The sequence below is a fragment of the Eutrigla gurnardus genome (genome assembly GCF_963514095.1).
Source record: "Eutrigla gurnardus genome assembly, chromosome: 6".
In the NCBI taxonomy this organism is placed as follows: Eukaryota; Metazoa; Chordata; class Actinopteri; order Perciformes; family Triglidae; genus Eutrigla; species Eutrigla gurnardus.
Window position 1 is genome coordinate 16,133,113 of NC_139920.1, and position 131,309 is coordinate 16,264,421.

Sequence of the window (131,309 nt, forward strand, 5' to 3'; positions counted from 1 at the left end):
ATGACCTACTGAATTCAAACAGTATTCACCTTCCACACCTGATTATGAATCTCTTCACTTTGGCATGGCAGAAATAAGTTATTGAAAACAAGCTATAGCACCGTGTGTGTGTGTGTGTGTGTGTGTGTGTGTGTGTGTCGTACAGACATATTCAGTGTGTGTTACAGCTGAAACACTTGTCATACAGTTCTTTATACGCCTCCTGCTCTCTGCCTGTGACGACATCGTTCCTCTCCACCTCATTTCCAGAGAAGGAATGTGGCTTCACAGTATCTCCACGCATCTTCTTCTGCAGAACGCTTTCAAATGAGTGGATCATATTTCTAGCTTGCATGGTAGAAAGGAATTAGACTGCGTAAATACATGAAATGAAATATGAAATGAGTGAGTGATTGTGTAAATAATATATATTTTTTCTTCTCCTTCTATGAACTTATCAGGAACAGGATGCACCTCAGATGTGATTTATTTTTGTTGAGAAATGTGTTGTGTAATCACCGCCTGAAAGCTCGATTTGTCACTTTGGCATTTTCTAAAAATCTTTAGCCTCCCTATTTGTTTGCCATGCAAAATTCTCATCAGCAGATGCGCTCTTTTCCTACATCATTTGAGTGTGCCTTGGTAAGTGAGGTTTGGATTCTTATTTGAATGTTTCCATTCAACGTTCTGTCTACAACGACCTGGTGAAATTACCTGATGAAAAAGACACTTCACTTGCCCATACCACTTATTTTACAGAGCCATGTCTTTTGAAATGACTAATGTTCTATGGTATGACTTATTTATTTTTATTTCCTTGATCTCAATTATTCAGTGATATACAATATACAGTTTTTAAGCCCAGCAACAGCAGTAATATGAGATATCAGTGGTATATTAGCTCCCCCTAGTGCCAAAATATGCAATTGTTTGCAGTTGGCAGAAAAATCAGCTTTGGAGAACATTTTAGTGATTTATGGTTAATCATGAGATACATTTGTATTTATTTTGTATCTAAAACAATGCCTCACAATCAGGTAAGGCTGTCCCACATTAAAAAAACATATTTTATCATACAGAGAAAAACCCTGCAACTTGAATACCATTGACTCACCATACATTGTAACTAACACAACCATCATAATTCTGATATTCATCAGCAGTTGCTAGTTTTTCACCTTGAAACACATATTGATTGCAGTAAGATGTTAAATTACAAGCACAGCTTCCCAGCCAAAGAGGCCTCTTTTCTTTGTACATTTCATAACATGATGAGCACAGGTGTAAATAATAGAACTGATTAAAGATCAATTCTGTTACGCTGCTTTGGTTTCAGGGTGCTAGTATAGACTTTTAGACATTTTGACTTGAATTATGGCTATATTCCATTCATCATGCATACTTTCATGCAGTCAAAATGTCTGCTGTGGAAAAATGTCTATGGCTTTTTGCTCGCTTTGCTTTGCAAAAAAAATCGAAAGTCAATCAAATCTCACTTGATGAATAGGACTTGTAGATGTTAGGATGTGGCCAAGCCCTAAGACTGGTCGGGAGGTTGTATTATCCCTCACCAGTTACTGTCTGTAGAGTCTCTAGTTAGATGGAGGCCGGGATTACTACAGAGTCAACAGGAAACTACATTTGAGTCTTATAACCCAACAGATGTGACAGGCTGGATCATTTGGGGTAACTGGGCTGAAATCATCAGTGAAAACTGTCAAGCAAATGAATGGAGGATTTCATCATATTTCATCACTGGCTTTCAGAAGTATTGTTGGCTGCTGATTTTTGATATGTTTCATACTGTAAATAACCACATCCACATTATTGACTTTCACAATGGAAAAAAATATCAGTTACTTGAGTAAAAGTATCAATAAAACAAAGTAAACATACTCACTACATTACTGGTAAAAGTGTTCAAGCGAAGGTACGTAATTATTATCAGCAAAATGTAATGGAAAAGTAGCAGTTCTAGTCTTGTAATTAAATGTCACATGGGACTGATGCATTATTATTATTATAAGATTATCAGAATACAGTAAAATCCTGCTGTTGTAGCTGGTTGAGGTATTTCTATTTATTTGAAAAATATTTTCAAATTACTGCTTTTAAAGGACACAATTAGTTTTGCCCGACGACAAAATGTACACAATAGCCTTATACAAGTGAAACTATTTGATTAGGGTTACATCTGGAAAATATTGGTTATATTATGTGTCTCTTCATACTTCTAGGTGTCATTCACCTTTACCTGCATCTAGAAGAACTGGAAGAAGAACAGACCTTTTCACTTGGATGTAAAATGATTTGCCCTTGTGACGTCACATAAACTAATATCTCCAGACTTTTAGCACAATGGTGTATACATCTGTTGCTAAACTTCTTAAATTATTTTTTTATTTACACACAATACAAATGCCAAAATGTCTTAATTGTGAGGTCAAACTACAACCGCTAGGTGGCGACACATAACTGAAAATAACTAAAGAGCTGCGTTTTTTTTTTTAGCGTCCTGGACTTGTACAAGATTGTGTCAAATTCAGCATTTCAAACCATTTCTGTCTGCATTTCATGATTCACAATACCGTAGTTTGACATGTATTGCTCTTTTATTAAGAAATAATTGAGAGCTGCAAATAGTGTGTTGCTGGCACATAAATCCAGCTGCCGCTTTGTTTAGCGCCATAAAGTAGCCTAAATTACGCACAGGGTCCCTCGGAGTCCCCCAAAACGGCTCGTCCAATCAGAGCACAAGTACTCTGCGTTCGTCTGCGCCTTGGACACGTTCTGCCCAGCTGAGAGGTGGTCTTTGTATGACAGAGCTGAACAAGCAATCCTGACTCTGCAGACAACAGTCACAGCTGCAGCTGCTGGGTCCGCAGAAGTTTGGTAGTTCACCGAGAAGCGAGAGAAGCTCGGAGGGAGACGCGCACGAAAACTCCCGAGATTCCTTTATTCGGGTTTATTTATGGTTTTGCCCGTTTGTAAATTGTTCTAGTAATTTCACTCCATGTTTGAGACCCCGATGTCTCCACCTCCACTTCGAGACTTACCCTGAGGTTCCAACTGGAGAGAATAAAATATCCAAGAAGTTTGCGTGAGAAGCATCTTGGGTGTGAAATGGGCAGCACACTGGCGTGGCTGTCCCTTGCGCTGACAGTGGCGCTTTCCGCCGGCCAGCACGCGGGGACCGAGGCCGCGGAGGAGGACATCCCGGAGGGGGCATCCACCCTGGCGTTCGTCTTTGATGTGACCGGCTCCATGTACGACGACCTGGTCCAGGTCATCGAGGGCGCCTCCAAGATTCTGGAAACATCCTTGAGCAGACCGAAGAAAACCCTGTATAACTTTGCCCTGGTGCCGTTCCACGACCCAGGTAATGTAACGGAAGTATGTGGAGTGAATGGGAGATTAATGCTGCAGTCGTCATTTTTAACGCGTGACATCATTTTTTTTTTGTTGGGGGGGTAAAATGTGTGCAACTTTTATTGGGGATAAATTGGAGATTATTCCCTGCTGTGACAAAAAAAAAGTAGACAAAAAAAGTGAAAAATGTGATAGTTTGCTCACAATCCACCCTCTGGATGCTTAGTGCTCCTCACACCTCCAGAGGAGGGACTCGGTCTCTGCACACAGATGTTCAGCCTGGCGGTCACTATCATTAGCATTCCGCCAGGGTTAGTGTGTCACTTTAGGTTTGCAAATGCAGCTTGATGCTTATTATCACTCCTGAGCGCTCTCTCATTCTCCACAGCCAACGATACCTAGACATTATATCATCGGGCTATTTAACAGCAACCCTGGCTGATCGGAGATGCAGGTGCATTGTCATGTCAAAACCAGACGTTCTAAAGAATTAGTGTTAAATAATCACCTGTCATATTTCATTAAGTTTTGAGTCCTCCTATGGGTGTATGGTAGTGCACTTTTCCAATCTTTACCAGCACAACATTACTGAAATTGCTGTTTGAATGTTTTGATGATGTAGAAACTTTATCTAAGTATTTATAAATCCCTGATATTACTATTTTCGGAGAGGGAGGGGAGGTCACCTACCTGCTTGCAACCATCAAGGGCTGCGGTGATGCCATGTTCTGTGGATTTGTGTGCTGGTTTGGGGAACAGCGAAAGCAAACAGGACAAGTGTGTTCTTTAGAGCTATTTCAAGAAACATCTCTGCAGACGGACCTTATAGCGTTCAACAGGGACGTGTAGTGGCAAAACAAGAGGTCAAATCAGAGAGAGTTGTGCATTCAATTGTTGCCTTTAAGCATTTTAAGGTAAAATGTATTCCAACAATTTCTTACCAAAGACCTGTAGTGTTTGTATACAATCCTGCCAGCACACACACACACACACACACACACACACACACACACACACACACACACACACACACACACACAGTCCTCAATCATATATGATGAAGCAGAGGAATTCCCCCTCACTATGTTTGAAATACACCTAGCAGTTGCAGAGAGAAAGTACAAGATGAATCAACAGAGGTGATTTGTGTAGTGAAGACCGATTAATTTTCCAGATGTTTGTTCTCCTCTGCTAAATGTTATCAGTCACATATTCCTACGAAGCCCAACTCCTCAATCGTAGATTCCATGCCTAGAATAATAATTATATTCGGGGAAGAAATATGCTCAGTATACACAAATGCAATAACTCATTAGCAGATGATTAAAGAGTTGTGATGCATTGAATCTTGGAAAAAAGCAAAAATAGTTAAATGTGATTACAAACCGTGTTGAACTTCAAGGCTTTATTCATAGCAAATATTACTGCCACTGTCACTAGGAAGGCATTATACAGTGCATTCATACATTATACAAGTAAACTGAAGCTGCAGCAGCTTGATTCACAAGTTCAGAGTTGACTTCCCTTTGTCTTTGTGTTTGTTTCTCACCACCAAGTGATGTTCTGTACTTAAAATCTCACGGGGATGGCTGAACGTGTTCTCCGAAAGCCCAGGGGAAAAGAGGAATGATTAGAACAGCACACTGGAAGTAGGAGTAGCCGAACATTTTCCCCAAATGTTGTTCTGCCCCTGCCTCACTTTTTTGTCCTTCTCCAACAATATCCCAGACCCTCGGAGAGAATCACTTTTGTTTTCCTAAGAACTTTTATTTTGGGTTCGTCTCATTCTGACACAGATCTATTTTCTCTGCTTTCCATCCGACCCAGTGCGATAACGCAGTGTCTCCTGTTTGATTTGGCTCCCTTTAAATCAGAGGCTGGAGCCTCCCCTTTATTTACACTGCAATCTGACATGGTAAACATTGGAGAGTGTGTTTGTGTATCTGTGTTTCTCTCTGCCCGTGTGTGTGTGTGTGTGTGTGTGTGTGTGTGTGTGTGTGTGAAGCGAGAGTGTCAGGAGGATGCCTGGATATTGGGGTCAGGCTTGTGTGGGAAGATCAGTCAGGAAGCCTCCCCCCCTTTCCTCCATCCTGCGGGGAGAGAATGAAAGAAAGCAAGAGGATACTTCACAAGTCATTTTACTGAGGCACAGGGGTTGTTTGTTCAGCACTACAGTCCGAAAACACTCCCGTGAAACAGGGGGTTGACTTTTTGGCCACCCTGTTGAGTTTGCAGTACATACCCTGGTTTACTTTTGAAAATGCCACTTTATGAGAGAATCTACTGCAGTATGCCTTCCAGTACTGTTGAAATAACAGCTGTGAACGTGAACATCTCTCCTCCTCCTCCTAGCTATAGTCCAGAGAACGATGACTAATAGTCATTAAGGAATCCAGTCTTGGGCTGGGAAGTCAACGGTGTATTGCAAGTAGACTCTCTGGAACATTTATTTTAGATTTTACAGCCAAATAATCTTTATTTCACAACAGTTCTACCATTACCAAGCCTCCATGGCATGTGGAATATACCCCCTGAATCAGTGTTAAAACGTGCAGTTTCCCAATTAACCATCTAAAAAGCAAGTTGTGTATAATATGCTAGGGGAGTTGCTGTGCAACAAAAAAAGAGAGAGCGTGTGTATACGTGTTCACAGATTTGCTTCCAGTGTCCTCTGAGATTCTACGTTCTCCACTCCCGGCGTCCTTACACACACATGCTTGCCCTTGTAAATACTACCTTGCTGTGAGAGGGTGTGTTTGTTTGTCTCCTATGTGCCTCTGTGACTGTTTAATTAGCTGAGTTTGAGATGGGTCACAGCCCAGTGCCTTAGGTCAGTGAACTTAGTGTGTTAGATGTGCACAAAAGTGGCACATTTGCTCCAGTTTTAAATGTCAGAAACCCGAGTACAAGTTAAAGTGGCAGTCCATAACATTTTCATCTATCTAATTGTCTTTTAAGTTACTATCTAACAAAGAGTGAGTTAAAACTATGGTAATTGAACATATGACCCACTAATGAAAGTGCTTGTACTTTCTGCTTTGCCCAGAAATAGGATCTCCGTGAAGCTTTTTACTTCAGCAGTGGTTGGTCTGCCCTGGTGGAGCTACTCATGGAAGCGTACTGCATTTCATTGTCGGAAATCGGTAATGTCCAACTGCTGAGTCAGGCTCCCTCTAGTCTAAAGTGTTTGACTAGCGCAGCCAGGTACATTTCATTATTGAGGCTCAACAGCCAGAGAACGAAGGCCATTCAACTTCCAGTCCCAAGAAAAAGAAACAAAAAAGTAATGGAAGTGAAGAAGAGCAAGTAATCAAGAAGCAAAGTGACCGCCGACGGAAAACGACGGACCTCCTTTCAGTGTGGGGCATTTGAAGGCATCACGTAGATAAGACAGTCGACACTGTTGGGTGAGGGAGATGAGGTCCCAGAGGCTCGCCTGCAGTTACATCTACCGCCACTGCCACTTTAACATAACTTAGATATAGTCATTATATTTCATTTTTGGTTGTAAAGCCTTGGAGTCAGTAACATTTTGGACCCTCTCCAGAAATGTTAATCTTCCTCAATCACAGATTGAGCCATCTTCAATTTGCTTGTTTTGCCGTGTGTGATTGTTTTGTCTTATGACTTCTTCTACATTGCCCTACACATGTATTAAAGGAGCTACTAGTCTCACACGATCCTCCTAATATGGATGTAATTTATACTAATGATGCAGCGATCAGATTTATTCTGTCTCGATACTGATACCTCGGCTTTCGGCGAGTACCAATCTGAGACCATTGTTTAATTATTAAGCTGTATGCCTCACTGTGTGGTGGAGAATGGTATCATTCTTTTATGTGTAAGTACACAACATTTGACAAATAAATACATAGATATATTTACTGAATTGTTATTTAACCTAAAATAATAAATCGTACACCAGCACGTTTGTAAATCCATCAATTTGAGTCGGTATCGGCCCGATATCAGTATTGGTATCGGTGTATCCCTATCTCAAACAGTGTTAAAAGAGGTGTGCTAGTTGGTAGAAACTGTATTTTGATGATATCTTAAGGCAAAAGTGGTTGTTGCTGCTGTCATGGAGTCTGCATTTGGATCCATCTTTCCTGGAAGGCATTCATAGTATTGCAGGCGTTTGTACATGTAATGAGTGATAGAAGTAGTTGTGTGAAGACATTCAAAAGTCAGCACTAGTAATTGTTAAAGTCATTGTTTCAATTCAATAGTGTGTTGCGGTGAAACATATCTGGATGAACGGGATGTGTTCAAGGAAAGGCACAAGGAATAGTACCAGTCAAACAAAGAGAGAGTCTGACGGACAAATTCTCAGCGATATCTGGCGAGACATCAGCTTACTTACTTATTTTGAAATTCCAGTCTTTTGCTTCTGTTGAATTGGGATCACGTGTATGTCTTTCAGCTACGAGTTCTGTAGATTGGTTTAAATGAGTTGAGTTGCCTTGCTACCCTTTTCCAGTCAGTTTGGACCAAAGCTCTGGGCGTGTGGTGATGAGAGGAGATGACGAGAAAGCTTCAGCCTCTGCGTGATCAAAGGCACTTGTCTCAGAGCTCCCTTTGTTGGTGGTCAGTGTCCTTTTCCACCATCGCCTTTTCCCTTTGTGCTCTTTCTTTCCAGAGCAGCATTTTTTGTTGTCTGATCCGCCCCGTCTGTGTGAGATTACAAGGAGCCTGCGTTTAGCTGGACAGAGTCAATAATGATGCTATTAGGCAGGAATGCCAAAAGAGAGCTGGAGTTTTTGAAGAGGTAGAGGAGGAGAGAGAAGTGGATTTCATGGTTTAATAGAAATAACCTTTAAAAAAACAAGGTGCCCGTAGCACCTTAGTTTCAACTCTATTTAGATTTCTAATCGGGGTGCTGTAGTAATCTCCCATACATCTTTTCATCAGTTATGCTGCATATACTTGAGGGCTGCTAGGGCCACTTTAAATGTTATCCATCCCCCCCTTTTACAAATGTATGTAGGCTTTAGAGGTTCCACAAAAAGTCCCAGGAAGTTGATCTTTGGATGCAGTGGTTGACCCATCTGTCACACTTTTCAGGTACTTTGTACTCTGTCTCCACCATGTTGGTTTTGTTTCCCTCCAGGCTTTGTTTTTGTTTTTCCTGTTGAATTCTGAGCCTCGTCCTGGGGTCCTGAGGGTTCCTGTGCCCTGGTCGTGACCTTCAGAGCTCTTTGACCTCACTGTCTGGGCTCTTCTCGATATCCTCTTGACCTTTTTATTCCTCTGTTTTTGTTTGGTTCAGCATCTTTCAGGTAACTGTCTCACTGTGGTGTATGAATGTTGGACAGGATTTTAGGGACAAATTGGAGAAACAGTCTTAAATGACACAAAGCTGTAGAGGTGGAGACATTATGATTCATGGCTGTAGGTGACTTGAGGCTTAGACTGAGGTACTTGGTTATGTGACAGGATAATTTAATGATGGAGGCCTTAGGAAAACCATGGGCATTCATTTGAATGAAACATGTCTACAATGTGTTTTCCCTGTTCTGGGGCAGACATGTTTACCTGACCTATCCATAACGCTTACCATGTGTCCAGAGCAGAAGCAGCCAGTCACTCCAAGTCCATTTATCTCGGAGAGCTGAACACCCGAGGGAGCTCAGGTGATTCTGATAACAGCTGCCACTGCTTCACTTTTGCTGCTGGGGAGCACCTTTTTAAATGCTGTGTTACAGTTTGTATTGTCCATTGCTGTGCAGTGGCTGGAAAAGGATTTAGTCACATAACACATCAGATAATAGTTATGAATAACATACTGACCCATTATTATGCCTCTACAAAAAAGTTTGGTTCCTGAACGAGTCTTACTAAATCACTACCCCGGAATCCATGTGAATAGTTTCTAGCCGCTGAGTGCCAGCTATACCGGCTGCAGACAAAGGTACACTATGTTGTATAATATTTTCAGCATTTTCAGTGCTTTATTACTCATAATAATAAGAAACAACTTCGGCACTTTTACTGTTGCCCCTTTAATGAGGGCTTTCCTCAAATCAGTGTTTTTATTATCAATTTAGACTCTACAGATTGTTGTCTAGACATTACTATTAAGGAAGCTTTTTTTTTAAACTCAGATTCTTTTGATTTCATTGTTTTACGTCACACTTTTGGAGTCTGGAGGACTAATTTGGAACACATTAGATTTACGCCTGCGTAGATCTGGTGCCAGAGTTGAACATTCCCATGGTTTGATATGGCATGACTTCATTGTCTTTACTGTGTTAGCTGTTTATGTACATTTTAGTTGAAACATATGTAAGGTTTCAGCAGCTTGGCTTGGCTCGTCACATATGAGAGTGATGCACTTCCCATAGAATCAGACAGATGACACATTTTTTGAGTTATTCCATGTTTACCACATGCAGCCATTTATTTGAGCTGGATGGTCCTTGAACACGTGGCCGTACTTTATTTAAATTATTTATATGGATTTGGATGCTGAAAGGTGCACTTATCAATATCTTGATCAAATGAAAACGTAGTCAGTGGCTCATTGTGACAAACCCACAGTCTCCCGACTCCTCCCCTCAGCTTTTTAGTGTCCAGCTTCCTCTTTTGGTTTTACTGGATAAACCCATTGTACGCTACCTTCCCAGTAATGCCATAATGTTCGAATCCAATCTAGAGGAAAGAGTAAAAGGAGTTGAAGCAGTACTTTCTCCTTAATGGCAGACAAGTTATGGACTAACTGGTGAACCTCCTAAGAAAAAATAAATAAAAAATAAGTAAATATTTTAATGGCAGGACTTTTGGTTTCAGCCTACATGTGCAGGACATTTCAGTGACAGTATGTCCCAGCTGTGATCATGAGTCGCTGTGGAAGAAGACATTTTCGACTTGCTGGCTGTGTTGTCAGTGAGCCAAACCTCTGCGATGCTTTAATCATGATGAAAATTGCTCTCTGGATGTATGCAAGCAAACATACCTGTGCGCCATATGTTGGGCTTGATGCATTTAGCCTCTATATATTCTGTTCTTCCTGCCACTTACCTTTCTCTTCCAGGCAAACCTGAAGCATTAAATGAAAGGCTGCACAGCGGGTGCCATGTGTCTATACCAGAGGAAAAGACATAAAGACAGTAGCAAGGGATATGAGTAGAAATTAAACTATAGGCAATAGGCATCATAGAAGGTTGACTGACATGGAGGCCTGTGTGATTTTTAATTGTGTCAAAACAAAAGTGTTTTGTGAATCTGAATTATAGGCTGCAAGGCTGAAGGTCAGACTGTCAGTGCCCTTTGGCTCCTGCCTCTGAGGGGTATGTGTCGGGGGAAGTCGTGTATCATGAAGACCACCTCAGAACAGTGTTTTCCAACATTTATCTATGCCATAGCACACTTTCTATTTTCCACAATCCCCGGGCAGAATGTACACCTCTAAAAATGACAAAATAATGTACACGTGTTAATCTGTGTTCATTCCCTACAGATTTTGTATAATTCCATCTAAAACCTGAACTTGTTTTGAATTTTGATGTATCTGATTCTGTCTCAAAGCACAGGCTAAGCTCACAACAAACTTGGAAATCACAAAACACCCAAATAATCTCCTCATCCCTATAACCATATTTATCTTGAATTTCTTTTTAAAAACATACCTGGGTAGGTCTGAAGGCACCATTGAGGCACACTGGTTGGAAATGGCTGCCTCTGACATCTGAGTGTGCATCTGTGTGTGGTCGGCAGTGCTGATCCGCTCAGCATGCACAATTAGAGTTTCCTCCGTAAAACAAAAGAGAGGCACACAAAACAGAAAAACACCACCCAGTCATCTTTGAGCACTCTGGAAAATCACCATCACCATCAGCGTCACTCAATACTCAGTCAACAGCATTAGAGTTTTGTGGTTGTAATATTGAGCTTGCTATCATTTATTTTAAAGCCTCCTGCTTAAGTAGAGTTTTTAGTTTATTCAATTCAGCAAATTAATCGAAATAAGAAGCCACATTGAATTATAACGTTTTTTTTGGCCTGTATTTCTACAACGGGGACCATATGTAGAAATGTCACTACATGGTCTGTGTTTGCAGCCCTTTTCAGTGAGAGGCATTTAGAGGCTTAACACTGATACCTGATTCCTCTCTAAGCCACAGCCTTGTCTGGTTCATCCTCTTCTCCAGCCCCCCCTCTTATTCGTAATACGTTGTCAGGGTAATAAAATGAGCATCTGTCTGACCTCTTTGTTGTGAGGCATTATGGGTAAGGGAGCTCTTGCACAACACAACCCATCAGGGGTGGGGTCAGTTTTGTAAGCGTTTTGGTTTTGTAACATGTTGTTTAAGCGATGGAAAGGTGAACCAACTTTTTTTTTAAGTTAAGTGTTAAATTCTGAAATGGTACTGAAAGGTAAGCTAATGTGGTCCAGGTGGATTTGATTACCCTGCCCAGACCATTCGCAGAGTTCAAGAGCACCGTAGACAATGTGTAAATAAATGTTATGTGCTAATATAAAAAATGCTTTCTCGTTGCATGCAGACATGCTATGTTAAATATTGAACATATTCATCAAGACAATAAAGCAGACTGTGGCATTCACTCTTAGCAAATAATACTCCATCCTGAGCAATACATTTTTCACTTACTTTTGCCCACTTCTTCCCTCCACATTTGTCTGCTCTCCTCTTGTGGCTGGTATTCAGACACAAGTCTCGGCGGTTATCCAGCCACACAGACAACTCTCTCTTTTATGTTTTACTTTGTAGAAAAGCACAATTCCTCTCTTCACATTCTTTCAGCTTGTGGTGAGAAGCCAACTAAAGGCTTTGACTGCCAACATATGATAATGTTTATATGTATCCTCAAGTAAAGACATCTTTGTTGAGTTCCTTATGATCCTTGACTCTGACCCCACTTTTTGCCAGACCAGATGTTAATTCATAATCAAAATCTCCTAACAAGTTGAATCATCATTAAATTCCTTCACATTATTGCTCATTATGCATTGATGACATCTAGATCATTTTTATATCTGCATGCTATTATCACTGGGCGATAATAGCATGCAGATGGCTCGTGTTGGCAGATATTTGGGGATGTTTGGTCGACCACAACAATTATTTCCTCAGACGATTTTAGTGAGATAATGCTGTTTGAAACATTAAAAAGGGTGATGTTTGTGTGCAGGCCAAAACAATTCAGTTCCAGGAGAATATCATTTTACAAAGTAATTTAACGTTAGTTTGAACAAGTGGAGCATACCTCACCAAGAGCACGTCTCAACATTTAACACTAGATATTGTGCTTCTAAGGTTATTATATATTATTTGGCATATCAAATGATCAGTATCACATTGACATTACTTAAAAAACAATTGTAACCATTAACCCAGATGTTTTACTTTGATGCTATTTCTTCTCTCCTGGAATGGGGACAGTGACAGAAAGATAGGAGACAGAAAATGAGGCTACATTTATTTTTGTTCATACAGCTTTTAAGACATGTCGTTGTCTTATTACCTTTAATATACATTTGTAGTATAAATACACTTAAACATATACAAACACAGGCAGGAGATTTCCTTTTGCTGCTATGTTACTGTGTTCCTGTGGTTGCATTAACGGCCACACCACAGAACCACACAGCCCCATAAATGACAATCATAAATTTCCACACGCACACACACACCTACACACACACCTCTACCTACACCCACGTGGCACACACTTAATTAAGACTTACCCTGGGGTTGCATCCTCTGCGTTCTGTCTCTGACACCAGTTGTCAAGTCAGAATGATGACTGGTGGAGGGTTCACAGAGCTGTCATCAGTCTCTGGAACATGCTCCTCATCGGGTCACGCATCTGGGAGACATTACATGCCTGTGTGTGGTGTGTGCATTGGTCGGATCGCACTCTTTATTTATGTGTGAAAGGCTGAGTGTGATAATTTAAACTCATGAGTGCCATTATTAGAAATTTGTGGTTTTGTGGTGCATCATCCTGAGACGCATCCAATTGCGCCAAAGTACAGGATCTGCCTGGTGGTCCTGCATACACACACACTCTCTCTCTCTCGCTCTCTCTCTCTCTCTCTGTCTGTTGGTTGTGCCTGTCGTCAGCTCTGTCGCTCCGGGCTGAACCTCAATCATTAGATGGCAGCTGGTGAAGTCAGGCAGGGTAAAAGATGCAGTTTAAAAGGAAGAAAAGAGGGAGACACATAGAGAGGCATTCTGGGTTTAGCAAGAATTGGCAGCCTGGTGACTGATAGGTTGCGTCCGAAATCACTCACTCCTTCACTTAATCAGTATCCGGGGAGTTAGAGGACTTTATTGTGGCAAATATAAACTGTACCCTGTCCACATTGGAAGCAGAACTTGCTCCTTAAATTACTTTTCTGCTAAGTATAGGTTTGAATACTTTATTTGTGTATTTATTACTAATTTTTCTCAAGCTGCTAGAGAGGAAAAGAATAGTCAAATGTGCTGGGCTCAGTGGGGTGAAAGAACACATTTTGGATATGGCACCATTACAAGTGTGGTTGTTGTTCTGGAGGAGTGACGACATGTTTGTGTCTCTGACAACACCAGAAGTAATGACTGCATTTGAAACAAATTATCCCGTGAGAGGGATAATAACCGCTTCCTCTCCTCTGTGCTTTCCCAAATTTAAATAGGCAACACATATGAAGTCGGTAAAAAAAGGCATTCCTTCATTTTTCACAAGACAGCAATTTCCTGTTTTGGCAAATCGTTTAGACTGATTTCACTTAAGTGTCCGAACAAAGCTAGCCAGTTTGAGTAAATGTAATTAGGGTTCTCTGTCGAAATGTCAAGTAAAAAGGGAGCAGAAAACCATCCGGTTTGGATTGGCAGTTGATCGATTGGTGCGCCGTTGTAATGCTTCTCATACTGATGTAATCAAAGAGCATGGTGTTGACCTTTTATCCATATAATTACAGTATATCACGTGTTTGTGTTAATGTGTTCATTTTTATATCAAGAGTGTAAATGGTGTTGGGTGCCTTACCTCACATACACTGCCCATAAAGTTGGAATATTTTGTTTTCAGACACAATCCTCTGTTTATTCCCATTTAAATTCTTTAGTAAACACTTTTGACCCGTTGCAATGATCACATTATGTGTCACAATTACCCAGGTGAAAATGTATCCATGCATAACATTTGTTTGGCGCTATAAAAGACAAGACATTTGCAAATTATTCCAACTTTATGGGCGACCCTATGTATGTCTGTAAACATGTTTTCTCCGTTGTATACAGTATGTATAGTCCTGGACATGTTTCCTTACTGAGGCACACTAATGGCACATGTGTTTTCTCAGTGGGGCTGATGCAGTGAATTATGCCTCATGGCTGACGGTCAGGGTGACAGCCACTCTCTTTCTGGCAGATTTTACTCAGAGTCAGCAGAATGACAGAAAGCAATGTGTGTTCATGGCCTCTGTTGCTGTTAAGTGCTGTAACAGCTACATGCCGTCTAACCTGTTGGATTTTGTTGGATGAGGAGAGGCAAGAACCTCCTTCACCTGATGTAGTAGTAAGTTACGTACATGATACAACACACAGTGTGTCATTAAATCAATTTGAAAAAATGAGCACATCGGGCACATTTTGGTCATAAAAGTCTTGAACCATGAATGACCGGGTGCCCGTAAATAGGAAAAAGAACAGCCTTTTGTGACTGTGTTACTGCTGGTACTGATGAACAGAAGGTTCAGTTTAAGGGTTCCTTAGGTCTCTGCTAGGTCTGTATGTTCCCAGCACTTTTTGTTCTGGAGCTTTGTGATTAGCCTTTATAAACCAGAGTAATTGTGAGGTAGGAGCATCATGGTCTTTGCCTTCAGGAATGAACCCGGCAAATGTGGTCATTGCCACTGTTATATAAGTCTCCCTCTGCAGCAGAAGGTCTTGGAGGTACAGAGCATATAAAGAGCATAACTTTCCCAAAGTGCCACATCATATCATGGTCAAGGATAAGAAATGTCAGTACAATCCTCTTTCAATTGGCCGTCATGTACTGAAGCCTCTTGTGAAGCTCTCCTGTCTTATGTACCGCTGCCAAAACTCTGAATTTATTTGGTTGGAAGACGTTAATGCCTTTGACCTTTCAAAGCCTTGGAATTCCTTGCTGCTGATGTTGTAAGAAAAGAGAAACATGCTCCGCAATGAATGCGCAAGTGATTTAAAACACATTACTTTAAGCCCGAATGAGGTAAAACTGAATTTGTCATTGGACAGTTGCCCAGTTTGTTCCATCCTATTAGACTTTCGGTGCGTGTTTAGGCACAATTTGCAGATGCATGCTTTTACAGCTGGCATTACGGATTAATGCTTTATGAATATCAAGATGGAGCAATTTGTTTTGATCATTTAGGTCTATTTTAAGACCATTTGTGTCAGATGCACGTCATTTTCTCCTTTTTGTTGTTAATTCATGTCAGACTTTAGAGCATTCTTTACCCTGAATTCATTCTTTTGGCCATGTTAATGCTACGTACTTGTTCCTTGTTGTCATAATTGAGAAAGCATTAAAACAATGTCCTGTGTGGCAGCCAGAAGACGGCGTTAAGATTTCCCATATATGTGTAGCCATGTAAGGGGAGTCAGCATCCATGTCTTCATACATGTTTTATTTATAATATTCAGGTGATAAATGAGGGGGAAAGCATTGTTCCACTGAGTTATCCAAAAGGATTTGGTCTTTTTGCCTAAAAATGTTCTAATATTTCTTGCAAGGAACCATTAGTTTGACTCTCCAGACCTGCGGGGGAGTTTTAATTTTTGGAAATGAACCTGTAATAATTTCCCTTACCTTAACTGAAATTCAGGAGGTGCTCTTGGGCAAGGTTCTAGTGGACTGCTGGAATTGGGAAAATACCAGGCATGAATCATTTTTGTTGTTGGATTTTTTTTCTGGCACTTAAATTGTTCTAATATGTTACAAAAAGAGAAAATGATAATGAAAAGCAGTGGTTGTGTTATCGAGGGGTGGCTGTGGCTCAGAGGTAGAGTGAGTCGTCCTCCATTCGGTGATTCAATTCCCCAGCTCCTTCATGCCGAAGTGTCCTTGGGCAAGATACTGTACTCCAAATTGCCCACGAAGGCTGTGCCATCGGCGTATGAATGTGTGTGAATGATTTAGATTAGATTCTGATGGTCAGGCCGTCGGTGTATGAATGTGTGTGAATGTCGACATGTAGTGTAAATCGCCTGAGTAGTCGAAAAGCGCTAGAAATGCAGGTCCATTTCATATGTCAAATACATATCAGCAATAAAGTTTGAAGAGATGGGTTTTTGTCATCTCATAATGTTTAGAGGTCATGAATATTAGCTATGGTTTTCCACAGTCCTGGTACGAGGCCGATGGCTGTGGTTGCGATCACCATAGCCAAAGTAGTCTAAAGAATACTTACAACAGCCATGGGAACTTCTCCCATAAGGAAAGAGATGTCAGCTTTTCCATCTCTGAAAAGTTTGGCTCGAGATCCATGTTCCGTTCACAGCAGCCAGACACATTTCCATGTTAGTTTTGAAAAGTGTCTCTGATCGCCACAAATGTTCCTACACTCTCCACCTACAAGGATGCCAAAATCTGACCTCATTTGGGAAAAGGCTTCTTGTGTCTTTGTGTATGTTATAGTAGAAATTTAAAGTGCTTGTTGCAAAGAAAAGAAAATGCTTACGATTAGTTGCATGTGGTGTAAAGTTAAGTAAAACTCAACAAAATGTGATGTTTTACTTAAAAAAGACAAACACTTGAGACGGGAGGAGAATAGAAAGCTCTCAATGATAATTATGTTTAAGGAGTCTCAGCACACTTAATGTTGGGCCTGGCCTCTATGCAAAATTTAAGACTGTTGTAAAACTGTTCAAACTGTATCCTTTTTCAAAAGTCAGGGATCCTTTGTAATTGCCCTCTCTTCAACAAGGGAAACCTTGTTTTCCAATATGCTTGCATGTGCAAAACTGCAGTGAGTGTGTGTGTGTGTGTGTGTGTGTGTGTGTGTGTGTGTGTGTGTGTGTGTGTGTGTGTGTGTGCCTGCCTGCCTACGTGTGTGTGCTTTTTTGCAGCCCCTCATCAGGCTCATTCCACAGCACAGCTGCAGTGGCCGAAGTCACACAGTTTGACTCAAGAAGGGGCTTAGCAGCTCATTAAGGGATAGAACAAAGTATGCTGAGAAACAGCAGCGACTACCGACACTGGCAGAGATTTAGCACAGGCCGTGTTGTCCCTATCGAGAGGCGGGGCTCTACTCATGTTAAATTGAAAGATGGCCCCACTTTGGACAAATCCTGAGCAGACATTCACACAAGAACATTATAATAACTATATGAAAAAGGGTTTTATCTGCCACTAAACAAAGAGACGATAACAAATGGAATGGCTGGGTGTTACAATTAGTCTGTTAATCAGTTAGCACCTTTGTCTTCCAGTATATCAAGTCTAAATCCTGGTTCATGTTGAATAGATGAAACTGCATCAGTGTCAGAATAAAATTGGCAGTCTTTTCAGAACTCACATGTCAGATTTTCATCATAATGATATGTCTTGAGAAACATTTTAAGACAATAGTTCCAACCTTCCTTATCATTCCTCTTATGTTTTTCCTTCCTAATCTAATCTGTCTGTCTATAAGTATCTCTCTCACATTTACTTGTCTTTCCTTCCTTGTTAGTTGAATATATCGTCTTTCCTGAAGTTTTCACTGCAGTTCATACTGTGACATTTTAATCTGGACATCCGTATAAATTTGCCAAAAGCAATGTTTGTCTAAGGACAAGAATTTAGGAAACAAAAATGCTTTCAGTTATTCATCTGATGCAGACTTCAGGCTGTGGCCCTATTAAACGCAGAGCCTCTTTCTGTTGTTTCTTTGCAGAGATTGGACCCGTAACAATCACAACAGACCCCAAGAAGTTCCAGTATGAGCTAAGAGAGCTGTACGTTCAGGTGGGTTCAGAGATCACGTTCATCAAACCAAAGGAAACAGCAGCAGCAGCCTGGATGCATGAAGTCATCTGGCCTTGATCAAAGCAGCAGACTGTGGTCATGCCAGACGTCTGTGTAGATGTTGATTAAGACCAAATCTGACTGATCAGTCTAGAAGTTTATAACAATTCTTTATTCTTTAACAAGAAACTGCAAACACCATAAAAACAGCTAAACAGAGTTATGCCAAGTCCAAATTTGTGTGTAATCGCTTCGAGTGAGAAAGGACATTGTGCTGAAGGAAGTTGTTGAAGTTACTTGAGCAAAGTAGGGAAACTACAATGCTGGTCCTCCTAATGTCTATGTATGACAGAGGGATGGGCAGGCACGGACAGAGATAAGTAGCATCCAGGGGTCTGTCCTTTGAAGAAAAAAGATTTTGGCAAGTGTCTGTGCATCTTTGGCATGTGCTGCAGTTAATCTGGTGTGTGCAGAATGGAAGAGATCCAGTTTCTTCTCACTTCATTCCTGAGCCTGTTTTTCCTTCCCTCACCTCTTCACCTGCACAACCCCTGAAGAGGTTTTGGCCAGAGTACATGGAACGGATACTCATTTTTTTTTTTTAAATGTCTTGATATTTTAATTCTCCATGTTGTGTTTAAGGGTGAAGATGTTACGCAACACTTCATATTTCTAAGTCATAAGAACAAAAGTGCGTAGAGAGGTTATCAGGCTTAGTGTTGGGGGCGATGGCGGAATGGGGGAGTGCATTTTTGTCCAGCGGGGAGATGTTGGGGTTCAGGAGAGACAGAGGTTTCCTGTCTTCAATCCCCCCCCCCACTTGGCCTAAAATCATGGGTCACTCCATTCCAGATGTTACTCTTGGGGCTGATGCATCCTAGCTAGCTATTGAACCCCTCAGACAGATAGAAATGTGCATGTTGGAATGCTGCAGAGGACATTTGTCTTTGAACCCACTAACAAGACAAAGAGTCAGACGGATTGGATATAATGATGCCAATAGACATTCAGTCTTTTTCAAGATGTGATGTTGGCGTTATTTATGTATTGCTGATTGGAAAGTCTGGCATCACAGACTTTCACAGATGCTACTAAAATACCAAGCATTCAAGTTTGCAAGGCAATCACTATGTGTTAGCGTGTGCTCTACTTTGTGCCTTCTAGTCGTAATTTGAATTTATCCATGTGATCAAAACCCTGAATTGACACATATATTACTCGGTGGTCACATCTGTACAATCCAATGCAATCCTATACATCTGTACTACTTTAAACTCTACTTGTATGATGATATAACTTACACTAAAATGAATACGTACATTTACTGAATAAATCAGATAACTGTACATATGTAGGGCGCCGGATAGCTGAATCCGACCGGTGGCCCTTTCTGCATGTCGTCCCCCTCTCTTCCCCCGTTTTCCCTCTGTCCTATCTGAATAAAGGCAAAAAGGCCAAAACAATAACTTAAATACACCTGAAAAAACACATACTTGTACATATGTAGCATACACAACATTTGCTGATGATATCCTGTCTTTCTCAGGGTGGAGGGGACTGTCCGGAGATGAGCATTGGTGCCATTAAGATTGCCTTGGAGATCTCCTTGCCGGGATCCTTTATTTACGTTTTCACAGACGCCCGTTCCAAAGATTACAAGCTGACTCATGAAGTCCTGCAGCTCATTCAGCAGAAACAGTCACAGGTTGGGATATTACTGCAATATATAGTATACAGGTTTAAAGGTAAAGCAATTTGATATATATATCTATCTATAAATTGATGTGTGTGTAGGTGGTGTTTGTGCTGACAGGAGACTGTGATGATAGGACTCACATAGGCTACAAGGCGTACGAGGAGATCGCCTCCACCAGCTCTGGGCAGGTCTTCCATCTAGACAAGAAACAGGTCAATGAGGTAAGAGCATTACTGGAACGGAGATTTGGAGCTGCACTTGCTCGAGAAGAATGTGCTTTGGTCACAGTATTCAAATCATTTCAGCTTGGCCTTGGTTCTGCCCTTAAGCTGTGTACATTAAATGTCACTAGAAGGTTTTACAGCTTCTCTCATGTCTTTTGCTCTGCCCATGTTCAAGTCTGGAGTCCAGATCAAATATGCAGGAAACATTTAATTGATTGATGCATCCTGTAGCACCTTAACCTTTCCCAGAAATGTAAATCATTAGTCTTGGACTGGGCAGTGAGTCAAAGCCTGACGTTTGAATAATATTGCTGTTTTAGTATTGTAAGATAAGAGTCCTTGTAAGGGGAGAAGGAATTCTTGATTTTGAACAGTTTTAACACTGCATGAGAGTCCTTCACTCTTGTCCGTCTGTTTAGTAATACTATTACTTCTCTATGTATCCATTTTATTCTCCTTCTCTATCTCTCTTACTATCTTCATAGTACTTGCTAATCAGCAGTGTAATTTTATCATAGTATCAGGTTCTCACACAGTAGCTGTTAAGTTCTCCTTGGGGGAGGGGGCGCCGGACACGGGAACAGGACATGGGAATGTTAGAAACTTCCTGATGAAAGCTTTGCATATGTCGAGGGGATGACCTTGTGTGCAGCTGAGGGGGTAAATGTGTGTGTGTGTGTGTGTGTGTGTGTGTGTGTTGGTAGATTATTGAAGCTTAAGAATTTGTTTCTGTCATTTGTTAAACATTTTGATCTTAAAATAAATGACCTTGTCTATACCGCCACAGCGACATTACAGTACATTATGTGTAATTCCTGCATTCTTCCCATTTCCTTCCCATCGCTGTAGGTTCTGAAATGGGTGGAGGAGGCGGTGCAGTCGTCCAAGGTCCACCTGCTGTCCACTGATCACTTCAGTGGGGCCAGCAACACTTGGCAGTTGCCCTTTGACCCCAGCCTCAAGGAAGTCACTGTGGCCCTCAGCGGCCCAGCACCTAACATTGAGATACAAAACCCCCAGGGTATGATAAGTGTTACCATACATGTTCCAAAAACTCCTTAAAGATGGATGCATTTATTTTCACATAGTAATATACGTATATTAAGTGTTTTTGCACATGACAAATATAAACCATTTGTCACACGTGAAAAGAAAGACCACAAGCTTACAATACAAAGAAAATCATAACGAATTTTTACAAAATTTCAGAAAAACTTTATTACTATTATTACTATTATTATTAATAAAGCTTCACACGTGAATCTAGCTGTAGAAGTAGAAGAACAGCACACAGACCAGATAGAGTTTTCCCCCTGTAGGACTGGATTGATTCCAGCATCATCTGGAGTCCACTAATTTAGCACATGTTGTTTCATTCACCTACACTATGCTGTTTAGTGCTAAAACCATTTCCTGCAGCTTTGTATGTTCACAACTAATGACTAATGTCCAGGGTTTTATATGGAATTTGAAGCCATGAATCAAGACGTGTTAAGAATTAATTTGCATCAGTGAAAGCTGCAGAAAAGATGAATAATTGTCTCAGTGTTCATGTTCGGCCTCCAGGGAAGATCGTGGGGAAGAGTGACGGCCTCACTGAGCTGCTGCACATTCCCAACTCTGCCAAAGTTGTCAACATCAAGGACCCACAGCCTGGGATGTGGTCTATCAAGGTAAACAATTCATTCTTTTAGGGAATGTGTGTAAAATTACAGGCTTCTCCTCATAATTCCCAGGGCTGTGCTGTCGTTTAAAAAGACTTACTGCGAATAGTTCAGTAGTACAACCTTGAAATGAGGTCACAACTCACACCCCAGGAGGGAGCTGTGCCTTTGAGGAAGGTTCTTAAGTTGAATTACTGCAGTAATATATCAGGTACAGATACAGTGATATGTAATCAATTTAAGATGCCTGACGTCTAGTTGAAAAAAACAAAATCATGATCCGATACACATTTTGAGCAGTGAGAGGATAGAAGTCTTTATCTATAGCTGCTGCTACATTTCCTATTTGGGGCACCCTTGCTGTTGTTTGCCCCCCCATGCAGAGGTGAAACTGTTGCCACGCTGCTGTCCAGGTAATGCCAAATAGGGTCACACATTTGACTGCCTGTACTGTCAATGCCAGATGTTGGGAAATGACAAGCATTTTTACCTGAGTGATTTGTTGAAGGGGCCCTGGTGGCCCCTGTGTTCTCTGAGTCGCTTCCCCTCATGTCCGCATAGTTGTGTTAGTGCCCATTTGATTTACAAGAAAGGGATTGGATCAAAAACTGTTTCATCTCAGTTTGCTCTAAAAGAAAAATGTATCTTTCAGGAGATTTTCCATGATTTATTTAGGCATTTCTACACTATTTATCTTTATAAAAACACATGAATGTAGAATGTATATTCACTTAGTAATGCAATTTTGTTTTGGGACTGAGGTTGATCTACTGTATAGGATGAAGCAAGCCCTTTCCAGTTGTGTCTGCACTTAACCCACAGGTTAATCCATGTTGTGGTCTGTCACTAAACACTGTTGTAAGGAGCCCTTTCTCTGTTCACATAGAACAAGTGGCAGGAGCTCAGCATTATGGGCTGTCTTTTTCCTCCTCTTATGATTAGATCACACTCCCTGATACGTTACATTACTCTGGCAGGCCTTTTTCAGGTTTGGATTGGATTTTTCTTCGTCATCACAGCCTGTTTTTTCTATTGGCGATACTTGTTAATTAAAACATTGTTAATAGATCTAGAATAGGATAGTATCAGGTTTAATACCACATCAGAAGTATTTAATGATGTCTTGTCAGACATGGTGAGCTGTTCTTTGGAAACTGCTCATAGAATTGATAGGAACAAGAGTAACTGCATCCTCCTGACTTATTTCTGTCACATGTTAGCCTCTCATTATGCTTCCTGTCTCATCTTTCTTTATTAATGTCTTTTTGTCATTTATCTTCTTTTCTGTTTCCTTGTGCAACTTCCTCCCAACGCATTTACTCCTCTAATTAGCCAATTCGGAGAAGTACAGGCAGACCTTCTGTTCTCTCTCTCTCTCTCTCTCTCTCTCTCTCTCTTTAGACCCAGTACATCTTGTTTTTCCCATTTCTCCTCTTGGACAATGTCTTTTCCAACCTCAGTCCCCCACACCACTCCATCTGGTTGCAGGCTAAAAATGTCTCTCTCGCTCATGTGGAGCCATGTTTCCCAGGACATTGGAAGAAATGTGGATAAATGCTTTAGGGGGATTTCACTGTTCTGCCATGCTGGGTTTCAGTAAGGCTAATGGCCCATGACACCCCAGTGTAACAGCCTGTCCATAGATTGTGTGTGAGAAGGAATTTGATCCATTTTAATCTGCCTTTAATTGGATGTTGTGGTGGAGCGGAGAGGTGGGCTCATACAATCCCTCCCTGCTTTAGTTTTTACCATAATTTTACACGTTACTGGCCTAACATACATTCAGTATATTCTGTCACCATTACTGAGTGTAATCAATGTGCACAAACTGTATTGCTAATAAGAACTGAAGAAATCATGTTATTTTCTGTTTTGCATGAAAAGAACATGATACCAGGTGTGCACAGACAGATGCCAGTCAAACAGTCACCCTGTATCAAATGTGAAAACCTGTCAGACAATCACATCTGTCAGATTTAAAAAGATATTTATTGATAGTGAACAACTCCAGGTGTGCTTTGTGGGGCTTTCGTGTGTGTGTTGTGATGTGATGTGAGTCATCCAGGTGCAACTTTTTCATGCTGCAGTGACCTCAGCATTGATGAGGCATCTGAGCTGAATTTAATTTTATAGCCTATGATAACAGAGGATAAAAGGCTGTAATTTTAAAAGCATGCTAACAGCTTAAAGGAAGAGCATCGGTGACCTAACCTACCCTCGTTCTTTGTGTCTGCTTTTTCTGTTCCTCTTCTTATATTTTTCTGTCCCATGTGTGGACAACAGCCAAGTGTTCCACTGAGCACAAAACTTAAAATAATTGAAGTAATGGTGCTAAAGAAGCAGCCATTTTAAAGTAAGGAGTGAAAAGCTTTCTTTTACCAGACAAATAGAAAATGTTATTGAACTCCACACAACATCTTCTAGTTGACTCCATCCTCTTCCCTAAGTTTTACAGATTAGATTTTACTTTTATTGTAAGTTGCTATGATATATTTGTTACACATTTTGTAAAAATACAATACAAGAGAAGTTATTCTTACAGCCTTAAAAAAAAAAAAATTGTTTAATCCATGATGCAGACCTGGATCATGCAAACATTATACCATGCAGGCATTGCAAAAGCAATCCATAGCACTTCATCATCATAACACATAAAACACATTAGATAAAGTGTAATATAATGTTTGACAGTGGAACGTCGTCCAACGCTCTGTGTAGGAGTGTGGAAGGAACAGCCACGATGACTAAATGCAAGTTTTCCGTCGGCTGGCTCAACGTTCCTATACTAAGGCCCGGAACTTTGTGCAAAACCGTTTAGCGTCTCCAACCTGGAGGAGGTAGCAATTGCAAGCCATATGCAAGGGCAAAAACACAGTTTGTAAATGTCTGGAATTTTGAAATGTGTAAGAACCTCTAAGGAATCATATCAGTATGATCATATCTGTCAGGGTGGGTATGAAATGTGGAAATTAGTAGCTTTACTCACGGCTCTTCTTGTCTTTAGTAAGAGCATGACCTTTAAGGGACCTCTCCCCAAATAATGGCCTCATTTACTACCAACTAATGACCCGGGATAATTCCATGACAGCCACTAGGGCGGGTTGGATGACCGCAACATGTTTTGTTTTTCAGGAGAGTAGGCATTAGCATTTAAGGCTCTGCCGGATTCTCTTTGTCCTGGTATTACCCCATTGTTTGAGCTCTTTCAGCTCCAGCTTTGATTAAGTGCACTGTTGTGTCCTGTTGTGGTTTTCTTTTAACAGGCTATTTAAGTGTATGTCAGATAGAACTCTGTAATTGTAAAATACAATAAATCAACACGTTGCCTTTCATTCCAGGCAATTGCAAATGACAGTGTATGTTGGTGTGCCTCACTCTGCATTGTGAGTCACTGTCTGTGACACCTCCAAGGGGTTTCACCTGAGATGAGGAGTTTCCACCTCTCACCAAGCTATATTTTATTGTAATTACTCCGTCTCTATTTCTTCAGAGCTTCAAAAGACCTCCACGAGATGAAGACCACATGAGGCACTCTTTGATTATAGTGGTCTTGTTTGTTTAATTAAAGTATGAATGTCAAACTGAGTGGGTCAGCTCTGAATTGTGGATGTTTTATAGGCTTGGGTGTTAGGCGTTTTGACAGTCAGCCTCGACTGACTTACAGTGGCTTGTCTGTACATGCAAGGGCGGCTGGTGTACAAAAGGCTGTTACTCAACAGTCCCCCGTGCTGTGCCGGTGTCTGTCATTTACACCACTCAGTGCTGCCTTTGATGCAACAATTCCTCTTTTCTTTTGTTTTCCTGAGTTATATAAAATGTGTCACCATCAAGTGTCAGCTGGGGTTTTGACCAAGTCAATTTGTATTAAATATCTAATTATCAAGCATCAGTTTTACATAATAAAGAAGTGACCCCAAAAACAGTGCTTGTTTTATCTAACCCGATATTTATATATCTCCTCCTTATTTGATACAGACCTCTAGTGAAGGAAGGCACTCAGTCCGGATCTCAGGTCTCAGCCCCATTGACTTCCGAGCCAGGTTTTCCAGAAAGTCCACCCTGGACTTCAAAAAGACCTCCAGTAGACCAGTTCAAGGTCAGTAACCTTAATAAACTATTTAAAAAAAGCACCACCACAGCTGTTTGCTTTCATTCACCTGTATGTGATACCATCTTTCCAGGTATCCCCACTCACATTCTTCTCAACACCACTGGGCTTTCACCTCCTGCTCGCGCTGACAGGGTTGAGCTCCTGTCAATCAAGGGCGAAGTGATCAAAACGTTACCAGTCCGTTACTACCCGGAGCGCAAGCCATTCGGCCTTTGGAACATCACAGAGTTCATTCCACCCAACGAGGCCTTCTTCCTGCGGGTGACAGGATATGACCGGGATGGTTTCCCATTCCAAAGGGTTTCCAGCGTTTCCTTCTCCAGCATTATACCTGGTCAGTGATGCAGGTTGTCACCTATCTCTAGATGTATGGGACTGCTTAGCAAGATGAAGGATTTTAAAAAAATATATATTTATCTTTCTTTTAGATGCCCCTAAGGTGCTGATGCCAGCCACAAGTCACGGTTACTACCTTCAGAGAGGGGCTGTCCGCTGCCAGGTAGAGAGCCTGATCCCCTTCACGCTGCGCTTCAGCAGGGATGGAAGACGACTTGGAGTGGACCAGATCTTCAGGTGAGCAGTGCTGGAGAGGATTATGTGTGTCAGCTCAGACACTATCTTTTAATTTCAAGTCAAGTCACGTCAAATCAATTTTGTTTATATACCTCGATATCACAAATCACAAATTTGCCAGTTTAAATTCTGTGCAGCATACAACACCCTCTATCCTTAGACCCTCTATTCAGATAAAGAAAAACACTGACAGGACAGAAGCTTCTTCTTCTTCTTCTTCTTCTCAAATAAAAGCAAAATCCCAAAGTCAGATATCAAAAGGAACATATACTGTAAAGTGCATACTGCAGTCATGTTTAAACTAGAAATGAGGAGTTTTGATCATAGTCTGTTCCATAAATATGCCGAGAAACCATTCCTCTTACCTATTTGGCCAGTGGCTGATGGTTCTGTATTTAATGCAAATCTATTAATATATTCTAAGAGATATCTCTCCAGCAGAAAGACTGAATGGATCCAAACTATGTTTCCTTCACTCCTTCCTACTCTGTTGGAGGATAAAACTTGCATATTGTGTTTCTATTTCTGCGCTGCGACTTAATCTGATAGTATTTTCACCAGATCAAGGGATGAGTTAGTATCAGATTGAATGGATTCAGCATTATGAGAAATATTGGCGATAAAGGTATTGTCCATTCATCCTTTTGGTTTCAGTGACTCCGACAATGCAACATGGGAAATAGACCAGGTGACTCTGAAGGACGAGGGCTACTACGAGTGTATTGCTATCAGCAGCGCTGGGACAGGAAGATCTCGCACTTTTCTGGATGTATCTGGTAAGCACACACTCATTACCCTATCACAGGATGCTTATCCAGCATATTTGGTGATTCACTTGTAATAATTATATTAAACTTATAATTACATGCAGGTGCAAAATGCAGGCCTCAGAAAATCTAAACTCTCTGTCAGCACAAACCATTGCTGAGTACTACAGTGACATTAGGAGCCATATTACAAAAAATAACAAATTATTTGAAGCCAAAGGAATATGCAGAATATGACACAAATTATATGATACTATTACATGTCAGAAAGACTTGTTACATAAACAGCAGTGTTGACTTTTGTCAATGGACTGTAATACTGTAGTTTATGGCGAGCTACCCTCCAACACTCAGTGTAATGAGCCAGGACTGTCAGACAGGAAAGCTTATGGACTGGCAAGCATTAGACTGTCAACAAGTGTAATTGGTGTGTGATGGATCTACTTGCAGGGCAGTGAGCAATTTGAAGTCCAACTGAAATTAAATAGCATTTGCTTTGTCTGCTAAAGCATTCGTCTCTGCTCTGTAAAACACAACCTGTGTTCTAATTTGAGAAAAGAAAATCACAAACCAAAACAGAGAAAAATGTTATATTTTGTATATAAATATATATTTTTGTCTTGTTTTTCTTGAGTAGCAAGTGGGCTACAACAGCATTTTGTTGTGCATCCCTGTGTTGCATATAGACAATAAATGATCCTTGAACTCATAATGGCGCCCCCTCATTTTGCATGAATTCAACGGAATACTACTATTAGATATCCATCTTCGCAGATGTGTAGCTACTTCTCCTGGTTTCTCATTTGCTACGGTGCAACATTAGCACTGTGGCAGCCTGCCAGCTACTGTCAGGAGCATTTCTGTTATTTCCCCAAAGACCTTTGTTCTTACTTTTAATAATAAAAAAATGTTAGCAATACAGCTTAAAAAGCATGTGGATGTCATTTTTGACAACGAAAAAGGGATGACTTTAATGTAGTGTATCATGTTTAGAAACACTCACTGTGTAAAGACACAAAATAACTCGAGTGAAATGGTGCAGCACGAAGTTTGTGTCATGCTCAGTAGGTCGACACACTCACATGCTCTCATACGTTTACACTACTTACGGACACATGGTTGGAATCCATGCGTCAGTTGATGTGGGTTGTGTTTTACAGGGTTCAAGGTCTCTTGCTGTGGGTCCCGCGCAGAGACATTTCATGCTGGCAGAATTAATGTAGCTTTAAGGAAAATTTGACTTTAACATAATGTTGCAATTCATTCCTCACAGCAATTACATCATGGGGTTTATGGTATGGTTTTTGTGCTTGATTTGTAAAGTAATGGGATGTAAATATGATGTAAGATGAGAATATGTGTAAATAAGTTCCAGACTGTGGAAAAAGAAAAAACTGTAATATAGTTAAGGTGGCTATAATGTCACTCGGGTGTTTCAATACCACAGCAGGGCTGAAACACCACAATAATAAATCCATAACCATTTACGACCTCACACAGAAATTCATAATCTATGTTATAAATAACTTCCAAGCCGATTTTGTGATGTCAAAGCTTTGAGCACAGACAAAACCAGAGGGCTCAGATCATGATTTATGTGTGTAGTTTCACCACTGGGGAAAACAAAATAATTAACTTTTTCCTTTTTCAAATGCCTCTGTAGAGTGTTTATTTTTCAATCTAAGCCCTTTCCATTATGAGAACCCAGAGCTGACACCGCTGAGTCCCAATGCACTCAGTAACTTGTCCAAATCTTGCTTTCCAAAAGACTTCCTGTTCGTGAAATTCATTGCAGCTCCAGCAACATAATCAATGCCAAGCAGAAAGGAAGAAGCTGGAAAGCAGAGCAAAAGAGAGTGAGGTGTAGTTGAAAGACACTTTGTGAAACTGAAGAAGGAGAGAGGGTGCCAGACAGGGATCTGTGTAATGTCTGAGCCTAACTCGTTACTGTAGCTCGCCCGCCATGTCAGGAGACCAAAGGAGGAGAGGGTACTTAGTTTGTCCAGCTTTTAACTCCAATGACATCTCTAAAGCTAGTTAAAATGTATCCTCCTCAGCCACAACTCTTTTTATCACTGGGCTCGAAATATTCTGGCAGGCCTCCACATTTTTACACTTGAACACAAAGAAAAAAAACTCATAATGCCCACTCAAATCTCCAGAATCCTCCTTGTATCAGAGCCAAACACTTCTTCAACCTCTCCGTGCCCTCATCTTGTCATTCATCTTGTCTTTCCCCATTTTGCTCTGGCTCATCCCAGGAAAATGATTAAAGACACAATGAGGCTCAAAGCTTTTCAACGTGGTGACGAGAGAGAAGACAGAGACAGTGGAAGAGAGAGATAATTAAGATACCAAAAGGAAGAATCAGTGTTTCAAAAAATACATTTGTCTTGCATACATCCAGGAAGTTACATGTAAGACCTGTATACAAAGTTAGTAACTAACTAGAGTAACTAAACCCCAGATGTTTGACTTAAAAGCCTCTACCTTGGGAGTTAAAAACGTATCAACATGGGCTGGGGGCACATTACCAAATCTGGAGAATCAGGTGCTTTCAGGTGCTTAACTGAGTGGTTACCAGCTGTGAGTTGGAGGTTTAGTTACTCTTTAACAAACACTTGCATCCAAACATACATTGAAGGTGACAACAGTGCATCATATGGGGATTCGACGGACATCAATATGCTGACGATGGTGATAAAATGTGCTTTATTTAAAATGCAGATGATGAAGGTTCCTCCAAGAGAAGAGCCACATATGTACAGTCTAATTCAAATAGAGGGTAACTTCTAAAAATCAATACGGTCTGGAACATTGCTTCCCACGACTGGAAAATATTAGAGGTCTCTAGGTGCTTAAGTGTCAGCAATAAAGAAAGTAACCGCTTGCTCTGAGTTCCTGTTTCACTTTCTTTATGATGTAAAGTTCGCCGGCAGCTGCCAACAACATTATGCCCTCATCCTGTAGAGCCGCCTCCAGCCATCACCGTGGAGGGTAATGTGACCGTGACCCCTGGCTCCCGTGCAGTCCTCACATGCCACGTCGTCAGCACTGTCAGCTTCAACCTCACCTGGCTGAGAGGAGGTCACGATGCCCGCCTGGACTCACAGGTGCACATCTTGGGGAACCTCTCCCTGCAGGTGTCCGCCGTGACCCCGGATCACTCAGGCTGGTACGAATGCACCGCTATAAACGAAGGAGGAGTGAAGGCAGAGCGGATCTACCTCACTGTGCAAGGTGAGGGGTGGATTTCTATCTGCAAGGGTTTAATAGGATCCTGCGGTCTAGTTCAGGAATGTGTGAGAAGTGACATTGGAAACAAGTTGTTTACCATGTTCAAATACAGTGTGTCTTACAAAAGCTGGGGCTACTTGGCTACAGTTGAACTGTAGTCTTGTTACTGGTGTATGTTCGTGTACTTACATGTGTTTGTGAGACTTTGCTCCTGCGTGATTTACACCGTGGGGGGAACAGGACTCTTGGCAAACGCAACCCCCTTCCCAAATACATGATTGTCTCCCAAGTGGCCCCGCCCTTCTTCCCTCCCCAGCTCCCTATAATTCACCCTAAATGCTTTATGGGACGTGCGAAAATGATTTATGCCTTACTCTCAGGCAGCACTAAAGTAGAGTTTTCCATCTCTGGATAGCTCTCATAGACGTGTTCCGAACACTCCACCGACACTGAATCAGGAACAGTGTTGTCAAGAGTATCGCTGGCTATCTGGCCAGCACCACAGAGCATCGGCCTGCGCTTGGCCAGGAAATGCCGATGTAATACAACCACTAAAACCTGTCATTAGCAGATATTTTCAGCCAGAAATCCATTGACGAGAATCCAGGAGGTATAGAGAGTTGAAAGAAAGTAAGTGAGAGCATCAAAGAAGCTTTGTTTTACATGATCCGTTCCAAATGAATATCCAATATTTACTTTGTTATACAACCATCAGAAGAAGTTTATTCAAAAACCATATGTTTCTTACTTTCGCTTAAATTCCTCCTGGTATGTGTCATTCCAGCTCTCGATGCTTTGAAACAAAAACATTCCCTTTTGGAATAAAAAAAATATTCTTCCACTTTGCAATTTTTTTTCTTGAGAAGTTTTTCTTGAGTAATTCAAATGTTAACTGTGACTTTAACTTGGAGCGAACTCTCTGCAATGTAAACCTCAATAACAAAGATTGAAAAGTTGCAGGTTTAATGCCAGTTCTGCAGACAGAGTTGGAGGGGAGTTCTATCATTTGACCTGTCTCACTGATAAGTGAGGTGGTTACACAGTTGACCCTAAAACATTTTCCCTGATTTCTTCTTTCCTTTTCATATCTTCTCACCTGTTCATCATTTTTCATATGATCCTTTCCCAACTTTCTGTGTTATTCCTTTCTTTAACCAATGTTACTGCATCTTCATGATTGTGTTTTTGGCCTCATTTCTTTTTCCTCTCTAAAACATCTGTCAGCAAGCCCTTGGGGTTTCCTAATTACCCCCATCAGACCCATCCTAGTTATTAGTCTCACTTTGAAGTGAGTAAAGTCTGCTGACATCTTACAACACTGAGACAGAACACAGTGGAACTTAGTGCACGAACACACGCCAACAGAAAAAGGATGCAGGTGATTTGTGGGCCTCCAGAAAAACAACCTGAAAACGTTGTGGATGCACATTGTCGATGAGCGGAATAGTATGGGATAGGCGGAGGATGCGTTATTGGAGTGAATGCAGAGTGAGGGAAGCATCATTAAAGAGTGAACGCTGGAACAGATGATGAAAGGAGGGCTAACGACTTCTTTTGACACATTAAGGCTGCTGCTGAGTCAGAGTGGAACAATGTGTCTTCCCTCTCAGGAACCTCCTTGTTCCTGGACTTTGCCCCCCTCAGGGCAGGGTGACCTTGTGAGTGGGAAGATGCAAGTGTGGAGGGACCCCAGCTTGGCTGTAAATAAAGTTGTTCTGACACCCATACTTTTGACCTTGTCCAGGTAGTACAGTCAGCACTGTACAGCCTGAGGCACCGCTAAGATTAAGGTCAATATGATGGCAGGATGAGGTATTTCAATGTGTTTCATGTCAAGGCTGTGATATATCAAAAGTGTTGCCTGTTAGTTTATTTTCATCATCTGGTACATGTGCTGTATTTCCCTCAAAACGTTGTATCACATCAATACAAAACTATACATTCCTTCACACCTATTGTACTCAGGTATGTCAACCTTTTGATCGTGTGACAACTGGCCTACTTTCATTACAGTGGTTATCCTCAGCCAACCCAAAGTCTCTGTCATACTTGGGTTTATCGATGGCATGCAAGGAACATATAGTTTGACTAACTGTCTCCCTTCTGGTCATAAGAAAAAGAAATACGTCCCAATAAAAACCTCTCTGGCATTGTCCACTGACTCAAGTTACAATTTTGTTGTTTTGGAAACGTTCCGTTTCTCCATTGTGATGACTCGTTCTCACACTGTATTTTCTACAAGTTGGAAAGGTCGGAGACTCTGAAAAGCTTCCCAGCACTGGGAAGAGAATAGAGAAAACACGGCCTTGAAGGGATGAGTTACAGTACACATTATGAATCAATTGAAAACTATTTTCCGATTCCCCGGGTTCTCTGGGTTTGGATTCAATATCCCTCCCTGTTTTACCAATAAAGATTAAATGAGGAAGAAAGATATGCTGTGAAACATTATTAGATGTAGTAACAGCCACCACTCTTCCTTCTACAGTTTCATCTAATGGCTGAGGCTGAATTCATTCTGGGTTATACAAGGAGATGCAAAATTACATATAAACGTCCAAAACAAGTTGTGACTGTTTCAAATATAGATAGATTATTTACAAATTGATTGAATTTAACTAATGCAATCTGTATAGTTTATTAAGTGAATTGAGAAGACGAATATTGATAAATTGATTGATCTGCTGAATTTCTCTTTCCTTTCAGAGGTGCCCAAGGTTTCAGTAGAGCCTCGGAATCAAAGCTTTACAGCAGGAGATGAAATGAGGATCAGATGCTCGGCCAGGGGCTACCCTCCACCTCGTCTGGTCTGGACCCACAATGACATGTTCATCATGGCATCCAGCAGGTGAATGAACACTTTTATATATGAATCAATCAGAATTAGTAGGTGTGCTTCTTCTCTCCCCATTGTTCCATCCATTCTCCCATTTGATCATGCTGTAATTTCATGAAAATCCTGATTTGTGTATCTTGCATGTTCAGACTCAGGATGACTCCTGATGGCACACTAGTGATAAGAAACATGGAGAAAAAGGATGGCGGAGTGTATGGTTGCCTGGCCAGCAACCAGGCGGGGACAGACACAGTCACCTCCATCCTCACTTACATCGGTGAGTGCCACAGAGCACATGCATCCATCCATCCATCCATCCATTAGTGTCGGCTTATCCTTTTGAGGGTCACGGGGAGCTGGAACCAATCCCATCTGACAATTAGCAGGTTACACCCTGGACAGGTCGTCAATCAGTCACACATACATACACAGACAGACAACCCATTCACACCCAGAGTCACACCTACAGGCAATCATTAGTGTCGCCAATTAACCTAACCTGCATTCCTTTGGACTGTGGTAGAAAAAAACCCTATGATGGAACAGGCATAACAGTCAAATGGATATAAATAGACAGACAGCAGACATTTACTTCAACCATCTGCATTTCCATTTGTTCTCTCTGTAAAACCGATCTGTTCTGTCTGCTGTTCAACAATTCTCCATCCCTAGAATCTCCTGTGGTGACAGTGGCTTTGAGTGATATTCTCATTGGCATCGGAGAAACCACAGTGATGGCCTGTTCTGCATCTGGAATCCCACCGCCTGAGATCTGGTGGTACAAAGGTAACACCTAAGAAGCAGAACGGACTATATATAAATATTTTACAAGCTTCCTGTGGAGTTAAAATGATATTCCTTTGGAATTAATGAAACATTTTGAGTTCATTATTTCACAAGTATCAAGACGACCTCAATCCACTGTTGATTTTTGCAATCGCTAGGTGATGTCCAGCTGCATTCATCATCCCTCTTGGACGTGGACACGTTAGGAGGTATCCTGACAATCAAGGAGACCCAGAATGCAGATGCTGGAGATTACACGTGTGTAGCTGTCAACGCTGCTGGCACCTCGTCAGGAAAGATCTCTCTCGATGTAGGAGGTGAGAGCGGCACCAATTTTCATTGTAAAAGCACAGCATCAGTGTAATGAACCCAGAATAACAACATAATGAAACAGGAAGGTTAAAACGTGTGTAGTCTTAGCATAGCTGTGACTGGTTTGGTTGTGTTGGAGTCGTTTTTTGTTTCTTGTGTTGCAGTATTTGTAGAGGTAGCTGTTTCATGGTATATGCATCTTAGACCTTAAACCGTAAATGGTCAATGGATTGGCTGTTATGGCTCCACACTAGAGTGTGACGTCTGTTTGTAATCAAACAAAGGCTGCTTTGGTGCGGTAAATAAGCAATGCCTTTGCCAAGCCAGGGATACAACATGTCTGGTTTACACCTAAACAAGGTTACATGGGAGTCTGTTAGTATCCATTTTTAAGTGCAAGCTAGACTTTTGCACATGCACCATAATTATAAAATACTGACATGTTTAACACAGTACAATGTATACCAGTGGTCTGTAAATCAGCATTTGCATATTTTTGCTTCTGTGAATCTACAAATATGGAACCGCAAAATATTCCAAGAAAACATAAATAACATAAATAAGTTGGCTATATATATAATATATATTATTTATTAATTATATAATATATAAATGAACAAACAATTTGTGAAATAACTGAAGATTTTGTTTGAAGAATGTTATTTCATAATTCGTTGTCTTAATAACTAAATTTTGTTATCATTATGTTTCAAAATAACTTAAAAAAACTGTTCTTATTTGACAATGGCATTTATATCATTTTATTACATGGAATAAAATGTGGCTTGAAATAAAGGTGTTACTGGGGAAAATGTCATTTTGAAAAAGCACGTCCTCAAGTCGTATTAAACAATATTTGACAATTGAATGTCTGTAAAATGCAATACAGATGGAAGGGCATCCTCTAAACTTATTGACCGTTTCCATCTTCAACCATGATCTTTCCAGCCGCACCTCACTTCACCCGAGAGCCATCAGATGTGGCGGTAGACATCGACTCCAATGTCAGCCTACTGTGCGTCGCCCAAGGTCATCCTGAACCAGAGGTCACCTGGAGGAGGGAGGATGGACTTCCAATTTTCAACATGCCCCGTGCATATGGCACTGTGACGCAGAGCAGGGGAGGCCTACATATCACCAGTGAGTTTTTAGTGGGTTATGTGTATAGTTTAGAATGAAAATGCTCTATGTTTGTGCGTACATAAATATCCCCTTTTCTCTCAGACCTGTGGGTGGAGGATGAGGCGGTATATATCTGTGAGGCTCACAACCACTTTGGCAGGATCCAGACTGAGGCCAAAATTATTGTGACCGGTCTGGGTAAGTGCAATATTTGAAAAGTCACTGTTTCTTTCTGTCTCTCCCTAATCCCTGATCAACATGTTGTGTCTTCAAATAAACACTAATAATCACAGTGCAGTGATCCTCGAAATGCTCATTGTGATTTATCATTGATTCGGTCATTTGAAAAAAAATTGATAATGGTTTGTAAAATACTTTAGTTGAAAAGGAAGGTCTAATCAAAGATCATATAATTTTAAATGTCCAGTACATTTTTTATAACTACTTACAGTACCGTGGAGTACCTACATCTGTCTGTATGTCCTTGTGGATGTGTGTGTGTGTGTGTCTCTGTTTTAGTCTTTACACGCGAGTGTGTGTTCATTAGCACATTTCAGCGGGTGTGTTTGAACACATGGACCTTGTTAACCACTGTTTCTGTTTCACCGTTTGCTTTACAGTGGAAACACACTGAGCTCTTATATGTGGGCCAAAGGTTAGAAACCCCAGCACCAGCCAGATGACATATATTACTGCCCCACTGCCCCATTTCCCTACTTACAACTACTTACTCTCATAAGGCACACACAGCCAACGCAGAATCACATGAGTAAAAGTGAAGTGGGGGATTTTTTTTCGACGATGGTCGAAGTAGAGAGCCATAAAGTTGGTATGCGTGTGTATGTGCATGTTGTGTGTGTTCCCAGGTCATTCAGGGCGGTCATCAAATTTCCCTTGATGACACCCTCTTGTCTATTACAGCCCCCACAGATGACATCACCACAGCCAAACCATTTAGACAAATGTGATGTCATTATATGTATGTGTTGTGCATAGGTATGCATATTTGAGGGATGAAAGCGTTGTTTTGTTGATACTTTTAGCAGCTGTAGAAAATGTGTGTGCTGTATACTGTATTGTTAGTATGTTTATAGCAACCAAGCATTCCTTATTCATCACCCAGTAAACACACAAACACTTACACATGCGCTTCCTTTGAGATCTGCCAAATGAAAGACAAAGGTACTTGACCTGCTTGTTTCCCTTAAGCCCTGTATAATTGTTTGCATGGTATCTGCAGCCTCGCCTGTCATCGCGATGAGTCCGACCGTGCTCAGTGTGATCGAGGACCAGCAGGTGACGTTGCCCTGTGTGCTGTTGGCTGGGAATCCGCTGCCCGAGAGGCAGTGGCTGCACAACTACGGCTTGGTGAGCACACAGAAAAATGTCTTTCATGTCTTTAAATTTTAAATAACCATGATTTCATTTTAACCAATGTATCATACACATGTTTCAGTTGACCTCAGACCAGTATGTGACAGTGAGGAGGGATGGCAGTCTGCATATTGAGAGAGTCCAGCTGGACAATGCCGGTGACTACACCTGTTTGGCTGAAAACGTTATTGGGGCCACCAACCACACCACTACGGTCAACGTCTATGGTAATGTCCAAAAACGTACAAACAATCCAACTATACTACTCCATACTACATATGCACAAAGATGTATAAGTAGTTTTTACGGTACATGAAAGCAAGCAGCAAGAATCGTGAAAATATGATATTTCTGCCGACTGTACAGGGCCGTAATGCAAATGTTAATGCTAATGTGAAGTTTGTATAACATGTTTTGATTTTAAACTCTTTCTTTTAGTCTGTTACCTCCTCCATTTGTGGCTGCCCCGCTTAAATGTCTCCTTTACACTGCAAAGGGCTCTCAACCTCATGAATAGGATTATCTTTGAGGTTGCATTAAAACCAGGAGCAGCTGAGGATAAGTAATGGTCCAGTTTGAAGCACAGTGAGAGGGGAAAATGTGTTCTCCATTTATACGAAAGTAAGTCATTGCCAGACTCTGCCAAGTCAGAAAAGGATCGTCCACAGCTTGTAAATAGGCTCCCTCATGAAATTAGGTCAGCCATTTTCACTGGTCATTTACACTATGTAGGTCAGTGTAAAGTTACATTTGCAATAATAACCTATGAGAAATACATTCCATTGAGCCTACATAATACAAAGTATATGCAATACTGCATTGTATTGTGTATGCTGTATGTGATTTTGTTGTTTAGTTTAATGACATGTTACATTTCCAAGAAGATGCTCCAAGCCTCCCAGGGCTGATCTTTTCTGCAGATTCTCAGGGTCGTAATAACAAAATCAAGACAGACAGTGAAGGAGAGAGGGGAAAGGACAAGAAGGGGAAGAACAGAATCAGAGACGTACACACTGGCAACCAACACACAGTGTACAAAATGCATCTTTACAAACAACCATCCCTCCATCATCCATCCATGAATTATCTTATCCTGGCCCCTCTTGCTGTGAGGCGACAGTGCTAACAGCTACTATACTGTGCAGCCTCTATCTATACAACCAGATTTTGTGAATACTTGATGAATGTATGTTTGCACAGAAATGTATTAGACTAACTCTCTAAATTATTTTGTATGTTTCCAGTGATTCCTACCATTCAGTATGGCCCTCAAGTGTTCAGCACAATTGAGGGCTCCCCTATCAATCTACCTTGTCGTGCCAGTGGAGTACCCGTACCTGACATTACCTGGGCCAAGGTATGTATTGGCATTTCCTCTTAATACCCGTCTTCATATAAAGGACACTAAACCGACCTTCTGCTTGCAGTGGTGTGCTGTTTCAAAATAATAAAAGGGAGATAGAGGGAAACCACATGAAATCTATGTAGGGTGCATCAAGGAAAAACAAGCAGGTCAAAAGTTTAACTGCCAAGATTTGGGTCAGAGATATCACCAGATGAGACAGCATGCAGCAATAGGAAAGTTCCATCGCAAAAAAAAAAAATCAATGTCATGCCATCCCAAAGTCAGTATTTTTTTACTAACAGCTTCTCCATGAAGTCAGCTGCTCTATGATATCAGATGTACCTGTGTCCAATAGCCTGTACTCGCTCTTGTGCATGTGCACTTTGGTGTGTTAGTGTGTACTATAAGCCCTTGTGTGTATGTGGACGGTTCCTCCCTCTTTCCATCTTTTACACTAGTTTCTCTGAGTTGTAAAAGCAATGCTGTTAAAGTGAACAGGGCTACAGGGACACATAAAACTAGACTCTGCTAAGTTTTGCACCAGCTGTTAAGATTTGTGATTTCCTCCGATTCCTTTGCTGTTCTCTATAACATCAATCAAGTCAAGTTAGTTATGTCAGATCTAACAGGTCAGTCCACAGATGACCCAATCCCGATGCAATGACATCACATTTGCTTCATGTTTTGGTTTATATATATTAAATATATATATATATATATATATATATATATATATATATATACACTATGAATGATAATAAAGCTGAGATAATGAAACAAACTCTGGCCTGCCCTTTCCCTGTTGTGATTTGTTATGTAGGGTGGAGAGCTGATATACTTGGGTGGTCCAGCCTTCTCGCTGGATTCGGACGGCAGCCTCCTCATCACCTCCCCCTCTGGAAATGAGACCGGAGAGTTCATCTGCACTGCTACCAATGCTGCCGGCTATTCCTCCAGGAAGGTCCAGCTCACTGTCTATGGTAAATCTCATCAGCAGCTTAAGGATGGATAAAGTCTGTACAAAGAGAAAGGAGCTATTTGTAGCATTTCATGTCGATGATAATTACTATTATCATTGCAAAGAAGTCTAGTGGCGTCTACCAGCTGGCAAACTACATGGTTAGTAATGTCACTCTGTGAGATTGTGCAATAAAATTACTTCATAGCACAAAAATACAAGCTTAATACTGCAAAGCTTAGTGGTTTTAACTTAATTGTAGTTTAACTTGTCCATGTGCAAATCAAGTAATTGTGTCCATTTCTTCACAGTTCTACTTGTGCTACTGAGCATGTTCAGTGCTCCACCTTGTTGTGTGTTGTGATTTTCAAATAGAGGGACAGATATGTGCCAATCGGCCTTCCATTTTTTTATTTACCAGACACAGCTGGTAGGAATTGCAGCGACAGCTTTAAATGCAGTATTTTATTATCTGTAGCCCATCTATTGACTCCTTTTATCATACTTTTGCTTTATAATTCCCACCTTCCGCAATTAATATGATGACCACCTTAAAAGGTGTATAAATGTTAAAAAATATATGTATAAAATTTATTTTTTGACTTGTGGACAACCTGTTGTATGACTTTTAAATATGTATAGACACATGAATGCTCTATGAGCAATGGCAGATCGTATAAGGCAGAAAGGATCACTTGCCTCTTGCAACAAGAGGCATTATATCAAAATCTCTTGCTGTATTTTTCTCTTATTGACTCTATGTTTATTACTCTTTTATTATGCATTTTCTGAAATGCTCACATTAATGTCTAAGAACTTTGAATTGAGTTTCTGTTTCTGTGTATGAATGTCCAGTCCGTCCGAGGTCCAATGATGGTGGTTCCAGAGGCACAACAGATCCAATGAGAATGTCAGTGATTGAAGGCGAGGAGACCATTTTGCCATGTGAGGTCCACAGTGTCCCACCTCCCACCATAAGCTGGGCTAAGGAGAGGCAGCTCATCTCCCCTTTCTCTCCCAGGTAAAACACATACAGAAACACACACTACACATGTTGTTCATTGATAAGAATTTCAGAATTTCAGCCATTTTTCACCAAAATCACCACGACACACACCTTGCTGCCTTGAAATTCACCCCATCAATAATATTGTCCATTAACTATAAACAAACATTTGGTCAAAATCATATTATCCTGGCTGTTGCTAAACGTTAGATTTGTAGTTCTATAAGAGAAGACAACCTCCTTGCTGTCTACATTGCTGCTCCCTCTGGACCCCTTATCGCCTCAGGCTGTAGTTTGTGGTTTTATAAGATGACTGAGTAATCATACCCTTCTTCTGTGAAGTGTTGCACCTACTGTGCGCCTGCCACAGCAGCTGTAATTGTGGTCGATGCTAGATTAGTTAGAATTACTGGAGTCTATGTTTGCATTGAGTGGAAAAAATATAAGTGTGTGTTTTTGCATGTTTTGTAATTGGAAGCTTTGCAAGAACATCTTCCACCCAGACTTTCACTTAAACCGTGTGGTTTATTGCTGTCTGTGTGTGTATGTGTTCCTCCCAGGCACACTCAGCTTCCCTCGGGATCTATGAAGATCTTGGAAACCAGAGTGTCAGACAGTGGACTTTATGTGTGTGTTGCTTTGAATATCGCTGGCAACTTAACACAGTCTATTGAGCTGAGTGTTTTGGGTGAGTGCATCAAATATTGCTAACAAATATTTTATAACGATATCAAGGATTCCTGACCAGCAGTATACATTGTTTCTATTATGAATAAAAGGATTCCTGTTTGTATGAATTGACTATGTCTAGGTAAATGTTAAAAGATCAGATAATTACAAAAAATGTCATCCCTTTGCTGTTATGTAATTGATTATGTCAATACTCATGCATTAACCAAATGAGTGTTGCAATCTAGACATACTCTCCTTTGGGATTACACAGAATAACTACTGAATAAACTATAGAATCTAAACTTCCTGTTCAGTGTATCTGTGTGATGAGGCTTACTGAAGCTGGTCCTTTGTCCTGCAGTGCCCCCCAGTATCCAAGCTGGTCCCAGGGTAATGAAGGTACAGGTGGGTTACCCCGTGGAGCTACCCTGTGTGGTCAGAGGGTTCCCAGAGCCCACCCTCACCTGGACAAAGGATGGGCAGAAGTACCCAGTATCTCAGGATGGCAGCCTGGCATTGAGAAATGTGGGGCTGGCTGATGAAGGAACCTACATCTGCACAGCCACCAACACTGCGGGCAGAGACACGGCTGGAGTTCAGCTGCTTGTGCAAGGTTGGCTTCAGTCCCACAAGCTTGTACTGTGTTCATTATACTTATGTCACAAAACATTGTACGCATGCTAAAGATAAAGGTATTATATAATCAGTTCAGTTTGTAATTCTTTGTATGAATGGCGACTGATTCAATACAGTCTCATTTTTCAGAGATGCATACTAAACTGTTACAGATGCTTTGTGGTCTGTATTTGTCATTGATTCTGTTTGTCGGTTGTCAGTTCCCCCTGTGGTCGACGTGTTGGAGCCCCCCTTCAATAGCCCCCTGCAGGAGAGAGTTGCAAACCAGCGTATTGCATTCCCCTGCCCTGCTAAAGGTAAAAGAACATTGCCACCCACCCTCTGATATAATTAATTCATTTTTGTGTGGAACAACAAAATCAAAAGTGACGTTTAGTGAGGAAAAGTTGTAATTATAATCTATCTTCTTGTCTCTATCAGGTCTTCCTAAGCCAGTGATTCGGTGGTTGCGTAATGGCCAGGAACTGACAGGTAACGAGCCCGGTGTGTCCATTCTGGAGGACGGTACACTTCTGATTCTGGCCTCTGTGTCACCGTTGGACAATGGAGAATATGTCTGTGCTGCTGTCAATGATGCTGGATCCACTGAGAGGAAGTACCAGCTCAAAGTCAATGGTGATTGACCTGTTCTTTATGGTTCTAAAACTCTGACATTTTCTGACACATCACTGAGACATTATCTTCTATCTTATATTTTGGAAACTAATGCTTCAAGCTTGGTATTCACCTTTGACACCTCCACAGTGCCGCCAGTTTTCCGTGACAGGGAAAGTCCAGGCAACGTGTCGTTGGTCCTGAGCCAGTCCTCCAGTTTGGTGTGTGATGTCTTAGGAAGTCCGACCCCTGTCGTCACCTGGTACAAGGATGGGACTCCTGTAGGTGAAATCCCATTGAATAAGCTGTAAACTTATATTTTATACAAAAACGGTATTACTTTTTTTAAAGGTAAATACAAACACTATCTCTATCATCATCAAAATCAAAGACACATACACAGAGATTAAGTAACACATTCCCTTATAAGATTCATAACCTATACTTAAACTGTGGTCTACAAGGATTGGAGCACAAAACCTAAGTGCTCATAAAGACTGAATGAGCTCTGATCACAGGGTTCACTGTCCAAGAGAACAGACCTGAAACCACCGTGGATGTGTGTGTGTGTGTGTGTGTGTGTGTGTGTGTGTGTGTGTGTGTGTGTGTGTGTGTGTGTGTGTGTGTGTGTGTGTGTGTGTGTGTGTGTGTGTGTGTGTGTGTGTGTGTGTGTGTGTGTGTGTGTGCGCGCATGCATATAATAAAGGCCAGCCGTGGTGGCAGCATGGCCAAAGCTGTAATGACCATGCAATGAGTAATTATTATAAATTGATGCAAGAACATCCCAGTTAACTGGCTGCTTTTTGTTCCCTTTGCTGCCTTACAAATTATTCCTGCAAGGCACAGATTAGAGCATTTACTTTAATAAGTTAGTTGTGATCAATCTAACCAAGAATGCTCCCTGAATGTTTTTGACTCTAAGCAACAATTTAAAACGTTTCATGTTTTATAAGTTATATTTCTCAGCTGAATAGATCTTTGGCTCTTAGAAATTGTCTGTTTTAAAATGTTTCATGTTTTTTTAATTCTAAGCTGCAGCTTTTTTTTGTTTTGATCCTTTCATCATGATGTCTTACAATTAGCCCCATAATTACTCTCATACAGTATTTCCTAAACTATAAATTATGCTGTTTTGCTTTTGTCTTTTATTTATGTTGATTGACAGGTAGTTGCAAGCAACAGCATCCAGATTGTTGACATGGGGAAAACCCTTAAACTGCTGAAGACAGCCACAGCAGACGCAGGGCGCTACAGCTGTAAAGCCATCAACATCGCTGGCAGCACAGAAAAGGACTTTTTCCTGGATGTACTGGGTGAGTTAGGGCAGTGAGCAGTTGTTTATGGAAACATTGACGGAATACCTTTCTGATATATAACAGCAGCTACATGTGTAGGGCTCTTAAGCTTACTAATTTCATCGGTTTCTTGATGAGTCAGCTAATATACAATGACGCTCTCGCTCTGTGCAACAGTCCCACCAACCATTGTAGGGACTTCTCGAGATGTTTCAGCCATTGTCAAACAGGAAATCAGTCTGGAGTGCAAGGTGCAGGGAGTGCCCTTTCCCACAATCCACTGGTACAAGGACAGGAAGTAAGTTCAAATATCTTTCTATATTATGTTAAGATTCACCAAACAAATTGAATGAACTGGGTTTCAACTTTTGTTTCTAGGCTGGTGTTTCTTGGTGATCCAAACCTAGAGGTCACTAACAGGGGTCAGATTTTGAGGATAAAAAGTGTCCGGCTTGGGGATAAGGCCCACTACCAGTGTAGTGTCATGAACACAGCTGGCAAACAGTCCAAGGATTTCAACCTCAGTGTCTATGGTGAGTGTATATTTTGACAGATCCTACGCCGTCAAGTATTACGTGCAAAGCCTACTCTTTACACGGTAACCTAACATGACCAAATACAACTGTATTACGAATTTCAGATTCATAATTGTTGTGCCATTGTTCCAGTGCCCCCTTCCATCAAAGGTGGTAACATGACCACAGAGGTCACAGCCCTGCTGGACACGGTGGTAACACTGGAGTGTGAGGCACGCGGCGTGCCACTTCCCACGATCACCTGGTACCGAAACGGAGAGGCCATCCTGTCCAACCGACAAGTCCAGTACGTGGAGCGAGGCCAATACCTGAAGATCCCGCGGGCGCAGGCATCAGACGCCGGCGAGTACACCTGCAAGGTGACCAGTGTGGCTGGAAGCACTGAGAAGAGCTATGAACTGGACGTCTACCGTAAGAACTTGACATCTGACACCTGATAATCAATACAGACTTCCCTATTTAATATATCTATTAACTTAAAAAGAAGAAACTAGAAACTCATTTCAACTGTCTGATTTAGAAAATCTGGATTAAATTTGGTTTACGAAATTGATTTCTGAACATAAGTTCCCATTGTCTCTGAATTTACAGTCCTTCTCATATGTTCTGAGCTCTAAGGCAATTATTGTATTAATCAGAACTTTAAGGAATTTCGCTTCCCTCACAAAGCATATTAGACATTTGCAGCAGTCGAGAATAATTTCACACAGCTGTGGGTAGTCGGCCAACAATTGGATGAAAAAATAAAATCCTTGATCCTTGAAGAGCACAAAAATGGATACAGAGTGGAGGATGTGATGCATAAAGCTACATGTTGTTATCTGATGAAAGCCATGTGTGACATCTAAACCAGATATCAGTAAAGCAGAAAGTCCTCAAAGCTTTAACCCTCCTTTTATTCTGTTCCCCTTTTTATGCATTGTCTCGTCCCCAGTGCCTCCTACCATTGCAGGGGGCGATAATGGGCCAACTGAAAGGAAAGTGGTCCTCAGTAAGCCTCTGATTCTGGAGTGTGAAGCTGGGGGACACCCTCCCCCCTCCCTCACATGGTTGAAGGATGGTGTTCCTGTTCGTGATGGAGAAAGTGTCCGTCTTCTCGAGCAGGGAAGTAAAATAGAAATCCTCTCAGCCACGGTGTCGGACTCGGGACGCTACGTCTGCGTGGCTACGAGCATCGCTGGAGAAAAGGAGGTCAAATACGACGTCAGAGTTTTAGGTATGGAAACACTGCAGCCTACTGACAACATGCACAACACAAATACACACTCATGCATCATTGATTTTACTATTAAATTGTCTGGTAGACCCAAACTAATGACACTTGTTCGGAAAACAATTGGGCTCTTTCCAGGGGGTTAGCTTCTTATTTTTATTTTTTGGACTTCAATTCTATTTAGTTTTTGCCTTGTAAAAAAATGTTTTAATGAAAAGTACTAGAGCAAAAAGCAGTGCTCTTCTCTAGTTATGGAAACAGGTGAAGTTGTCTAGATGTGTCTTTAAGTACTTCTCTCACCATGTTGACCCTCTTTGGTATTTAATACCTAGAACCTAGAACCGAGAACTCTTCACAAAAACCATAGCTTTTTACTGATCTTTTCTGATATTGTTATCAGCAGCAGAAATAGAGAAAGAACTAAATAAATGAATTAAAGTAATGGAATAACAGTTCCAAAGTTGTATAAATCATTTTGAAACATCCTTTTATTTACTGTACCATGGTTTCGGAGTCTCAGGTATAACGATATATACCTTAAATTCTAGTTCCTCCTTTCATTGATGGAGCTGATGATGTGACAGACAGCACAGTGATAATCAACAGCCCTTTAGAGCTGGAGTGTCACGCCACTGGAACACCTGCACCCGTCACCACGTAAGAACTCCGTCTCATAGATGAACAGATTTAAATACACACATGCATATTCACTGTAAAACCTTTTATTTTCTAGATGGTATAAAGATGGAAAGCCAGTCAGACAAGGGGAGGGGTTGTGGGTTGCAGCCAGCGGTCGACGGCTGGTGGTTTCCCGCGCTCAGGTTTCTGATACGGCACGTTTTCAATGCGTGGCCACAAATGAAGCAGGAGAACATGAGAGGGACTTCAATGTGATTGTCCATGGTAAAATATTTAAAAACCTTTTCATATTCCTTGCAAAATCTATCGTTGACAACAAATATATACAGTTTTGCATGCACTTTCATTGTAATAAATGTAATTTGTGCTCTAAATGCAAGCCACAGGAATGCTCCCACTTTGGGTAAATACGACTTGGCCTTTTTGTGATGTTTTTTTCTCCAAATATGCTTTTAAGTGTTATTAAAAATATAACTATCCTCTTCATCTCCCCAGTTCCTCCAACCATTCGTACCACCGGGCCTGCTGAACGTTCAGTGGTCCTCCACAAGCCCATCAGTCTGGAGTGCATCTCCAGTGGCATCCCTCCTCCCAGCATCACCTGGCTAAAAGATGGGCGACCTGTCGACATAACACAGGGGCACCTTAAGGTAATTCATACATTTTGATATGACACCACTGAAGTAGGAACAGCTTCAGTCTACAGTACATCCTTCCTAAAAGACATCCAGCTAAAATCAATCATACACTGTAGTCATTAAGAAACGTAGAAAAATTCACATTTTCACATGGAGTTACCAGTCTGACTGGTCTGTGTGTGTTGGTGCTTATATCTGTCACAGCTGGAGTCGGCAGGCAGAATGCTGAAGGTCACAGAGGCAAGACTAGAGGATTCTGGGAAATACACCTGCCTGGCCACCAACGCAGCTGGCGAAGCCCAACAGCACATACGGCTCAGTGTCCATGGTAACTTAAGGATACACACAGCACTGTCACTGCATGTTTCTGTCCCTTTTCTCCCTCATATCCTGTCATATATGCTCCTCTATGCCTTCTGTGTCAAGGGACTGGGTGGAGACAGGAGAGTATCATGCTGTCCTTTTGTGTCTCCCTCAGAGCCTCCCAGTATCCCCGACTCTGGAGAGATCATCAACCAGACCATCCTGTCAGGCTTTCCCACTGAGCTTGAATGCAAGGCCACAGGCAGCCCGTTACCTGGTAAGACGGCTCACAAACGTCCTCCTCCGTCACCTTCGGGCTCCAGGGCGAAGTTTCCTTTGACTGCTGAGTTTGAGTTGGCTGTATTGGTGCTTTCCTTGTCTTTAAGCATTAATGGAACAGCAGAAAATTGATCTCAGATGACTCCCTTCAGGCAGCCTCACTCTCTCTCACTCTCTCCTCACTGCCTTTCTTAGTAGTACAGTAGTACAGTAGTACAGGTAGATGCACTACATATCTGAAACAAATCTTAGGTCTGAGATCTGATCCAACTCAAAGTTAATCTAGGGTTAGAGTACCTAAAAACCCTTCAGCTTCTAATACATTTCATGTAGTTTCTGCACTCAGATATTTAACAATATATTTATTATTCTGATCTTCCTTTTAATAGTATTTCATTATTTTCCATCTTGATGTATCTTTCTTTCTGATGTCTTCTCCTTCTTTCTTATTGTCATTTTCATGCTGTTTTTGCTTGAAGTAAAGCACTTTGAAATGCCTTTGTGCTTCAGCTATTACTTGGTACAAAGATGGCCGACCGCTGACTAGTGCAGCTGGCCTGACTATGCTGAAGCGTGCCCAGGTGCTGGAGATCGAGCGAGCTCAACTCTCCGATGCTGGGATATACAGATGTGTAGCCGTCAACCTGGCTGGTGTTGCTGAGATATCCCACAACCTGCAGGTGTACGGTGAGTACAATAAACGGAAGTTTGCTGATGCTTTATGAAGTCTGCTATGTTGGCATCATGACAATATTTCTCTGTAATTAGGAGATGACTTAATTTCACAGGGGTAAGAACAGTTATTCCAGCAACAGTGTAGAGTCTTTCTGTATCTGACTATATGTATATGTTGCCTTTCCTTTCCTTGCAGTGCCTCCAGTCATCTCCAGCCGAGGTGGTACGATAACAGTTGTGGTGAATGAAGCCGCCAGGCTGGAGTGTGAGGCCACCGGTGTTCCTCTGCCCAGCCTCACATGGCTTAAAGACGGTAGCCCCGTGGCAAGTGTGTCACATGGCATACAAGTGTGTACACATTATTCTAAACTCTATAATTATGAATATTAAATATTTTTCTTCTATTTCTTTTCATGAAACATGTCATGGTATTTATTCTGTAGTATTAATGATGGATGGTTTGTGTGTGTTTGTGTGCTGTGTCTGACCCGTTTGCCCAGGTGCTGTCTGGTGGCAGAGTGCTGTCTCTTAACAGTGCACTGGTTAGTGATACAGGCAGGTACACCTGTGTGGCTGTAAACGCAGGAGGAGAACAACATAGGGAGTACGACCTGAGAGTTTATGGTGAGTAAATCCACAACGTATCTGTACATAACATACTATTTGATTACAGATTGAACCTTTAATTAGCCAACAATGACATAGCTTTCATCATCATAACAGAGAATTAACAAAGTCGCTTACATTTTGGTAGCATTAGCTTAATTAGGCAAGTTGTAAACAGTTGCAAGCACTGTTGAAATAAAAGGTACTTATGTTTCATTCTACTCTTTAGGACATCCTGTCTCTTCTTGTTTTTACTGAGCAATTGCTTTGGTCTGTAGTATTTCTTTCAACAGAGCACTGGATCCATCAACCAGAACATGAATTCAAATATTGAAACAATATTTATAAAAGGCCTTGAGCAAAACGGGGATGGAAAGAGAGTATGATTTGACTGAGTTTAGCATTTCAATAAACCGTGTCAGTTTCCTACAAAGAGCTGAGCTTGATGGTTGTTATACCATTCTGATCACAGCTAATGTGATGGAGATGGCAGGAGACAAGTGGTTTACATTTAAGGTCTGTGCTTGTGTGTCTGTCCCTATATGTCCGTTTGAACGTACGCATGTGGAAAACAAACATTTACATGACACGCGTTTCTGCAGAAAGATCAAAAAGAGCCTGTTTAGAGAAATAAAGGCAGATTTGTTGTAATTGTAATTGCTACCATTCTTCTGCAGCTTCCTGTGTCTGGCCTGATCTGAGCTCTGTTTCTGTCATTCCCCAGCGACCATGAAGCCGGGGAAATTGACAATTACTCACTGTTTAGATCAGGCCAGATTCACCCAAAAAAGGGGGACTTTGCTGAGTCAGGAAACTGACAAAAGCTTAGATGAACAAAATTCACTAGGATGTTCTTTTTTTACGAAATCCAGTCTGCTGTTAGAATCTAGAAATAATCTTACCAATCCACTTTTTCCCACGTTGGCCTCAATGTGGCTCAGAATTTAGTTAATCAGTTTCAGCAACAGCAATCTTGTTGTGATGACACTTGAATAGTCACAAGGAACAAAAACATTCTTGTGGGGATTTCATTGCTCCCGACTCATTATGTATCTCAGTGCATGTTAGCAATTTCCTTGGAGATCAGGTTTCATGAACTTCTTGGAAATGAAGCTATTCTGATTGTTAATACCACGAACAAATGTTGAACAGGTTTAATGATGTTGCCATAGCCCAAAATAGAATTAGTACATAAAGAACACCAGATGCCCAACTAAACAGTGCCTGTGTATCCCAGGAAACAATGATTCTGTTTGCTTATGAGGTCAGATGAAGAGGTTGCAGCATTGAGAATGGCCTAGCGTGCTAACTTTCAAGGTCCGTTCATGTGAAAGAGCATGTGAATAGTCTCTTTCAAAGTCTCATTCTGTAGAATCTCTTTAATATGTCAGAGAGACGTGTTCAGGAGCTTGCCTTCATGTTTGCCACAGTGCCACCGAACATCAAGGGGGAGGAGGTGAATGCTACAGTGATGCTCGGTCGTCCAGTGGAGCTGCAATGTCAGAGCGATGCAATCCCCCCACCTACCCTCTCCTGGCGCAAAGATGGCCGCCCCCTCTTCAGGAAGCCCGGTCTGACTGTCTCAGAGGATGGGAGTGTGCTCAAGGTACAGCCAGCGTTAGAGATTATAAAACAGTATTTTGATACAACTTGTAGTATTAACTTTGGTGTAAGTGTTATGTTTCTGTGGTTCCTTTTACTCAAAACCTTTGTACTTATCCTGTTCGCCTCTTTTTACAAACTAAATATCCTGTTTTAGACTTTAGAGTTTGCCAGTTTATTGTTGCATGTATTATTAGTTCTCTTTCATAGCATTTGTTTTGTGTCTCAATATGGGAACGCCTCCTGCTTGACATCGTCAGAACCTTAGATAAACTTGTGACACCTTTATGGTTCTCAGTCAGTATTTTTCCCATAGGAGACAGAATGAATGCTATGAAAGATAATTTAAAGTTATGGATATAACCCTGGTTCTCTGATTAGCATGAATGAGTGTCACACCAGAAACAAGGAATAGGTGAGCTTGTGTTAAGGTTACACAGGAGGCATTCCCATAGTGAGACACTCACTAATCAGAGAACCAGGGTTTTATTTATAACGTTAAGTTATTGTTATATCTCATGATTTGTCTACATATCCAATTGTTAGGTCGATAGTGCCCAGGTGCAGGATTCAGGCAGGTATTCCTGTGAAGCCACTAATGTTGCCGGCAAAACAGAGAAGAACTATAATCTCAACGTCTGGGGTGAGTTTGTCTTTATTCTCTTCAGTAGAATGTTTGTGCTTAAGATGTCATTCTAAAGTTTACTAAATTAAAACATTGAACATTGTTTGTATAAAAAAATATACAGATTTTGGAAAAACATTCTCTACCTTTTTACATGAAGCCTCAGAATACACTAGCATGTAGCTTGAATAAGACATGAGCGCCTCCTTTTGGTGTCCTGTCATTATTACAGTCTCTCCCAGTATCCGCGGCTCAGAAGAGGTGTCTCCTCTGACTGTGACGGAAGGAAGTCTCATCACTCTGGTGTGTGAGTCCAGTGGCATACCGCCCCCAAGCCTTACCTGGAGGAAGGATGGTAAGTTGGTTTTATTTGTAGAGACACAAAGTGGCAACAAGAGAAAAAGGAATATACAATGTGGACATTGTGTGATGCACTGAATACCAATTGGGTGACATGTTTGAACACCATTCCTAACCTGTGGTTTGCGTGTGTTCCAGGTTCTGAGCTCAAGTCGGACCAACGTCTCAGGGTTTTGTCAGGAGGTCGCCAGCTGCAGATCTCCAGCACCGAGAGGACAGATGCTGCTTCCTACACGTGCACAGCCTCCAGCGCAGCCGGCACCACTTCCAAGGAGTACAGCCTGCAGGTTTATGGTATGTTGTTGTTGTTTTGGGATTGCAATGTCAGAGAAATTGGGTATTGGATAAACAGCAGTAGGCTGCAGATGGTTCACAAAAATGCCATTTATATCTCGCATTTTGGAAAAGGGCTTTAACTGGAGGGGATTCCTTACCCCCCAAAAAATCACAAATTTACAAAAACATGGATAACTGTATCTACTTAGACTATGGCTGACAGTTTCACAGAAAGGTTTACATCAATGCATCAAATGCTTATAGTTATAGAGCATATGTATCAACTCACTTGCTTCTCTCACTTCAGTCCGCCCTTCCATTAGACGCAGCGAGGGCAACACCGATGTTGCTGTGACAAAAGGAGGTGATGTGTCCCTACAATGTGCTGCAGAGGGCGTTCCACGGCCGGCCATTACATGGCTGAAAGATGGGCGGCCTATTACCGGCCAGCACGGTGCCAAGGTCCTGAACGAGGGCAGACTGCTGCAGATTAAAGATGCTAAGGTGTCAGACACAGGACGCTACACCTGTATAGCTGTTAATGTAGCAGGACAGGCTGACAGCAAGCATGACATCAGTGTACATGGTATGAAGACTGTTTTCTTTCTTCTTTTTTGTTCTTTAGTTTGCTGAATTACAGTCCATCACAAAGTCATTTTCCTTCTGTCTTCTTGCATTTCTTTCTCTCGTTCTCTTTCCTCTTGTTCAGTCCCGCCTAGTATAATTGGTCAGGTGCAGTTGCCAGAAAATGTGAGTGTTGTAGTGAAGAACCCAGTCGCTCTGAGCTGCGAGGCGTCTGGCATTCCTCTTCCTGCCATCGCCTGGTTGAAGGACGGGCGGCCAATCAAAGCTACCAGCTCAGTGCGTCTCCTTTCGGGTGAGTAACCCTCTGACTTTCTGGCCTTTCACATTCAAATCATTCATCTTGGTCCCCACGTGCTGTATTCCATGTCAGATATCATCAAACATCTAAACCCAAAACAATATTGATGATAGTTTAAAACTGTTGCTTCCCAGCTGAGTTTTCAAAGTCCAAGCAGTTGTAATGCATCATCATAATAACATATAATTGGATCATTCCAATTGGGGCTGAAGAAAGTAGCAGATTTCACCCCGTCTCAATGTCTCAGGAGATTCTCACGAACCCGGTTTAAGACAGATTAGTCTTGAATCTCATTAAACTGTTTTGTCAATGTTTTAACAGCTGTGAGCCACAGAGACTAAATTCTTTCTGTTAATTGATCCCAGTTTTCAGAGAGGAGTGATTCACTGTTCAAACGTTGTTTACACATCCACGGGATGTTTCCTATTTGTGAAAAAAAGGTTTATGCTGGCAAAGCCTTTAAAAACATTCCATGATGACGATAGATAGATGTTAGTAACTGGTCTGTTAAATCTGCAGGGGGGCGGAGCCTGCGCCTAATGCATGCTGCAGTAGAGGATGCTGGGAGGTACACCTGTATTGTGTCCAACAGCGCTGGGGAGGAAAGGAAGAACTTTGACCTTAACATCCTTGGTAAATATATTAAAAACTTTTTTCTTTCGTGATATTGTATGAAAATGTCAACCTCAGTAAAATAATTAATGTCTATGTCACATGTGACAGTTAACAGGTGAACACTTGTCTTAATGTAAGAGCTTTTCAGTGAATGGGAAGACCATGAGAACCATATAATTGATTTTCAGTCTAATTCAACAGTTCCACCGAGCATTGTGGACGGGGGAACTGTGTTGGATACTAAAGTCAAGGAGAAACACAACATTACGCTCACCTGTGAAGTGTCAGGTAATTAAATACATCTTTGCATTGACATTTAAATCACATGTTCTGCTGATGAAAATTCCCTTGATCAATCCTGTAAATGACATTAAAGACGCATTAATCCCTAAACTCTCTTTGTAATCCCCAAGGTAACCCTGTACCAGAGATTAAATGGTTAAAGGATGGACAGCTGTTGGTGCCTGATAGACGCCACCAAGTTTTGTCTCATGGCCGTTTCCTCCAAATCTCTGGGGCCCAAGTTGCAGACACGGGCAGGTACAGCTGCCTGGCGTCTAACAGTGCAGGGGATCGCAGCCGACACTTCAACCTCAATGTCCTGGGTACAAACATGACTCCTTGTAATCATTTCTAGAATGAATCAAATGATTTCCGATTAATTTAAATCACTTTCCCTCCTTCTTTGTCAGTTTCTCCCACCATTGCGGGGTCAGGTCCTGGCGGCTCTGCAGAGGAGGTGACAGTAACGCTGAGCAATCCCACCTCTCTGGTGTGTGAAGTCCAATCATACCCACCTGCTCTCATCACTTGGCTCAAGGACGGCACTCCCTTTGAGTCTAGTCGCAACGTACGAGTCCTTCCAGGTGTGAGATCATGTGCACAGAACCACAGAGTCCGACTGAATAGAATACAGTTGTATGTTACATCCTTTGTCACGTTTTCACAGGCGGACGAACCCTGCAAATTCTCAATGCTAAAGAAGAAGATGCTGGGAGGTATACCTGCGTGGCCACTAATGAGGCTGGAGAGAAACTGAAGCACTACGAGGTCAAGGTTTATGGTGAGATTCCTGCATTGAAAACATGATGTCTTTCTTTATCAGAATAGAAAACAAGAGTACAGTTCAAAGCTTTTTTAATACGGCAAATCTCAGTTCTAGCACAGCCTATTCCATATGCTTATATGAGCAAGTAAATATAACTAAAATAATTAAATTAATTGAATAATTTTGTTTTAATAATTTAACTGACATGCAATCCATACATTTTACGTTACAAGAAGGGTCTAAAGCTTGTTTCTTGGTTCCAGTCCCCCCTCAGATCAATAAGAATGATATCCCGGGGGAAGGACTTGCCCCAAAAGAGGTCAAAATCAAGGTCAACACCACACTGACCCTGGAGTGTGCAGCTCAGGCAATTCCTGCCCCAGCACTACAGTGGTACAAGGACGGACAGGTAGAAATGTGATTCAATCCCATGGGAGTTTATGGGCCAAAATAACGAAAAACAACCTTAAAAGCTACAACTAGTTGTTTTTCTCCACAGATCCTGCAGGCAGATGACCATGTGTCCATAACAGCCAACAACCATATTGTTCAGATCAAGCATGCTCAGGTGTCAGACACTGGCCGCTACACCTGTGTAGCCACTAATGTAGCTGGAGAGGATGAGAAGGACTTTGATGTAAATATACAAGGTGAACTGGGTTGACTGATGCCGATGTGTTAACTGAGATTATTTGTGCATTTCATGGGCTCAAAGAGTGTTTCTGTGCTGATGTTGTTGTATGCAGAGCCATTGCCTTGATTATTTTTCCAACCACACTTCAAACTAAAGTTTCCAAAAACACTCAAAGAAAGACTTCAACATTTTACACGTTTTGTTTTCCCCTGTTCAGTTCCACCAAATTTCAACAGGCCTGGCGGAGCTGGCGATGCCACGTCCTCTCCGGGTTTTGGAGGGGATGTTCGAGATGTGATACTCAACAATCCCATCTCTCTGTATTGTGAGACCAATGCTGTCCCCCCTCCAACACTCACTTGGTATAAAGACGGACGCCTGCTGGCCTCGAATGACAAAGTTCTGATCTTGCCAGGTGAGATAGACAAAGAGAACAGAGAGAAAGAGTGGGAGCAAGACAGAGTGAGTTCATACTAACCTTTGACGATTTTATTCTCAGGTGGCCGAGTGTTACAGATTCCCAGATCCCAGGCTGATGACTCAGGCAGGTACACGTGTGAGGCTGTCAATGAAGCAGGAGAAGACTCAATTCAGTATGATGTTAGAGTATTATGTAAGTAAAAACAAGAAGTACCAGTGGCTTTTACAGAACCTGTGGGTCTTTTTGCATACAACAGTTTCTCATTGTGTACGTGTGTCTTGCATTAGTGCCCCCAACCATACGGGGAACAGACAGCGATTTGCCCGATGAGTTTACAGTCTTGGTCAACAAAACGACCCAGCTGGAGTGTCACGTGGATGGAAACCCCGCCCCGAAGATCACTTGGTTTAAAGACGGCCAGCCAATCAGCTTTGATGGTCCACATAGGATCCTGTCCAATGGGCGAACACTTCAGGTAACAACCAGGAAGCACAAGTTCTCGACATAGTTCTTTGTTTGTTTGTTGTTCCATTAAACCACTCCCAGTTAAAGATAAATAAATACAAATACACCTCTTATATATCAGTTACCTTTAAAAACAAAACAATGTAATTTAGTCCAACAGGAGGTCCATGAAATAAATACTACATTTATGAACAACTATCTATGTAACAGCAGATCTGTGTTCTTACTGGATTCCACATTTCTCCATCTTCAGGTGTTGACTGCTCGGGTCTCTGACACGGGGCGCTATGTGTGTGTGGCTGACAATGTGGCTGGAAGTGCAGAAAAATCCTTTAACCTCAATGTTCATGGTGAGTCGCATGTGATTTAGTCAATCACATTTACATTATAAAGGGTCTTATTTTATCAAGTTGTGCAAAGGTTAACTGAAGAAACTTCTAAATTTACTTTAGGGACTAAGAATTGACACTGTTGAATCTGATTGGTCAAGTCAGAGAGTCATGTATTTTAATTTTCTTGCTCATTATTTCCTCTTTGTTTAAGATGTTTGTAGAAAATGTGTATAAACAACAGTAATGACAGAGGTACATGTTGCTGTTGCTTAGCTGTTGTTTCAGAATAATGAACAGTGCTGTTTGTTGTGTAAGAGTGATTAATGATTAATAAACAAATATACTCTACATATTGAAACATATGAATACATATTTCCACATATTATATTACCACATTTTCCCATCACTCGAATGATTTGACCGTTAGATTCTCAGCCGCTCTTTAGATCAAATTTTTAAATGGTATTGATTTCGGGGTCACCCATAGATTTACTCTCATTTAGAAAGAACTACTTTCACAGAATGGTATAAAAATACATTTTGTCATACTGAATATTTCTTATATTTTTCCTTTCAGTGCCTCCCACCATTATCGGCTTGAGTCCAGAGACAGTGAGTGTGGTGGTGAACAACTTTGTATCTCTTTCTTGTGAAGCTACCGGTTTCCCCCCTCCCAGCTTGAGCTGGCTAAACGACAGGGGCCCCATTCAGGCCAACACCAATGCACTCATCATGCCAGGTACTGCAAACGTGGGTCACATTTAATATGAGGAATGATGAGTAGTAGAATAAATGGAAAAGACCACAGTCGGTAGATCTTGAATGCGTGTCTCTGTCTCCATTTGTGCCTTCAGGTGGTCGTACGCTACAGATTCTAAAAGCAAAAGTATCTGATGGAGGAAAGTACAGCTGTGTGGCCATGAACGCAGCAGGAGAAGCGTACAAACACATCTACCTCATTGTTTTCGGTGAGTCCACACTGTGTGTACTCTACACTGTGCGCCTGACTTTACATCACAAACTCACGGTAAACGTTTCATCTTGCCATGGCCTTTCAGTTCCTCCAAGTATCCGGGACCACAGTGGGGACTCTCCTGTGGTGGTGAGTGTGCTCGTTGGGAAATCGGTAACTCTGGAGTGCGAGTCCAACGCTGTGCCTCCTCCCACCATCACCTGGTACAAGAATGGCAGGGTGGTGACAGAATCGGCAAACCTGCGCATCGTGGCAGAGGGACAGATGCTTGAGATCAAAGGCTCAGAGGTAATGAAGGAATGGGTGCCATGTTGTGTCTGTTCTTGTTCTCCAGCGTTTTTATTTTTTCAACAACATCTTTCAGCAATTGCATGTGAAGGCCATTACTGTGATGTTTTTTTCCTTTGTTTTGATGAATCTTTTGTGTTTTTGTAGAAACCGCTCTTGTCTTTATTGCCTCAGCCATAGTAGCTGCCATTTCTAATAAGTTCTCTGAGATAAGTAAGTTCTAAGATAAGTTCTCTGATCTAACTCAAACTATTTGTAAGGCGAGGGGTGCAAGATAAATATGGATCAGAGCTGGGCTACTGGAGATACAGTGTAGATATAATAGATGTAAGGGCAAGTATCTGGTCTTTGCTTTCTTTTACATCTTCCTGTGTGTCTCATCTATTCTCCAGGTGTCTGATACTGGACAATATGTTTGCAAGGCCACCAATGTTGCTGGACAAGTGGACAAGAACTTCCACTTGAATATCTATGGTAGCTTATTATATGTATTTGTTCATCCAAAAATCAGAATATGTATAAAACATTAACAATGCTGATAGAAAAATCTCTGCGTCCCTCTCTCTTCAGTACCTCCCAGTATCGATGGCCCAGCAGAGGAGAGTGTTGTGGAAACCATCAGTAACCCAGTCACATTTGCCTGTGATGCTACTGGAATCCCTCCTCCCAGCTTAGTTTGGCTGAAGAATGGACGAATCATAGGTACACCTGCGTTAAGGTTTAAGTTTTTTGTGAATCATACGATCCACAAACAAATAATTTGGCTGTAAAATAAATTAAATTGTTGTTTCTGAACTGTTTTACACAGGAAAAAAACATAAGTAAAGGTGAATGAGGCAAAGGGCAAGGGGTAACATTACAGAAGTAGGTTCACACTGTCATCTCATTTCTATGAACCTTACATTTCTTTAGAGAACTCAGAGTCTCTGGAGATGCACATCTTCTCAGGAGGAAGCAAGCTGCAGATTGCACGGTTACAGCTTTCTGACAGCGGCACCTACAAGTGTGTGGCCTCCAACGTGGAGGGCAAGACACACAAGAGCTATCACCTTACCATACAAGGTACATCACTATAAAGATCTAGATCACAGAATATCTCAACGTCATCTGTATGTGTGGACGATGTTATACAAATACATGCATTTGCTATTTTATAGTTTCTCATGCTATTCTCACTAGTCCCTCCTAGTATCTCTGGATCGGAGCTGCCCAGTGAAATGGGAGTCCTGTTAAATGAGAGCATCCAGCTGGTCTGTCGAGCCCGGGGAACTCCAAGTCCAACCATCCAGTGGTTGAAAGATGGGGATGTGATCAACGGTACAAGGGAGGAAGGGCTCAGGTAATAAGAAAAAAAAAAAAAAAAAAAAATTCACAGTTGGCCAATCCAGTATTTAGTGATGTTATAACGATGATAATGATGCAACGCTGCCTTTGTGTTCAGAATCAGTCCAGATGGCAGCACACTCACGGTGACCGGCGCTCACACCACTGACAGTGGCAAATACACGTGCGTAGCCACCAACACTGCAGGCGAGGAAGACAGGATATTCAATTTGAATGTGTATGGTGGGTTTACTTCATGTTACTTCTTGTTTCTTGTCAGTCTGAGATACTTTATTGTTTTCATGGCATTGACTTTGCTTTCCATTTGACGTTTCCAGTGCCTCCTGTGATCAACGGCAACAGTGAGACAGTTGAGCAGTTGACCACAGTTCTGGACAGCTCTGTCAACATTGAATGTGTTGCTGCAGGCTCTCCTCCGCCCCAGCTCAACTGGCTGAGGAATGGCCTGCCTCTGCCAGTGTCCTCCCACGTACGGCTTCTTTCTGCTGGACAGGTGCTCCGGTAGGTCAGTGGAGAAGAGTTTGTAACACATGGTGCTGCATTAAGAAACTACTTCTTGTGCAAGTTTTTGCAGGAAAATGCTGGTCAGTATTTTCTTTCACATAAGCTGAAATCATTGCAAAGCTGTTATGTTAGTTATCCTGCAGGTTTTCCTACTATTAATTCACTACGGAAAGTCCACCATCAATTTCATTGTATTGGGTTGCTTTGGAAAACTAGTTTGAAGAAATAGTTTGTTGGTGATTTCATGCCTTTTGCGAGAGCTGAAATGAAACAAGATGCTTCTATGCTGTACCTTTTGCATCCGCCAGGATCCCACGAACTCAGGTGTCTGACAGTGGCACCTATACCTGCGTCGCATCAAACAGAGCAGGAGTGGACAACAGACATTATAACCTACAGGTGCATGGTGAGTCTGAAATCATAACCAAAACGTTTACCCATTCAAAGTGTTCAGAGCAATCAATAGGAATCAATCATATATGTTACTATTCTCCTCAGTTCCTCCTGGTCTGGATGGAGCAGGGAGCACAGATGACGTGACTGTGGTCAGAGGAAATTTGGCTTCTCTGCTGTGTATTGCTGACGGGACCCCGACCCCCACTCTGTCCTGGCTCAAAGAAGGGGCAGCTCTCATTCCTGACCCACATCTCAAATTCCTGAACCTGAATACCACTGTGCAATTCATCCAGGCCCAAGTCAACGATACAGGACGCTACACCTGTGTGGCTAACAATATCGCTGGTCAAGCTAGCCGCCACTTCAACCTGAAAGTGCTGGGTGAGTAAAAGCAGCTAAAAAATCGTATTATCCAGTTTCTGCTTTGGTTCAGGGATGAGAAAATAAATATCGTTTGGTTCATGTTGTGGTATTTAGACCCTCCCCGCATCAAAGGCTTTGGTGTACCAGCGGAAGTGTCTGTCGTGGTTAATAATGTCCTGGAGCTTCAGTGTGAGGCCTCTGGTATCCCTACGCCCTCTTTGACCTGGCTGAAGGATGGGCGCCCGCTCCCACAGACAGACGGTGTGCGCCTCCTCCGGGGAGGAGAGGTGCTCCGTGTGGCCTCGGCTCAGGTCAGATCAAATTTCATTTTCATTTATTTCTCTTTTCTGTAAAAACATTAAGACCATACATTCATACTGTGTATGATAACATCGTGCTGCAAACTCTTTGCAGGGTTTTCATACTTTGTCACATTGTGTTTCACTTGTTCTCAGTTGGAGGACACGGGCCGATACAGCTGCTTAGCCAACAGTCCAGCAGGAGATGATGACAAGGAGTTCCTCGTTCGAGTGAATGGTGGGTAAAATCACTAATACGCTGTAAATAACACTGTGGGAACACTCTATGACTTGAAGGTAATTAATTTATATTACATGTACAATAAAGGATGATTCTGTCAATCTGTACGTAGGTAATAAAAAACAATTCTGTCATACTTGTGCAGACAATGAATAAATACAAGTGTTAAATCCTCTAACAGTTCCTCCTAACATTGCGGGGGAGAGCTCACCTCAGGACGTGTCAGTGCTTCAGAACAGACAAGTAACTCTGGAGTGCAAGTCAGATGCTGTTCCTCCTCCAACTTTGACCTGGCTCAAAGATGGCCAACTGCTGCAGGTCAGAAATAAAACAAACACCTATCCACACAATGCTATGAATTTTCCTGAAAATGTGTTCACAAACTACTTCCTGTCTTTGTGTAGGCGTCTGCCCGCGTCCGTATTCTGTCCGGTGGCCGCTACTTACAGATCAACATGGCTGAGCTCAGCGACAGAGCTCAGTATACTTGTGTGGCCAGCAACGTCGCTGGCAAGACGACACGACAGTTTAACCTGGCTGTCAATGGTACAGTTACATCTTTTATCTTCAGCTAATTTATATAAAGAGATATTATATATCCTTTCTTATAAAGCTGAAAAATGGTTTAACAGTTCGTTCCTTAATTATCTAGAGAGCTAAATTCAATGCTCAGCCACAAATAAGCAACGTAATTAAGCTGGGCACTATGCAGAAAATCAATTGTCGCAAACTTTTTGATCACATATCTCGATATTGTGCAATATTGTTGCTTTTACAAAATATTTACACAGTGACATTTCTGATAAATCAGTCGTCATCAGTAATGTATATGTCTTTTGCGTTGCCTTATCGACAAAGAGGGGGCAAAATGAATTACTTTACTTTATTTCCAATAAATGTATGAGCATAGCTTGTAAACACAAGATTTAAAGTATGAGTGTTAGTTGACTAAGAATAGTTTTAGTCGGACAGCCCTAGATAGGATAACTACAGCTAGATCAGTCTGGTACGTTCAGAAAATGTCATCCCTTTACTATAATGCAGCCTTTAAAACCAGCATAAGACAACAGTATTGCCATATTACGATATTCAAAATTAAAGACGATGTCTAGTGTCATCACAATTTCAATTTATTGCCCAGCCCTAAAGCAAATGCGTATCTGTCACATCTGCCCTCAGTGGCCCCAACTATCAAGGACGGCTCCCAGACGGTGTCGGTGCACATCAACCAGCCAGCAGTGCTTGAGTGTGTTGTCAGTGGAGTGCCACCGCCTCGCGTTACCTGGAGGAAACATGGTGCCGTATTGGCAGGAAACAGCCCCAGGTAAATCCATATGTAACAATGCTGACTTTTTGCCGGTAGGTATTATTTTCATTATTACACAGCAATACATATTTTATCTGTGCTTTCTCTGACCCGATTTGTAAAAACATGTGCAGGTACACTTTTGCAGAGGACGGGTCATTACACATCCACTCTGCTCAGGTGACCGACACTGGACGCTACCTGTGTATGGCAACGAATCAGGCTGGGACACAACGCAAGAGAGTGGATCTGCAAGTATATGGTGGGTGGTAAATATTTGCATACAAATACAAAACACAGGAATACTTTCAATCTGTCTTACTCGCCCACAAAGCCAGTCGTTTTACGATCCTCTGTTCTCATCTTTCAGTCCCTCCTTCCATCGCTGACAGCCGCACCAATGTGACGGTTACAGTCAACGTTCAGACCACCCTGTCTTGCGAGGCCACTGGCATACCCAAACCCACAGTGAGCTGGATGAAAAACAGACGGCCCATCAATACTGACCAAAACCAGAATATGTACAGGTTGATCCAGGTTTTTTCCCTCTCTGTTTTCTAATTAAGAAAATTGGAAATGAAGAGACATTGTTTGTTTGCTGCATGGACATCATAGTGAAACTACTCTCAGATCCTTACTGTTTTGTCATTTCCAGGTTGCTATCATCAGGCTCCCTGGTAGTTATAGCACCAACAGTGGAGGACACGGCAGTGTATGAATGTCTGGTCTCTAATGAGGCAGGGGAAGACTCCAGATCCATCAACCTCACTGTCCACGGTGAGTAGCACAGCATTTGTTGATCATTATTATTACGGTATGAATTGATCTTTATCCTAAACATTTTAACATTTAATTTAAAAATAAGATATTTTCATTACATGGTGAATTGATGTCCTTCCAGTTCCTCCGTCTATAGCCGATGAACCCACGGAGCTAGTGGTAACCAGACTGTCCCCAGTGGTCATCGCGTGTACAGCATCTGGCGTCCCAGTGCCCACAATCCACTGGAGCAAAGATGGCATGAAGCTTCCCAAAGAGGGGCAGGGCTACAGCATCCTGCCCACAGGTCAGAATCAGAATTTATGTAAATAGTATGCAACTTTTATTCTGTATTACTTTACAAACAGCCACCAAAATACTTTAATCACTCACAAAATAAGTTCATTACAAACACTCTTTTATTAGTATTAATAATGCTATTGTTTTCCGCCAATACTTTAACCGGTCTTGCTAGATTTAAAGAAAGGCTACCCTCATATAATACAGTTTAACTAATACTAAATGATCCATATGTCAGGTTATTTTATAAGCTTTATTAATTATGTTGAGATGGTGTGTGATGATCCGTGCTCAGGTCCAGTAGAGATCACCTCAGCTGAGCTCAGCCATGCGGGACGCTACTCGTGCATGGCCAAGAATGCTGCAGGCTCCACCCACCGCCACGTGCAGCTCACAGTGCAGGGTAAGAACATCCTGAGGAACAACTTTTTTTTTTTTTTTTTTTATATTAGCCCATAATTGCTGCATTTAATTTTTTTTTCTTGAGGTCTTTCTGAGCACTTATATCACTTTTTAACCATCCGTCTCCTCAGAGCTCCCAGTGATCCAGTCTCATCTCTCCAACCTGGATGTGATCCTGAATAATCCCATCACTCTGCCCTGTAGGGCCACAGGCTCGCCCAGACCCACCATCACCTGGCAGAAGGAGGGCATCAATATACCCACCACAGGTAAATGAATCATGTCTAAATGTGTGTCAGTAATCGGAAAAAAAAACAGTCATAACATCATGTCTCTTCTTCATGTCAGGTGGAAGTTTCACGGTGCTGCCGAACGGAAGTCTGCAGATCAATAAGGCCTCTGTGGCGGACTCTGGGACATATATATGTGTGGCTCAAAACCCTGCAGGCACTGCACTGGGCAAGACCAAACTTAGAGTACAAGGTAGAACACACCCTCAAGTCAAATCCATGATTTACAGATGTTTTATGTAATATTCAGCAATTGCATACAGGGATGTAAGAAGAACACCTTACAATCAAGTGTGTTCTGATACAATAGATTTGCATTAAATATCACTCTTGAAAAAAGTAATGACACTTCTATTCGAACCTCCACTTTTTTTTTTTGCCGTGTTTCTTCAGTCCCTCCAGTGATCAGCTCGGAGACCACAAAGTATCAGGCACCTGTGGACTCCTCTGTGACTTTACACTGCCAAGTTGACGGCTCCCCTCCCCCCTCTGTCACGTGGCACAAAGACGGGCAGCCTCTGAGTGAATCTATGCGCCAGCGGGTGCTCAGTTCTGGATCCCTGCAGATCGCCTTCATCCAGCCAAGTGATACCGGACGATACACTTGCAACGCTGCCAATGCAGCGGGAACTGTGAGCCATGAGATGAGCCTCACTGTACAGAGTAGGTTTCAGTCAATACAGTTTAAACTACATCACTGAACACCACACATTATGTTCATGGTGTGAAACTTAAGTTTCGATTGTCGTTTATTTTGTGTCTTTGTAGTACACGAGACCTTTAACATCAATATATTACTACCAATAATATATACTAATCAAATTGAATATCATACATTGATATCTTCAAATGTTTTAAAACCACATTTCACATTAAAAAAAGTATCACTTCTCGTTGCAAAAATGCGCTTCTGTATTTTTTTAATGTACCGAATCTTCCTTTTGTGTCATAAAACAATCCAGCAAATTTTCCTCAAAATGTAAAATGCAATGTACAGGGAAATAGGGGCTGCCCCTTTCTGATTGTATATTTTATATACTTATGTTTTAAAATGAACGTGATAATGTATTTTTTGCAGTCCCACCTTCCATTCGTGGCGGAGAGCAGGAGATAGCAGTGGTGGAAAACAGCCACTCTCAGCTGGTGTGTGTGGCGGAGGGGGTCCCTCAGCCCAGCCTGTCCTGGGAGAAGGATGGTAATGCTCTCAGTGAAAGCACAGGGGAGTACACAATCCTGCCCTCTGGAGAGCTGGTCATAGACGTCACTCAGGTGAGAAAAGCACAGATAATCTGTATTTGTTTATGTCTGTAGGTTAAGCTTCATCAAAAAGATTTCAGGTTTTCTGCACTCTCCTAATCTCCCTTCCCTCTGCACCAGCTCGAGGATGCAGGTAGTTATACTTGCGTTGCCACAAATGCAGTTGGACAGGACAGTCGGACAACAACCCTGTCTGTTCATACTCACCCCGTCTTCACTGAGCTGCTCGGAGACCTGGCCCTCAACAAGGGAGAGCGCCTCCTGCTGGCTTGTGGAGTCAGTGGCATCCCCCCACCCAGAATCACTTGGGCCTTTAACAATAACATCATCCCAGGTACATAGAGATGAATTAAGATCGTTATTGATTGTGAAAATGTTCAAATGAGAAATCCATCGAAGCAATGTCATGTTTATATAGCTGTATGTGATAAATTAGAAATTAGACTGTAAACTGTATTCTTCCCTATCTTTTACTGCCTTTTGTCAATGCTTTAGTTCACTATGACCACCTGAATGGCCACAGTGAGCTGGTGGTAGAGCGAGTGAGCAAAGACGACTCTGGCACCTACACCTGTGTGGCAGAAAACAGCGTAGGAGTCATCAAGTCACTGGGCTTTGTCTATGTCAAAGGTAAAACCACACCGAAATTAAAGTATTCCTTCAACTTCATTTTTATTATATAACTGGAAACACATAATACACATCTAATAGAGGGTTTATAACACATGTTAACTATAGATCCTCCTGTAGACTCCCATGAACAAAGACATACATTATACAAATACATTATAGGTTATAGCATAGATTTAATGTTTGTAGGCTGCTGCTCATAAATGCAAAGTAACTCACAATTCATTCCTAATCCTAATGTCTCCAGAGCCTCCCATCATTGACGGGGACCTTCACGCCAATCGTATAGAACCACTGGGTGGTAATGCCATCCTGAACTGTGAAGTTCGGGGAGACCCCCTGCCAACCATACGGTGGAGCAAAAGTGGAATAAACATCCAGATCAACAACCGCATCCGTCAGCTGGACAATGGCTCTCTGGCCATCTATGGCACAGTGGTAGGAAAACACATGATACTGACACCTCTTATGTCTAATACTCATATGCACATAAAGTTGATTTATTTGTGAAACTATTTGTGATTTATACAGAGTGAAGATGCCGGCAACTACATGTGTGTGGCAACGAACGATGCTGGGGTGGTGGAAAGGAGTGTCACACTTACGTTGCAGAGTAAGTGCCGGTCTTCTCTGTCAGTCAAGTTTTGATGTAAAAGCTTCAACATGAAGAAAATGTAATTAAAAATGTAGTTATAAGTTATAACACAAAGACTACTCCAAGATTTTAGTATGGCACATTATACAGTGACATAATCAGTGTTATCTTTTAATTGCACAAAACTGATTTTGATGTGATTGACTGATTGTGAAATAAAGAGCTGCCCTTCTTCCAGGCGCACCCACCATCATAGTGGAGCCAGTGGAGACAGTGGTGGACGCCGGCACCACAGTGGTGCTTAACTGTCAGGCGGAGGGTAAGCCTACCCCTAAGATAGAGTGGTCCCGGCAGGGGCGCCCCCTGCTGGGCAACGACCGCTTCTCTGCCCTGTCCAACAGTTCCCTCAGGATCAGCAGTGTCCAGAAGGAAGACACGGCTGAATATGAATGCGTGGCCAGAAACTTGCTGGGGTCGGTGCTGGTCAGGGTCACTCTTACTGTGCGAGGTGAGCGGAACATTGCTGGAATCATTTTTCGCGGTGGCGTATTTTTGAGTCAAGAATTCAACCTCATCTGTAACCTTAGCAAAGAAAGAAGAAAGCAAAAACAGTTGATCTAAAGACAACATGCTTCAATTTACTTTCCAGTTCACGGAGGCTACTCAGAGTGGGCGGAGTGGAGTCTTTGCAGTGTGTCATGTGGTGTCGGGTCCCAAAAGAGGTTGAGACAGTGCAACAATCCTCTACCTGCCAATGGAGGGCGTCACTGTGCAGGATCGGACACAGAGACGCGTAGTTGTCAGGGGAAACCCTGTCCAGGTGAGAGTGCTTTGCTAAATCTGAGGATTCAACCTCAGTACTTGTAAAGGAGACTGTAGAACATGTGGTTACAAAGTCGGTACCTTTGTCCCTCTACAGTGGATGGTAACTGGTCAGAATGGTCTCTCTGGGAGGAGTGTTCTCGCACCTGTGGTCAGGGCAACAGAACCAGGGTCCGGACCTGCAGTAAGCCTCCAGCTCAGCATGGGGGCAGGCCTTGTGAGGGCAAGGCAGTAGAGGTCATCATGTGCAGTGTCAGACCGTGTCCTGGTGAGTGATAAAATATTATAGAATATTAATGCAGCAGAACACTGTCAGCTTTATGAAGAGTTAGTTTGACACGTTCAGCAGGAATGCTTGTCAAATCCAAACATTTATGATCGAAACATTTCAAATAATTTATCTCAGTTGTGTAACGGCCTGTAATAAATGGCATATTTAGCATTAGCAGGCTTTATCCCAGATGTTATTATTGTTAAAGTCATGGGCCTCAACAGTGGTAGAAGGACTATTCACATCCTGTACTCAAATAAAAGTAGCAATACCACAGTGTAGAAATAATCCTTGGTTATCGATATGTACATGAGTAAAGCCACAAATGTTCAAGTACTTATAATGCAGAACAACTGGTAAATTGTACAATTCTTTAAGAAATGTGAGTTAAATTATAAACTGGCATTAAATAGAAAAAACTTAAGTACTTAAGTAGAGTACTTCAGGAAACCAGTGGGCCTAAATATGTGACTATTGGCCTGTATATAATACATTTAGTGACTGTCTGTTCATACTCCTGCAGTGGCGGGTAACTGGGGGTCTTGGCTACCATGGAGCCCATGCAGTGAGACTTGTGGTAAGGGTATGCAGTCCAGAATCCGCCTGTGCAACAGCCCTCCTCCAGCATTTGATGGGCCGCACTGTGAGGGCACAGACACCCAAACACAACTGTGCAAGGAGAGACCTTGTCCTGGTGAGGGCTCAGGGATTATACTTCATGTTAAAGTCAGATTGGATTTTAGTCAATATCCATAAGTCTGTCCTCAGTGGATGATCTGTCTAAGTGAGCGATGCTCCTCTGCTTCTTCTGTTCTTGTTCCCTCCAGTGGATGGGAAGTGGTCGTCCTGGGTGAGCTGGGGATCCTGCAGCGTTTCATGTGGAGGCGGGACCAGACAGAGGACACGCCTCTGTGCTAGCCCCGCCCCGCAACATGGCGGCAGACAGTGTGAAGGCAATGACGTGCACATTGACTTCTGTAACAGCGACCCGTGCCCCAGTGAGTCATTATTAACTTTTAATTTACACTAACTGATCAGATTTAACAAATGCAGCACCTTTAACATTACAAGAAAATCTATATTATATATTCCCCACAATATGGGCCGACATCTATCTTTAATAATGTCTGTCTTTTATCTTGATTCTTGGTTTCTTCCCAATAACCTACATGGAGACTCACAAATAAAAGCAGTAGGATCCACACTAAATGTTTGCATACATAGAAATGAGGAAATGTTCTGGTTTGAACGTTTGTGATGAGGAGGATCTATAAGTAATGTTTGATATGTGTTCAAATTTAATTTGTGAGAGACAATCTGGCTTCAATTCATCACCTCACTATCTTTCCCGTTTGTGTCTCTGACATTTTGACTTTCCTGCTGTCAGTCAGTGGTAACTGGGGTCCGTGGAGTAGCTGGGGCAGCTGCAGCAAGACATGTAACGGGGGTCAGATGAGGCGCTACAGGACATGTGACAACCCCAGACCTGCCAATGGTGGGAGAGCCTGTGCAGGTGCAGATACACAAATACAGAGATGCAGCGCAGCCAACTGTCCGGGTGAGTCAGCATGTTTACGACTGCGTCCTAACGCCGGTTAGGCTAGAGAACCTCCTTCATGGGAATTAAATGCTCTTGAAATAGAACTACCTTGTTTCTGCATTTCACACTGTGTTCCATAGTGGAACCTTATTTGCCTTTATTTATTTATTTATTTATTTGTTTATATAGTTCATTGATTCATTCATTCATTCATGTATTTCATCATTTTGAAGGTATCCCAAAAATGTGCTGCAATATGTCTAATTTCCAGTGATTTGTGTGTTAATTTGTGGTATTACTGTCTGTTTTTGGGGTATATTTTTGCAGTCGATGGTAACTGGGGCTCATGGCAGCCGTGGGGAAAATGCTCTGCCTCCTGTGGGGGCGGAGAGAGGACACGTGTCCGTCTCTGTAATAGTCCGTCTCCTAGCAGCGGGGGTCGGCTGTGTCCAGGAGACTCCTCTCAGCTGTCCAGGTGCAATAGTCACACCTGCCCAGGTGAGGCATCTTTGGAAACACATATTGTGTAGTCGTTCGTCGTTGCACAGCAAAGCATTCTTAAATACCGTCTCTTTTTGTCAGGTGGACCTCAGAAGGCACGAGGAAGCATCATAGGAAACATCAACGATATTGAGTTTGGCATCGCCATCCTCAATGCCACCATTACAGACAACAAGTCTGGGGGCAGAATCATCAAGGCCACTATAACCAATGTACCAAGGACATTAGGTTAGTCTTCCAACAGTTTCATACGTTTAAATCTTCTACTTTTAAATGCATCAACTAATACCTGCCTGTATGCAAGTTGTTCTCTTGAAGATTCTCAATAAATCTTATAATAAATGTGCCTTTGATTTGAAGGTCCTGCAATGAGAAAGCTTGTCTCAATCCTCAACCCTGTCTACTGGAGCACTGCACAGGAAGTGGGAGAGGCTGTCAACGGCAACACGCTAACAGGAAGCATCTTCAGGCGAGAGACACAGGTGGAGTTTGCCACAGGTAAGGATGGATAGGCCTTGGTGTGTGTGTTAGGTATATAAACACACAGTCGATGACATGGTGAAGATGTTGACCCATGAGTTTGGGTGTGATTAATGCTAGTGAGTGGAACCTGACAAACTTATGTAGTGTAATCTCGGTAGGTGAGATCCTGAGGATGACCCACATTGCCAGGGGCCTGGACTCAGACGGAACGTTGTTACTAGACATCGTCGTGAACGGACACGTCCTGCAACTGCACTCACATGCTGACATCAGCATCAAGGTAAATAAAACAACTAACTGTGATTATAATTAATGGTCTACTGATAGATATATGTATTACTTCATTTAAAACACTTCTGGGGAGAAATTGTAAAGAACAAACATAATGAAGCCTCACAAATGTCGCTCTATTTTATCCAGTTTACTACAAATGGCATTTTTTGGTGGATCTTAGCTACAAGATGTCCGACTACATTCCAGCTGCGTTTCGTGTTCTGTTTGTTTAACCCAGGACTACACAGAGGATTACATCCAGACGGGTCCGGGCCAGCTGTATGCTCTGTCCACCCGCATGTTCAGCATCGACAGGGAGAGTGTGCCCTACTCCTGGAACCACACCATCTCCTATGACCTGTCCAAGGGCAAGATGCCCTACCTGGTAGAGACGCTGCATGCTACAGCTGTCAGTGCCCTCTACCACCCCCTGGAGGAGATGTTGGAGTATAGCATCCAAGCTAGTATCGCCAAGGGTGAGAATAACGGGGCTGCAAGAGACTGAATGTAGCAATAGAATGTGGACTATGGGTGACTGAACAAGGCTATTAAATGAATATTAGGCAAAATATTTGTTTATATCTTTTCTTCCCCTGCATGTTTAGTTTCAATTCTAATCTAAATTTAATGATAAAATGTTTATATATTCCAGGAGATCGGAGTAACCAATGTCCTCAGGGATTCACTTTGGTGTCTGCTGGGCCCTACTGTGCAGGTAATGTTCATCACTGCATATCATGCTGGTCCTAACTCTGAGAATCAGTTAAACAATTATATATATATATATATATATATATATATACATGTTAAGTTAGAAGTAAAAAAGTTGCTTTCAAAGACACATAGTGGATTTAAATGCACATTTTAATGATTTCACAACTTATCCAAACATACTTCCTAATTGTATGTAAATCTGTTGTGATGGATGTGATACTAGTTAATGTATAATTGTTGTGCTGCAGATGAGAATGAGTGTGAGGTCAGGAACCCCTGCTCCCACGCCTGCCACAACGCCATGGGCACCTATTACTGTTCTTGTCCCCGAGGCCTCACCATCTCAGCTGACGGCCGGACCTGTCAGGGTAAACAACCTCACTTCTGAGTCGGGGCTCTCAGCGTCATCATCACACACGCAGGTCATCGTTGAAATAATGGAACGCTCTTCATTCCCGTAGACATTGACGAGTGTACTCTGGGTGGGAACGTGTGCCATGACGGACAGGACTGCGAGAACACTATAGGCTCTTACCGATGCGTCATGCGCTGCGGCCGCGGCTTCAGGAGAACAGCTGATGGTCTCAGCTGCACGGGTAAACACAACAAGCCTTACTGATCAGCGTATGTTGCGAGTGTGTTGCGGATGTGATATTTTTTACAGTCGTCTCCTTTGTTGCTCAGATGTGAACGAGTGTCAGGAGTCCAATCCCTGCAATCAACACTGTTTGAACACGATCGGCAGCTACCGATGTGCCTGCGAGCCAGGCTTTCAACTCCGGAACCGACGCTGTATAGGTGAGACAGCTACGCCTCTCCATATCGTGCTTTGTCTATATTATTCATAATAAAAGGTTGCTATTTGTTTAGCCTTTTTAAAAAATGAATTGCTTGAAACAATACAGTCATACATCATTAATCTGATTCACTGGATACACTTCTTTTCTCTGTCTCGTCACCCCAGATATAAACGAGTGCAGACAGAGGGTTTGTCGATCAGATCAGCAGTGTAAAAACACACGCGGTGGTTACACCTGTATCGACCTGTGCCCCAATGGTATGACTAAAGGTGCCAATGGGACGTGTGTGGGTGAGCATTCACAGACAGTCATCGTTAAACTGGATTCACTGAAGTACAATATCTAATACAGACCGGGAGAGATTTTTAATTCTGTTTCCATTGTGCATCATCTGTACTGTAGACATCGATGAATGCAGAGATGGTACTCATCAGTGCCGATACAATCAGATCTGCGAGAACACCAGAGGGAGCTACCACTGCACCTGTCCACGTGGCTACAGATCTCAGGGAGTGGGACGGCCCTGTGTCGGTATGTTCATAAACATAACATGCATAAACGCAGGAAAACACAGATCTAATATTTGATTCTTCATTTGCAGTGATCAGGCAGGAGACTGCCACTTGCTAGTGTGTTATTCTGAGAATATTTGCCTAAGCGTACAGCATGTTTTAGCAACGAAGAAAATGTCAAACATGCTTGCACTGCACTTTTCGTCAGCTTGCTCGCTTCTGCCAGCGTACATCTCTCTTTTTCACTCCTGTTGAACATCTGAAATAACTCTGTTGTCATCTGCAATGTAGCTCGGGCTTTATGTTCCACCAGTGCTTGCTAACATCTTTAAAATGCTGTGATTCAAACTGCTGACTAACTCCATATATTTAAGCCCCTCCAAAGCTTTAATACATGGTATCAAGTCCTCTAAAGCTCTACCTCAGTGCTAGGTCTACGTTTCTACACTGCCTGATAGGAGTAAGAGAAAGGGGAGGAAAGGATCGCAGAGGAAGGGAAAATGAGAAATGTCTCCTCTTTTGACACATCAACTATAAAGAAGACCAGCACTCTCCTTCCTTTCCTTTCACTCTCTTCTGAATCTGACTTTTCAAACCGTTACCTCGATGTTTGGATCTGGCTATTTCCTGGAGTTGCTTTGTAATGGCATACATTGGTCGTTTTCCCCGTGACATCATTAACCTTGTACGCTGATGTCTGTCTCTGTGAAATATTCATCTGGCACGAATTGGATTTTGTACCTGATATAAAATGTGATTTATGTCTGATGTAATTTCCTCAGATAACATGTTAACTAGAATATCATTTGAAGTTGTTACCTTCAAATAATTTTATTTGAAATGAGAGGATTAATATCAGTCTCTCATTCAAATTAGACAAATACATCAATAGTCTCAATACATTTCTGTCTTAAGGACATGGAAATGTATTGTTGTACAGTGGGGTAATTGACATTTACCCTTTTTTCCCCCCTCATTCTCATCTCCCTCCTCTATTTTCATGGCCCGCACCACCTCATTTCATTTTTCATCCCTCTAAATATCACCCTTTTCCTCTTACTCCTGTATTATGTTTGCATCCTTTTCTCCTTCTTTTCTATCACTGTCCTCTTGGCCTTTCCTGCTGCTGGTCTTTCTTTGTGCTGAGGGCAGACATAAATGAGTGTGAGCGGCTTCCACAGCCCTGTGCCCACCAGTGCATCAACACGCCTGGCAGCTTCAAGTGCACCTGCCCGCCGGGACGCCATCTGCTGGGGGATGGCAAATCCTGTGCCGGTCTGGAACGTCTACCCAGCTATGAAAGTTACTCATTTGGCTACCGAACATCACATTCCTCTCCTGAGCGCAACTCCTACCAGCGACTGTACCACAACATGGCCTCTCAGAGCTACGACTCCTACGCAGCCACCGCACGGGGGCGCAACAGGAGCCGGAGCCGCAGAGAGGCTCCCGTACGTTCCTCACAGCAGGCCTTCCTCGCTTGTCAGCAAGGCTTTGAGTCCAGGAATGGCTCCTGCTTAGGTAACAATGGAGGACAGGCAGAGTCGAGACGAGGGAGAGGATGACAGTTGTTAACAGAGGAACTGTCTCTTTGCTTTGCCGGCTGTGGGTTTGCTGTAACTATCGGACTGGAAGCTTTAAATACGTGTCTTAATGCATGGTTTATGTTCTCTGCTCGCTGTTTGTGTGTGTTTGTGACTCCAACAGATATCAACGAGTGTGAGGTGAGGGAGGCCTGTCAGCATCAGTGTATGAACTCCCCAGGGAGCCACAGGTGCATCTGTCCTGCTGGTTACCGCCTCATGACCAATGGCAAGACATGTCAAGGTGAGAACCAAAAGCTGCCCCCAGTTTCCTCCCATCACCATCATTTCCTTTGAGTGAAGCCTGAACATCATGTTTGCTGTATTTATAGACATAGACGAGTGCCTGGAGCAGAACATCCAGTGTGGAGCGAACCAGATGTGCTTCAACATGAGAGGAAGTTACCAATGTATTGACACACCCTGTCCACCAAACTACCAGAGGGATCCAGCCACAGGGTAATTCTTCACAGAAATACACTCAGTTCAGTTTCTGTAGTTGTTATTTCTCTGGTTTCTGAAATGTGCTGCACATGTTGTGTCTAGGTTTTGCCTGAAGAACTGCCCACCAAATGACCTGGAGTGTGCACTGAGCCCTTACGCCCTGGAGTACAAGCTGCTGTCTCTCCCCTTCGGCATCGCGGCCAACCAGGACCTCATCAGACTGGTGGCCTACACGCAGGACGGGGTGATGCACCCCAGGACCACGTTCCTAGTGGTGGACGAGGACGTCACCCTACCTTTTGCCCTGCGCGACGAGAACCTGAAGGGAGTGCTGTTCACCACGCGTGCGCTACGAGAGCCCCATACGTACCGCATGAAGGTCCGCGCCCTCTCCTACAGCGAGGACGGAGGCATCGAGTACCAGACCACCTTCATTGTCTATATCGCCGTCTCTGCCTACCCTTACTGAGAGCACTTTAAATTACATGAGACAAAGGTGCGGGGATGAATGAGTGAGTGCCACGTGCAGCCACATCAGTAAACAAACTGAAAAGACTTTTTGTCCAGTGAGTGCAAACAGCCCTGAAGATGTAAGGGAGTAGATACAGGCGGATACAGGAGGCCTGGATGAAGCTGGCTGCTTATTATCTCTAATCCCTGGAATCCTCACCTCAATCTGACAGGACTTTTCCCATGAAAAGTTTGACATTTTGTTATTTCCCCTATTTGCCCCTTCAGAGCAAGATTTTACTCCTCAAAGCCGAAGCGCCCACCGCTGGCTCAGAAAGTAGACTTCATCCCTACTCGAGAAATGCTAGCCTTTTATTTACATCTACCTATTATTAACTTATTGGGAAGTGCTTGAATGAGAAAAAAAATGGGCGGTTCCCACCTTTTGTTTAGTCCTTTGTCATCAGTCACCAAAGTGGAGTTGTGACTGTCGGATGCGGTGCTCATTTTGGCGAGTAGAAAACTTGACTGTCACATATTGTACATCCTCAGGTAGCGGCCTATCATACACACAAAGGCATCAAATACAAACCCTATCTAATCAATACACTGATTACATCATCAATGTGCCATATACTGCTCCATCCAACAGTTGATGTCAAGATGTATTTTATTTTTATGACTTGTACATATGTTTTTTTTCCTCATAATGTATTGCCATACTGTACTTATTGTATCAATTTTTGTAATAAAAATGTAATACATGACTATAAACTGAAATTAAGCATAATGTATGTTCTGCAAAACAAAATTTGAATTGTTTTAAGAGTCTTAGAGTTTTATTTCTTTGAACTTCTTCATATGTCAAGTAGCTATTTATATGTTAAATTAACAACAGGCTCATATATTTTTTGAGACGGGGGTGAAATAAGAGATTGGCTGAAATGGAAAGGAAAATCTGGTAGACAACATAAATCAAAGAAATCGCTTCCCTGATAAATACAAAATAAAAATAAAGTGCTGTAACATCAGATCAAATGCAAATAATAACGGGCTACAACTACACTGTTCTGACGCATACACCATACTTCAGTGCAGGGGTGTCAGCAGCATTTGATATGTGGGGGGGTCCTGTTGAGTCTGGGGGTTCCCCCATAACATTTTGGAATTAAATAGATGCAATTTCCCACATTCTGGTGCATTCTGACATGTTTTAGAAGATGTCTCTTCCGTATATCTAATGTCTCTTGTTCCTGGAAATGAAAATGAGAATTAAATAGGCCTATCATTGTTAAACTGACATTTTTTATAATGCCTTTGCAATAGTAGTTATACAACTGACTACAGAATTAAAACTAGCTTTTGCACAGTGTAGATCACATAGTGGCATACACTCGTTTTCTCTGTGTAACTTCAGAGGGAAGTCAGTGACCCGGCCGAGGGTCAGGCTGAGCCAATCAGATTGAACAAACAGTGGAGCAGTCCAAGTTGGGAGGGGCAGTTGTTGTTGTTAGGGTTGGGTTCAGAGTTGTTTTGGGTAAGGGTTAGGGTTGGGGTTAGGGTAAGCGTTAGGGTTACTTCCTTTTTTTAGTTTGGCTGTATCTCCAGAACGGTAAGTCGTAGAGACACAGGCTGAAGACTGGTGTGTTCAGAAGGGTCGAAATAGGTCAGACGCCACCTACTGCTGAGTCTCTACCACAAGCAGAAATGTAAAAATTGGGGTTGGGGTTAGGTTTAGGGTTGTTGTTAGAGTAAGGGTCATGGTTGGGGTTACTGTTCCGGAGATACGGCCAAAATAAAAAAGGAATTAACCCTAACTACATGTATGGTTATATCTCGAGAACGGAGGGTCGTAGAGACTCGGGAGTGGTTGGAGTCTAACCTAATTCGACCCTTCTGAACACACCAGTCTTTAGCCCGTGTCTCTGACTTTTGGCTGTATAAAAAAAGGAAGTAACCCTAACGCTAACCCCAACCCTAACCAAGTTCAGTGAAAGGTTTTAGTAGTCACAGTGTGGCCCCCCGAGAGAGGGACTGGCGAATCAGAACAAGGAAATGTTATTTTGTGATGGTTTCCATCGCATATACAGCAAAATGAGATGAAAGAGGGCAAAATAATTTTTTTTACTATTTTATTAGAAAAGAAAAAAAGTAAATATAACATTGACTCTATGTTTTCAGACTCTATACATACTTAGTTAGTAAATTGGCACTACTCCCTCCTACATTAGGTTAATGTATATGTTTGCCAATTTCTTAAAATCACTGAAATTCTTTATAAGAATTAAGAATTAAGAATAATTATAAGACTAAAAACTCTTCACACCCATTTCTCAATCCTTGCTCTTTAGTGCTCCTGTTTTTAAAAATATCTTTTCTATCTTATTATTTTCCATAAAGTGTTTATCATTTAGTGTATGAATGTGTTGAAGCTCCATCTCCACTTTGGCTGTCCGTATTGATTTTTTGCTTTCTGTCTTGGTTTGACTCAGGTGTCTCCTATTTCTCTTGATGCTCATTGAGCTGTTCCTACACCTTGATGGAGTCCACCTGTGGCCAGTTCAGTTGATTGGACATGATTTGGAAAGGCACACACCTCTATATAAGGCCTCAGCCGTCAACGTGTGTCTGTCTGGGCCTGCAGGGCTCAGAGAACGCTACAAATGTGTGCTGTGTTGAAGGCTTCTGAGAGCTCAGTGGCCTCAAAAATAATTATTATGGATGAAGTTCGGGGGGGGGGGCTTGGTTAGAGAGAGAGGTTGCCTGTGTAAAACAACAACAGTGCAGCATGGTGGTAGCGTCATCCTGCAGGCTTGTTTTTCAGCAGCAGGGACTGGAGGACGGGTCAGGGTTGAGGGGGAAATTAAGAGATATCTTAATGTGAACCTGGTCAAGAGGTGCTCTGGACCTCGGACTACTTATGTTGAATGTGATATTTCAGTTTTGTTTGCATAATATTTACTATCCTGCTTTTGCTTCATCATTAAGAGGTAGGCTGCTGAAGGGAGGGGGGGGGGGGGGGTAATTTAAATGATGTTATACAGAAGACTGCAACATAATGTGGAGAAAAAAGGCTTCCTTAATTAAAAATCTCAGTTTTAGCAGTGATTAAACGTAGACCCCGGCTACCTTTTTTATTTTCACCCAACTTGGTGTGTGCATTGTTCCCACTCAAAATGTCAGATTCCCTTGCTTCTGGAAAGAATTTCCATGACCAATAATGAACGGTAAAAGCATTAATCTTTGTGCAGAGCAGAAAAACAGCCACAGTATTTTAAATCCATTAATTTGTGAGCTTTGAGTACAAAACTTAAAGTTTTCACTGCTTGAACAGAGCACATTTCCCTGCTATTTCATGACTTGACCCAGAAAATGATAAAATTCCTTGACTGGAAAATGCTTTTTTAAATTCCCTGATATTCCAGAAATTCCCTGACCCGTGGGAACCCTGTGTGTGTGTGCATGCAAAGCATCAAAAGACAAAGTTATGATCAGCAGTCACCTTTATTTTAGTCAAAAAAAGCACAGACATAAAAAAAGGAATATTGAGTAAGGCAGTTTGTATATGAGTTTGGTTTGCTCCCTCAGCTAGAAGAGCATCTCCAAATAGAAATACATGAAACCAAGCCGTCCACCTTTTTGCTTTCATGTAAAACTAGACTTTACTGCATTAGAAAAGGAATCTAATGTCCAGATGCATCATCACTGATGACAGTATTCAAACATGAAAACCCAGGTCTGGATATCAACTGGTAAGAACTCGCGACTGAAACACAGCTGTGTTGCGTTTATTAGAAAATATGATCAAATGAGTGATCAAATTTGTGTTGTATTTTACTGGAAATGAGCAGGAATAAAACATTAATCTGGAACTGAATCCCCCTGATCACTACGTCTACATAATATATTCAAAACAGCAACATTTGTACCATAACACACTTTGCTTATATGTCAACTCATACTGTTTGTAGCTACTACTCCGCCACTTTGTCTTTAGAATTCTCTAATATACAAGCACAACAAAATCCATGAAAGCAAAGAAATAATTTGGCAACAGTTGTAATCTACCCGATAAGGCAGATGAAACCTTTACATTTCCAGTTTACCTCATCTTATAAAATGTATGGAAAATAAATGCATATGTGGTAGTAACTTCCTACTGCCAGACAACGTGTGGAGGATTTGTTTTGAGTGGACGAGCATAACTTAAAACCCAGAATCAATACAAAAAAATCACTGAATTTTTCCAGAAGAGACAGGCAACGTGAACAACAGACAGGTATGAAATGCTCGACAGAATCCTCAAACGTGGGATTGTGCAAACAATGTGTTTCAACCGCATGAGAGAGACAAAATATTCATCAACTTGTCTTAGTCACTCCTGCAAATCAATCACACTGATTATTGTCAAATCTTTTAAGCAGGGTTTTCAAATTTCGATCAAGTAGGGATTTGGCCGCGAGGCGAAAACCGCTACTATAAAACAGTCACAAAACCAAGAGGAAAAATGATTAATCCAGATTATGTTTTTTGTTAAATACCAAAATAAATATGAGAGGATTCTCAGGGTGACGTTCCTGAAAGGACAGAAGCAGAGCCACGTAACGGCCTGCGCTGTAGCAGAGGGTGCATGAGAGAGCCAGACATACCACGGATATGAGGAACAGCAGAATGGGATTAATGTGTAGTAGTAGTGGTGGTGGTGGAGATGCATCGTGGGTAATAATCCTTAAATGGGGCAGCAGGCAGTATAAAAGGATGGATGGATGACCCCAACCCCCACCCTCCCATCTCTCTGCAGGGTAAATGGCAAATCCACCACCCTCCATCTGTGACTGTGCTTTTGGAGAGCCTCTTACTGTAGAAGTGTTTTTAGGGAGGGGAAACGAGAGGATTTACAGGCTTTTATTCCATCAGGAAGTTTCTACTCAAGAGGAAACACAAGATGGAAAACAAATACAGAGTGCTTTTTTTTTTCCTGAGAGAAACAAACCTGAAACCCTCTGTGTGTTTGTGTGGAAGTCGATGGAGGATACGTTTGTGAGCACTGAGGCTGGGCGATCCAGCTTGTATCCACGTATCTCTAATTCGTCATATGATTCCATTAAAAGATGATTCAAATTATGTCTGTGTAAGCACAGCAGTGTGTACAGCAGTGGCTCCGAACCTTGTGGGCTTGTGACGAATACGACAGGTAAAGTGATCCAGTAACAACAGACACATTTTGTGTAGCAACACACACAAAAGTTTTCTGCATTCACCTGTTTTTCTAAGATTGAACTCCTCTAGGTTGGGAACCACTGATGTGAAGCACACAGTGTGTGTGTGTGCGTGTGTGTGTGTGTGTGTGTGGTGGGGGGTAGATCAAGGAAGCGGCACAGACACGTGAGGTTCTCTGCAGCACCCTGTGAGGAACTAGATTTAGTTGGCTGTGATCATGAATGGGAAATTAAGAAGAAAAACATATATATTTTTTAACCTAATGTGAACCAGATCCTTTTGTCCAGCCTTGAACGCAGCAGGATAACATTGGGTTAAATATGTGTTTTTCTTTTTATTCCCTATGCCATCTGTCGTGATTACATGAAGATTATCCTATATCTGTCACGGAGAGCGAACCCATCCTCTTCTCCTGTTTTAGACCGTCTTTCTCGCCGTTAGTACCCTGACGATGCTGCCCACTCCACCAGCTGCCAGAGCCTGGAGACACAAACATGAGCAGGTTATTTATTCCTACTGAAACGGAGTCTCGGTTAAACTCTGGCAGCTCCTCCTGTATTAAGTCCATCTCAAACTGGACATTTTACGGTCCCACCATGGCCTCAAACTACAGACCCCCCCATGCATTATGCTGTTAAAGAAACAAGAAAATGTTATTTCTTTGACATGTTAGCATAAAGTCAAAGAGAAGACAACATCTCAGACTCAACATCTAAATGGCCCTGGAGGTGTTTTCATTTAAATCTTGTGTCATCTCAAATGTCAACGTCTCCCTCCAGTGAAAACAGTTTTATTGATAAATCAATAGTCAGGAGTGCAAATATTCACCTTCTCGTGCCACTGCAGTAGGACCGCGCTGCTGTTTTCTGACGGTCTCTCGAAGCCTTTGTAGATGTATTTCATCAGCAGGTCCACGCCGTTCTTGTCAAGGGACTGCACAGCTTTCTCAATGTCGCTGCTCTTAAAAGCGCTGAGCACCTTCAGCACCAAACCCTCCGCACGGTCCTGGAAGGACGAGGAGAGACGTGTAAAGCTCAGATGTTGTTTGTTCGTGCAAAACTGACCTAACACGCAACAAGAAATGATCCGGCAGCAGACCTTGATTAAAATGGCCATGGGTCTATGACTAAATAACATCTGCTACATTACGTGTATCAAGACAGATCTTCTGTATTTATCCAAATGCCAGTAGAACGTAATCATCCAGTGTGATTCATTAGAAAATAAACCAGGATTGACCAAACCCACCTTGACGTTCTGGTTCTTTGTGTTGATCGGAGGGTTCTTCAAGACTGCTTGTAAAGCCTCCATGAGATTTCCTGTGCAGGTGAAGGTTAAGGACGCAACACAGCACAACACAGACCGACCCCCCTATCAGAACATGGGTCATAAGCCCGAATATGATATGTTTTCTAACAATACTTAGAAGAGGATCCTGAACCTGCCTGACAATATGAGATCTTCCACACCAGCAAAACAGGCTCACGTTCAGTTAGTGTAGGTGTGTGTCTGTGGTTTATGTCGTCCTCGCCGTCTTTGTGTGGGTGTTTTAATGTAAAACACATTATGACATGCCGTGTTCTATAAATAACATTGCCTTGCTCTTACTCAAGCACACATGACAAGCTTGAACGATGGATTCACATTTGTTTTTTCTAGAAACAACACTCACACGTCCACATCTGCATTGAAAGGGGTTATTACTATAACTGGTGTCTGTTCTTAGAGCGACTTGAATGTAACTAAGTGGTAACTGGTTTTCCCGTCCATGTTTTGAGTATCGTTACTGTAATCCTCCTGCAGTGTAATGTGAGGTGGGAGGTGACTGTCTGATTCAATGAGGAAGTGCTGCACTTTCATGCCTTATAAGGCCCACAGGACTGAAACTGCTGGGTGCACACTTTACAGGAACACTTCCCAAGCGTCTCCACAGACAACTAGACCAGAACTGTAACTGCTGAATCAAAGAGAAGAGACTCTTTTTAAACCAGATATCTGCTTCTGCAACACCTATCTTACTAAGCGAAACTACGGAAACACAATAAAGTCGCATGAGCGGGTTAATAAAAGGGCGTGTACGTTGTTACACAAATGCATGCTAGCTTACCGTATAATATAGATACAATAAAAAACCTGTTGTGTCTTTGAGCAAACATCTCTGGAATGTGACAGGCAGGCAAGTCTGAACAGTGACTGGCCTACTCGTAAAATCCCCCCCATTCATACGTGTAACACACACATATACATGTTATATAGCCGACATATGCAAATACATCGCAGCCGTAGATAAAGAGATTTCAGCTGTAGCTGCTTCCCCTTTTCGGAGCGTGATGCTAACAAGCTAGCTAATAATGTAAAGGATATTGTCTGATGAGGGAGTCCACCTCTGCCTCGTCGGGACCCAGCTGGTTTTCACCTCCGTCCTCCTCGTCGACAAACTTGTTCTCGTCGTACTCGTCCACGTCCACTCGCCTGAAGCGGGCGGCCATTGTGTTCTTCGACATATCGGTTGCGGTTTTTTCGGTCGTCTAAGCGAAAAGGACAAGAGTTCAAGCTCAAGTCAGGCCTTTTTTCTTACTGTGCTTTTCTTTGATACGGCTGTCTGTCACAAGCAAGCAGCTTCCTGACTTCCTCCCTGCTCCTCTGGGTGTTTTTTTTGCTTCCGCGTACACGACATCGCCCCCTAGCGAGCAAACTGGAGAAACTGCATCTCCTTCTCTGTAGTTCTCATTATTAGCCGATAGAGGGAGACAAATCATAGGAAATACAAGCACTGTCGTTGCAGAAAATGCTGATCCTGAAAGCATTTTGAACATATTTCAACGTCACGAGTACACTTTTTGACAAAGCACCCTAAACATTATTATTTTTTAATTTTTAAATCTACATATATAAAATTCCCATTTAAGTTTTTAACGTTTCAATAAGATTTTCGGTACATTTTCACTGTATACATCATGTTTTAAATGTTGTTTCAGAGCCAACTATTCTTTGCAATGTATGTCAAATGGAATATGTAATCCCTTTTTAGATCAATGTATCTAGGTTTTGCATAGAAAATATCCTACTTCTAAGATGTTAAGTCAAAAAGAATAAATCAGCCTTAAAAAAATAATGTATGTTTGTAAAAGGCATACACTTATTCTCAATGCCCCCACATGTTCAGCCAACAACGAGACATCATACACAAACAAAAATAATAGTAAACAATGTTAATGACACATACTGTAGTTCAGACATAGAGTATAATGTGTATAGTATACAGATATAATACGCAAAGGAATAATACACACACACACACACACACACACACATACACACACACACACACACACACACACACACACACACACACACACACACACACACACACACACACACACACACACACACACACACGATTCACCCCCATGATTACATGAGCATTCACAATGCAGATCCTGTGATGAAAGCAGGGTTTATCTGCTGGAATCCAAACAGATGATCACGGATCTTTACAACCATCATTGTGTGCGTGTGTGTTTGTGTGTGTGTGTGTGTGTGTGAGTGAGTCACTCCATCCACTGACCATTTCACTGCTCTAGCGCAAGTATTTATTTAACTCAGCCACTAACGGGCAGACCACCGTGTGAGCGCTGTGATGTCAGGGATTTCCTGCGTCACATATGGAGCTGCATTTTCTCTCCCCAGGAAGTACGACACACTTTCCAGGTTGCTAATGCACACACTCATCTGTGTTTGAATCAGAGAGGCTATTTTGGAATAAGCACAACAAACTGACAATGGGTGAAAGTGTTGGCATCTTTTCATCCTCAAACTCAATGAACTCACGTTAAATTCTGTCTGGGAGTCCTGTGATTTTTGCCAGTTAACAGGTCCCAATATGTGTGTGAATCCTGACCGGCATAACTACTTCATGACACAGGCTTTTTCTCGGAAGTAGAGAAAGTGTGACACACCTACATTTGATGCATTGGTGCCTTGTAAGACGTGGAATTTTTAATTTCCTTATCTGCCCCGTCTAGACTGCTGGCTCTATGTTTCAGGAAGCAACAGATAACATGGGCGCCTGAGCATTAGAGCAAGAAGAGCAAAAGTATCCCAATTGTTCATTAAGGGGGAGGGAAGTTATCGTTTTTGCTGACCCAGATTTTGTCTTCTTAAAACTAAACTCTAAAATATCATACAGTCCCTGCAATCAGGTGGTTAAGCAACCTACATTAATCATAATTTAACCAACTTCCAGCAACTAACAAGTAGCCTAATAAAACAAAATGTTTTAATCCCCTGAGTTGGTTCAGTCGAACCCGTCTCTGTTTGACTGTTAGCATCACACTGGTTTCCCAGACAAGAAGCAAATCAGAGTTTCCATTGGATTTTGGATTATTGCAGATAATATTCACTCTGGGGCTAACACACACTTATGATAAAATCTTAATCTTGTGAAAATCTTAACACATTTACACCAGTATTTTAAATTTGAATGCAATTGGCAGAAGTCAAAAGCTAACAAAGCTAATCCGCAGTTGCACTAGCAAGCAGGCTGTAGTCTGCTTGATGACGTTTTGTAGTCTTATTTAGCCGCTTGCTAGCAAACACGTAAACATTTCAACATTCACACAAGGTGTATTTATCCTAAGCTTGTGTTGACAAAACATCCATTGACTCCGATACAAGCGAACCAGAAGTGCAAAAAAAAAAAACTCGTTTGAGGGCTCATTCTGGAAACACTTAGCTTACCTGCAATAATGGACTGAACATAAGACGGAAATGATAGGCTAGCGTTTGTTGAATGAACTGTCTCCAGCCAAACTCTGAATTACTAAATGTAGGATTGTACTGTCACCGATATGCTAACCTGATATGCAAGTCAACATTAGCTACATAGCCAGCCACCCTGTCTGCTGCGGAGACAAGATGCTATTTTGCATTAGCCCTGTATATTCTATCATTTTGTGGTGTAGAAATACAGGAAATGAACTTTTCACAAAAACCTTCTGCAGATTATGTTTCATCCCAAATGTTCTTCCCCATTTGTAAACATATCCAGGCGCCCACAAACACCAGTTTATGTATTTCACTTTGCGGATTTTCCATTCTTGCCCAAACACACGAACGTTATCTGATGTCTGACCCAGGGACACGCACTACTGGTGTTTCGGGAGAGTGTTGCTCCCTGGACACGTCTTCATGAATGTGAAGCTGAATAATGCAACCAGAATAGCAGGATATTATGAATGAGTCTCGTTCGACTCCCCCTTGACGGCTGCTCTCCTGGAGACAGTCAGGAGACACCCGTGCGTGAAAACACACATAGTTTTCCGTCTCCCTATCCGTCTTTCTTCCACTCCCTCAGTGTCTCTCTCCCAGCAACACAGTGTTGCGTGCATTGGTCATGAGTGTCCTCATTGTGGGCTTTGTGGAGCGCCCCAACCCGTCTGTGCTATGTGAATGACTCAGCACATCAAAAGGCAAAGGTACAGGCACATACATGACCTTCACGTGAATGTGAAAATTAACGAGCCCTGGAAAATTTCAATATGGAGGGATGGAACTTGAAATAGCCTCTGAGAAACTGTCTGTGTTGTCTCTATATTTCAATGTCAAACCTGCGTGGCGCTGGGCCAGCTGCTTCCGTGCTGGAGAAAAGCACTGCAAAGCATCCCGGGCACTTAATTAGCAGTTTCATATGAGGGGAATATTGCTCTTGGATGATGATTTAATTGGGGAATGTAATGAATTGGCGGGTGCAGCGTTGGAGCAGGTCTGCAGGCGAGGAGAGACTGTGGGTGGCTTCCTCTTCTCTGGAAAGGAAAGTGGTTCTGGTGTGGTGTTTTGTAACATCACATTGAGCTTGAAGTTAGCTATTTAGGGTGCGGGTTAGGTTTTATAATGGCGTTGCTCATGGTTTTAAAGATTACATAATACCGGTCACCATTAAATACACCATTAAATGTGTATTTAAAGGTTCGGTTCAGCAAAATTACATAAAACACTTGTCTCACTTCTACGAGTTTCAACCCGCAGAAAGTTTCAGTTTTATTTGTCCACGTTTGAATTCTCTGGGAGATTTATGCTAAAGGAAGCTTTAACGGCAATACTACGATACTACCCTAAAAATGTAGTTATTGAACCAAACCTTATTCACACAGATTACGTTAGAGCATGTTGAATAATATAACTTTTTCATAAAATATTAACTTTTTTTCCATTGAAACACTTTTGACCTTGAGATTTCTTGGCTAACGTGACCTGCTCTACTTCTACAGTATGTTTTCATCATTTCACTCAGAGTTAATCTATTTACAGATCCTCCCTATTTAATTCTCCCTGTCTTTTGTAGGTATCAATAAAAATCCTGGCCTACTACCAGGTTGTATATTAGTGCCTCATATTCTTCAATATAACATTTATATAATAGCCTAGTTTATTATAATGATTTCTTCTGGGTGATTTATTTGATTCACACTATATATTTGAATTTTTGTTGAATTTAATATGTTATCATATTTATCTTGAAGTTTTTAATCTTGTTTTGTTTTCTGGAAGCACGCTTGGCTATGATGTGAGAGTATCAGACTTTGATGTCTGTCTTCAGTTGTTTCCTCTTTGATTCAGCACCTAAGGGTTTTTACATGTGCGTGCCCAAGCCTTGCCAACTATTGTATGTTTTTTTTATCAAATAAGGTAAGGATTTCTAAGCATTTGTTATCTCAAATGTCTTGAACAATAGTGCACATAGCTGCTGTATATGGGAGTAGTATTATGACTGAGCCCTGAACCTGAATGACGTCTGGCTCTGCCCCGGCTACAGAAGACATAAAACACTATTTTCAAATGCTGAGTAATACTCAGCATTAGATAACTAATGTTGATCTGTGCAATAATAACATGTAGTCATTTCATTTTAGATGTTTCACATGAGCGTCAGAGTTAAAATAATCTCTAAACACGCATTGTAATTTACAGACAGGATGATTTTACAAAGGAATAAATGACAGGATATGCTTTTCTGCCAGTGAAACAACCCTTGATGAGCTGTGCTTTATGGAATTAATTTGTGGATGTTATGAGGCAACGTCACTGAGGGTCTGAATGTTAGTCAGGTAGCCATGACGACAAACACTGGGATTGCACATCTCTGCTTTGAGTTACAGTCCAAAACACTAAAGCCTAATCTGACTAATATACAAACCAATTCTGCCAAATTAAAAAAAGGAAAAACCCAAAAGAAACCAGCCAAACAAAAGGAAACACGTAAAACTGCATCCCTCCATTGTTTTCTGATTTGCGATGTGGTTCCAGGTCTCACGGATAAAGGAAGGACGTCACATATTTTAACAGAAAAAAAAATTACCATGACGCACACAAGTTTAATTCTGTTTTTTATTATCGTTCTTTTTGACGAAGCACATAAACATTATGTATGTCGTGCTTTGCCAGTTGATGATCACAGGAGTATTCATGTGCAGGTCTTGATTCCCTAGAACGGACCGGTTAGCATCATAAACATTTGTAAACATTGTCAAATAAAAATGTGATATGACAAAAAATATGAGAAAATAAAACTGCTACAGCTCATGCTTTCTAAATGATACAACTAAACATAAAAGTAAGACATGACAGCTTGCAGAATTTGACAAAAATGTCAAATAAAAGGATGAATGCTTGTTTCATTGTTTTTCTAGGATAAACTTTGTCTTATAGTACTTCAACATTTTGGGGAATGTGCTTGTTTGATGGAAAGATACCACTCTCATATCTGTCTTTTACACACAAGCCAGCAGCTGGTACGCTGAGATAACGACTGAAAACGAGGCAGCTGACCTGATTTACACCTGAGGCTAAGACGGGACCAACGCTCCTGTGTGGGAAGGAACAACCACCCTCAGGTGCAATCGCTTCACCTACCAAAGGCTTAGGCCATATATGCTGCCTTTCTCCTTTGTTCTTATTGTTCCTTTTACTGCAGCCATGTTATGTGTGCGTAGCTTAAACCACACACACACACACCCAAGCACACACACAGACACACACACACACCTCAAGATTCCTACCAATTAAATAATAACACTCTGCATCCTGAACTTAGACTCCTGATCCACTACAAACATACTCCAGCCTAACAACCAGCCATTAGGTTTACAAACAGACTTTTATAGAACGGAGGCCCAGATGTGACATCATGACTTTGGCTCTCTATTCGTAACAGACAGATGTGGCGTCAATTAAACGACAGTGAATAAATGTATTCCCCAATCTAATGTACACATGTGAAAAAAAAACAAAAAAAAAACAACCGAGGCAAGGGTCATGAAGTCCTGCAGTATGAATGCAAGCCACTTTTTCTTTGTTTTCTCAGTTTCTTCCATACCAGCGGGGCTGAAACATGAGCATATAGGCATTTGAAGTGCTCCAGTGTAAAATTCCACTGCTCTGTGTGCAGCCTTTGGGGCCCTGCAGGTATAGGTGTAGTGTGTCAGATTCCAGGCCTCCACTGCTGCAGGTATAGGTGTAGTGTGTAAAATTCCACTGAGTGCCGACGAGAGCCACCGTTCTCAGACGCAAGCGGGTCTCGTGATTGCACTCGCCACCTCCGCCCAGCCTGACCTGAGCGCGGCGGCGGCGCTGCCCTGCAGCTAGTTGGGGTTTGTTGGAGGAGGAAATGGCCAGAGAAAAACAAAACCTGTGCCTGTTTCTAAAAGGCAGCCTGAAACAACATGATCAGGAAAATAAACACACCTAGAGACGGAAAGATAGAGAGGAGAAGCGGGGCCGTTTCTATGGCATCCAGTTTTTGTTTTTCCAAAATGGTGGCTTTAATTTGAGACACTCCCTACAGGGGAGCAGGGAGTGCTCCTTCCCTGTAGCTGGGTGAGCATCATTGAGATGTTTGAGGTATCCAGAGGGGTTGCAATCGCTGTGTTTAGGAGGCGCCATCAAATAAAATAAGTGGTTACGAGCTCGTCTTCCATGTTTTCAAATTGGATTACAAGTATAGGCGAGCCATCCGGCGAAGAAACAAAAAGGAAATCATGGTGAGATGCATGTTTTGTGGTCAATACGGTACGAGTTCAGCTTTACCTCTGTATTCACACCACTGCGAGTAAAATTCAGACACAGGTGCATAAAAAGTCATAAGTCAGATGCAAAAGTGGCTTTGCTATAGGCAGCGTGAACTGCAAACCAAGAGGTGTCCACATGAACTGGGAATGTTGCAACTGGAGTAGAAAGTTCACACGATGCATTTAAGTGAAGCCAACGAACACATAAATCTGAAGTGGACATTTTCTTTCACACGTAAAGAACGAAGAGATAACCGTAACAACCCAGTCACACTGCAGTGTTTAGTAAAGTGTTGATTTTCAACATCCAGCTGTCAAAATCAGCTGTTTGTGGTCACATTTCAAAATCCTCCCTGCGTTGTTGTATGTGAATGCAATCATAAGGCTTTTTATCAGTAAACGTTAAGATTCTTTACAAAATTAGAAGTGTGATTAAAAGTCTACATATTAAAAAAAAGACACAATAACATTTTCCAAAAAGAAAATGCTTTACTTTAAGACTGAATCTACAAAAAAAAAAAATCTCTAAAGTCCCACTTTATCCAAAGTCTTAGATCAGGCTACTGGTTTTCATTTCCCAGGAGGCTCCAGGGTTTCGTCCGAGGATTTTTGTTGAGGAACCTTTTCGGGATCGCACTGAGGGAGAAGGGATGGGAGAGGCAGGAGGGATTCTCCTTCCGGGACACGATGCAGTCTTTGATTGCTTCTTTAATCACCTGAGGCAGACACATACAGGGATTCAATCCACAATACCATACTGCATTGATCAATAGTGTATCATCAATGAGAAAAAAAAAATATTATTAAAGCTGGAAATCTTCAAATACATTTGCTATATTCAATCAAATGTTCAGACGAGAGAGAAAAGAAATGTGGTATTTGTTGCAGGACTTTAATTAGCCTGTTCAATAATTTTACGATTGAGTGACATCGACATCGACAATTTGCTTTAAGTGCTGTGGCCAACTTAATAATGCTGCATAAATGACCAAAATTTTGTGTCACTAGGCAGATTTTCAATAGAATTTGACGGACGTGACATTATGCTGCTCCGTAGACAGTAAGACAACGGTATTGGCTGACCTTCCAGTGAAACCAAAAAACACGTTGCTTCACATTTATATCCTTACTCAGCATGGAAGTGATTCAGATGCAGTCAATGAAAGTCAGTCTGACCTCTCATAGTAACACACCTACTGGGAACTAGATTAAACTTGCAGTATCCGGTCTTAGATGGGCCTTTTGAGATTTGAAAGAATTTAATGTTGCACAACAAACTCATATTTGCGTGATGACAACACCAACATTTCAAACTTCCACGATGACAACACACAAGAATGAAAATCAGTCAATGAATCACAACACTGAATCCTCTGATGACCTCTAGGCTTCCAAACTGTTGTTTCATGTCAGAAAAGCCTCCCTCCATGTAAACATTCTGTAGGGAAACCATGAGGATGAGACTGACCTCCAGATTATTGAGAGTGTTGAACTCCATGAGGTCGTGGAGTCGGGTGAAAGCCTCGTTGGAGTACTGGAAGTTAAAGGTAGAGAATGGTGACTCCGGGTCGTCAAAGATGTCAAAATCAGCAAACTCCTTCTCCATCTCAGTCTCTCTGGGAACACCTGGAAGAACATCAAAGAGTAAGTAAGGAGATAAATCTGAAGAAAACAGGCTTGGTATTTGATTGATTGATGAGGTCAAGAATGCACTTAGAAAGTCAACATTTAAGCCAACATCAATTGACAAAGATGGTTCTATTAATTAACGCATCAAATATTTCACTCAAAATGATTCTAGTGCCTCAAATCTGACATTATTTGCTTGTGAAGACGATCTACAAACCCTACTTTTTATAATATCTTTATAATATCTATCTGTCTTCGTACCTTTTGTATCTCTTTTCAACGTCCAAAATGCCATAACACAAGACGCATTTTATACTATCAGACATTTGAGTGAAATTATCAATCAATCAATCAACTTTATTTATATGGCACTTTTCATACTTGCAGTGTCACAAAGTGCCTCACAGAAAATAAAAGGAAAAATGAGGAACAAGGAAACACCATGAAAACCCAAACCTCCCACCACCACAAATATACACACACCATGACATACACACTCACACACGTACACAGTCATACTCACAGACATTCACACCCACACACCCACACACGTACACTAGCTGTTGCTGAGGAGACATGGCTGGGCACTGAGATCTGAGGTGAGGAAGAAGCTACCATAACTTGAGTTATGGCCAAAAACGTGCTTTGTGAAAAATTCCTTGAATGAGTTCCTGGAATATCATATTCCCAAGGATTGAAGTCTTCTTTCATATCCCTATCCGTATAAAAATAGTTTGAAGAAATAATCTTAATATACAGACACAATTCCTATTGTAGTGTTTTCCCAGTATTATTTTGTATGCCTATTAGCTATTTCAAGATGAAGTAAGAAGCTACCAGAATATTCTAGAACGACTACATCATGGCTTGTACAACTTCCGAACAAACGGGGAAGTCCATTTATGGCTCTGATGTCTTTTGGGTCTGAGTGCAAAACGCTTATGTAACATCCATAAACAGGCTGCGGAAGCATGTGGGCCGATGACCGACTGAATGTAAAGAAGGGGAGAGGAGGCGATGTGGCGATAGTGTGTCTTTGTATGGCTCATGATATATGATCTGTTTACATGCAGGGCTCTCCCACTGGAGCGGTAGATTCCTTAGCACTACCTGCCTCCTTAAGGAACCATAATTCACCTGCATGGCAGCTCATAAAACACTTAACACACTGTGCGTGTGCGCATGCACATTCACACTCAGTAAATTTAAAAGACCGACACACCATTTCCATCGTGAAACCACCCAGACACTGAACAGACGCTTTTTTTATTGGCGTTATTCAAATGAGGAGCGACTTTTGGCCGAAGAAAAATAAAAAAACGGTCTGCTGCAGACCGAATATGGTTAAATTACAATGAGCCATTTCGAGGAAGAGATGCCTCATGTGCCATGACGGTAAAGCGGCGGTATAATAATAATACAGAGCTTTAGCATAGTTTCCTCCTCACACACGCTGTGGAAACCGCCACATGTGCACGTACTTACCAGGTGCCTTGAATTTCCTGAAGTTGATGTTGACGAGGACGAAATGGATGACGGTCGGGCAGTTCTTTTGGCCTTTTTTTGGTTTGAAGACGTAGCATTCCTTCAGGCCCTCGCGGTCAAACACTTTGGGGTCGATCTTGGGGAACGGCAGCTTGTTCAATAGAGCCCACTTTTCTGCCAACAGGAGCTCCTGCGGCACAAATTCACAAATCGTTCACGATTCTCCGGTTGCACGGATCATTTTCTTTGAGCAATTCTTGACTGTAAAAAGAGTAACCTTGAATGGGGGGCTGGAGTCGCTGGGTCGTGCAGAGAAGTCGAAGGAGATGATGAGGTTGACGCCGCGCTGCGGCCGCAGAATGAGAGGATAGGGAAGGTTGTAGGTCAGGCCACTGTCCACCACGTGGATCTTCTTACTCTTCACGTCCAGAGGCTCGTATATGCGATCAAACTCATCAGGGTCTGAAAAAAAATCAAAAATATGATGCAGGAACATAATACTATAATTATATAATTATAATGTTTTTCACCTCTTTGGAAAACCAGTCTAAACGATTAGTTCTTACCTGTAACGGCATCCACCTCGTCCTCAAGTACGGGTTCCTGGCACGTGGTCTCTTCGCGGGGAGAGAAAGGCATGCTGGTGTTCAGGTTCAGACCCAGCATGAAATTATGCACCTGGTTACAGTGTGACAGTGAGAATTTGAATAGAGGGAAAGTGAAAGGAGAATACAGCTAGAGAACATGCAGTGTTTTGTATGAAAGTGGAGGTGGTGATTGGACATATTCAGTTACCTTCCCTGCCCGACCCTCTCTTGTGTTGAATAAGGTTGAGTCACTGAAGAGCGATGTGAACATCCGTTGAACCCAGCTAGCCTGAGCAGTGCGACTGTACTCGTCTTCCGCATCCTGGTTCTCTGTTCCACCTGACCACCAATAAGACAGAGAAACTACTGTTAATTCAAATGTTGTGCAATTAAACTCGACTTCCGGCCGACTTTAGACTCAGATAACAACTAGAATTTAGCTGATGAGGAGCCAAAGATTTCCATCGGGGGCTGGAGGAGACCAAAATCAGAACTAAAAAGAATAAATGTTAATACGTGTTAATAGTGTGATGTTAAAAGTGACAATAGGAGAATGTTGTGGTGTGCCCCAAAGTATCCAAAAATAATTATTTGCAGGTTCAAGTGTTTCATGTTTTCTAACAGCATGGAGTGGCGTACAGGCCTATCCCTACCCTTCTTCTTAATGGTGATGTTGTGATAGCCTAGCACCTTCGTGATGAGCGTATAATTCATCCATCTATTATATGTTGTAATAAGCATTTGCTATTTGAAAACAATGGCTTGAAATATATTATATGAAGGTGTCAAAGAAAATTGCCGGAAGGGATTTTATATCTAGTTACACCCTTTAAAAAGAAAAAGTGAATTCCATCTTCAAGGGTAATAAGTCTGAGACAAAAGACTGTCTGTGACTCATCTACCCTGTTTCTTCTCTCTTTCTCACACAACTAAAGCTCACACTTGCAACGAAAAAACATTAACTCCCTAAAAATTTGGCTGGCAAATCAATATTGATAGGATCACAAAACACAGAAAGACATTTCTAACACACAAAGCTCGGTTAAGCACTACTACTAACGCAGTGGTGTTCAGATGTAGCTGACTCACGTTTTAACATCGCCGCAGAAGACGAAGGCGTCGAATTTCAACCAACAAATGTGTCAAAAATATGAACTGACACCATTCAGAGTCACACATATCTATTGCACCGTAGCATATTCATTTATACGGCACAATGTGGTGTCTGTTTGTATGCTCCTTGTGACAATAATGGATATCTTAGCTCACCTTTACGTGGCTCGTCGTCATTGTCCAGGCTTTCTTCTCCGATGATGTGCTGTGGTTTGAGCTGCTCTGTAAGACACAACACAGCTTCCCTCATCAGGTTCCAACTTGTTAATGAATAAGTTCATTTATACCGAAAATCTATGCTTTTTTTCATTATGACATTACGATCAAATAAGTCAAACACACTTGTTGAACTAAGGCATTCCTAAACTGGGTGGAGACATTCTTAGCACTTTTGCACAACCAATGAATGCATTGTGAGAGTGTGTCCGAGCGTTTAAAGGTCACCACAAACAAATGCATTCAACCACAACAAACATCAGCTTGTCAGTCAGAATATTCACAGGAAAACAGTTACCTTCCCACTGTTGTGGTAACATCGCAGAAACACACACACGTACGCACATGCTACACATTTTATATCATAGGTCAGCTATTTTTAAAGACCTACAGGTGTCAACATGTGTGAAAATTATTTTTCCAAACATAGAAACCTGTCTCATGGAGACATGGAGGAAGCAAAAATACGGAGAACAAAAGGATCTAAGGCATGACTGAATGTCAGTTTCTGTGGAAGGGTGTACGAGCTTCCTTTATCGGTAGATCAATACAAACATGAGACAAAGGCATTATCTGGTATCCATGACTAAACACATACTCACATCAGGTTCAAGACATGCTTCAAGAGACATATTTTGCTAAATAATGACATTGATTATAATAATAAATTCATGAGAAAATTCATCCAAGTATAAGGTCTGTTTTAGATGAACATAAATATATATAGATTTACAAGTAGTCATTTACATGGTGCAACAAATAAACTAAAAAACTAGGATTATTTAGCTGAGCTGAAAGTTAATTTTCTAACATCAGTGGACAAAACAGACACATCAAACGACCCACTGAGTTATAAGAAGTAACTTAAGGGTTAACTTTCAATCACAACGTTGAAGCCAACGTGGATGAGACATGCTGGGAAAAATGGAAATTTGAACACTTTTTTGAGCAGAACAGACAACTGAGCGACCTCCATCTGCTGAAGATCATGTGTCTCTGAACGGCTACTGAATTAACCTGTTCCAGGTTCCTATTCCAGTCAATCAAAGAAATGTATTTATTTTTTATTTGCACTGAACCAGAAACGTACAGCTTAAAACATTTTTGTTTTAAAAAGCAAGAAAAGATTACCTAACTCCTCCTCCATGGTGCTTCCACCCGCTGTGTCTCTGACTCCCAGCACCCTCTTGAACAGAATAGAGAAGGCACTTCCCCACACACCTGAAACAGTGGAACAATGTTGCTTGTTTGTAGCTCTACCAATGTAAACCGCTCTGATTGTTTTGTGTGTAAAAGTCTTCTCACCCATCAGAAAGTGAATAGGGTTCTCCTCGTATTTCTTCACCACCGTTCCCATGAAGAACTTGCTTCCAAACAAGTCGGGGGTCATGAAGGTGCCGTACTTTGCCATTCCAATTTCATACGGGCTGAACTCCACCCAGTCTGAGCGTTTAATTAGAAAACAACATTTGAATTTGAATTTGTGACAACTCATAGTCAGGTTCAGCTCTTTTTTTCTATTTAAGCCCAACATGATTAACAACTGCTGTTACATACACACACATTTAGGCACACACACAGAAACACATGCACATACGACAGAAATCACAATCGCCGTAACATTTTCTACAATAATTTGCTGATTTAAATGTGAAGAGAATTTCACAGCTTAACTCTACTTGAGCTTTCTTTTGACAATATGGTATTTTCCTTTAAGCTGGGTCATAAAGAAACCAGGGATGTTCGGTAAGAGGACTGTCAAAGATTTAAAAACAACAACTGAAGAACAAGTTCTGTCTATTGTAGTCACACTTAAGTGTGAACTTTCTGAAGGCCAGCTTTTTTTTTTAAAGTTGAATAGTATTAGTAGTGACTTTGACCTCACCCTCGTTTCACCAGACACAAATAATAACTAACCTGTCAGATTTCTAATGTCGTCACGATTTTCGTAATACGTCTCTTCCTCCCTAAGTGACATATTGTTATCAAAGATCTGTAAGTAGACTATTGTTGTCACTGTTTTCTTTGGCGTCAGGGTGTTTTGTTTGTGTTTGAAACAGACAAAGTTAAGAACACGTTGTTTTGTACTCACTTAACATGGAATTACGTTCCAAATTCAGTTCTCAACATGGCGACGACTGAGCCAGCAACTCGCAGTTTACACCACGAACAGTGCTAATAACACAGCGACAGCACAGTGCTGATAAAGGCTTACATGGGGGGAAGCGGAGGCCACAACAATGCTGCAGGATGCTGCTATATTAACGCTCTGAATTTAGAATAAAGCACATTTAAGTAAGAACAAGGAAGAGTGTGTGTTTAATGAGGATTTAATTGGAATTTCAGCTACCACAACTTTTTTTATGTAGCGCGCAGTAACTGTGCAGGCTGCATTGATGAGGAAGTACAAAATGGGACGAACCCAGAGTCTATCATGGCCTTGTGCACACTTAGTTCCTTAATATAGCACAGTTGCTATCTGGCACCCCAGATCTTTAGATGACAGCACCCCATGTCAAGACACATCCTCTCTGTGGTAGCAGCGCAGCATCATAAAGATATAAGGAACGCTCTGTCGTTTGGCTTGCGGCTGAACTCATCTCAAGTTACTCATTACATAATGTCAAAGAATTTGCTGGGGGACTTGGTGTACATGCAGCACACCATATAACATAAAGGCACATGCAGATGTTTACACGCACACAAAAAAGACATGTACCTGCAAACATGAGCTCAGAAACATCTGGCTTGACATGAAGACACGTGAAGAGAGGAAGAGGACTCTGGGCCTGGTCTATTTTCTCCTGGATGTCACTCAGTTTGATGTCCATCCTCTGGTGGGGGAAAACACACTCATTGAGTGATTTATACTCATACTCTGTCAGCAGGTGGTAGGAGTGTAACCATAAGTACTTTTTATGGTTGTGTGGGAGTTAAACAAAAGTATAGTTGGAGCAACACAAAGTCAAAGTGAAAGTAAGAAGCTGAAATGGGCATGGGTGGGATCTCCGCTCAAAAGTAAAGACAGGAAATTAAAATGAACTTAAGTGGAAAGGGCGGATTGGCATAGTGCTGAGCAATAAGGAGATGATAAATAAGGAATTCCAACAAAATGAAGACAAACAACAGCTGTCAGGTCTTACCGCGGGTACAAGCGTTTCTCCTATGAGCATACCGAAGACATCGGCAAAGGTAACAGGCTGCCCTGAAGCCTTTTTGGTCCAGAGGGCCTGGATGTAGTTGGTGATGTGTTGGGGCAGCAACAGCTTCAGCGGGTTACTACTAACTCTCTTCATCAGCTCTGCATTAATATCCTTTGGGCCCTTATTTGGAAACTCTGGGTGGGAGTAGAGAGAGGCCATGTACCTGCAGGGAAAAAGAGAAACACAGTCAGAAAGAGACACTGTGCAAATCTAACGCAATGTAAAATGTTGAGTTTAGCAACAAATACAATGAAACGAAAGACATCTTTGGATATGAAAGGGGTCAGGAAAAGAGAAGTTAAAAAAAAAAGGAGAAATAAAAACTGACCACGTAGAGCCGGAGAGTCCGGCGACATATGTGGCACAATCTAGGACCCCAGACTCAAACAGGGCTTTCATCACGCCGGAGAAGCCAACCATGGCACGGAAACCGCCTCCTGACCCCGCTATGGCTATCACGGGCACCTGCAACACACACACACACACACACACAAGGAGATAGTCATAATGTGAGCGAGGAGAAAAGGGCATGCTTAATTGCGTGATTACATGCTACAGGGTTAAAAGTGTCTCTCATTCATTCTTCCAGGTTGAGTAACTTCCCTCCTGTCTCTACACTGAGGGCGCCAATTGCGTCACACGCTTTGCAGCTTTTTTTTCACTTCGTCAGATTTTCAGCTATTTCATCATTCTCATTGTGCAATATTCTGCAGTTTTATCCAGCAGTCAATTGTGAATTTTGGAACGGATATATTTCCATATTAGCATGCTACACTTTTGAGAAGTGTAGCATGGTGGAAGGCAGTAGCTGGTTATCTCATTCTTACGATGCTTCCTGCACATGTCGAGGACACGAGCAGGCCCAGCTGGAGATTACAGCACAAGGGCGTCCAGCCAAAACCACACCGGCGGTTAAATGAGACTTAGCTTAGCCCGGAGCGGGAGTGCAAAACTTACTGCATGCTTTGCTTCCCAGTGGGAGAAATGGTGGTCGTGCTATCATAAGCTGAAACAACATTTTGTGAAAAAAGTACATTGCAGTTTTTAATCTTTGAAGTCTGATCTCTCAACCTTGCAGGTTTGAATTATGTTTCTTTTCTTTCCTTTTGTGCTACCTTCTCTTATGCTGCAGATCACAGTGAATCTGTACAGGAATGAGAGCCGCCGCATGTATGCAAAGAGCCGACAGCACTAACTCATGTGGGATGGATTGTTACAGAAATGTCAAATATGTTCAGGCATTGTGAGCTATAAGCTCTGCTCTAATCACTTCCCAGTGAGGAGTGATATTAATAAATGATGCTTAGATTGAAAACTGTTAAGGGTTCAAATACCAACAGTCCATCCACCCATTATCTCTAACTGCTTATCCTGACATGTAAGAACAGATAACCATTCACACTCACATAGGGGCTATTTTAGAGTCACCAATTACCCAAGCCTGCATGTCTGGAATGTGGGAGGAAGCCAAAGAACGCGGGGAGAACCCATGCTAACATGCAGAACATGCAAACTCCACACAGGCGGCCTGAACTCGGGCCCCTCCTCCAGTGAGCCGCCAGAGCTAAGCGCTACACCGCCATGCAGCCAATACCAATAGTTTCCATGCTACATTTGGGGTAAAACGTGAGTGTGTCGCTCTTCGCCCACCTCCTCTGGAGAGCTGGGGAGGAAACGAGGCTTCTCCATGTCCAGCAGCTTTTTGATGCCCAGCATCACCCTCTCTCTGCGGGTCTGTCGGAACTGCTTCTCTTTGTCGCACAGGGCCAGGCTGAACCGCAGGTCCAGTTTGGTGCTGCAGCAAAAGTAACAGGAATGTGGTTGAATGAAACCTGATTGTGGGAAATGTTCTGCTGAGAGTCAGATAGAGAATTATCTCTCCGTGAATGAAACGCCACAGTTGTTGAAATGAATAAGATCTGCTTGTGAAAGATAGATGCACAGATAACATTCATGACTTCTCACCCTTTACTGCTCACTTTCTCATTATTACAAACCCTTCAAACACGTATGGCATGTCCACATCCTCCCACTAACAACTATGTAGTGATGCTGTGAGAAACACGATGCAACCCATTATTGGCTCATACAAACATCCGGTTTTTACTGAGTCACGCTGCATAGGTTGTAATCTTTTAGTTTCTGAAGTGCTACATGTGAATTCCTATGCATTCTTGAACCTGTGACGCATTTGTACACAAGGCTTCACTCATATATAACCAGCATCACCGTTTCACACGGGCGCCTTGTGAACCGTGCAAAACCATTATTGCTGTAAAGCTAAATAAAATATGCAAGATTTTGAGAGGAATACTTACCAGATCTCCAGCATCATCTCTAAGTACACTTTTGTTGCCTGTTAAAAGAATCAAATATGTGGTTATTGTCCAGTAAAGGAGAAGCTGATTGTGGTTGGTATTTATGTCATCAGGCAAGCACAAAGTGTCACAAACAAAATTCATGATGTGAAACTAAATAAGTGGTTCAGTTTTCGAAGAAAATCAATTTGCATAATTTGTGAAAGGATTGCATTATTGAAATAGAAACTTAATTTATACTTTTTTTTTAATTATTTAGATCATTAGTTCATGTGTTATAAACAGCCACCAAAAATAATTTAGATTTTATCCGTTGGCACACTCTAGTCTATACAGATAAGGTGTATATTCAGTCTGCAAATCTAGTATCATAAATTTCCTTGTAATATTTCTCAACGAGAGTTTAAAGGAAACTTCTGTGAGTTTCGTCAACACTTGCCGAAACAACATGAGTTCATAATGATGGAAATGCAAAAAAGAGTCTGCTGGGGTTGAATGTCTTACTTTGCCAATGAGGAAAGGCACCATCTTTTTCTGGCCAACACTGAGCTTGGTGATGTCATAGGTCGCAGTCCCAAGTGTCTCATCCATCACATAATTGGCGTCCATTAACGTTAACTGATGGTGATAAACATCGTCAGTCCAGTTCAATTTTGACAAGAAGTTAAACAATGGTTAATGTAGACTTTCATTACTAATGACGACCAAGAAGATTCATTCTGATCCCAGTGTCTCCACTACATCCCTGCTTGTCCTCCTGTACTAGTATAGTCTGTGCTAGACGATTACCTCCAGGACATACTGCTGGTTGGGATCTAATATGAAGTGAAAGGTCTCATTCCATTTCGGGTTGATGTTGTTGTCTATGTGCTTGGTCCTCTTCCTGCTCTCTGGGGCCGTTGGGATGAACAGCTCCACATACGGGTCTGGGGTGTCCACTGCACACACACACACACACACACACACGCACACACACACACCATTGTTTATTGTGAAAAAGATCACGTTGACCTAAAATAGTTTTGGTGGATGTTTTCTGCACACGAAGGAAACTACTACACGCATGACTCACACAGGTCGCCCAGCGCTCCCTTGGTGACGCTCTCGGCTCGAACCACCGTGACTGTGAATTTGTGAGAAAACTGCTGCTCCACCTGCAATACAACATTCATTCAGTTAATTTCATTGTCTCGTATGGGAAAATCCCTCCCCACAGGTATGTGTGGTGACATCTACAGCTCAGGGTTCACTTCCCACGCTGATCAATAATGACTTTCTCCATGTGATTTGACGGCACGATGCTCATTTTTAAAACATGTGATTTACAGTGTAAATGAGGGACAAGGGAGTAAAGGTTGGACAACGCTGTATAATGGCTGTTACTGACACGTGTTTTATTGTCATTCTCTCTTTTAGACTCATTTTGATAAGTCCGCCTTTTTTGGGTTGCTTTGTAATACTGACATAGCAACTTTTCAGCAGGATGTTCTTCCATTGAAGCATACACATCTGCATTTGTAGAAAAGCCAATAGGAATCCAAGAACATAAACTGTATACGAGTATATTGCTGTACTCCATAAAACATTGGCAAGTCCGTCATTAGTCTAAGATTCGTACCCTTTTTCTTCATGTTTCCTAACCCCAAATTGAATTTCTATTCCCCAGCTTTGTTTTTTTATTTTTACACCTGTCGTCATTTTGGGAACATAATCCAAATACTTTATGTTTTTCAATTGCCAAGACATTTCCAATAATAATACTGTAGATCCACAGTTTTGGTAGCGTATTGTAGAATACAATACTAATTTTACAAATACTAAAGTATTACTTACTAGTATACTAGTAATACTGTCCTAGAAAGTGCCCAATTGTTCCTCTGTTGTTCCCCAGATTCTAGTTTTCCTCCAATATAAGTCTATTTAAGTACCACTGGAACCTAATTATGTTAATGGTGCCTGATTCATACAATGAAATTACACTGTAAATCACAAGCTGTTTTATAAAGTGTTATCAAACATAGTATAAAGGTCACACTATTTAGTTAATGCCAACACTCTTTTGTGTTGAAAAATAGGAGATATATAAGTTAGATACAGACATTGTTGGAGGTCATCCGTGTCTAAATAATGGGCCTCATTTAAGCCCAATGTTCCCTTTGTCCTTCATAGATACCATCACTGAAAGGTTGCTTTGCATTTTTCTGCTGTACTGTTTTTTGTCAGACTTATAGGCAGCCAGAGCTGTCAAGCTTTCTCAGCAAATCTGAACATCTGGTATTCACTCCAGTTCCAAGGTGTGACCATTCATGAGGGACACACACGTCCTAAATAAACTACTTGTTTGTGATGGCCTGTTGCATGCTCGTATGCAGGAGAGCAAATTGTTGGTTGTTTTCTATCTATTCACAAACAGAATGTATTGTGAAACGTTTGATGGATGAAACACTTCCCCACATGGCTGTGAATGCAGCTATCACATGGCTTATCTAATGCTCATCCTTGTTGTTTAAAACAACTCACATTAACCCTCGTCTCCTGCTGCAGTGATAATGAAAAGGAATTTGGAGCAATAAGAGAGAAATTAATTCAACTTCTTCTATTACTCAAAATACAAATAGCTAAGGCTGCTAACTGGAATCTCTTTGCTCGGTGTTACTGTACATGTCAACACTCACGATTATATTAGAAGCCATGGTGTGTTGTCAGGTGAGTAAGTCACAGGGAAACCTTCAGGAAGATGTCAACTTTAACTCAGGAAAGCATTTCAGTCAAGAACTGGAACATCTGGCACCTGGAAGATGAAACAACAGTGTTTAATATAAGCGAAAATGCAGTTTATCATTAAAAAATTAACTAACTTCTTAAAGAAGGATACACTCTTTAAAGAGCCAAAGCTGCTTTAGAAATATCAGTTACGCCCTTCACATCATGACGGGGGCGAGGAGAAGTGTGCTGAACCACAAAACCATGACAGGACGACTGGGCCAATCGCGACCCTACATATGTGTGAGAGTGTGAAAGAGAAAGACGGAAGGAAAAAGAAATGCAACTTTGATGCCAAAGGCCACGGAAATGACTGAACAAAGTGTGACGTATGGGCAGGTGTGCATCTACAGAAGAGTTGGTGAACTTGTTATTTTTAGCAACATTAAGGCTTTTTCTTTATGATGGTTGGATATGCATATGTCGATAAGAAATTTGCATACTGTGTGTGTGTGTGTGTGTGTGTGTGTTTGTGTGTGTGTGTGTGCTGTTGATAGCATATCAAGGTCAGCAAGCCTTTTCTCAGCTGTTCACCAAAGCGTATCATTACTGGTGGGACTGAGAGCACGTAGGAGTCTGTGCTGGTCACGTAGTTTGCATCAGTAGTCCAACTTTTTCAAGTGCCAGGTCACTCCGCCATTGTTCCGCTGCGTACAATGAGTGCATGCAGGCTGCCTGCCTGTGAGTCCTGTGTGTGTGCCAACATAACCCAGAGGCTTCACTTCAGCACTGCTGTCAATTTCCATACGAGGACACAGAGAGTGAAAGAAACACACAGCAACCACAGCCAGAATGCAAAACAGCTGCAATAAATGAATCCTCGTCCGACATATTCAATGCACAAAGACTACAGGCTGGGGTCCTCCTCGAGAATAAACGACAGTAAGAAAAAAAACTGTGAACTTGTCTCTTCTCAAAACATTATTATTTAACGTCATTTGAAGGAAGGAGTCTTAATAGAGGTAAGTTAATTTGCATATTGTGTTGAAATAAAATAGAAACTGAATAGAAATTGAAACAAAAAATATGAAAATCTTTATTATCATTCACAGTATATATATATATATATATATATATATATAGTTGTCATGTACAATTGGAATGATAAAACAATAATAATAATGTGATATAAAACAAAATATACTGCTGTGGTCTGCTTGAAGGCGTACAGTAAATATCCTACTGTACAACTAGTCCTATATAGAAGGTGAAGTTTGGGAATCACCTTCACTACTCTATGAATCACTGTGCATTTCATAAAAAATAATAATTGTCATGACAATGTATCTCTTATTTGAATAATAGGCTTCATACAAAACTTATTAGGCCACCATAAACAGGTTTTGCCTGACTCTAGGCAGAATAAGGTCAGATCTGACGAGGCCGGATAGTATGACTTTGCAACCTGTAATGATAGATAATAGTATTGCCTCAGATCATATAAAAGGAATATAGAGATGACAGTCTAAGTTATCAATCTGCAATGATGTAAACAGGAAACACAGGAAATAAAATAAATGTTGAAGAAAACGAAGACTTCTCTCTTTTATAGGCAACTAACTAGATCGGTTCACCCTGGTGTGACACATTTAGCCTAAACACAAGCTATAGGCATTCGGATTCATGAAGTAAAGTTGGCATTAGCGCGTTTCCTTATCCTCCGAGGAGCGTCAAATGAACTGCTGACGAAGACGCTGCCTAAAGCACAGTCAGTGGCACTGACCTCCCTCTCCAAAGCCCTGGCCTGCTTGCAAAAAAAAAAACACCCAAACACATTACGCAGTTAAAAGAAAGGAAACTGGAAACGTACCTTAACCGGAGAGCAAATCCTGAAATATGTGTCATGCTGTTCCACCAGTGCAGGACTGGCGAAGAAGGAGGCGCTTCTCGTCAGACCCGGCAGTCAGCTCGAAGCCCAGGTGGCACACTCCAAGTTGGGGGAAAATCTAACAAACTACGCGTAGACGACTTTTCAGTGTTTGTTTAAAAAAAATATATCAAACAGGAAAGAGTTTCGGAAAAACTCTAAGTGTCACGTTTTGACTCAGCGGGAAAAAAGCTGCTCTCCACCTCTTCACGCGCGTAAGTGCGCACCGACGTCCACGCGGGGGCGCGTCAATCCGGACTGTGTTGACAGAATAAACTTTTTATAATGTGAACTTCTTATGACAGAGCGGTGAGGCTCAAGTCAAATATGACTTTTTGGCAGGGGGTCGGTCTGCTGGTCATTTCCATCCCGCGTTTTAAGCCAAACGTTGACTGGCTTTGGGTTTGAAGCACAATTACAATGTTCTCAAGAAGCGCTGTTATTTTATTTAATAATTACAAATAGAGAAAAAACTTTGGGTTTTCATACTGTCAAGTACATTTTATCATATTAATTTCAGAGGAAATACATGTACAGAACATTTCTGGTGAATCAAATGGTGCAAATACATATTTATTCCCTTATGTTTGCTCCATGGTTTAGATTAGATTAATTTTGTGACATGAATTTATATCATTACTTTGGTCTTCTTGTGGAAATGTGGTTTATAGAATTGAGATATTCAGGGGAAATTTCTCTTTGATATTTGGAAAGTGGCAACTTTCTGTAGCAGATACTTATGATAAATCATTAAAAAAAGATTATAAAATGCATTCCTGTAAAATCACACTCTTTCCATTTGCATGTGAAGACATACAGCTTTACATAGGCAATGAAATTCTGTTTTTTGTTCTAAAATCATTTCAGTATCATTTCTACTGAAAAAGAAGAAAGCGCTGTGAGTAAAAATCAGCTAGGAATACACTCACATTATCATCATTCGAAATCCAGAGAAATTCAGATTGTGAAATAAAAAATATTCCTCAGGTATCCGGTGGTCGATATATTCATAGCCCGGTCTTGATCATCCATGCGCAAATGCATGCATGCTCTGCTGAGCTGACGTCACCCCCGCCCGCATAAAAAGGTGCTGCGAGGCGCAGGTTTGCCATTCAAACTTTCAGCCTCAGAGCGAAAGCACCGCGGAGGACAGGAGGAGGAAACACAGTCTTTGGAGTATGAACACATTCACGGTGGTCACGGTTTTCCTCTCGGCGCTGGCTTTTCTTTTGTGCGAAGGGGGTAAGTAGTGCGATCTCACAGCTTTAGTATAGCACTCTTAAAAGCAAGATGTGTAACGTTTTATATTGGCTTCATAGTCTGTGTTGAGTTTATCTTTATATCAGAAAACATCATTATTAAACATGTATTAATTTGGCTTTTATAGGAATAATATTTCCTAATACGGCAATTTCATCCCGTCTGAGGCTTATTATAATATGTCGAGGCTTTTTTAACAGTGAGGTGAATAGTCAGTAACCTCCCAACTTTGTCTGTGACAGGTAACCCGTGTTGCTCGGAGCCATGTCAGAACAAGGGCGTCTGCACAGCGATGGGCACAGATGATTACGAGTGTGACTGCACACGCACAGGATACCATGGCCAAAACTGCACAGCGCGTAAGTAGCAACGAGGTCATTACATCTGGCTGTATTTGAGTGGTGAATCCATCAATAATTCACTTTTCCCCTCTTGGATTGCGCAGCTGAGTTCTTCACCTGGATCAAAGTGTCCCTGAAGCCATCGCCCAACACTGTCCACTACCTCCTCACCCACTTCAAGGGCTTCTGGAACATCGTCAACAACATCTCCTTTCTCCGAGATGCCATCATGAGATACGTGCTGACATGTAAGCATCCCTAGCTGAAGGCGATAAGCAGAAGATTGATTCTTGAATAATTTGTACAGCAGCTTGTATAGCAGTTTGATCTAATGAAACGCTTCCTCCCTTCCAGCTCGATCCCACTTGATTGATAGTCCTCCAACCTTCAATGCGGATTACGGTTACAAAAGCTGGGAAGCCTATTCCAACCTCTCCTACTATACACGAACCCTCCCCCCTGTGCCAGAGGATTGCCCAACCCCAATGGGAGCAGTAGGTGAGTTACACTCTCCTTTGGAGAACCAGTTTTCTCAGATTCTTGCTTACTGACTGAGCAGAGAGTAGCTTGACCTAATTACATCACAAGCGTGAACAAAAGTGCAGACGTTTAAACGATGCCTTATGCCGGATTGACTGAGGGGAAATGTCCCGATGAAACCCAGAGCCAAAAGGTCACGAAACCACGCTGAGGAATTTATAATGACAGACAACCTCAGTCACACCTTTTCCGATGCTCACCGTGACGTCCTCCATTGTGTCCCCAGGTAAAAAGGAACTACCTGATGCCAAGCTACTGGCTGAGAAGCTCCTAATGAGAAGAGAGTTTATCCCAGACCCACAGGGCACCAGTCTGATGTTTGCATTCTTCGCACAGCACTTCACCCACCAGTTCTTCAAAAGTGATATGAAGAAAGGACCTGCTTTTACCTTAGCTAAAGGGCATGGGGTAAGCACAGCAGATGTCAAGCTTAACCCTTTTTTAGCCAGAAAGAGATTTGTGAATTAGTCGTTTATATAACTGGTGTTGTTTTTGCTTTCAGGTGGACCTCAACCACATTTACGGAGACAACCTAGATAGGCAACACAAGCTGAGACTCCTAAAGGACGGCAAGCTTAAATATCAGGTATGAGAAGAGAGACAGATGGACAGCAGTTTAAATAGCTTTGGATCACACAATTGTCTATAACAGTTGCTTCCTCTCTCAAACTCTGCAGGTCCTGAGTGGAGAGGTGTACCCACCGACAGTCAAAGAAGTCGGCGTTGACATGCACTATCCTCCCCATGTTCCGGAGTCCGACCGCTTCGCCGTGGGCCACGAAGCGTTCGGCCTGGTCCCCGGTCTCATGATGTACGCCACCATCTGGTTGCGAGAACACAACCGGGTGTGTGACGTGTTGAAGGAGGTCCACCCGGACTGGGATGACGAACGGCTCTTCCAGACCACTAGACTCATTCTGATCGGTGAGTTCATGCACAAAAGCATCAGAAAGGTTTGGTGTAATGAGAGAGAGAAAGACGTCTGATGCACACGTCAGTAGTAGTCAGGGGCTTCCAGTGGAAGTTATGAAAAGAAGAAGTTGGACTTTTCCTTCCGTTAACGTCCAATCAGGAGCCTGGTTTCACACAGTGGCACATTTGAACTCTAGGACTCGCTGAAATATTTAGAAAGAGGAACATGTTTTTCTTTACATCAGGTTACATCACCAAACTGATTTAAAGATCCACACCAAACAGGGTTTAAGACAGAGAAAAGACACTATTTGAATAATAAGGTGATTTTCCAGAAAAATCAGTCAACAATTCTTGTTAAAAATACAGGATCTATGAGTGCAATGATGTGCAAATCTTTCTTATCAAAAAGTTTCACTTCTGCATAAGATTTCCTTGTCAGTGAAACATTTTTTTAGGGGAGTTGGCCTCCGAACATCTCTTATATCTGCATCATCTAAAATATTTCATGTGTTTTGTCCTGTAGGAGAGACGATCAAGATTGTGATCGAGGATTACGTGCAGCACCTGAGCGGCTATAACTTCAAGCTCAAGTTCGACCCCGAGCTGCTGTTCAACCAGCGCTTCCAGTACCAGAACCGCATCGCGTCCGAGTTCAACACCCTGTACCACTGGCACCCTCTGATGCCCGATAGTTTCCACATCGAGGAGAAAGATTACAGCTACAAACAGTTTGTCTTCAACAACTCCGTGGTGACCGAGCACGGCATCAGCAACCTGGTGGAGTCGTTTACCAATCAGATCGCAGGACGGGTAAGAGCCATTTGAGCAGCATTTAACTCGTAACACCACTCTTGCTTAAAGGCTGGTTTACTCAGTTTCCGTATGTTCTTTCAGGTTGCTGGCGGCAGAAATGTACCGGGACCCATCATGTACGTGGCCATCAAGTCTATAGAAAACAGCAGGAAAATGCGCTACCAGTCTCTGAACGCATACAGGAAACGATTCTCCATGAAGCCCTACAGCTCCTTTGAAGACATTACAGGTGAGACAAGAATTAATAGCATCCTCATGAAGTGATTGCAGAAATGTGACGTGATCTTGGACAACGCACCCAAACACTACAGATCTTAAGTCCAACGTCATAGATGACTTATTGTTAGATTATTATTAAGCGATAGTATGAGTTTTAGTCTCCAGCTGCTGTGGAACGTAGGAGTTTATTTCCGTGACTCTGAGAACCAGATGTTCATTTCATCTGGAGGAAACGTAAGCAGACTGTCATCACAGAGAGCGACACGTAAACAGATGAGAGAGGCCTCCTGCTGCAGAGGAGAGCGTTTAATATTCACAAGGAAAGAGGATTTAAGGTTAATTAGAAGATAAGTGATGCGTGAGGAAAGGCTAATCTCAGTGTGTGTGCTGAGAGACATGAAGAGACATCGTTTTTTCTTATATCTAACGTTTGGGTTGGATTTGAATCAGTCAAAACACTGAGCTCATATTTAGACTAGCAACAAGCTTTGCAGCTGCCGAGCGAGTGAGAGAAGCCAGATAACTAAAACTGTGTCCTCCTTTGTCTTACTCAGGAGAGAAAGAAATGTCGGCGGTGCTGGAGGAGTTCTACGGACACGTCGACGCTGTGGAGCTCTACCCGGGCCTGTTGGTGGAGAAACCCCGGGATAACGCCATCTTTGGGGAGACCATGGTGGAGATGGGGGCCCCTTTCTCCCTCAAGGGCTTAATGGGAAACCCTATCTGCTCCCCAGAGTACTGGAAGCCGAGCACATTCGGAGGCAGCGTGGGCTTCGACATCGTCAACACCGCTTCCCTGCAAAGGCTCGTGTGCAATAACGTGCAGGGCCCCTGTCCCACGGCAACCTTTTACGTGCCCGATGTGAAAGATACGGGGTCTATGGTCATCAACTCCAGCACATCCCATTCACGCGGGAGTGACATCAACCCTACAGTCATTTTGAAAAAAAGGACTACTGAGCTCTAATTTTTATTTTATTTTATAAGGTTTAAAAAAAAAAAAAAAAAAAGTGTATTTATTTATTTATTTATTTGTTTATTATTTATTGTATTCTATTTATAATGCAACATTTTGATATGTCATTTTGTATTTGTCATTTTGTATATTGTTGTCTTGTAATCGAGAACAACATTTTGTGGCTGTTAATTTATTGAAAGATTCACTGTATTATAAGTTATTCTGACAGTAATGACCTCAGACACTGCAACTTGATACTTGAAGGTTAGTTTACAGTTTCAGCTACATAGTAGTGTACATTCCCAACGTTCCCTTAGATCAACTGCTCCTCTTCCATTTATATCTATGCAATTGTTCCAGTTTTTCAGAGATATATTATACTAGCGATATTCACCGTGAATTTAATGACTGAGTGCATTCCAAGTATTGTTTTACTGATTTTTATTTTCATTTTAGTGTGTATTGGCTGGAAAAAAAGGAATCAATCATTAAAAACGAATCTGCACTGTTTAGAATTACATTGTCACTCTATAGTTCATTCAGTAATATGGGCTAAAAATAGTCATGTACTGCATGTAACCGATTTGTTATATTTTGTTCTCAATGCCTATTTTGCAAACTTGACTTTAATAAATGCTACCAGGCAATGGAGCACATTTCTCAGAAACCAGCTGACGCTTTCATCATTTTTCACTTTTTGACTCTGATGATGATCCAATATAAACTCTGGTTGATGCTACAAGAGCAAACAGGTTTTTCTTTTCTAAAGAAACAATGTGATCAAAGAGTCATGACTGGCTCCCTGACTGGGATTTACTTTCGCCCAATGTCTGTTGAGACTGGCCTATGAGATAAGCAGGAATAATGATGGATGGATGGATGGATGGATGGATGGATGGAGCCAATCTTCTGCTTTTACAGAGAAAGCAAAGCAAAACCAAGATACAAGGCAAATAACAACAGAAAGTCAAGCAATGAGGCCAATCATGAGCAAGACAGAATTCATGTAAAAAGGGATTTAATTTAAACACAGATATAACAGTAGACAATAGATAAAACAATACAAAATGCATCAATCATCATCAATAAATACAAATAAAAATAAAAAATGCAATAAAACCAAAAGGCTGTAAAAAGTTGACGTGACATCTTAAACTACATTCCCTGAGCTTTCCCTCTTCAGCACGTCAGTTAAAACATGTAGAAACTTGTCGGGCGTGAGGTGTCTGCATGCTGTGAGGCAACGTGGCAACATCTTCTTGTTCGCAGATAAGCTGCGGTGAGATCAATCAATTTAACATGAATAGATCTGGTATTTGTCGCTGTAATTTTCCATTCAAGGTAACTCGAAGGGAAGTTTTTTTTATCAGTTCATATTGCTGAGGCCTATTAAGAGTGTCTTGCGTACTACAACTAGTGTACATACCCAGAATTTTTTTTTGTGTACTGCTTCTGTTTTAACATTACATCATGTTGATTTTCAATTACTAACATAACACATGCAACATATTGCATATCAACGAGGATGTGACGATACGAGGTAAAGGCTACGGTATTCTTTTACATCCCTAAAACTTTCCATTACTTCATGTTCCTGTTGCCGGGAAAAGATGCAGAGGGATAAAAAAACACGTTTTACGCTATATGAGGTGTCACGATTAGCACTCAGTCCAAAAGCACACAGGAGACCTTTCCTCGGCATTATAGGCTGGCAGTGCAACTGAGGAATAAAGTTATTGTTCACTGGTATGAGTCCAAAACGAACACGGAGGGACTGTTGACGTGACTGGCGGCACAGAGTGGTGAGTCAGGCCGCCGGGCATCATCCCATCTAAACACAGACAATGACAAGCTCAATTTTCCCATCCATTCACACATTTCTCATAACCGATACAGAGAGCACATTTACTCTCTCCCCTCGCGCTGGACGATCGGAGCTTTAAACACAAAACCGCACAGAGAAGCGGGGAAATTTCATTAATTAAGTGATGTGCATCAGCCGTCATCTCAACTGAACCTGATGGACAGTTGCTCCTCCATTTCATAATCTTTGTCCCGTACTTCAAAGGACCAGGCGTAGGATTCCCCATCAGAGGGACGTGGGCCGTAACCGCATGAAAATGACCCAATTGTGTGTGCACATTATTTGTTTCCCTAAATGTCAGTTGCCTGAGGGTGAGAATTATTATTCCATTGTGCATCAATGGCATGCTCAGGTCCTGGTCTATGAGGATGAGCTGGGGAGCACATCTTGCATTGTGTGGATGTAATGAGCATGAGCAGGCTGTGGGCCATGGTGTGGGAGTAGATCAGGAAACTTCAGTGTGTGTTTTCCCTCTGACTGCTTCTGGTCCTGTCTGGAGCCAGATCTGGTGTAGAGGCCATGATCCAAGATGAGAGCTACGTGACGCCTTGCAGATGGCAGGACCTGGGGTCAACTGGCAGCTGGCACTGGCCAACTCCACACGTGTAGCACTGGCATTGACCCACCGAAAGCCAATTGCGACTTACATAGATTAAAATTACACAATCACAAATGTATATGAGAGTGCTCTGTTTTTCTGTAGTTCATTTTCACACAACAGTAGCTTTTATTTTTTGCTTTTACTCCTTGTTTCTTAAGTTGACCCGACAGTGTTGACCCTAATGAGTTGAAAAATTGAAACCTTGACATTACACTTGTTACCACGTATACATCCGATATACTAATCACAATTTCCAAGACATTTTTGATATGCTGGTTCTGTCCGACCAACAGTCCAAAAACATTCAGATACAAAATCAGATAAATGAACCCAAAGCTGAAACCAGAGAATGTTTGGCGTTTTAGGTAATTAATTATGAACAATTTTCATAAGCTGATACCCTCTCATGCTGAGTCTACCTTGACGATGTGAGGTGTTTTCCTGTTGTTAAGGCAACTCAACTGCCACGGGGAAGAGATCCACTTGTCATTGTCAATGATGTCACTTTCAAAATGATGATAGTTTCACTTGACTCTTGACACACTCACACTAATAACATTTCTTCCATACTTCCATGAGCATGTGATAGTTTAGCAGTGACTGTTGTAAGCGAAAGCCTGGGGGGCATGAGAAGTTGGTCAGGTAAGATTCCTGTGTCTGGGTGTCGTGTATTTTGTTTATTTTGTGGCCAATCATTGCTTAAACTCTGAACACGGTCATTAAGAAATTCCTGTAGTGGGCAGGAAGATAAGTCAGAAAGCCGGGATTAAACAGTAAACGTGCAATTGAGATCAATCCTTCGGATATAAAGGAAGCTACTTCAAGAAAGGAAGGGAAGGGCAAGAGATTGAAAAAAAAGAAGCCACACACACAATGAAACATTGTGCAAGTTAGAGGAACAGAAGACCCGATGACTCATCTTCAGCTACCTCTGTGTTTACACCCATATAATTATTGTCGATTTTGGCTCAAAATGACATTGCGACATCAAGTAAAAACGATATACTGCATTCTGATAATGTACCACCAATTATAACTTTCAAATATTACTGTAAAGCCTTTGGTTAAGTGCAGTTGAGGTCTATCCATATTACTACTCTTGATGAACCAGGGAGCATTGCTGGTTAATTTGAAATGCTCATTAATCAACAAGTACTGATGCTAATGTAATAAAATACAAAATAAAAACAAAATAAAGAAGGCCAAGAAGAACAGTTTTAAAGAAACAAAGACAGAGAAAGGATAGGATAGATAGAAGAAAGAAAGTAAACTTTTGTACAATATCATGTTTATGCTCCCAATAGACCTCATTCTGCACTCTATACTTTATTGTAAATTGTAAATAAACACAAAATTCACTGCTGGTAATTTTTTGTACAATATCATGTTGATATGTATATAACAAGTCTACTCTATTTCTATTCTATTTTTTACATTTTTTATAATTTATATTGTTAATTTTTGCTATTGTTATTATTACTATTGTGTTCTTTGTAACATACTGTCCTTTGGCTGCTGTGGCAAACATATTTCCCCTTTGAGAGACAATAAAGGAATTCTGATTCTGATTCTGATAACAAATATGTATATATTGCCTTCATTCCTGCCAATGTCTTACTTTCATGTCCCTGTGACATTCAGCAAGAAGGAATGTCTCCCATGTAATTTTTTCCATTTCCGACCTGCATGTTTCGTCTCACATGTACATGCTATTGCTTCACTTCGATTGAAACTAATCTACAGCATCTCTATAACAAGGCCTTATAAGGTCAAACAGGGGGTAAGACGTCTTCTCCATCTGCGAAACCATCTTTGTCACAGGATGACGAAGCCCCAAAAAAATAAAAACAGCTGCCAGGGATCACGCAAACATGCTGTCATGTCATATCATTGACACATGCTAACTCATAGCACACTCATCTATGTGGATGACATCACAAACCAAAGGTGTTAGAGATGATTCTCTACCAACCAATCAGATCCCTTCTTACCTGATAAGAATCACTGAAACTCGGAAACCAGAAACACTGGAGTTGTAAGTATTGTAACTCCAGCCCCAGGAGCAAACTGACATTCTGACATCATTAATGTTAAAGGGTAGTTTCACAGTTCTCCAAGACTGTCTTAAAAGAACACTGGTCAGTATCAGTATGTACATTCAAAGGGTTGTTAGCTGCTTTAATCATTCAAACGATGGGAGACACAATCCTGAGTCATTGTCACATGAAGCTGAATCTCAAGATCAATTTTGTCTGTCAAGTTATTAATTACTTGCAGGACGCAAGATAATATAATAAAATATGAGGATGATGAAGAAGATGATGGTGGTGATGATGATGTTGCTTATTATTATACATTTATTCAAGGGAATCTATTATATTTCCATCAAAGATTGATATGTTGTCACACAGACTGGTCCCGGCGTGGCTCAGGCCCTTTCTCACAGGTCGCTCTGGTGACTAATACTATGTAATGATTGGCTTGTAAAATATCAGTAATTTAATTTTGTGTCTTGAAATAATTCCCATGTTAGTAATAGGGTGTCTCGAGCTCTCACATAGACACGCCTTGCATATCTGTCACCTCTATTTGCTCAGCCCTTTCCCCTATTATCCTCTGCATTCCATATACAATGTGTACAAGTGCTAAATTTCATGAGTTGTCATATATTAATTGACTTAATCAGCTAACACAGTTTGAGGCACATTATACAAGTGCAGCAGCTATAAATTATATCAAAACACAAGCAAACACTACAGATTGACAACTTTGCTAATTTATAATGACAGCTAATTCACATTTGTTACAATTCAGTCGATGTACGCCTGCCGTTCAGTACATTTCCCTTTCCGTTGAAGAAAACACGTTTCTCATTTCAGCATTCCCATGGGCTGTCAAAATTAAATGACTTGTTTGCGTTCGTTGGAGAGCTCCATGAATCACACTCCACAGGGATCCAGGACTTGGCAGGACAGCCACCGGACACACTGACAGACTGATTGAAAGGACATTCAGCAAAGCCACGCTTAATTGGTGCCCAGAATCAGCACATTATGTGGATAAATGATGAATGTACATGTATGTGTGTTAGATTTGAGTGGACCTTTCCTTCATGTTTAGACTCTTCAAGCTCTCTTAGAAAAGTTCTTAAGTGCAAACAAAGTCTTTGACCAACGGTTAGGTGTGCATTCTGCTTATAAAAAATATAATAATGTGCTATGGGAGAAGAGGTTTTCCATAAGTAAAAGTAGCAATACTACACTGTGAATATAGTCCACTACAAGTGAAAGTTCTGCATCAACCTTACTCAAAGATGTACTGATTTTGCATGAAATTATCCCTGACAGTGTTTTACATGCATTTCAAGTAATATTACTACTGCATTAATTCACTGAACAAAAATATAAATACAACACTTTTCTTGTTTTGGATGGATTATCTAAGCAAAGGAGAAGTGCTCACCAACAAAAATTTAAGCAAATTTTTTTAACTAAATTTCAGAGAAGTAGGCATTTTGTGTACATAGAAAAAAATCTGAGATCTTTGATTGCAGCTCATGAAAAATTGGAGCAAAAATAAAAGTGTCTCATTTACATTTTTGTTCAGTGTATATTGTTGACTTTACCAGAAGAACATATTTGTTGCAGCCCTGTCTCCTCAAAATAATGTGCAACTAATTTGCAACAGCAAATATGTTTTGAAGAAATCTAATGAGGAAATTCTATTAAATTACATGCCTAGGAAGTCTTTTAAATCTTCAAAGCATTTAATGTAATACAATATTGACTTGACACTCATAGCACTTAAAGTGTTGGTTCGGAGTAAAATGCACCCTAGGTAATTTCCACCATGACATCCAGCCAAAAACCCCCTCAGAAGTATTTTTAGCGATGGTCAACATTGGTCAAGATAGGGCTATCAGCCGAATGGCTAAGTACTGGCGCGATGGCACTCAGAACCATAACTTTAACAGATACGATTACGGAAAGGTCATGGCCTGGTTTATTACAGAAAGTCTGTAGTGGCTTGATGCAGAAAACACAACTTGTTCCAGCGCAGCAGTAAATGTATTGCTTCCTTCACTCAAAAGAAGTTGCCTCAGAACAAAATTCAAGGTGGGGGATATTCGTTTACCAATACAATCTAAGTCATAAAAACGATTTAGGATGCCAGTCTATCACAGGGCTGACATGTAGAGACAGGCAACCATTCACACTCCCACCCACGGGTCCTCGGCCCGTAGGTGTGAAAGGTGTGGAAGAAAGGAAAGGTGTGGAAGAGGTGGATGCACGAGCCCACGCACGGCTATCCAACTCAACTCAACAGTGTTCAACGCCGATCTCCCCCCGTTATCCAGCCGATTTATGACTGAAAATACTGTTTGACTGATGACTGTGTAGGACACAGCAGGATTCTGGGTCGGGCTTGGGCTTCAGACTCATGGTGTGAGCGGTAGTGGAGCGAAACCTGACCGGTACTTTTATAATGAAAATGCCACTGTGTGTCTCCGTCCAAAATCCACTCAAGATGTCTGCCCCCTCGCGCTCACATGCGCTGATGGAGGCTTGGAGTGTTGACTAGAAATATGCGACTTGTCAGTAAAGTTTCATTCATGTGTTTGCTGTCTAGTTCACTGTCTTTCTCTGGAAATGATACATGATGACATTGGCTGTCATAGGGATTCGTGCCAACTCCACGTATGCTGCAGAAATTTCCATGACATGTGTAATCTTTGCACTGTTGTCACAACACTTCTGGTGACATTGGACAAGGAACTCAAGGCTTGTAATAAGTGCAAAAACACGCTTCCTGGTGTTGCCTCGGATTTTAGAAGAAGGATGTGCCAAAGTGTTTGAGTGTAACTCAAACTGGGGTTAACTAAAAGAAGCCCATTGTTTCCTGAAAGTCTTCAGATTAAAATAGAAGATTTACCAAAATAAAAGCATAGCAATGTTGCACCTGTAACAGAGCACAATATTGTAACTGTTAGGAGGATGAAAACAAAATTAACTACAGTTCATCATAACGAAGAAACATATCATCCAGTGTAACAGGTGGCTCATTGATGTGTTAATATCGAAACTTATTTTTCGGTTGGCGGTCAGCTGTGAAGATTTTATCATTCATCTTCTGACATGTCGGGAATCCCTTTGAAAAGTTATGTGTGTATTCTTAGACACCAACTACAGTGAATTTCGAGGGTAGCTCCTCATTATTGAGTCATTGAAATAATGCTCACTGTGGATGAATCATCGGAGGCTATATGCACGCAGAGACATTCAGAAGAGGGAGAGAAGGTGGAAGTGAGACAAGCAGAAGGGGAGTGGTGGGCGGTATACCTGACAAAAGGCAACTGCCTTTTGACCACAAATTTGGCAATGTTCAATCAGAAATATGTGACAGTAGCACCGAAAGCGTTAGTATCGATGTTTAACTTGGTACCATGGCTCACATGCAGACACATGTGGAGCACTCACCTTTTGCACACTGAAAACCTTTAAATGAACTGGTTTGATCTAGTCTGTAAGCAACTCTGAGGCGCTCACTTCATTTCAGAAGCAAGTAGCATGTCTTATGATCCAATGACTCATGAATTTTTATATTTATTTTGTGTATATATGGAAACCTGCACTGGCTTTTTCTTGTCTTTTTTTTTTTTACTATTCTTTGACATTTCAAGTCATTAATCAAGAAAACAGAAGCGTAATTAATAATGAAAATAATTATTAATTTCAGCCCTACAATTACCTCCAATTTACACCATGCTCAAAAGTATTTGGGGATATATGCTTGTATACTATAGTAGGCTATGTTACTATACTACTATTCTAGGATAGCTTCAGAAAAAAGTTATTTTAGCATCACAAGCTTCTTTTCAACTGTCTGTATCATTCTCTGACAAAGTTTTATCAGATGACAGAAGCAGAATGAATGTCACAGAGAAATTTAATATAAAATACAAATTTTTGACAAAACGTTTGAGTCAAAAAAAGTATGTGTTAATGTGACACTGAATCATTGATGATTATAAATGTTTTATAATTGAATTTACAGAATTTAAATAATCACTTTAAAGTACTGCAATTATAATGAATGCAACTTTTGTTTCTTTCCCCCCACTTATCTCTTTTTACCTTATTTTATTTGGGAATTTTGCCTTGATTTGATCTGTTCAATTGTTTCTTCTTCCATGTGATTTAATTTGTTCGACTTGTGTTTATCTCAAAATGTTTTAATCTTTATTCGTGTAACTTTTATTTGTTAGTTAATGTATGAATATATTTCAATATTGGCATTCTTTTTCTTGCTGTTTTTTAACATCTCCCTCATGTGATACTTATTAGGAAATCTATTATTTATATCACATCTTTGACTCAGGATTAATGAAAATAGAAATACATTTAAAAAATGATGCAAAGTGAAGGACTCCCATTATCTCCTTTCTCTCACAGATATTCTACTCACTGATTGACTGTGATTGCAGCTTTTCTTGTGGTTTACTTTGTGTTCCTGCAGCTCCTCCCAGTGGAATTTTAGATCACAGTGCAATGTGTTCAATGTGTGCGTCACTTTTCCCTCCGAACTTGTAGAAGTTGCCTCTTAGGGGCCTCTTGGTATGAAAACAGAATGACCAACATTATAGTGGGATGACTAATATTTATGAATGGGTTGCAACAGTAGCAACAGTGGCTGGATAGAGGAGGAGATGGGTGACTGCCGACTCCTCAGTCCCTCCCTCCCTTCCTCTCTTACACACTACTTGCTGAACCAGCTTTAGTGTTGCACAATAGGCACACACACACAAACACACACACACACGCACACACGCACACACACACACACACACACAAACACACACACACACGCACACACGCACACACACACACACACACACACACACACACACACACACACATACACAGGGTTTTTATGGAGGTATTTAACCTCTAAAGCCTAGTTTAGTTCTAAATAATGAAACCCATACCATCCTGTGTCTGGTCACTTTCTCTTATCTCTCAGCATCACGAATGATCATGATAGTGATGATGGTGAGGAGGAATTGCTGGAGCCCATATAATCCTTTACATTATATACATACATTATACAAGAATGTCCTCTGGAAGATCTATCAAAGACGGACATCAGGAGAGAGGTGTCAGAATCCTCATTGCAGAGAACAAAACAAAGAAAGGAGCAAGTGCACTTACTGGCAAGAAAGTGCCAGACCTATAGAAAACTTAAGTGGCACTGAAAACAGACAGATATGAAGTTAGGAGTGTGGTTCTAATTCTGAATTCTTTTATAGTTTCTTCCATTGGCTAAAACACACTTGCAAACTAGGCTGGTTTTGCTTTAAAAATGGGACTAGACAAGCGTCCTTCTTTGGGTTGTGAGACTTCTAAATGCATCCTCCATTCTTCACCATTACAAGATAGATTTGTTTCTCTGTGTGTATAAGCAATTGGACTACAAACTGCAATTTGTTGTGCAACCCTGTTGTACAACGAATTCTGTGACCTTGTAACTTTGTAAATAACAATGCATAGACCAACCACATCAGACCGTAAACTGCATCAAACCATGCCATAAAAACTTACATCTGACATGCGTAGGATGTAGACAATGGATTACATTATATCTGCGCATATGACTAGTCCTGTCTTATTGTTTTAGAACAATTTTAATCTTAATTGAGTGGTAAATTGACTTGATGTAATTAAATGAAGCAGAAATAATTATAGATTACTACATGGTTAAAGGTTTCACAGAAGAAATGCAGTATGGATCAATTTCTTATGAAAGGCCATGTCTGTTGTTTTGATGTTTTGTCATTTTGCTCCGACTTTGTTTACGGGACATTCGTGCCATTTCACATGCAGGGAACACATTTAAGAATGAAGAAGTCATACCCACAATGAATCACTGCAGAAACAAAGCTTATTTTCTAATTTTCTCCGTAAGATTGGACGACTGTCTGTGAATTTCCACATCAGACACAGAGGCAGACACACGCAGAGACATAACATTCATACCAAACATTATTTTGTGTGAAACCATATGGTCCTATCATGCAATTGATTCATTCTCATCTCCATTTTCTTTGTAAACATGTCCTCAATCTATCCACAGTTCATCTTCAACTTAACAAATTAATCAAATCTGCTGATTATAATTATAATGCATCATGTTAGAAGTATATATATTCCTTGAACACATTCAGCCTCTGTTTTCCTGTGTACTTTTTTATCGAAATAATGAATTGCTACTATTCCCAATGATATTTTAATTCCATTTGAAATGTTATTGGGAATCGCAAACGATATTCCATTAGCTTCCATTGTATACATCTCAGAATCTGGCAAGAAGATCAAATAAGGGCCGTTGTCTCCACACACTTGCCAGAGCCTGTTGAAAAGAACATGACTGGCATTATCTAACTGAATAAATTTACTGGAGAGAAGCATGCACTAAGCTAGTGATGTGGGAATTTGGAGAAAATAATTTGTGGAGGCAGAGAACTTGGAGAACCCATTTCTGGACCTGCATGTGTGCACCTATGTTCACCCGGCTGCAAGAAGTGGGCGTGGTTTGAGACAATTTGGTAGAAGACATCATGTCTGAAAGCATCAAATTAGCTCTTCATGCCTTCAGACTATCCATCTCTTCTTAAAAGAATGCTTTGGTCTTTACTTTCATTTCATTTTTTTGTTTCTCTGTAATTCTGTCGGAAAATAACAAGCCTCTGTGAACAGTAGTGAGGAGAAATGACATACTCTTCAAATACCAGGAACTGCACTGAGAGACATCAACTCTCCCTCACTGCCAGTTTACAATGTGTGCCTCATTGAACTGGAAGTGAAAACCCCTGAGTCAGAGCAGCAGAAATGTGTTGGCAGTGGGTCTCAAATAAAGCAAGACTGGACTTTCAGACAGTCTGTAATTGCCTACTGCTGTCATAACACTGGAAGGCTTTCAATTCCTGTGACTAAAATGTCAGAGGAAAGTAACAGAAATGTAAAAGTTTTCCTTTTTACGGAGAAAAAGACCAGGCACAAATTCATCAGGCATATCTGCCTTTGATTATGGAAGGGGTGTGTGTGTGTGTGTGTGTGTTAGAAAGAGGGGTCAACACAAGGGCAACAATGGGATTTTTACATCGTAGTGTTTAAAGAGATTAGATTTTTGTCAGGAGTAAACACCAGAATGAATAGGGCTGCTCTTGAGGTTTGTTGTTATAAGGAATTACAGTGGTTTCCTCTTTTAGCATTCTTCCTTTTGACTGTTGCAAGTCAATCCATGACAGGCGTAAAAGGGAGAACATAGCAAAGGGAGCATCTCTATTAATCAGGATAAATGATCTGACGTTGAATTACATTGTGCCCCACATTGCAGGCGCCTGATAAGATCGGTATGAAAATCCCACCTGGGATTTCCTACAAGTCAATGATTAATAGCCTCAGGGTAAGCCATGGCCTAATTGTGTTGCTCCTGACACCATCACCTCATTGTGTGCACACTTGGCTGAGTCACCTGAAGAATATGAGACAAAAGGGACTTGCCTGTTCCTTGTCACATGATCAAATACACTTGACATTAGAAAATATCAACACACATGATACCCAACAATCAAGAAAGTAAGAAATGATTCATTTAGCCTGGTTGATTTTCAGAATTGATAAAGTTTTGATAGTTTATGTGGAGTAAGCATATTATTTTGTTATTGCTACTGATTTTTTTATAATAATAAAACTAACAATAATAATAACAACAATAATCATCACAAATAAAATGAAGAAAAAAAAGATGGAGATGGAGTTTCCATTTCCACTTGGGGTATCTGAATAGCTTGCTAGCTTGGTGACCCCACCAAACATAGTGTTGGAGAGCCTGTTGTATCTATGGGGCCCCCAGCCCAGCACAACTGCGCGGTCTACATTTTCAATTGAGCAGATGGAGGGTTCATATAAGAAAAACTGTCCAGTCGAAGGGAGAGACACAGGCACCCATGCTAATTTATGAACTCTTTTCATTTTCTGTAGGCCTAAATTTCTACAATTTAACCAATTGTCTCAACTGCCAGTCTGTCTTTTAAGGCATAAAAACAGTGTTATTTGGATCGGTTACCATGGTTTGTTTAGGTGATTGTCTCTGTACTCCACAGCCCCTGTGGGGAGGGGACATGCGGGTAGACGTAAATGCATATTTATAAACCAAACAGAGATATACTGATGCTGGTCAGTCGGTCTCCGAGTTCAACTTTATTCATTCATTTTACACACTTTTGCAGACAACTGAGTAGATCGTGGCAAACTAAATCATTTTCTTTTTAAAATAAAATTCTGCTCAAATTTCAATTGAGAATCAAATGCCACAAGTTTAGTTTGACACAAGTTGCAAGAAAGCCAATACAATGGCGAATGTTGTTTGTGGTGTCTTTGGGCCCAATAATAAAAAAGCTCTGTTTTATCTTAGCTGAAGAAAGTTGAGTGACATCCAGTCCTTTATAGTGGCTGAACAGTTGCCGAGGGTGTCTTTGCTGAAGTCATCTGGTTTTACTGAAACAAAAGCCAAGTGTTGTCCACATAACAATAATAGGATATAATAAAGCGTTTGATTATCTGGTCCAAAGGTAGAATACACAATGAGAATATATAAGGGCTGAGGACTGACCCCTGAGGCACTCCATGTGACAGCGGAGCAGATGAGGACACAAAGTTACCCATGAAGCATCTATTTGACGAATAAGACTTAAGCAGATTGATTATAAAAATGCAGGAAGTTATTAAATTGTGTAGTAGGCTGGAGTCAAATGGAATACATTTATGGTCAGAGACAAAGTCAATGAGAAGGAATACATATATTCAAGCCAAAAGAAACTATGAGGTCAAGGGTTGACCGTGGTTATGAGTTGAACCAGAGACAAGCTGTACCTGGTTGAAAGAGACAGTAATGTGAAGGAATTCAGTGGATCGTTCACATGGATATTAAAATCCCCTTCAATAAGAATGCTATTATGCTTGAGGACAACTGAGGAAAGAAATTCAGAAACGTCAGCTAAAAAGTTTCTTTTTGTTTTACGGGGGGGTTGATGTGGTACATTTAAACTGTACTGATGTGGAAATGCATAAAAGAATGAAATGCTTGTCTTTGGAAGCTGTGGTGTGTTCAAATGACAAATCAACTTGATGACATAGGCTATTTCTTAGGATTAAATCAATAGGAGTAAATATTTTTATTTTTTATAAAGTTTTATAAAACTCTTTTCAGGACAGCAGAATTATTCTCGGCCTGAGTCACAAAGGCACAAGCCTGACCTCTAGCTTTAAAAAAAAAGAAGGGTGTTAGAGAGCCGATCTTTACGCCTTGCGTGTCCTGCCTGGAGAAGTGATCCAATGATCCATGATCATGTAATAGTGTACACAATCCCCTGTAACCATAGAAACACTGACATGCATTTCCCATGCAAGGCTTCCTTCAAGAAATGTTTGTTCTTAGAAATATTGCTCTGGGCTGCTACTCTGCTGTTCAGTGGGCCTGCACATACTGTACACTGTGACTCTAAAGTTGGATGCATACGTTTTCTGCTGTTTGAACATGGTATCATGTGAGTTCAGTTAGATACTAGGCGAGGCTAATATTGGACTCTAAGCAGTTGCTGACAGACATTTTTAGAACAGAAGGCCCTGGACTGGTAATAACGAAACCCCACCTGACATGCATGCTCTGTGGGCCTTGAATAAAAAAGTCTAGTAATCCTTTAAGCCAATAAATACAGGACGCAGCCAGAGACGAAGGACAGAAGTCAAACACGGTTGCATGAGCAGTCCTAGAAAATATAGTGTGGGTGTGGAGAGTGCATTTATTTGCACGGATTCAGCACGCCACTAAGGGAAAGCTAACAATAGGGCATTTAGGGAAAAGGACCAAGTATTAGGAGTTACTGAAGTATTTACTTTTCTCAGCTTCTCAGAAACATGTAGCCTGACTTTTATTGGCTTATTGTTTGTTGTTTCAAAGTACCTAAGAATATACACCTCAAAACAATCTATGCTTTATTTAGATTCATCAACACAACTTGACATTAGACAATATTAAAAAAGTGCAAATAATAATGAAAGGGCCTTCTTTTTCTATTATTAGAAAGTTTGGAATATTTTTATTACTCTTGTACTTCTACTTAAGAAGATTTGATGGTATAACTTTTACCTGTAATGTAATATTTTTAGGTTGTCATATTGACCAATTGCTCAGTCAAATCCATCAATCATTTAAATCAAAGAATTTTATGTTTTCTCTACTGTAAGTGCCTGCCTAACCATAAATCAATCACTATTTATGTTTTCTCTTGATATTTGTAGTGTTACTAAGATATTCACACCCAACAATACAGGCGCTCCTAATTTTGAACTCTTACCAGTTGTTGTTTTTGTGCTCACAGAAAAACATTTGTGATTAAAACCTCATTTTAAACTTTAGTATAAACTATACGAGAAAAATAGTAGTAGTAGTTTAAGAAGAGAGAAGAGTGTTGAAAAAGAATCAGGAAGCACATGATAAAGCATCATGAGATATTCCCCACCCATAGCCAGCAGTGTTTTGTCTTTTTAAAGATTCCAATCATGTGTTCATCTTCATGCGAAGCTCTATGCCTGGAAGAGCTTCGAATTGAGACTTAACTTCAAGAATATAGTGCTCTTGTTTGAATTAACTCTTAGTGTGCTGTTTATAATAGTGTGATGCAATCTAGTAGATCTTGTGTACTGCTCTTGCTTTTAAAAACCTTAAGAAAAATCTCTCTCTCTCTCTCTCTCTCTCTCTCTCTCTCTCTCTCTCTCTCTGTGTGTCTCTCTTCGTCGTGTGTTGTCAGGCCTTTATCAAGTAGAGGCTTCTAATTCCTGAGGTGAAATCCTCTTAGGATCTATGCTCTATTTCTGTTTGTTCTAGGCCTATAGGGTCTTTTTTGAAATCTCCATTAGACCAAGCTCATTGGCTGGAAAAGACACACGCATGCACACAAAAACACACACCATCCAGCAACAGATAGCTCAGCGAAGTGATCGAGTGTAGACCAGTCCAAGGTTAGCTCCTGACACAAAGGGAAGACTTCACTGTGACCGTGGGAGGTAAGAAAAGCTCTTTTGATATCGCTTATTTTTGGAAGGTTATGGAGAGGACTCAGCTAAAACTTGTGTTTGAAATATGACGATGTTGTAAATGAAAAGGTAGATAAGAGGTTTGTATGTTTTTATACATTTGAGACATATTTTGAGGGCCTTTGTGAATTTTCACGTGTATAATTTGGCATTTGAACTATATTAAAACAAGTTATCATATAGAGAGTTACCCTATGTTTGCTCTTGTTTTAAAGTGCGGGCTTCTGTGCACAACGACAACAAAAGATGCATTCTTTTGGTTCTGGATTTATACATGGGTCTGTGTCTAATTGAAAGTCAGCTGTTTACAAGCGTTTATTGTCTCTGTCTTGCTCACACACATGCACAAACAGATTTGAAAGACTTATACGTGACTCCATTTGCTCATGCTAGAAATAATCATGGCAATTCTTCACTTGAGTACTTTGGATTTGCGGGTTAGAAAGGTGGCCACAAAGATCATCAGCCCAGATCAGCACTGTGTTTGCACGCAGGAAGGCAGACACTCACTGAAACACTGGGGAAAGGCCATCCGATGGCTCTGCATGCCTCAGAGTGATTATATATTTAGATCTATTGCAAATGCTGAATAGTCACATGACGACATGCACACACACACATATATATGTATATATATATATATATATATTAATTATTTTATTTCTGTTTTCCTTCATGTAGAAACATAGTTGTATACACACATTTATATGTTATTATCATCAAATTAGTGCCTCATTGTTGCTGCTATATGATTTTATTTGGTTTGCGGTTCATGTTTTATTTGCCAGTTCCATCAGGTCTGTTCATCCATCTTAAAGCAGGAGCCCAGCGAGCAAGAGAGGGATCTGTTGCAGATCAGTAATCCTCTTAGGCGGCATTAATTTAATCAAATATCATGGGACTCCCTTGGTATCATCACGCTCTGTCACAGTGTCACAATATTTAGTGAGAGTTATCCTATTGAGAGTAAAAAAAAATATCACACTTTCAAAAAGTAAAATAATTACTGATTGTAAGCCCTCATCATATGAATTAACACCTTTAACTCGCTGAGTCTGATTCTCAAGTTTTTATCTTACAGGAAGCTAACCAGAAAATGTCTGATAGAATGCTTGATTTGGAAGAGACCGCGACCCAGACAGGTAAGCAGATGCAGTCTTTTCAAATGTAGAACAGTAACTGAATATTTAGACCATTTTCTGACCATTTTTTTTTGTGCTTACATCTCTGCAGTGTGTCGATCTGTTCAGACATACATTTAGCTGTTAGCTATTAAGAAGCCTTCATCAGAAATTACAGGAAAGCATACGCAGATTACAGATCAATTGGCTCACAGTCTAACTAACTTGGCAGTTTAACTAATCTTGAGCTTTAATCCCCAAATTAAAACAGAACAGATTAGCCACTGATGACTCATAGTCAAACGTTGTCATTTCACAGATGACTTAACGAGTCGTTCAGCTTGAAATCCCACATATTATTGATTATTTGGACCTTAACATTTGAGAAGGCTGTAGATGAAATCAAGTTGCTTCTGCTCGACACAGATTGAATTGTGTCTGCAACCAAAGATATGTTCTCTATACACATAATAATTATGCAAACAAATGTATTCATGTATGTTTATTTTCTAGAAAGATAGTAGAGTTGGCTAGCCTGAGATATATCCATGAGTAACTGATTGATATTTGCCTTCTCTGTAGGTCCAAAAGGAGTCATCAATGACTGGAGGAGGTTTAAGTTAGAAAGCATGGACCAAGAAAACTTGCCACCTGCCAAAAGGGAACTGCTGAGACAAATGTCATCCCCAAGCAAGCCAAAGGATGATTCCAGAGCAAATATTAACCGCAAGGTACAGACCATAACAAAGATTTCAGACTTTGTCTTTGCTTTTGACTACAGACACTGTATCTCTGTAGCAGATCCATGCCAAAATAAAGGCTGCTTAATTAATGAATTATACCATCTAATAACCATTTAAAAATTGCAAATAATAATAACTATTGTTTTGATATATTTTTTCAGATGAGTGTCCAAGAGTATGAGCTGCTTAAGGAGGAGGATGAGGGCTGTCTAAAGAAATACAGAAAGCAGTGCATGCAGGAGATGCATGACAAACTCAGCTTCGGGCCCAGGTTTGAAGGTGTGCATGACCTGGACAGTGGGGAAGCCTTCCTAGAAGTCATCGAGAAGGAGCATTACAGCACAGTGGTGGTCGTCCACATCTACAAGGTTGGAGTCAAAGGCTGTGAGGAGCTCAACAACTGCCTTGATTGCCTGGCCACTGAGTATCCCACCGTCAAGTTCTGCAGGATTGACGCGGTCGCATCCGGTGCTGCCGAGCGATTCTCCGATGAGGTTTTGCCTACGTTGCTGGTGTACAAGGCTGGAGAACTACTAGGGAACTTCCTGGCCTGCACGCAACACCTAAACGAGGAGTTCTTTGCCACCGATGTGGAGACCTTCCTCAACAGCTATGGCCTGCTGCCAGAAAAGGAGCTGGGTGGCGTGGAAGATGAAGAGGAAAACGATGTAGAGTAAACGGAGACTGAGGAAGAAAAGGAAGCTGTCTCAAAGGGCTGGTTATAGAGCAATGAAAGACAATATGACATAAGACAAATAGATAAACCATAACATCTCCACTAGCTCACTCGTGTTTGAGGATTGTTCTCTGAAGGAGAAATAATTTAACATCCAGTGGGAGAAGAAACCCTGAAGTCCCAGAAATGGGTGCCCTCAAACATGAGTGTGGGTTACAGTAGGGTGAGGACATTCAGTGTTTATTTGTGAAAATAAATCACAAATCCCCTCACCACCACATAAACAAAAGCCAAAACCAGTTAACTGTAATTTCAAATAATTGCAATGTTTTATTTTGTGATAATAGACAATATTACATGTTTGTAAAAATGTATTAATTCTTTTTTGTAGCATTTGTTTGGGTTGATTTGTGCACAAGTTATTTATAAATCCAGGGTTTGTACAAAGTGACATCCTCAAATGTGTTACAATATTTCAACACGTGTATACTTCAGTTCTCTGTGGTGTTTTTGCCAAGGTTAAAAGAAAACCTCTGAAGGACAAATAGGACAGGACCTCTCAGTACTTAAGAGGTGTATTCCATCAGTCCAGGACAACATTACCTTCTTCTGAAGCCAATGTGGTGGGAAGTTGATACTGTGTCTACGTTCACGAACCTCTGGTATTTTACAATTATCAGTGAAACATCGTCAGTGAGGAGTTTGTCCATGTCTGTGTATTTTATATCGTGAAAGTGGGAGAAAATATATGCAAAAAAGGAAACCATCTTGGGTTTTCTTAGTGTGATATGACTCAACAGGACGGTCAATATCATCATCGTCATATCAGATTTTGCTATGGATTTGGTTACTATTTTAACCTATGTACTGAAATGTGTTGAAACATAGCCTATTGTACATGTTGTCAAGAAAAAATAATAAATGAATAATAATAAAATGTTTTAAAAGTTCATTTTTGCATTGCATTTTATCCAAGTTAGTAATGAACCTAAGAAATAAGCCTGAGCAAACCCTTTTGTTTTTACACATCTGTTCTGATGCATCAAACAAGCTAATGTGCAAATATTCTGGTAGGTGGATTTATTTTAACCTTTAGGCCGAGCCAGGGTAGCTGCTGACCCCGGTTTCCAGCCTTTGTGCTAAGCTAAGCTCCTTAGCCGCTGGCTGTACCTTCATATTCAGCGTACAAATAATGAGACGGGTATCAATCTTCTCTTGGCAAGTGAGTAAATAAGTCCCTTGTGAAATTGTGATATTTGCCTGATAAATAAAATTGACTTGACTTGAAAGTTATTTCTCCAAATGCTTAACTATTGCTTTGAATGTGATTCCTTCTTACAGATGGCATTGGAAAACTCATCTCCTCCTCAATCATCGGCTATTATCTTCAAAGGTTCAGCCAAGAATTCACCAGCAGCCAATCGACTCCAGGGGGGTCCTTACATGTCTACAAGGGCCTGCATTACGCTTTCTTTAGAAATATTTCCACCATGGAAGGACCGTGAAATTGAAAAGATTTATGTCAATTTTGCAAGAATTTTCTTTGACAAAGAAAAAAAAAATCATCTCACCAGCCAAAGAAGAGGCACCAAGGGAGGAAACTTGCTAAATGCACGCATGCAGGGTTACATACCACAACAGAAGATATTTCTCTTGTTGAAGCAAGCTGTCACATGATTTATAGCCTCATCTGTTTGGCTTGTAGCATATAATTGACTCCCCTGTGACCCCAATAAGCTGCAGGCATGCCAAAACCACAACATAAAAGCAAATTAAGGTTTTTAAGTAAAGACTTTTAATACAAAATCCAATTTGCTGTGAATTAAATTAAGTTGCCTCATATCTGTACTCAAAGTGCCAAACACATTACCAGACAAACACATCCACTGCTACTGTAGGTTTAAAATAAAGGTAGACCATGATACATTTTTATAGAAGGTACTGTGTGTGTACATTTGTATATTATTCGTATAGAGCCAGTTCATCTTTGCCTTTTTAATTTTTTTTAAAAAATATCTTTGCCTTTGAATCTCAGTTTCCCAACTCTGACAACCAATGTCAAATTCTTTCCTTTGTCTTTGACTGAATTAGCTATGGCTACAGTAATGCAGCCTCAATTTTGTCATACTTAACGGTAATATAGTTATAACATCTGAAAGCAGAATGTTATGCTTCATCAAGGAGTGTTATTTAGATGATGCATATCTATGCTGAGGTAATCCTTGTACAGGATTAAAGCAGTAGCTTTACTAGAAGTGGTATTGCGTGCATGCATTCACATCTGCTTAGGTCCAAAGGAAAAACAGTTACAGTCATAATCATCTCAATAAAAGTTCAATTGAATAACATGAGACACTACACCGTATACCAACTTTATACCTTTTTCAAAGCACCTCCCAGCACATTCCAAGGTGTCTTCTTTTATGTGGTTGCATGTAATAGATCCATTAATCTTGGATATATCGCCTGCAAAGGAGCTCTTGATTTGTAATTACTCAAAATGCACAAGAGTTAGTGAACTGTGACACGCTCACACACACTCCTCCGAGGATATACTGTACATGAGTCTGTGTTATCACAGTCCCGCATCTGGCTCGGCCTGCATAGCCTCTGGCTGGCAACAACTCATACTCTCACAGTAGCTTGTCTAAGATTTCCCAAAGCCTTTTGTATACCTCCGACGGAAGCTTTCTGGGGAGTGAGAGGTTGAGATGCCCAAACATGTCAGCCAGACTGGTTGCAGCTGACCGAGACTACAGCACCGTACGCAAGAGTGTCAATCGGCTGGCCAAATCACCCCATTCCTATTCAGACCGTGCATATCAGGCAGTGCAGCACAAGCCAATGAGAGTCCAAGTACGTTGAGAGGAGATTCACTTCAATACGAGATGACTTATCTGTAAATTCAGAATAAACAACCATTAAGAAGTGAGAAGACGTAGTTTGTATTAATGTTCAAAAGTAATTTTTGGAACAGCTTTCATGTGTTCCAGGATTTTATTTCAGGTTTTACCCGGTTACCTCAGTGAACTTGCTTCTTGGAAAAGGTCACTGAGCATGATTTGACTCATCACTCCACTCAAACGAATGTTTACCTCGATATTTACCCCTGCAATGACCACGTGATCCCACCCCCATTGATGATTCCCCCCTTTGTTTATACTCTTGTTAATTGGAGAACTTCTGTGAGTTTTGTGTTTGGACTCTTGGAAAGCCCAGCTGCCACGCTCTACTTCACCCACATAAAAACAATTTCACTGGGGGGATGTCATGACACGGCTGTGGAGACCTGGTTTGAGGCGCACATGACCCCCCTGTGACCAAATATGGACAGCGGATGTGGGTGAGATGACATAACTGTGCTCACTAGCGGTCACCAGAAACGTAAACACGTTCCACGTCACATTGTTTAGGTATTTGTAAGTTCCCTCGTGACTCACTATTTTCAACGATGATGTAAATGTTATCTTTTGACTTATTCACTCGTGATGAGATTAAACTCGTACGTCTTTTGAAAAACAAACAATTACTATGAGTGGGACAAGTATCAACCACTACACCATCACAGAATATCATCATGTTATTACTAAGCAAAGACGGTGTGAGCCAACAGTTAAAGATAACATGTAGGGAGGATGGAAGAGATAAATATCAGAGGTTCACTGCACCTACCACCCCCACATTACAGTCTCTTGGTCGGTCTTCCTGGTGTGAATGAATGTATAGATAGACACATAGATAGATAGGAATACAGGTATGGAGGAAAGGATGAGTGGATAGATAAAACTGTACAAATAAATACATCCGAAGCGCCATTTTTTCAGCATGAATCACAGTTAAACGTACGCAAACACCATAGATGGCAGGTGTGTGTATGTTTCTGGGCTGACAACAACACGGCTGATTCAGATCAAGAGACTTGCCCAGAGTTGTTGCTATAGGTTACTGTACATCTTGGTAACCGGCGTGACAGCTGAGTAATAAAAAAAATAGTTCTGCTGCCTGGAGCAAACATCTGCTTTAGCACTTCATGTGTTCGTGCCATCAGTCTTTTATCACACAGAAGTATCACCTTAGTTATGAACCAATAAACCACTGAGGTATTTGTCAAAACTGGTCCAGACAGGGTCTAAACACCTTTGAGGCATATGTCACCAGGGATGCAGTTAATACTTAATACTAATATTTACTGAAAGACTGGAAATAATTATAGCCCACATATAGAGCAATGATTGAAACTTAAAATACAGCCATCTACCTTAAAACTATCAAGTTGCTACACATGAAAATATGTTTGATAGATATGAGACATCCACTCTTCAAAAACCTCTTTTGAATTTCTAAAAGTATTTTCTGATTTATAACATTTTTACATGGTCTGTTGTTAATAGCCTGAAATTGTACCATAAAGTGCACTTTTTACAATGTGGCATATATAATCATCTTATTTACTCCAGCAACGTTGTGTATGAAGTACTTCAAAGTAAATTACAAAATGTGCCATGTGGTTGTCATTATAAATTGCCGAGGTCATTATTCCAAATCCCAAAAGCAACCAAAAAAACAAAACCAAAGATCACGAAAGCTCATCTTTTTATTCATCAATATTAATGTTAAATAATATTTTCTGTAAATTCTAAACAATGGTG

At 41.3% G+C, this 131,309-nt stretch overlaps 5 protein-coding genes across 7 annotated transcripts; 3 read left to right on the forward strand and 2 right to left on the reverse strand.

Annotated features, from left to right (window-relative positions):
* Window positions 1-2,739: 2,739 nt before the first annotated feature.
* Window positions 2,740-75,300, forward strand: hmcn1 (hemicentin 1). 3 transcript variants are annotated; one of them, XM_084012323.1, is made up of 107 exons: window positions 2,740-3,358; window positions 18,221-18,291; window positions 19,838-19,996; window positions 20,086-20,208; window positions 21,061-21,232; window positions 21,778-21,884; window positions 25,851-25,971; window positions 26,057-26,320; window positions 26,415-26,559; window positions 27,214-27,335; window positions 30,297-30,566; window positions 33,270-33,411; window positions 33,549-33,676; window positions 34,072-34,185; window positions 34,344-34,502; window positions 35,446-35,637; window positions 35,722-35,817; window positions 36,860-36,987; window positions 37,076-37,220; window positions 38,238-38,350; window positions 39,159-39,318; window positions 40,152-40,317; window positions 40,863-40,990; window positions 41,336-41,587; window positions 41,811-41,906; window positions 42,031-42,225; window positions 42,355-42,485; window positions 43,370-43,517; window positions 43,677-43,797; window positions 43,878-44,032; window positions 44,168-44,446; window positions 44,970-45,251; window positions 45,797-45,905; window positions 45,982-46,151; window positions 46,383-46,537; window positions 46,730-46,853; window positions 47,004-47,105; window positions 47,618-47,794; window positions 47,979-48,130; window positions 48,283-48,406; window positions 49,819-49,994; window positions 50,537-50,633; window positions 50,848-50,970; window positions 51,114-51,269; window positions 51,559-51,837; window positions 51,961-52,128; window positions 52,654-52,767; window positions 52,951-53,037; window positions 53,163-53,354; window positions 53,442-53,615; window positions 53,699-53,812; window positions 54,061-54,206; window positions 54,297-54,447; window positions 54,649-54,846; window positions 54,931-55,044; window positions 55,140-55,327; window positions 55,571-55,667; window positions 56,227-56,388; window positions 56,504-56,617; window positions 56,708-56,910; window positions 57,303-57,384; window positions 57,481-57,612; window positions 57,823-57,972; window positions 58,090-58,249; window positions 58,352-58,476; window positions 58,572-58,755; window positions 59,067-59,164; window positions 59,257-59,535; window positions 59,632-59,828; window positions 59,973-60,054; window positions 60,239-60,375; window positions 60,462-60,603; window positions 61,237-61,381; window positions 61,498-61,625; window positions 61,734-61,890; window positions 62,019-62,140; window positions 62,265-62,429; window positions 62,718-62,825; window positions 62,956-63,093; window positions 63,173-63,307; window positions 63,508-63,777; window positions 64,193-64,383; window positions 64,492-64,705; window positions 64,867-65,001; window positions 65,249-65,439; window positions 65,533-65,614; window positions 65,835-66,104; window positions 66,246-66,416; window positions 66,516-66,686; window positions 67,213-67,383; window positions 67,517-67,687; window positions 68,077-68,247; window positions 68,557-68,727; window positions 68,812-68,958; window positions 69,091-69,228; window positions 69,372-69,493; window positions 69,725-69,962; window positions 70,139-70,201; window positions 70,449-70,568; window positions 70,662-70,796; window positions 70,885-70,998; window positions 71,165-71,290; window positions 71,403-71,531; window positions 72,665-73,033; window positions 73,220-73,339; window positions 73,428-73,554; window positions 73,642-75,300. In XM_084012323.1, the coding sequence occupies exons 1-107, from the start codon at window positions 3,103-3,105 to the stop codon at window positions 74,006-74,008; spliced, it is 16,866 nt and encodes a 5,621-aa protein (XP_083868449.1). In that variant the 5' UTR covers window positions 2,740-3,102; the 3' UTR covers window positions 74,009-75,300. The 3 variants fall into 3 exon arrangements, with proteins under 3 accessions (XP_083868449.1, XP_083868450.1, XP_083868451.1); XM_084012324.1 differs by having other exon boundaries at window positions 61,237-61,374; window positions 61,494-61,625; XM_084012325.1 differs by lacking the exon at window positions 72,665-73,033 and having other exon boundaries at window positions 2,741-3,358; window positions 73,642-75,299.
* A 2,174-nt stretch (window positions 75,301-77,474) lies between these two features.
* Window positions 77,475-81,855, reverse strand: arpc5b (actin related protein 2/3 complex, subunit 5B). Its single transcript, XM_084012349.1, has 4 exons — window positions 81,573-81,855; window positions 80,458-80,529; window positions 80,038-80,214; window positions 77,475-79,689 (listed from the first exon to the last, which is right to left on the reverse strand). The coding sequence occupies exons 1-4, from the start codon at window positions 81,711-81,713 to the stop codon at window positions 79,627-79,629; spliced, it is 453 nt and encodes a 150-aa protein (XP_083868475.1). The 5' UTR covers window positions 81,714-81,855; the 3' UTR covers window positions 77,475-79,626.
* Window positions 81,856-87,345: 5,490 nt separating this feature from the next.
* On the reverse strand, window positions 87,346-103,735 carry LOC311014812 (cytosolic phospholipase A2-like). The gene is made up of 19 exons (XM_084011638.1): window positions 103,399-103,735; window positions 101,501-101,616; window positions 99,898-99,979; window positions 99,615-99,763; window positions 99,330-99,443; window positions 98,826-98,863; window positions 98,158-98,302; window positions 96,836-96,972; window positions 96,448-96,670; window positions 96,024-96,138; window positions 94,610-94,747; window positions 94,436-94,525; window positions 93,245-93,310; window positions 92,184-92,314; window positions 91,955-92,066; window positions 91,666-91,850; window positions 91,389-91,578; window positions 89,743-89,900; window positions 87,346-88,990 (listed from the first exon to the last, which is right to left on the reverse strand). Exons 2-19 carry the CDS (start codon window positions 101,516-101,518, stop codon window positions 88,835-88,837), a joined length of 2,247 nt encoding a protein of 748 aa, XP_083867764.1. The 5' UTR covers window positions 101,519-101,616; window positions 103,399-103,735; the 3' UTR covers window positions 87,346-88,834.
* An 814-nt stretch (window positions 103,736-104,549) lies between these two features.
* Window positions 104,550-109,157, forward strand: ptgs2b (prostaglandin-endoperoxide synthase 2b). The gene is made up of 10 exons (XM_084011639.1): window positions 104,550-104,697; window positions 104,958-105,074; window positions 105,161-105,304; window positions 105,411-105,554; window positions 105,823-106,004; window positions 106,099-106,182; window positions 106,274-106,520; window positions 107,035-107,321; window positions 107,406-107,553; window positions 108,098-109,157. Exons 1-10 carry the CDS (start codon window positions 104,634-104,636, stop codon window positions 108,508-108,510), a joined length of 1,830 nt encoding a protein of 609 aa, XP_083867765.1. The 5' UTR covers window positions 104,550-104,633; the 3' UTR covers window positions 108,511-109,157.
* A 14,813-nt stretch (window positions 109,158-123,970) lies between these two features.
* pdcb (phosducin b) lies at window positions 123,971-126,890 on the forward strand. Its single transcript, XM_084010969.1, has 4 exons — window positions 123,971-124,090; window positions 125,202-125,262; window positions 125,824-125,972; window positions 126,146-126,890. The coding sequence occupies exons 2-4, from the start codon at window positions 125,217-125,219 to the stop codon at window positions 126,659-126,661; spliced, it is 711 nt and encodes a 236-aa protein (XP_083867095.1). The 5' UTR covers window positions 123,971-124,090; window positions 125,202-125,216; the 3' UTR covers window positions 126,662-126,890.
* The last annotated feature ends 4,419 nt before the right edge of the window (window positions 126,891-131,309 follow it).

Excerpts from the sequence above, each read along its gene's own strand:
- pdcb (XM_084010969.1), top strand. The coding sequence starts at position 125,217 with ATGTCTGATAGAATGCTTGATTTGGAAGAGACCGCGACCCAGACAG. Across the intron at positions 125,263-125,823 it reads AGAGACCGCGACCCAGACAG|GTCCAAAAGGAGTCATCAAT; the intron begins GTAAGCAGATGC and ends CCTTCTCTGTAG. Across the intron at positions 125,973-126,145 it reads GAGCAAATATTAACCGCAAG|ATGAGTGTCCAAGAGTATGA; the intron begins GTACAGACCATA and ends ATATTTTTTCAG.
- ptgs2b (XM_084011639.1), top strand. The coding sequence starts at position 104,634 with ATGAACACATTCACGGTGGTCACGGTTTTCCTCTCGGCGCTGGCTTTT. Across the intron at positions 106,005-106,098 it reads CCTTAGCTAAAGGGCATGGG|GTGGACCTCAACCACATTTA; the intron begins GTAAGCACAGCA and ends TTTTGCTTTCAG. Across the intron at positions 106,183-106,273 it reads ACGGCAAGCTTAAATATCAG|GTCCTGAGTGGAGAGGTGTA; the intron begins GTATGAGAAGAG and ends CAAACTCTGCAG.
- LOC311014812 (XM_084011638.1), bottom strand. Across the intron at positions 96,973-98,157 it reads TCCCCAGCTCTCCAGAGGAG|GTGCCCGTGATAGCCATAGC; the intron begins GTGGGCGAAGAG and ends TGTGTGTTGCAG. Across the intron at positions 91,851-91,954 it reads CGAGGTGGATGCCGTTACAG|ACCCTGATGAGTTTGATCGC; the intron begins GTAAGAACTAAT and ends ATTTTTTTTCAG.
- arpc5b (XM_084012349.1), bottom strand. The coding sequence starts at position 81,713 with ATGTCGAAGAACACAATGGCCGCCCGCTTCAGGCGAGTGGACGTGGAC. Across the intron at positions 80,215-80,457 it reads CAAAGAACCAGAACGTCAAG|GACCGTGCGGAGGGTTTGGT; the intron begins GTGGGTTTGGTC and ends TCGTCCTTCCAG. Across the intron at positions 79,690-80,037 it reads TACTGCAGTGGCACGAGAAG|GCTCTGGCAGCTGGTGGAGT; the intron begins GTGAATATTTGC and ends TTGTGTCTCCAG.
- hmcn1 (XM_084012323.1), top strand. The coding sequence starts at position 3,103 with ATGGGCAGCACACTGGCGTGGCTGTCCCTTGCGCTGACAGTGGCGCTT. Across the intron at positions 42,226-42,354 it reads GTACCAGCTCAAAGTCAATG|TGCCGCCAGTTTTCCGTGAC; the intron begins GTGATTGACCTG and ends ACACCTCCACAG. Across the intron at positions 64,384-64,491 it reads TGGTCATAGACGTCACTCAG|CTCGAGGATGCAGGTAGTTA; the intron begins GTGAGAAAAGCA and ends CCTCTGCACCAG.